Source organism: Lepidochelys olivacea (assembly GCF_965140295.1).
Source record: "Lepidochelys olivacea isolate rLepOli2 genome assembly, chromosome: 27".
In the NCBI taxonomy this organism is placed as follows: domain Eukaryota; kingdom Metazoa; phylum Chordata; order Testudines; family Cheloniidae; genus Lepidochelys; species Lepidochelys olivacea.
The window spans coordinates 17860829-17970508 of record NC_140437.1 but is presented as its reverse complement, the minus strand read 5'-3'; the positions used below and the strand labels follow the sequence as shown (position 1 = coordinate 17970508).

The following is a 109680-nucleotide window of genomic DNA, read 5'->3' as shown; positions in this document are numbered from 1 at the left end:
GGGCGCTTCCCGGGCTGGTGGTCCGCGGCTCGCAGCATCCGATTTATGCAGCAGATGCTCAGATCTATTGCTTGGTGTCTGAACGGCTCCCCCCCACCCCCAGCGCGGGGGCTGGGCAGCGCTGGCAGCCAGAGGGCAGTGTTGGAAAATAAACTGGCCTCGCTGCGCTGGGTTGCTGCTGGGTTCTCACACACACACACACACACACACACACACCCGTCGCAGTGGTGCTGAGCCAGCCCCAGCCCTGCCCCATCCACCCCGCGCAGGGCAGGACTCAGGCTCCCTTGGGGCCATGACGTGAGTGGCCCCAGCACCCACGGGAGCATGGCAGAGCAAGAACTCAAACCTGGGTCTCCCGGGCTCCTGCCCTGCCCGCTGGGCCAGCCTTCCGCTAGGACATCCCACTGCAGCCAGACTCCCATTCCCACACCCAGCCCAGCGCCCTCCGCTCTGACCCCTTCCTGGGTCTCGGCACCGCTGGCCCCTGCCCTCACTGGGTTCAAGGTTTGATGGGAAACCCTACGCTCCTCCCCTGGCCCCCGCCCAGTCTTTGGGTCACAGGGCAAAATTCCTCAGCGGGGCTGGGGGGCTGCCTATGAGGGTCACCCCATGCTGCAGAGGGCTACGCTCACGGAGCTGGGCAGGGGAGGAGACACGGGCATTGCAGGGGGGCAAGAGGAGTCTGCGCTGGGATCCTTTGGGAGCCCCTTTATTGCTCCCCCTGGAACTCCCTGTGGAGATGCCAGGCCAGGGCGGGAGGCCAGCGAGTTCTCCAAGGACCAGGCTGTACCCAGCCACCCGCTCCACCTAAGGCCGGCGCGGCTGGTCTCTGCTTGGCAGGCCAGGCTGAGCCGCCCTGAGCGTCCCCACAGGGCTGCACTGCTGGAACCGCTCTCTGAAGGTCAGTGAAAGCAGCACGAGCCCTGGGCCTCCCCACAGCCTCCCTGCCCAGGCTGTGGGACCTGGTGCTGGCAGGGAGCCCTGGCACGGAGCCGAGATTTCAGCACCACCAGCCAACGCGCTGCAGTGTCAGCCCCGGGGGATGCACCGAGGGGCAGGGCGCTCAGCCCCTCTTGGGCCCCACTCTGCTCCGAACTGATGTGAGCTCAGCCAGGGCAGTGGGAAGGGAAACCTGCTTCAGGGTGGGGCAGCGACCCCAGAGCCTCTCCCCACGGTCCCTGGGTGCAGAGCCCTTCCCCCCCCCCACACTGTCAGGGTCCCCCCTCCCACCTGCACAGTCCCTGGGTGCAGAACCCTTCCCCCTTCAGCACTATCCATGGGTGCAGGGTCCCCCCCAGCAGGTCCCTGGGCTCAGGGTTCCCTCTGCTCCCGGACTATCCCTGGGTGCAGGGTCCCCCCTCCCCCCACGTTTATAGGTGCAGGGTCCCCCCCCCCGGAAGGTCCCTGGGTGCAGAGCCCTTCCCCCCCCCATGGTCCCTGGGTGCAGAGCCCTTCCCCCCCCCCGGCACTGTCAGGGTCCCCCCTCCCACCTGCACAGTCCCTGGGTGCAGAACCCTTCCCCCCTCAGCACTGTCCATGGGTGCGGGGTGTCCCGCCCACAGCAGGTCCCTAGGCTCAGGGTTCCCTCTCCCCCCATATCTATAGGTGCAGAGTCCCGCCCCCCCCGGAAGGTCCCTGGGTGCAGGGCCCCCCCCCTCCCGGCACATCCCTGGGCTCAGGTCCCCCCCCCGCACGGCTGCCGCCTGCAGGGTCCCCCGGGGCGGGGCCGCGCCGAGAGCCCGGCCGGGATTAGCGCGGGGCGGAGCGGGGCGGCGCGGGGGCTCCGCTGCCCGAGCTGGAGCCCGCGGGCCGGGCCGGGGAGCGGGCGGCGGCGGCGGCGGGGCCATGCCGGTGATGAAGGGCTTGCTGGCCCCGCAGAACACCTTCCTGGACACCATCGCCACGCGCTTCGATGGCACCCGTGAGTCTCGCCGGGCGCAGCCCCCCCTCTGCGCCCCAGGGCCGGGCAGGGCTGGGGGGGACCCCGCTTGCGCCCCAGGGCCGGGCAGGACTGGGGGGCCCCCCTCTGCGCCCCGGGGCTGGGCAGGGCTGTGGTCCTACTGGACAATAGGGTTGGACTCTCTGGGCTGGGCTTGGAGGGGACCCCTCCTCTGGGGCCTGGTTCCCTCCGGAGCAAGCTGCCATCTCCCCCCCCCACTCCCCCCGCAGCTTTTTCTCTCCCCCCCCCAGGTTCTGGGTAGTAGCAAAACTGCATCTGGGGTGTGGGGGGGGGAGGTATCGATATCAGGGATCCGTGACCTCAGCCCCAGCCAGCTGCCCTGCGTGACCCCCTTCTGCAGCTGGGGGGTGGGGTCAGTAGCAGGGATCCCTGGCCACGCAGACCACAAAGCCCCCCACAACCCTCGGGCTGGGGATTGGTCTTCTATTGTTGAGCCAAGTGCAATAACCCGCCCCCGCCCCCGCCCCTGGGACCTGCGAAAGGGGGGCCCTGTGTGTGCCTACGCTGGGTCCCCGCAGACCCAGGGGGGTTGGGGAGGGGGTGACTTCATTAGTGTCCTGGGATCCAGGGAGCTGCCGGGCATGTCCCCTTCCTGCTGCTTCTGGGAGACTGCTCAAGGATCCCCAGCTCATGGGGGCTGCCCCCCCAGCCCAGCCAGGCCCCCTGCGTTACCCCCAGCCTATCTCAGCACCCCCTCTGGCCCCCACTATAAAGATGACTGGTCGTTTCCAAATAACGCTGCTCCCCGTTGCCACTGTGGGGGATGGGCTGTATCCAAGGGGCACCTGGGGTGTGAGAAGGCTTGGTGTGTCTGGTCACCCGCCGGCACCCCGGGGGAGCAGTGATGGTGACCAGGAACGCTCTCCCTGGGCAGGGTGGGCCCGGAAGGCTCCGGGTTTGGCATAGGTATTTTTATGAAAAGTCACGGACGGGACGCAGGCAACAAACCAGAAATCGCGGGTTTATTTTTGCCCAAGCCCAAGCTCCGTCGCCAGGGGCTGAAACCCAAGCCCCACATCTGAATTACTGGCATTTTCGCGGGGTCACGGAGGGCTCTTAAAATCACAGACTCCATGACAGATTCGTTGCCTGAGGTCTAAGGTGGGGACACTGGTGTAACGGCCCCCGGTGAGGGCGGGGTCTGGGATCTCTCTCCAAGCACGCCGCTCACTCCTATTCACATTGTACACAATCTGTGCGCGGCCCAGAGGAGGGAAAAGTATCTTCACGTCTTCCTGCTGACCTGTCAGTTGGTGGAAAGTGTCAAAAAACCATCCGCCGACCTCGTCTGCTCCTGCCCCGAGAGAGCTTGGCCTGTTCGGAGCCTTCCGTGTGGATTAACCCCCCCACTGGAAGTCACCTGTTTAAGGTGCTCCCCCCCAGGGGGAAGGTGTAGTAAGCGTGGCTTTTTGTAAATAAAATGCCACGGTGCAGACGGGGGGATTTTCCCCCTAAGAGGATCGCAATTGAAATGCTTCCAGAAAGCTCAATGAAAACTGATTTAGCATTTCCTGGGCTGCCCTGACAGCTTTTCCTAATGAAACCGCCCTAACCCCTTTTCCCGGTGCAGAGAGTGAGCCACCGGCCTGTCCCAGGAGAGAGCCTGGGTCACTGGGGAGACAACGAGGGAGGCTTAGAGCACTGAGCCCCCCTCCCAGCCCCCCACTCCAGAGCCATAGCGGGGTCCAGAATTATATAAGTATGGATTAAACTAAATATCATTTGTGGAAAGGCCGGAGTGGAGCCCGGCCCGGATTTCAGGAGTACACTGGAACGTATTGTGTGAGCGCAAACAGGGTCTTTCGTTGTCTTGGTGGACGGGAGGGATTTTGTGCCTCTCCTCTGCGTTGCCAGGTTGTCCCAGACTCAGCACCAGGGACAGTTACCATTGGCCTCCAAGCGCACAGCTCTGGTCCGGGCCCACGTGGGGTGGGGAACGGAGCTTTGTCAAGGTGTCACGGAGTCCCCGGGGCAGTGCTCTGGAACTGCTCCCCATGAAGCCAGGCAGGACTTTGGGGAAGTCTCCTCTCTGTGAGCAGCCTGTCTGCAGGACACACAGCTCACCCGGCTTCCCCCTTCCTTGGTCTGACCTCGGAGCATTCAGCATCCTCTGCCCCTCTGTGCGCTTCCCACAGCGAGTCCGCTCAGGCGGGGCTCCTGGGGAAGCCAGAGGGTCCGGCACCCCAACTTCGCAGTCAGACGGGACTCTCAGCCAGCCAGTAAAACAGAAGGTTTATTAGACGACAGGAACATGGTATAACACAGAGCTTGCAGGTGCAGAGAACGGGACCCTTCAGCTGGGTCCTTTTTGGGGGCAGTGAGCCAGACAACCACGTCTGCACTTCACTCCATGTCCCAGCCAGCCCCAAACTGAAACTCCCTCCAGCCCCTCCTCCTCTGGGCTTTGTTCCTTTCCTGGGCCAGGTGGTCACCTGATTCCTTTGTTCTCCAACCCTTCAGCTTTCACCTTGCAGGGGGGGAAGGGCCCAGGCCATCAGTTGCCAGGAAACAGGGTGTCGGCCATTCTCTGTGTCCAGACCCCTGCACACACTTGCCCTCTAGGGCTCTGCAAGAATCATACACCCTTACCCCACCACCTAGATACTTAAGAACTGCATAGGGGAAACTGAGGCACCCCCACAATATTCGGAGGAAACATTAAGAACAGGCCCACTTCTTCACAGAAGGGCAGCCCGATCCCTGGTCTGCGAGCTGCTGGCACTGCGTGTGGCAATGGCAGACAGCCGCCCCCTGAGTACTGAGCACCACGCTAACCAGGCCCCAGCTCCAGCGGGAGAGCTGTGCCGGCGAGGACGGGCTGTGGCCATGGCGTGGGCCCTGGGAGCTGGCAGGCCGGGGGCCAAGAGCGAGCAGTCAGCTCTGTCCAGTATGCAGAGACAATACAGATCAAGGCACATGCAATTACTGCCCTGCTGGGCGCCCGGGCTCCCCTGCAGCCACCAGTCCCAGCAGCCCAGATGTTTCAGACCATGTTTCAGCCAACCCCACTTGGCTCCCACAGGGCTTTGTTCCCCCACCACAGCCACACGCACCAGATGTTTGCATCATGACCTGAGCTCCCAGCAGTACTGGGGGGAGGCTGCAACAGGGGTTAGGAGAAAGGAGCCAGGACTCCTGGGTTCTATTCCTGGCTCTGGAGGGGGCTGGAGTCAGGACTCTGGGGCTCTATTCTAGGGAGTGAAGTTGCCTGCAGGGTCCAGGAAAGGGTTAACCCGCTCTGGAGAGGAAGCAGATTTGCCTCCAAGGGCTGCCAGGGCTGGTGGGAAGCGCTGACAGGCTCTGCTCCTTGAGCCCTGGCAGAGGGTCTTGTTCCCCTTCAGCCGGCTGAGGGCAGGCCCAGCCCTGGCTCGTGTCCCAGCCAGACGGGTGGGACACCACCCTCTCACCAGTCACCCCGAAGGGGGGTGACACTTGGTTTGCGAGCCAGCTGGGGGCACCTCGCTGGGCTCAGACATTAGAAGCCACCAGAGCCTCAGTCCTGGGGGGCCGTCGTGTTACCAGGGCCACCCCACAGCATCTCCCCCGCCGTACGCGAACAGCTCCGTGCGCTGTCCCGGGCCGCGGCACCGGGGGAGCCACCGGGAGAAGGAGCCCCGTGCCGGTGCTGTGCATGGGTCAGTCGGCAGGAGGCAGCACTGCGAAGGGAGGGGCAGCGGGAATGGGGGCGCACGTGCGGCATGAGTGTGGGGCCATTGCCCCCAGAGCGACAGCGGAGCTGGTCCGTGCCCGGGGAGGAGCAGGGAGCCCAGGGCACGCACGGGAGAGGCTCCCTGGGATGCTGTGTTTGCGTTTCCAGGGCGATGCGATGCTGGCAAGGCTCTTTGAAAGACTCTCGGCTTCAGGCCTCAGTGTGTCCTCGATGGGCTTAATGAGGCCTGAAAGGGGGCTCGTCCCAGCAACGCCTGGCGCTAAATGAACCCCAGCTCGCCCATGCAGCAGGCCCAGGCCTGCGGCATGATGCCACCCCCTGGTGCTGGGCACCACAGCCCGGGGGCAGCAGGGCACGGGGCAGGAGCCCCGGCTGTGTTGGTGGGGACCCTGCGTTGCCGAGAGCAGACTCTGTACTAATTCCCCACCCCGGCCAAGCCAGCAGCTACAGCTCCAGGAGCCAAGAACTTAGCCATGGGCATTGGGTTTTGATTCCCCAATGCCTCCGGCTCTGAGCCAAAGCAGCGAGCGAGGCCCCGGGGCCTCCCCTGGCGGGGGCAGGGGACTCCGGAGCTGGGGCTTTCTGGCCATGGCCTCAGCTGTCCTTGCTCCTGCCCTCGGGCCGCTGACCCACGCTGGTGGCATTGCTGCTTGTTGGCATGGAAACAAGGGCTGTCAAATGGGCCACGGCTGCTGCGGGGGGCACGTGGCTGGGTTCACAGCCCCTGGGCCGCAGGGCACGCAGTGCTTTCCGTGGGGGGAAAGGGGCCACTGCTCTGCCCCTGGCAGGTGGAAACCAGGCCGGCTGGCCCCGCTGGCTGCTCCTCGTCGGCCTGTGCACTCGAAGCCATCTGTCTGCGCTGGCAGGGAGCCCGCCAGCAAGGTGCCATTCCTGACCCTGCTGGGCAGCACTTCCCGCCAGTCATGAGCAGCCCGTCGCATGGGGCAGGCTGGCCGCAGCGAGGCCAGGGGATCGGTAGTGCTGGCTCATGCCCCCTTGAGCCCAGGAGCAAGGCTCTCCCGGCCTAGCGCTAGTTACACATTGCAAGGGCTCGTTCTCGGTGGTGCCAGGAGTAAACACTAATGATCCGACCTTGCCGCCCTGGAGCATCCTCTGGGACCATGCAGGGCCCCCTGCGTTTAGGATACTGGTGTCTCCTCAGGCTTCCCCTGCTGCAGATAGGGATAGGCACTCGGAGCTGGGCTCATCTCCCCGCAGCTTGGCCTGTGCCCGTGGCAAGCCCCCGGCTGCCGTGCCTGCGGGGAGCCCTGGCACAGCCCCCGGCTGGGTTTGTTGTTGTTGCTGTTAAGCTGCCTTAGCCCTGCCGGGGGGGTGGAGGCACCAGCTGGCGAGGGGGAGGTGCGGCTCGCTTGGCACCACATCTCTGAGAAGATGGAAGCCAGGGGCTCTATCTGGGCTCCCGCGCTCACCTTGCCACTGAATGGCGAGGGGCAGAGCGTAGCCAGCTCGCCCAGCTGGGAGGAGGGGCTGCAGCCCGGGTTGGCTACCGTCACGGCCTGGGGGGCGGGGACGGGGGGCAAAGCAAGGAGGGGCCCTCAGGAATAGCAGCTGGACGTGGCTGCACAGGGTGACTCTGGGGTCTTTCCGTGGGGTCTTTCCCGGGGTTAGTGATGTGGGGGGCTCCGGAGGCTGTAGGGGAGCGGGGCCAGTGCTGGTGAGGTCCTACACATCGCTGGCCCTTCCCTCGCCCCAACTGCCCCCTCTGCATCCGAGGCTCGTAGATCCCAAGGCTGGAAGGGACCGTTGTCCTCAGCTGGTCTGAGCTGCTCTCCGACCCACACTGCCCCACACTAATCCTAGAGCAGATCAACAGACAGCTTTGATTTTTAAATGATCAGTGCTGGAGACTCCACCACAACCCCTGGTGAATTGTTCCAAGGGTTAATTACTCTCTGTGACGAAGTGGGCCTGTTCTTAATGTTTCCTCTGAATACTGCAGGGGTGCCTCCGTTTCCCCTATGCAGTTCTTAAGTCTCTAGGTCGTGGGATAAGGAGGTGTAATTGTTGGAGAGCAAAGGGCCAGGGTACATAAATGGCCGACACTCTGTCTCCTGGCAACTGATGGCCTGGGCCCTTCCCCCTGCAAGGTGAGAGCTGAAGGGTTGGAGAACAAAGGAGTCAGGTGACCTCCTGGCCCGGGAAAGGGACAAAGCCCAGAGCAGGGTGGGGCTGGAGAGAGTTTCAGTTTCGGGCTGGCTGGAACATGGAGTGAAGGGCAGACGGGGTTGTCTGGCTCACTGCCCCCCAAAATGGACCCACCTGAGGGGTCCTGTTCTCTGTACCTACAAGCTCTGTTTTAGACCATGTTCCTGTCGTCTAATAAACCTTCTGTTTTACTGGCTGGCTGAGAGTCACGTCTGACTGCGGAGTTGTGGGGCAGGACCCTCTGGTTTCCCCAGGACCCCGCCTGGGTGAACTCGCTGTGGGAAGCACACGGAGGGGCAGAGGATGCTGAATGCTCCGAGGTCAGACCCAGGAAGGTGGGAGCCGGGTGAGCTGTGTGTCCTGCAGACAGGCTGCTCCCAGAAAGGAGACTTCCCCAGAGTCCTGCCTGGCTTCATGGGGAGCAGTTCCAGAGCATCGCCCAGGGACTCCAGGGACACTCTCACCGTTAAAAATTTACCCCTTATTTCCATTCTGAATGTGTCTAGTTTCCACTTCTAGCCACTGGATCCTTTATACCTTTCTCTGCTAGACTGAGGAGCCCATGATTAAATTTTTGTTCTCCATGAAGGTTCTTGCAGCCCGTGATCAGATCACCCCTTAACCTGCTCGTTGGTCAAAGAAATAGATCGAGCTCCTTGAGTCTCACTGTCAGGCAGGTTTTCTAACCCTTTAATCATTTTCATGGCTCTTCTCTGACCCCTCTCCGATTTATCAACCTCCTTCCTGAACTATGGGTACCAGAACTGGACACAGGATTCCAGCAGCGGTCGTGTTAGCTCTTTTGCCACAGCATCACACTGGGAACTCATGTTCAGCTGATTATCCAACCCCCCAACAAATCTTGAGTCTCTGCTTCTCAAGGTAGAGTCCCCATCCTGTAAGTGTGGCCTGCATTCTTTGTTCCTAGATGGATACGTTTACATTTGGCCATATTAAAACACATAGTGTTTGCTAGCACCCAGTTTACCAGGTGATCTATCACCCTGAATCAGTGACCTGTCCTCTTAGCTATTTACCACTCCCCAATTTTTGTCATCTGCAAACTTTTATCAGTGATGATTTTATGTTTTCTTCCAGGTCATTGATAAAAACGTTAAATAGTGTAGGGCCAAGAACAGATACCTGTGGGACCCCAGTGGAAGCAAGCTCCTCAGGCAACTCTTTTAAAACTCTTGGATTCAAGTTATCTGGACCTGCTGATTTAAAAATGTCTGACTTTATTAGCTGCTGTTTAACATCCTCCTGAGGTGCTAGTGGAATGGAAAGAGAGTTATCTTATGACACAACTACATCATAGGTTTTTCCCAAAATATAGAACAGAAATATTTATTTAACGCTCCTGCCTTTGCTGCATTATTACTGAGAATTCTATCATTTCCATTTAGTAATGGATCAGTGCTATTGTTAGGATTCTTGTTGTTCCTAATGTACTTACAAACTCCTTCTATTGCTGGCTCGGCAAGGATGGGGGCGTCTCTCGTTGTTAGAGCAGGAAGGGGAGAGCTGGAAGCTGAAATGCCTGGGTTCTATCCCTGGCTCTGGGAAGGGAGCGGGGTCTCATGGTTAGAGCAGAAGGGCCCTGGGTTCCATTCCCAGCCCTGGGAGGGGAGTGGGGTTTGTCACGGAGTCCCCGGGCGATGCTCTGGAACTGCTCCCTACGAAGCCAGTCAGGACTCAGGTGAGGTCTCCTCTCTGGGAGCAGCCTGTCTGCAGGGCACACAGCTCACCCGGCTTCCACCTTCCTGGGTCTGACCTCGGAGCATTCAGCATCCTCTGCCCCTCTGTGCGCTTCCCACAGCGAGTCCGCCCAGGCGGGGTCCTGGGGAAGCCAGAGGGTCCTGCCCCCCAACTCTGCAGTCAGACGGGACTCCCAGCCAGCCAGTAAAACAGAAGGTTTATTAGATGACAGGAACATGGTCTAACACAGAGCTTGTAGGTGCAGAGAACAGGACCCCTCAGCCGGGTCCATTTTGGGGGGCAGTGAGCCAGACAACCCCGTCTGCCCTTCACTCCATGTCCCCAGCCAGCCCCAAACTGAAACTCCCTCCAGCCCCCCCCTGCTTTGGGCTTTGTCCCTTTCCCAGGCCAGGAGGTCACCTGATTCCTTTGTTCTCCAACCCTTTAGCTCTTACCTTGCACGGGGGAAGGGCCCAGGCCATCAGTTGCCAGGAAACAGGGTGTCAGCCATTCTCTGTGTCCAGACCCCTGCACACACCTGCCCTCTAGGGCTCTGCAACAATCATACACCCTTACCCCACCACCTAGAGACTTAAGAACTGCCTAGGGGAAACTGAGGCACCCCCACACTATTCAGAGGAAACATTAAGAACAGTCCCACTTCGTCACAGGGTCTAGTGGGTTTGAGCGAGGGGGCTGGGAGCCAGGACTCAGGCAATGTTCCCTCTAATGTTTCCCATGTATGTGCGGAATGAATTTTGTTATGTGCACCAATATGGAGGTGATGTGCAGCAGGGGTGGGGCAGAGGGTTAGGGTAGGTGAGGCCAGGGATGAGGGGTTTGGGGTGCAGGCTGCCCCGGGGCCATGGAGGGAAGAGAGGACTCCCCCCAGCCCTCTCTCCCCGCAGCAGCTCTGGGGCTAGGGCCAGGGGAGAGGTGCCTCTCCCTGCCACAGCCCTGAGCGCCTGCATGGCCCGTGATAGGCTGCTGCACAGCCGCGCAGCTTAGAGGGAGCCAGGATTCCTGGGGTCTATCCCTGGCTCTGGCAGGGGAGTGGGGAGTAGTGGGTTTGAGTGGGGGCAGGGCAGGGAGCCAGGACTCCTGGGTTCTATCCCTGGCTCTGGCAGGGGAGTGGGGAGTAGTGGGTTTGAGTGGGGGCAGGGCAGGGAGCCAGGACTCCTGGGTTCTATCCCTGGCTCTGGCAGGGGAGTGGGGAGTAGTGGGTTTGAGTGGGGGCAGGGCAGGGAGCCAGGACTCCTGGGTTCTATCCCTGGCTCTGGGTGGGGAGGCTCAGAATGGAAATGCTTCCCAGGACCCCTCCAGGGTGCTAACCTGGCCCTGGGGGTTGGGGTCTGTTGGCTTCTTTCCAGACAGCAACTTCATTCTGGCCAACGCTCAGGTTCACCGCGGCTTCCCCATCGTCTACTGCTCCGACGGCTTCTGCGACCTCACCGGCTTCGCCCGCACCGAGGTCATGCAGAAGAACTGCAGCTGTCGCTTCCTGTACGGGGCTGAGACCAGCGAGTCCGTCCTGCAGTGTGTCGAGAAGGTGCTGGATGGGAGGCAGGAGTACCAGGCTGAGGTCTGCTTCTACAAGAAGGGCGGTGAGTGGGGCGGCAGGCGCGTGACTCACTGCACTCACGGAGGCTGGCCCCGGCCCACGCACCACGTGGGTCCCCCGTGCAGGGGAGCCGGCTCCAACCCCTTAGCTTAACAGCACGGCTGATCCTGGCCAGGCAACTGCTCCCAGTGCCCCAGGCCTTCCACGTAACCCCATGGGTTCAGTGTGTGCCCTGTGGCCCCCTCTAGTGGCCGGCTGATGTGGGGGTAACAGCCTACTGCTGCTACCAGGTCCTAGAGTTACTCCCGTAACTCACTTCTTAGAGCCTCCTGCTTTTGCGGCTGAAGGTGCAGAGTTGGGTCCCTGCTGGCTGGGGGGTTGTGTGCCAACCCGGTCTCGTAACGGGCGCGTTGATGATTAGCCCTGCAGGGCGGCAGTGCAGGGTACTGGCCTTGGGGCAGTGCAGGGCGGCCAAGGGCATTTCCTGGCTCAGCTCCTTCCCCTCCTCCCCGCAGGAGTCGCCTTCTGGTGCCTGCTGGACATCGTGCCCATCAAGAATGAGAAGGGGGAGGTGGTTCTCTTCCTCGTCTCCTTCAAGGACATCACCGAGAACCGGGGCAAGAGCCACCCGGGCGACAGGAGAGATGGTGCGCCCTGGCCGAGGGAGGGGGGGCAGGAAGCAAGTGGGGCTGGGGGAAGAAGCCAGGGGGTGGAGTCAGGGGACTGGAGCAGGCTGGGGGGAGGGTGCCTGGGGTGGGGAGGGGCGTGGAGCAGGCTGGGGGGGAGGGGAAAAGCCAGTATGGTCCTGGTGGCATCTGCTTGGAGCCAGGCTGGGTCCCCGTGGCACTGGCTCCCAAAGGCCGGGCCGTTTCCCGGGGGACCCACCAGCCCGGATGCTCCCTGGACGGTCTTTGCTCGCTTGGGTGGTGCGCAGTGTGAATTAGAAGGGGAAGGGGACCTTCCTAGGACGGCCACTGTGTCCACACGAGGGGCATGCATGGGGGCAGCTGAGATGGGGCCCAGTCCCAGCACACGCGGCGCGTGCCCCAGCTCTGAGCTGGCCCCGGCTCACCCGGCCCGCGCCGCTCTCCGTCTGTTTCAGAGAAGCACCGGAGCAAGAAGGCGGGGAGCTCCCACCTGCGGGCGGCACGCAAGCAGGGCCGCACGGTGCTGCGCCAACTCACCCGCCAGGTCACCGGCAAGGAGCGGGGCGAGATGAAGATCACCAGCGTAAGAACCCACCCCCTGCTCCCGTGACCTCCCTCCGGCTCCGAACCACCCTGGCCTGTGCTCCCGGTGGGGCCTCATCCCCTGCCTATGTGCTGGGCTCCTAGGTCACCCGCGGGACTGCAGAGAGCTGGCTTCTGCTTCCCGCTGCCTTTCCTCAGGCCCCCTGTGGGTGTCCGGGGGCAAGGACGGCCCAGGAGCTGCAGGGACCCCCTACCCAAGGAGCCCCCCTGAGCCCTGCGGGCCAGCTGCTCACCAGGCGGAGGGAGGCGTTTACCCAGCGTTATTCTCCAGTGCTTTGTGCTTTAGCCCTTGGGACGGGAAGGTGAGAGCGGCACCAGAGAGCAGCCCTGCTCCCAGGGACTTAGCCTCATCCGGGGCCGGGATTAGCTGCCCGCAGAGGAGCTGTTCGCCAGGCAATGTGCAAGTGGCCCCTGACTGCCAAAGCCTCGAAAATTTGCACCTTTAACTCTTTTGGGCAACAGCCAGCAGCGCTGGTGGATTATTGTGAATAGCATTCGTGTGAAATGTAACCGGGCCGTCTGCACCCGGCACATCATAATGCCGCTGCCGGGGTCACCTTACACCAGCCGGCACTTCCTGCAATGCCCCGCACCGAGCTGCAGCTTGCGGCCGTGTTCCAGCCCTGCGTGGTGGCATCTGGGCCTGGGTCCCCCTGCAGCGTTCGGCAACGGGAGCGCTGAGTCGTGCAGGGAGTCCTGGGGGGCCTCTCCGCCATCACCCTTCCCGTTCCTCCTCCGCTCGCTGCTCTGAGTGAGCAGCCCCAGCTCGGACCCCCAGCCAGCCAGGGCCTCCTCTGCGGTCGGGCGCATGCTGGCTTGTCTCGGGAGGGTGGCTTGGCTGCCCCGGCCTGGTTTGCTGTCGTAGGCTTGCTGGGGTAGGGCTGGGGGCCAGCACACTGGTTTTCTTTCCCCACTCTGCCCCTGGCCTGCCCCATTCCCCACCTGATCCAGCCCATGCCAGGACCCCCAGACCTGGCTGCCTCCGGAGAGGTATCAGGGCAGGGGCTGTCTCGAGCAGATGCTGCTCCAAGCAAATGGCCCTACGTGCCATTGGGTGCGGGGGGAGGATGGAAACACCCTTGTCCCTACAACTGGCAAATCACCTCTGAGCCTGCTTAGGGCAAGCGGCTGATGGCGGGTGTCCACTCGCGGCCCGCGGGACCCTTGCCAAGCTGGGAGCCGCTCGGCAGCCTGGATTCGCTCTCCCTCTGGGGCCACGAGACTAAGGAGCTTTCGGGAAGCGCAGGTGCTGAGTGGTTAGTGGCTGCTGTGGTTGGGATTATCCCTGGCCTGATGGGGATGACAGAGAGATCACCCCCCACCCCCCAGCACTCCCTGCACTACCCCAATCTCCCCGGGTCAGGCCACGGCTGCAGCTGGCTGGCACTCCTGAGCGGTGGGGAGAGGGGTGCTGGGGTCACCTACCGGGAGGGTGTATTGAGCTCAGAATGGGCGAGGAGGTTGGTGGATGTCGGGGTGTCTCGGTGTCCCTGCACGGGGACTCCCGTCCCGTTTGTCAGAGCAGCTCTTTAGGGCACGGGCCTGGTGCTATTTCTAGCAATCTCTACTGTTGGCCCCTCACCCTGGTACTGGGCCTTGTGCATTGTGCTGATAGCCACGGGGAGCTGTCCCTCCCCTCCTTGTGACTTGTGCCCCTCTGTGCCTGACCCACACTGGACGCGAGTCTGCTCCCACCCCCTGCGGAGGGCACCCGGGCTGGCTCCACAGGTCCTCGGCCGGATCCCAGCTGGTGCCAGCCTCTGAGCCGTCTTCCTTCCCCAGAGCGTCTTTGGGAGCAAGCCGTCCGTTCCCGAGTACAAAGTGGCCTCGGTGCAGAAATCCCGCTTCATCTTGCTGCACTACAGCATCTTCAAGGCCCTGTGGGACTGGCTCATCCTGCTGGCCACCTTCTACGTGGCCGTCACCGTCCCCTACAACGTCTGCTTCACTGGCACCGAGGACAGTCTGGCCGCCGCCCGCAGCACCATCGTCAGCGACATCGCCGTGGAGATGCTCTTCATCCTGGGTAGGGCTGATGCTGGGCCGGGCCGTGGGGGCTTGGCGCCCAAGCCTGGCTCAGGGGAGTTCACTCAGCGCGTGGCTGGGGGGCCACTGGACCCTTCTGGGCTGGGGAAGGGGAGCCTGCTTTCTCAGCAAGCCGCGGAGACGGGTCGGGGCCGGAGCTCAGCTCTGTGCCGGGGGCGCGTATCCGAGGGTGCTCAGAGCGCTGGTTGCAGCTCTCCCGGATCACCCCCCATCCGCGCTCTGGGCTGGGTCTGAGTGCCCAGGTTCCAGGCTGGCGTCTGCCCCGGGGAGCAGGGCCCTGCCGCGCGGGGTGCGGCCGGGGCCAAGGCCGGGTGGCTGTGATCAGGGTTCCTGCTGGCGGCAGTGCAGGGCCGTGACCGGGTTGGCCCTTCTCTGCAGACATCGTCCTGAACTTCCGCACCACCTACGTCAGCCAGTCGGGGCAGGTGGTCTACGACACCCGCTCCATCTGCATCCACTACGTGGCCACCTGGTTCTTTGTGGACCTGATCGCGGCCTTGCCCTTCGACCTCCTGTACGCATTCAACGTGACCGTGGTGAGTGCGAACCCGGGGGGGGTGGAGGGGGGGGGTCTCCTCTGTCCCTTCTCCGGAGCGGCCATCGGGGCGAGGGGAGCGCAGGGATCTCAGCGACAGCGGGAAGCCACCCACCCAGCCCAATTGAACCCGAGAGCCGCAAACCGTCCGCAGGTGTGAAATCTCTGCCAGCTCAGCGCTGGCTCCCCCGGCTGAACCCTCTCCCTGCAAAGTAGCTGGACACACACGTGCAAACGGACACGGCAAGGCCTCTGTGCTCTGAGAGAGACACACGTACAAATGCATTCTCCTGCACACCCAGCTTCGTTTGCACTTGCAGAGACGTGTGTACAATTACAGACACACACGCTGCCGCATACATAGTGCTCAGATAATGCTGAGGGACCGGACAGCGGCTGGGGTGGGCAGTGGAGGGCCCGGGCCCCAGCCCCTCTGCAGAGGCCCTGGGCAGGAGTGATTCGGAACGCCGTATTCACCCCAGCATCAGCCATCAGGGACAGGGGGCGTCGGCCCGGGCCAGGAGCGGGGCCTGTGCCTTGCAGGGTGCTGTGGCTCCTGCTCCCTGGGCCCCACGTGCCGTGGGAGTGGATCCAAGTGCAGGGGCTGCCAGCCGCAGAGCGTGACCCAAAGCAGCCCACTGAAAGGGGAGCATCCAGGCAACAGGCTGCTGGAGCCCAAGGACGTGCCCCCCCATGTGGTGTCGAGCCCCTTCCCAGCAGGAGACCTCGGGCTGCAGCGGGACTCAGCCAGTGGTGGGGAGGGCGGGAGCAAGGCCCCATGCTGGGCTGTGCCCCGGGCCGAATTTCCCCCGGTGGCTCTAGTTCTTTAAGCTGTTCCCCATCCGGCCCTGGGCAGAGGCTGGCCTGGCGCCCGCGGTCGGTGACGGCTGCCTCTGCTCTCCCCGCCTGCCAACCCAGACCTCGCTGGTGCACCTGCTGAAGACCGTGCGTCTCCTAAGGCTTCTGCGTCTGCTGCAGAAGTTGGACCGTTTCTCCCAGCACAGCGCCGTGGTGCTCGCCCTGCTCACGTCCGTGTTCGCCCTGCTCGCCCACTGGCTAGCCTGCATCTGGTACGTCATCGGCCGGAAGGAGATGGAAAGTAACGACCCTCTGACCTGGGGCATTGGTGAGTCAGGCGGGGTGCCCGGGGGGCCTGAGCCGGGCGGATCCTAGCGGGTGGGCACAGGACTCCTGGGTTCTGTTGCTAGCTCTGGGAGGGGCGTGGGATCTAGTGGTTACAGTGGGTGGGGCTGGGAGTCAGGGTGCCTAGGTTCTATTCTAGCTTCCCCATGGACTGCTTGTGTGATCTAGGCAAGTTACGCGCCCCGTGCCTCAGTTTCCCCACCTGTACTGAGGCTGGCCCTGTGCTGAGGGTCCAGGAATGGATTTGGCTGGCGGGCAGCTAACGACACTGCAGCTGCTCAGCAGGAGCCATCAAAGGAAGCAGATGCTGGGTCGGGCTAGGGCCAGCGGGGCCCGGCACTAGACTGGTCTGTGTGGTCCAGGGTTGCACGCAAAGGCCCAGCACAAGACGGGGGCCTGGCTGCAGCCAGGGGGCAATCCCCAGCCCTCAGGCTGGCTCCGTGCGGCACTGGTGGTGCCGTGGCAGAGGGCCAGCCTGGCTGGGCAAGGGCAGCCTGCCCTCTCCGCAGGGGGAGCCCAGCCGCCTGCAGCAGCTGGGGTGAGCCAGGCCCCCCCGCTGCAGGCAGGGAGAGCTCTCCGAGCAGTGGGGGTGGCCAGGCAGTCGTGGGGCTCCGGGGCAGTGGTGCGAAGGGCCCCTGGATGCATTGGGGAGGCCAGGATGGGTGGGGGGAAAGGGAGGGCACTGGGGGAGTTGCTCTCCAAGCAGGGATCCAATCCCCTCTTGCCCTAGGAGCCGCTGGGTGTGAGCTCCCTGGTCTGGCAGGGTGACGCAGCTGCGGCAGCCAGGAAGGTGCAGCCGGGGGCTTACGGGAGCGCATCTCCTGGCCCTGGCAGACAGCACGCCAGGCTGCGCCGACCCCACCCATCGCTCATCCCTGCCTTGGTTCGGGGATCGAGCCCTGAGCGGCTGGGCCAGCGGCAAGGGCTGTTGTGCTTGGCACGCCCGAGGGCTCGGGCCCCGGTGATGCGGAGGGAGTGAGACGAGCCCCACTCCAGCCGAAGCCCGGGACCACAGAGCGGGCTGTGGCTGCAGAGCTGAAGGCTCTGGGGTGGGAATGACCCCTCCCGGTGCCAGGCTGGAGCCGAGATCCAGCGATGCCCAACATCTCTGCCCTCTGCAGGGGGCTGCTCTGGGCTCCACCGTGGGTGGGCTGCCGGGGGGCTAGACCGGCCCCCCATTCCGAGCGCCGGCCGACTTTAACTCTGCGCTGTGCTTGGCAGGCTGGCTCCACGAGCTGGGCAGGAGGCTGGAGGCGCCCTACGTCAACAGCTCCGTGGGGGGCCCATCCGTCCGCAGCACCTACATTGCTTCCCTCTACTTCACCCTCAGCAGCCTCACCAGCGTGGGCTTCGGCAATGTCTGCGCCAACACCGATGCGGAGAAGATCTTCTCCATCTGCACCATGCTGATCGGGGGTGAGACGGGCAGAGCCAGGCAAGGGGGCATGCGCCCTGTGCTGGGGAGGAGCAGGGTAGGGCCAGGCAAGGAGGCATGCGCCCTGTGCTGGGGAGGAGCAGGGTAGGGCCAGGCAAGAGGGCATGCGCCCTGTGCTGGGGAGGAGCAGGGTAGGGCCAGGCAAGAGGGCATGCGCCCTGTGCTTGGGAGGAGCAGGGTAGGGCCAGGCAAGAGGGCATGCGCCCTGTGCTGGGGAGGAGCAGGGTAGGGTCAGGCAAGGAGGCATGCGCCCTGTGCTGGGGAGGAGCAGGGTAGGGCCAGGCAAGGGGGCATGCGCCCTGTGCTGGGGAGGAGCAGGGTAGGGCCAGGCAAGAGGGCATGCGCCCTGTGCTGGGGAGGAGCAGGGTAGGGCCAGGCAAGAGGGCATGCGCCCTGTGCTGGGGAGGAGCAGGGTAGGGTCAGGCAAGGAGGCATGCGCCCTGTGCTGGGAGGTGAGCCAGGCAGGGACTGGCAAGGGGACACACCCCCTGTGCTGGGGGGAGCCGGGTAGGGCCAGGCAAGGAGACATGTGCCCTGTACTGGCGGGGAGCTGGGTAGACACGCCCTGCACGTCTGGTGCGGGGGGACTTAGGTGCACGCCCTGGGAGTGAGCGGGGGGTGGCAGGATCCCCAAGTGTCTGGCTGCTGAAGGGAAAGTTAACAGGGGAGGGTGTTAGAGGTGAACATGACCCCCCGCCCCCAAAAGCTGACCTTGAGCTGCCAGGGCTGGCAGGAAAGGCCCCTCGCGGGTAGGTTCCCTGCGCAGTGCAGGGCAGCTGGCAGAGAGGAGCCTTGGCCCTGGGCTGGTGCAGCCTGGGGGCCAGGCTCCCTGCCCCTGTCCGCCCGTGGCGCTGAGCTGGCGCTGGGCCCTCCCCGCAGCCCTGATGCACGCCGTGGTGTTCGGGAACGTCACGGCCATCATCCAGCGCATGTACTCCCGCCGCTCCCTCTACCACACCCGCATGAAGGACCTCAAGGACTTCATCCGCGTGCACCGCCTCCCGCAGCCGCTCAAGCAGAGGATGCTGGAGTACTTCCAGACCACCTGGTCGGTGAACAACGGCATCGATGCCAACGAGGTAGGCGGTGCCCCCGGGCCCATGCCAGGGGCTAGGTCCCTGCCACCGGGGCCGCCCGCTGAGCACAGAGCTTGGAGGGACGGAGCCAGAGGAGCTGGCTCTCCGGGTGCATGTGCTGGCTGCCGGAGCAGAGGATCAGAGCTCGGGGCCTTTTGCGTCTGGGGCCAAGGGGTCCAGGTCCCATCCCTGCTGCTGCCGAGTGCCCGATGCCGGGACGGTAACACCGCTGGGAGCGGGCAGGGGACGCTACGTCCGTATCTCCCGTGGCCGGGGCAGCTCCTGCAGGAGGGCAGGCGCTCTGCTGTTCCCCTCCAGCACCCTGGGGAGCCGCCGGGCCAACCCTCCCCCCGCCAGCGCCCCTGACTCCCTCCCGCTGCCCCCGCAGCTGCTGCGCGACTTCCCCGACGAGCTGCGGGCCGACATCGCCATGCACCTCAACAAAGGCATCCTGCAGCTGCCGCTCTTCAAGGCGGCCAGCCGGGGCTGCCTGCGCGCCCTCTCCCTGCACATCAAGACCTCCTTCTGCGCCCCCGGCGAGTACCTGCTGCGCCAGGGTGACGCCCTGCAGGCCAACTACTTCGTCTGCTCCGGCTCCCTCGAGGTCCTGAAGGACAACATGGTGCTGGCCATCCTGGGTAAGGGGGTGCCCGGCATGTGCCAGCCCCACCCCTGCTCTCACGGGCAGCAGGGGCGAAGGGCTGACAGCCAAACAGGGGGGCCAGTGCGGCTTCTTTCCCCAGAGCCTGTGGCTGGCCTGTCAAGCCCTGTGCCTCTCTGTCCGTCCACCTGTCCGGCTGTTTCCTGGCTGCGCTGGGGGGATTCCTCCGGCAGCAAGTTTCTGAGGTGCTGGGGCCTCGCGGGGCAGTGAGAGGTGGTTGCTCCGAGGCGCCCGCCCCCCACCCTTCGCGGAGCGACCTGCTGAGAGCAGGGCCTGGCACCCTGATCACATGGCAGCGGTGGAGATGGGCATTCCCCTTGGATCCCAGATGGTGCCTGCTCCGGGAAGGGAGTTGGCAAAGCCCCACCCTTGGGTTCAGGGTCTCAGATACACCATGTGAGGGGCCAGTCAGGGCTCTGTGGCTGATCCAGATCACTGCTGGGCCAGTGGCAACCCCCAGCATAGCCACAGGCTTCTCTTGGGGCCAGTCCAGCTTGTCATGCCCCACAAAGGGCCGTCCCTGGCCAGCAAGATGCCCAGCTCCCCTGTGAGATGAACAGCAGGTCCCTGGTGCCCCCCAGCTGGGCTGGAGCAGTGGAAGCTGGGTCTCCTCCCTGGGAGGAGGCTAAGGAAGGGGACTGGAGTCAGGACTCCTGGGTTCCATTCCTGGCTACAAGGAGGCCAGGCCCTACCCCCCCACCTCTGTGCCTCAGCTTCCCATCCCTACAATGGGCCTCCCAGGAGGCGCGTGAACCCTCCGAGGCCTGGGCTATATGGGGGCCTGGCCAGGGAACCCCTAGTCCTGCTCACCCCCCTTTCCTGATGCCCACAGGCAAAGGGGACCTGATCGGAGCCGACCTGCCCGGCAAGGACCAGGTGATCAAAACCAACGCGGACGTCAAGGCGCTGACCTACTGCGACCTGCAGTACATCACCCTGCGTGGCCTGCTGGAAGTGCTGGAGCTCTACCCCGAGCACTCCAGCAAGTTCATGGCCGACATCCACCAGGACCTCACCTTCAACCTGCGGGAGGGCAGCGAGATCGAGGTGGGTGCGCGCCTGTCCCAGAGCCGCCTCTGCCTCCCTCCATCCAAGCCCCGGCACTGGGGGATGCTGGCTGTGCCCGCAGGGCCATCAGGTCTCCTTAGCCCCAGGGGGTGGGCTGGAAGGGGAGATTAGGCGAGACAGCAGCTCCCTGAGTCGCTCCTGCAGCCGGGAGGCTCGAGGAGACCAAGCGCAGGCTGGGCTCGGCGTCCTGACCCTGGGCTGTCCGGCCCTGCTGCGGGCGGGAACTCTGGCGACTGCTCTGCTCTGCACCAGTGCGAACAGCAGCGGGGCTCGTGCGCGGGGCGGAGAGCATGAAACGCTCGTGGAGAGACACGCGGACGCCCCACTGCCCCATCTTGCCTCCCTGCCACGCCGCTTGAAGATGAGCTCCGGGCCCTGGGGCTCACGGAGGGTTTCTGTAGCGGAAGTGGAGCCTGCTCCATGCCCACAGGCCCGTGGGCTCTGTCACGGAGTCCCCGGGCGATGCTCTGGAACTGCTCCCCATGAAGCCAGGCAGGACTCTGGGGAAGTCTCCTTCCTGGGAGCAGCCTGTCTGCAGGACACACAGCTCACACAGCTTCCACCTTCCTGGGTCTGACCTCGGAGCATTCAGCATCCTCTGCCCCTCCGTGCGCTTCCCACAGCGAGTCCTCCCAGGTGGGGTCCTGGGGAAGCCAGAGGGTCCTGCCCCACAACTCCGCAGTCAGATGTGACTCTCAGCCAGCCAGTAAAACAGAAGGTTATTAGACAACAGGAACATGGTCTAAACCAGAGCTTGTAGGTGCAGAGAACAGGACCCCTCAGCTGGGTCCATTTTGGGGGGCAGTGAGCCAGACAACCCCGTCTGCCCTTCACTCCAGGTCCCAGCCAGCCCCAAACTGAAACTTCCTCCAGCCCCTCCTCCTCTAGGCTTTGTCCCTTTCCCGAGCCAGGAGGTCACCTGATTCCTTTGTTCTCCAACCCTTTAGCTCTCACCTTGCAGGGGGGAAGGGCCCAGGCCATCAGTGGCCAGGAAACGGGGTGTCGGCCATTCTCTGTGTCCAGACCCCTGCACACACCTGCCCTCTAGGGCTCTGCAATGATCACACACCCTTACCCCACCACCTAGAGACTTAAGACCTGCCTAGGGGAAACTGAGGCACCCCCACACTATTCAGAAGAAACATTAAGAACAGTCCCGCTTCGTCACAGGCTCCCCTCTTTCTGCTGAGTGTGCCCCACGGGGAAAGGCCCTGAGTCACCGCGTTACCCCTGCTCCCCCCACTGCCCAAGTCTGAGTGTAAAACACACCCTGGTTTAACCGGAACCGCGGACACCAGGTCTGGCCAGAGCCCAGCGGCTTTATCTGGGCTCCCCATTTCTGCCTGCGCCCGCCCGGAGGAGGTGAGCAAATCTGCCGTAGTGCGACCTGTCAGTAGCATGCCCTGTTGCCCCGGCGTGCTAGCGAGGTCAGTGAAAGAACAGGGCATTGCAGGCACGGGTGGAGCCGTCGGGCTGGGCACTGCGGGGTACATGGCAGCACAGCGGGTGTGCAACGCTCAGGAGCGCCACACCCAGCCTCGGGGCAGCCTCTTCGGAAGCGGGGCACCAGCCCCGGATTGGCTGAGCTCCATGCTTCCACCTCCCGAGCCTGCTGTCCCTCGTGAGCTGCTCCGGCGCCATGGCAGCCTTAACGGGGCGTCGCAGACAGTCCCTGGGTACATTCCTCGCTGGCCAAGGAGCTGCAGTGCCAGGCAAGAGGCCTCGCGGCCTCCGCCAGATGAAGCCTCCTCGTGGAAGGCCGAGGCAAACAGAAAATTTACAAGTCTGCCTGTCTTTGTTGGGGGTAGGGGGGAGAGACATTTGTTGGTGCCAAACTGTGAGATCAGAGCTTGGAACTCAGCCAATCCAGGAACTCTGCTGTTCCTGCCGGGGGCACCCCGAGATTGAGTTGTGCCCGGGGGGCATCTCGCTGCAGCCCAGCGCAGAGCGCGGGGGCCGGGCTGGCAGGTTTAGTCATTCCACTGACTCCCACAGGCAGGCGGGAACGTTCTGCCTCAGAAATAGCAGCTCGTTGCTCATCCGCCCCAGAATAGTTGCCTACTTTGTATCAGCTGAAATAAAGAGCTCGGGATTTTTTACAGCGGTCTCTCCATGTAGGTCCCAGATGCGCCCTGCAAAGAATACCCACCAGACCCTGAAGAGAACCTGGTGGGAAATTTCCCTCTGGCTTCTAAATAGCTGTTAAAAAATCCACCACCAAGTCATTTATAAATTAATATATAGGTAAAAAACAATGGCCGTGTTTGCACAGGACCTACAAAAATGAAGTGTTGTGTGTGCCCTCTGCTGGTCAGCTGTCCAACCTCAGTCTCAGAGCTGTGCAGACCTTCCCTTGATAACTCCGAACAAAGGCATTAATATGCGACGGATGGGTCAAGGAGACAACAGTGGGGTCTGGAGGACGTGTAGCTGAGAGTCCAGTGTGGGGCCTGCCAGGGTCTGGTTCTGGTTCAGCAGCCCTGACCCCTCCTGAGCTGCTGCTCTAGAGGGTTCAGCCTGACATGGCAGGTGTCTTGCAAGATCCGATCTTTCCATGAGGTTTCGGCTAACCAGGGCCAGAAAGTAGCTTCCTTCCTGCTTTGGCCCTGACCCAGAGGCAGGTTCCCCTCTGGAGCACTCGGCGAGGAGGTTCTGACTCTGACCCATACAAAGAACAGGGAGAAAACAGGGACTCAGGCTGTCTGTGTTTCCAGCCTTTTAGGAAGTAAACCCCGGTTGAGACTGACAGACAAATGCCGTGAGGGACCCACCCCCCGAGGCCCCTCCCATGGCTGCGCCGCTTGGTGAGGCCACAGTCCGGCACTTACAACATCACCGTCACCGCTGTGGTGATGCCTTGTGATGTCACTTGCTCCGGATTGTGACATCAGCAAGCTGGAAGCTGGATGCGCCGATCCCCCCCGGGCAGCATCTTCCAGGCCAGCTGGGACCCAGGGGCAGGTGCCGAGTGCCGGAGCAGGGAGAGGCTGGGCCGCGCCGATACCCGCTTTCTCCCGCTGCTCCCCGCCAGCGCTCTCCTCCTCTGCTCTGCCGGCTGCGGGACGGTGCCAATTGTGATGGGTGGTTTTTGTCCACTAGGACCGGGAGCAAGACCAGCCTGTAATTGCGCATAGGCCCCTGAACAGCCGGCGGATGGTAACGTGCTTCGGTCGCTACCGACCCAGGCTGCATTCGAAGCAGTGACCTCGAGGTGAAAGGCCGTGTGTCCCACTCCCGACCCCTGAGCTGTTCCTCCACCCATCCCGCCGCTGTGGTCCTTTGCGTGTCAATGGTTCCCAGCCTCCCTGCTCCCCGCTCGCCCCGCCCCCCCCCAGTCTCGGCATAGGTCTGGTCAAGAACCACCCCAAAATCTCTGTGTTTCCAGAGTCCTCGCCAAACTACCGCTCTGTGGGCATGATGTGCTAGGAGCTGGCAGCGATCCAGCCCACTCACAGCGGGACCCTGTAGGGCTAGCCAGGGAACGAGGAGGGGGAGCTGGAGACAGGTCCAGAAAACCAAGGTGGTGAAGGCACCTGCTGGGTTTAGTTCATCCTGATGCAAAGCCAGCGTCAGGCCTAGGCACCACTAGGACTTGAAGCAGGATTGAGCGGCGTTGGGCCTTGTGGTTCTGGAGTGAGGGATAAGCAGTGCCTGGCCTTGTGCCGGACTCCCTGCGTGGGGCAGCTTCCCCCCCAAGTGCCCTATTTCCACTCTCAAGGGCAGGCTGTGAGGTCTCCCTCTCCCCAGGCTTTTGTCATCCCCCCACCCTCGCTCCCCTCCAGCCCCCCTCATGGCCCCGTGGAATCTGGCCTTGAGGAGCTGGTAAAATATACCCTGGTGGTAAAATCCACAAGCCTGAGGCCTCAGCTTGGGCATGGCTCCGTCTCTTCCAGCCTCACCCTGCTGCTCCCAGCCTCCAGCTGACCTCCTGCCGGGGGCATCTTTTGGGCAATTCTGCCCTCTCAGCAGACACTCGTTTGGACGCTGGCTCAAGCCCCCGATGCCCCTGGGAAGTGGAGAGCCATTCCCAATCTGGGGTGAAGATGCAGGAAACAGGGCAGCCATTCTCTGCGATGGGAGCAGAGCAGCCCTAGGTCTGAAGCCCAGGCTGCGGAAGTGAAAGATTTTCCCTGGACACCAAGCGGGATGGTTGGAGATGGCACGTATTTCCGCGGGGCCCATCCGTGGCAGCACCCGAGTGCCGGGAGATCTGGAGCTGTGGGGCGCGAGAGGAGAACCTTCCCTGTTCGCTGCGGCACTGGCCCAAGGCTGAGCATCAGGTGGTCGCTGGTCCCTACATCCAGCTTGAATCACGGAGATCCCCTCATCATCTCCTTGGACAAGCCACTTCCATCAGGCGAGGGCTCCCTCTCCTCAGGCTCTGCCAGTGACCCAGGCCACGTGCTGTTTGCGGTCGTGCCCACCACGTGCCAGCTGCCTTCCAGACCCTTAGGGACTGTCCCTGCCGACAGCGGCCGGGGCAGGGGATCACAGGCGGTGGTGTACATACGGGTCAGGTACAGAGCAGCGAGATTCCACACAGGCGGCGGGGCAGAGGTGGGCGTTGACACAGAGACACGGTGCCTGGAGGGCTGGGCTACACTGTCCCAGTGCTGGTGGGGAAACCTCTTCCTGCCTCTCCTGTCCGGAGCCAGGAGGATCCCCAGCGCCGTGTCCCCATGTGCGCGTTTGCTCAGGGTCCTCCTCTGCCAACCCAGCAGCAGGTTGCTAATCGGAGCTGGCCGTGGCTGGCCGGTACCCAGTGGGTGTTGGTCTGAATGGAGTTTGCTGGGCGGCACTAACGAGCCTTTCTCTGCTTCGTTTCCAGGGGCTCCTGCGATTTCCCAGATCCCCTCTGTTATCCCAGGTAGGTTGGGTTTGTGCCAGGCTGGGTTGGCAGCTGCTCGCACCCCCTGAGTTCCGTATTATTGCCAGGGGCTCATTTGAACCCAAACGCAACATGCGGGTGAAGTGGCCGCTCACCAGAGTGACTCCCCCGCTCTCAGGGCCTTTCCGAGCAGGACGCTCCCATGCCCCTGGGCTGGGCAGCGGTGGGGACGGAGACGCGGCAGCTCCTCCTGGCTCAGCCTGCAGGCGGATTGAGCTGAACCACTGAGCTCAGGGCTTAACGCCAGCTTCGGGAGCTGAGTGCAGAGGGGCTGGCTGCAGTCACACCGCGATGCCAAGTCCCTGAGGGGCCCTTCTTCTCCCTGCCCCACTGGCCTGGCTGAGCGATGCCAGGAGGGCATTTCCCCAGGGGATTGTCCTGCCCTTCAAGCTAGCGCCAGGTGCAGCAGCCCTGGGGCGAGTCTCCTCGCCTCGTCACCCAGCTTCCTCCCTCTGCCCGCAGCCTCGCCCGGAGAACAGTGCCAGCCCCGAGAAGCCCCTACACTCCATCCTGGAGGACGAGGAGGGGCTCCACCCTTCGCCCACCCGCCGGACCCACCGCAAGCTGCTGCTGCCCACCCTGCAGAGCCCCGTGCGGTGTGGCTCCCTCAGCAGCCTGCTGGGCGACGAGCTGCGCCAGTTCTCGGCTCTGCGCCGCACCTGCCGCTCCCCCGCCCGCTGCAGCCAGGGCAGGAGCCCCTCGCCACGGTGTCTGAGAGACGGCGAGAGCAGCAATGGCCGCAAGCCAGCCAAGCTCCTCATCCCCTCCCTGCACACCGCCGGCCCCCCGGAGCTGAGCCCCAGGTAAGGACTGGCAGCACCACGTTCTTGGGACCCTGCAGCCGTGGGGCAACCCACCAAACCGGTGTGTGAAGGTTTGCACGCCTGCCTCGGCTGCACACATCTGAGTGCATCGCCGTGTGCTTGCACACCTGTGCACGTTGGCAGGGGTGAACTCATTAGTACGCCCCACATCCCTGGGACCATTCTCTCCCGCCATGCCATGCCATGCGCCCACACCCCTCCCCTTGAGCCGGCCCCACCTGTCCTGGCCTCTCCTGGTACTGCCAGCATGGCGGGTGGGCGGTTAGTGCCATGGGGTGGGGACAGGATGGGCCCATGGAGTCATCTACCTGGATCAGGGCTGAGACCCACTTGCTCATTTCACCTCAGGCACCCGGTGGCAACAGCTGCCATGCTCAGTTGGCCACGGTGAAATCATTGGGAGTTGCTCCATATGAGCCAGCGAGCCCGGGGTAAGAGGGTCTGTAGCCCAGACTCAGTCCCTCCAGGCTGCCCAGACCCCATGCCCCAGTCGGGTTCTGCCTGGCAGTGCTTGAATTTCCACCCGTGCCCAAGAGGCTTTAGGGAGGCAAAGGGGCCGGTTAGCGATGCCCAGCGGCGCTGTGCCAGCCGATCATGCCAGTAGGATGAACCCCCCCGTAGGGTCGTTGATGGGATCGAGGATGATGGCAGGACGTCGGAGAGGCAAACCTTCCATTTCAACGTGGAGCCGCCTCTGCAGAGCTCGGTCGCAGACTCGCTGACTTCCGGTAACTGCCTGCTGCCCCGGGGCTGTCCCGGCTCTGGGCCAGACGGCGCTGGGGCTCGGAGGCACGCTCTGTCCCGGGGAGAATGGCTTGACATGAGTAAGCGGCTGTTTCCTCTGGGCCTGGGGCACTGCCTGCCCCAGGGTTTGGAGGGGAGCGGGTTTGCCAGGCTGGAGCACAGCGCAGGCGGTCAGGACTCCTGAGTCCTATCCCTAGCTCTGACTCACCGTGCGCCCTCAGGCACGTTACTCATCCTGGCCGGCCCCTGGGGGGATGGGGCGGATGAAGCCACTCATGCTGGTTCGGTCCCTGTAGCCCCCTGGCTGGCAGGTGCTCTGGAGGCAAAGCCAAGCGCACCGCGTTGGGATGAGCAGCGGCTAGTTCAGATGCTGGCGGAAAAGCTCCAACTCCTGCCAGCCTGGCCTGAACAGCCTGGGGGGAGCGGGGGGCTGCGCAGCAGGGGCTGGAGTAGCTGGTCCCCCCGCCCCACTCCGTCCAGCCAGAAGCTCCCCTGTTTCTGAGCGTTCAGGGCTTGGGCCCGGAATAAGGCCTGGCGGGAGCGGGGTTGTGTCCGAAGGGGTCGGCCGGTCCCAATGCTGGGACAGGCGAATGGATGCGGGGCTCGCTCGGGGAGGCTTTGCCCCCGGCCTGTTGTCCTGGCACGGCCGCGAGTCACAGCGGGCTGGGGTCAAAGGCCCATGGGGGCGCGCTGCCCTCCCCTGAGATCCGTCTGCGGTTCCTTGCAGGGACGGATGAGGCCAGCCCAGCCTTAGGCGCCGAAGCGGAGGAGATCAAGCAGAACGTCTGCAGACTGAACCAAGAGGTACAGCCTGGAGCCCCTGCGGCCGGGGCTGGGGGGGAGAGGTGGGCGCTGCAGGGCTGGCTCTCCCGGGGTTCGCATCCGCCTGGACCCACCGGCACCAACCGACCCGGTTTGCCCGCTCCGGAGCGGGGCTCATTGCACGCTGCTGCCTGGGGCATTCTGCAGGAGGTGAAGTGACCCCAGCTGTTGGCAGCTCCCCACCCCCAGCACTGAGCCCGCTCCGGATCGGGCAGCCCTCGCTGCTTGGCGGCTCTGCCCTGACTCAGGCGATCGGGTTTCAAATGAGCACAGGCTCCCTTTGTAACGATTTCATAGCAACAAACGCAGCTCCAGGAGCAGCCCTTCCCCCTCTGTGCCCTGCTCCCACCTCCCCCTGGGCTGTGTGCTTGAGGGTAGGGTACGCTACTCTTGGGGGCACCCCCTCAGGGGCAGCAGGCAGGGTCTCTGTAGCCTTCTGCCCCCCATACTGGGGGCAGCTCCTGAGCGAGGCAGCTTGCTTGGTGCAGCCTGGGGGAGCAGCATGCTGGCTTTGTCCTATCCAGACTGCTGTAGGGACAGAAATGTTTCCTGGCGTAAGCTAGAGCAGCCTCAGGGTGGCTTAATGTCAGGGTCGTGCTAGGGCTCGAGAATGCCCGTAACCAGCCTTGATGTCGGCATCAGATCCTGTGCTCTGCATCCCCGAGGGAGGTCCTTGCATTATGTCCCCTGTGGCCAAGGCGCTCAGTGGCCAGTGTGGAAGCTCACAGACTAGCCCAGTAAAACCAGCGGGGCCAGGTTGCGGGAGAGCGCGTCCCCTCTGAGGCTGAGCAGCGTGCTGGGGCTGCTGCTGGGCCCTGGCCCTCTCGGCTTTCCTCTGCTTTGCAGCCAGTGCTCATGATAAACAGCGGCCGCCAGAAGAGACAGGGCTGGTACCCTGGGCTGCTGGGTGAGCACTGAGCAGCCCGGATCCAGCAGGAGGTTAAACTGGCCAGCCCGGCAGAGAAGTAACAGCAGTGGCCACTAGCCATTTGTTTTCTATAGGACCTACAATGACAAAAGGTCTCTTGCTTGCTCTGCTTATTTTTCCTGTCAAACAGCAGCAGCAGGAAACAAGCCACTTCCCTGGGGTGCGTTGCCAATGGGGCTGGTGAACAAAACACAGGGTAATAGGCCCAGTGGGCACGTCGGGGCACGTGTCCCGCGCGGTCCGAGGTCAGGGTACATGGATGCATGCGGTCAAAGAGCCCCAAGAGGCTGTCCTGGGGCTGCAGGCAGGCGCTAAATAGGCTGCTGCCTCTGGGTGGGTGTCATAGCAACACTGAGACACCCCCCCCCCCGGTCACCCACCGCCAGCCCCGTCCTGATCCACACTCCGCTGGCTGCAGATCCCGGAGCAGCCGGATCCAAAGGGGCATCCCTGCCCCATGCTCCCAGAACCCTTTGCTTCTCCTTTGGAAGTGGGGCGACAGCCAGCATGAAGCGTTGCCCGGCCATGCTTGGTACCAGTGCGGGGCGCTGCTGAGCTGGGGGCCAGGGGAGTGGTGGGGAGGGCGCAGGGCGCTATCCCCTCGCTCGGCACGGTTTTTGTCTCTTTCCAGATCAACAACCTCAACCAGGAAGTTTCCCACCTCAGCCGGGAGCTGCAGCACACGATGTACCTGCTCCAGAGCCCGCTGCCGTGCGCCCCAGCCTTGGCCTGCCCCTACGGCCTCCCCGTGCTCTCCTCCCAGCCCCCGAAACCCAGCAGCGGGAGCGAGCCGCCATCCAGACTGCCCCCGGGGCCGGTGCCACCCCTTCTGCCCTCGGCTCACGCCTCCGCCTCAGGGCTGCCGTCACCATCGCCGGGGGACGCTGGAGTTTCTCCCGGCGCCACCTCTGCCAAGGCCCCTGGCTCCCGGAGCGCGCCCCCAGCCAGCCCGCGGGAGCCGGAGGGGCTCCACGCTCCCAGAGACTCATCCCGCGCGCCTTCCAGCCGTTACCGCCTGCCCCGGGCGGACATGGACGGGGCCCACCTCCCACCGACACAAGCTGCCCCGCTCAGCGGTCAGACTCCCAGGCTTCCCCACTCGCTCGCAGGCTCCCGGGTCCTGTGCCCTCTGCCCTCGTCCCCTGCCGGCCCCAGCCCGGCCTTCCCCAACTGCTCCGCTCAGAGCCACCCCCCGCCACCCCTCCGCTGCCGATCAGACTTGGAAAACTTCCACTGACGCCCCCCCGCCGCCTGTCCCACGCGCCCTCCATGCGTGGCTCAGCCCGGGAGCTGCAGCGAGCCCAGCGGATGGAGCGCCCTGGGGGGGCCTCGCCAGCGGTGTCCGGTGATGTCGTTGGGATGATGGCCCCATTTCTGCCAGCGTCAATTTCCCTTCTGGCTGCAGGTGTAATTGCAAGAGTTGGGGGCCAGGCGGGGGATGGATGAGAGCCCCCCTCCCCCCGGCTCTTCCAGGGCACTTTCCGCCCCAGCTGTGACCCACCACCTGCTCACGGCTCTGCGGAGCTGGTGCGTTTTCTACAAAATGATGGTTTTTTTTGTGACGAGGGATTTATTCTGAGAGCCTTAGAACTCCTAGGAGGACCCTAAGCACAAGCCTGTCCTCTGCCCCCCGGACCAGCCCCACGGGCGCCCTGCAGGCCTGGGGTGCCCCACCGAGCCAGGTACCCCTCTGCTCCCCCTCTCTGCTCGATACGGCACTCTCTCCGCAGCCTTCCGCTCCCATCTTCAGTACGTATTTGCCTGAATTGAACAGGGTCAGGGCCCTGCTGAGGGGGTGGGGGCTGTGCTGGCGGCCCAGTGGGGCTGGGCTGCGACGGTTCGGGTGTAGTTTACAGAGGGAACAGCCTGCGTGAAATGCACAATGCTGGAGAACAGCCGGGCTGCTTCCAGGGCTGCTTGGAAACCAGGCCCGGCAGGGCCGGACCAGCTCTTGCTGACCCCACCGGGGAGGTAGTTTGCAGGATTGGACTGTGCAGCCCCGGGGCCAGTCCTGTCATCTCTCCCCGCCAGGCCGATTCCGGGCCGCTTTGTGTTCCGGAGGCTCAGGGCTCAGCTTCGAGGCGTTGCAAGGTGGGGGTTCAGACTGCGTATGGGACGCTCCTTACGGACGTAGCTGGGGGACGGGCAGGTTGTGCCCGTTTGGGGAGTCTGTCAGCAACTCCCCTGGAGCTGGGGGTCACATCCACCTGCTACACAACCCTCTCCCTCCGCCCAGGCTGCGGCTCCCCACAACTGCATGTCCCAGCATGCAAGTGTAGCCCACTGCTCAGTGCGTTCTAGGTCCCCCCCACCCCGTGTGCTAGATCCGTGTCGCCCCGCTGCGTGAGCTGTCAGCGTCCTCTGTGTGACGTCTGTTCCGACACAGCCCTGCCCGGCCGCCCTGGCTCCTGCGTGTTCTCTGCGCTGGCCGAGGCCTCTCGTCCGGGGGCGCGTGCAGCCATCCCCGAACCAGCCGCCAGAGGCTGCAGGCCGCGCGGGGCCATGGCTGGCTCTGCAATGGATTTCGACACCCCTAGGCTGTTGCCACCCCGTGCCCGTGAGCCCACATGGTGGCAGGTCCCGGCCTCCTCCCCACTCACAGGACCTCACTGCCACAAAAGGCCAGTGTCTCCTGCTCCTCTGTGCGAAGGAGTGAGGGGCAGCGGGAGGCCGGATGAGCCCAGCTCCAGGGAGCTGGGGGTGGGTGCGGGGGCCTTAGTGCTCAGGTTTAGGAGGGCAGGGGAAGCCCCTTTGCCCAGGTGGGAATTCCCCATAAAGCCCCCGAGGGAGGCACCGACGTGGGGTTAAAAGTGCCTGGGCCCCTGGCATGAACGGGATAAACTCAGGCCAGGTTGGAGGCCAGTTTCTGCATCGCTCCTGGGGGGCTCTGGCCAGGGAAAGGGAGCGAGGGCGGGTGGAAGGCAGCAGCACGGGATATGGGGGTGCAGCGAAACACCGGGTGGTGCCAAGCCAGCGTGGTGCTGCCTCTCCCCACCAGGAATCCCGGGGCAGGCATGGCTGACCTGCCCGCAGGGCACACAGGGCTGGGTCTGGGAGCCCATGCAGCATGGTCGGGGCTGAACTGGGCACGAAGGGGGCCATGGCCTGACAGGAGCTTTGCCATTGCCCCGCTGGGAGCAGAAGGACCAGGCAGATCAGACCCAGCCTGCGCGGCCCCCTGACCCTGGCCCCTTGCTGCCCAGACATCATTTGGCCACATCTGTGCCCAGCTGCCTGTTCCCACTGCCCCGGGCGCAGGGCCTGGCGGGGTGACTGTGCAGCCTTTGTGGGTGGGGGACTCCTCTGGGCCTGCAGCCCCAGCTCTGCAAACCAGGGGGGCGGGTTGAAGCCTTTTGATACTTTTTTCCCCAAAGATTTTTTTAAGACTTTTTTATTTCCTGGTGGGATTTTTCTCCCCCACCCGGATGACACGGACGGGCAGCTCTGGGCCAGCACCAGGGAAGCCGGCCCCAGCTCCGGGCAGGCAGGCAGGCAGGGCTGGTGCTGCCGGCTCTGTGGCTGGGGGCCGGCGGTGACTCAGCCCCATGCGGTGAGTTGGGGGCGTCTCAGGCCCGTTCTCAGGGCGCCAAGGTGGTCACGCACTGAAGCACCAGCCCCCCCCCGCCCCAGGCTCCCCTCCCCAGACTCCTCTCCCCCTCCCGCTCCCCCAGGCTCCCCCCTGGCCCGGCTGCCACCAGCGTGCACCCCCACTGCCCAGCCACCACCTCCATGGTGCTGCGAAGACATACCCTGTAATAAAAGCTCTATTTTTCCAGCTGCTGGCTCTGGGTGGTCCCGTCTCTGCTGCGGGGGCGGGGAGGGGGCAGGGTTGTGGTACTGTCCAGGGCTGGAGCAGAAGGGGTTGGAGAGAAATGGGAAGGGGGCCTCCATGGCTCACTTTGGTTCCCCGGAGCCCCTCGCTGCAAGGCCCCGTTTGTTCCAGCTCCCAGACTCCTGGGTGCCCCTGTCCCCGGAACAGGCTGGCTCCACCTGTGTGGAGCCCTCCAGCGACGCTAGCTGGGATCCCCAGGGACCAGTTCAGGGCTCGCCACCCCCACACCCGCTAGCCATCACAGCCACCCGGGAGGGGCTGCCAGAGCAGGGGTCCTGGGCCTTAACCTAGGCCCTTTGGAGCTGCAGCTGGGCCCCCTGGGCAGGCATTCGCACTTGAAGGCGTTGGTCGAGCAAAGTGCTCTCACCTAGGCAGCTGTTCCTGGAAGCTGCCCTCCTCCAGACGCCTCCCCCCAGCACCAGCTGCCCCAGAAGAATATTTAAAAATAAATACTAAATAATGCAGAGATTAAAGGAAACAATGGAGAGGCGAAGGGCTTCACGCTGCCAGGGGCACGCATGGGCGCGGTGCCCCCAGGGCGCAGCCGGCAGCTTCTCCAGCCAGATGTGGGGGAGGCTGCATTGTGGGGGAGCTGGCTGCTCCGAAGCAGGAGAGGGGCCAAAGTCGTTCCGGGGCTGGGGGATTGGCTTCTCTCCTCCACATCCCACGTGGCTCGGATTCAGAGGGAGCGGTGCAGTGGCCTCCCGGTCTCCCGCCCGCCACCCCTGCTGGCCCTTCGTCTGCCAGGACCCAGACGGGCCAGCTGAACTCTCCCCTATCTCTGCTGCTGCCTGGTGGGTGTGTGCAAACAGTGGGTCTTGCACAACGGCTGCTTCAGGCTCCAGGCCACGCAGCCCCAGGGCCCTGTCGCTGCCTGAGTCCCGCCCTCACCGGCTTGCCTGAGCGCCAGGACCAGCCAAAAGCCCCTGTGCTCAGTGGTGCCGTGCCATCCAGCTGCCCAGTCTAGCCAGGCAGGGGGACTGCCCTGCCGGGAAGGGGGCAGTTAACTGTTGGCTCCTTTTCCTGCCAGGCCTGCCCAGCTCTTGGGCACCAGGACCCCACCGGTCCTTGCCCGCTGGGGCTGGGGCGACTGGCGCTCGGCCATTGACAGATGGGCCACACCCGGTTTGCTGGCCTAGAGGGGAGCGCACCCCCGCTGAGCAGCCCACCCTGCTCTCTCGCACCGCGTGGGGGCAGCGGTTTTAATGCTGACCTGCAGCACCCCCTGGTGACTAGCGCCCCCCCCCGCAGCTCTCTGCTCCGTGGAGCTCGCCCAGCCCTGCTCAGCGACTGGGGGGTCCCGTACTGAGCTCCACGGCCCTGCCTTGGCTCTGGCAGCTCGGTTCGTCGCGGGTTCTCTGCCCACCCTGCCCCAGCCAGACTCTCGGGCCCCAGAGAGGAGGGCAGGGCTGTGCAAATCTCCCTCGGCCCAGGGCTGGCGCCAGCAGGTCCCAGGTCTCTGCTAGCAACAAACAACACGCGCAGCCTCACTGCTGGCAACGCGGCACCTACCCTCGAGTCAGCAGGGGCTGGCAGAGGGGCTGCCATGTGGCTGCAGGCTGCCTGGCCAAGCCAAAGGGAGGGGGCAGGTCACTGATCCCATCCTCCGACCCAGCCAGTCCCTGTGGCCCACTACCCCCGTGCATCCATTGCTCCTTGTGCTTTCTGAGCTGCGGGCTGGACCCTGCACTGGGCTGAGCCACAGAAATGCCACAACAGCTCCCCAGAGCCCCCAGGACCCGTCGCCCAGCCCGGAGCACCCACACGGACCCTGCAGCGAGGTGGGCTGTTAAATTCTCTCTTCCTGTAATGCCAGGCCCCTGCCCTAGCAACCTGTCGGGCCCTGGGCACCTCCAGCTGCCGGTTCCACCCTTCCCCGGGAGGCGTGTTGAGCCCCAGAGCCTGCACAAGGCTGCACTCTGCTCTCCCAGCCATGAGGCACTGCTGCAGAAGAGACTCGGGCTGTTCTCCGGGATAGCGCCCCCACTCCTGGGGCTGTGGGGAGTCCCCCTCCGCCAGGGATGTTCACCTCGCATTTCTCCAGCCCCTTTCTCTCCCATGTTCATTGGCTGCTCTCTGCTCACAGGATCCCCTTCGCCCACCGCTGAAATGCAGCCGCGGCTGGGGAGGCTGCATTACGTGCCCTGTATGCATCAGCAGCAGTGTCTGAACCCGGGGCCTGCAGCTGCACTGCACAGCCCTCTCGTGGGAGCCAGGCTCCAGAGGGGGAGACAGCCCCGCCGGCACCCAGCTGGGGTGGACGGGGCAGAACTATCTCCTAAGCATGGAGCAGCAGCCTGGGTTGGCAGAGGGGCAGGGCTGCGTCCTGCCAGCACCCTGGGGCTGAATCGTGTGTCGCTGGGTTGCCCGGCACCGATTGGGTTGGTGGCAGGACTTGGGCAGAGTTTGCCTCCTTCCGTGGCCGGGTAAGGGGAAAGGGGAACACCCGGGGTGTCTGGAAACAACATCCCCGTCCAGCTGCCCTCGTGGCCAGCTCCAGCCTTGGGCACAGGGCTGCCTGTGTGCGCACAGCATGGCAGGCCGTGCCCCAAAGCACACCCGTCTCCAACGCCCCCACCTCCTCGCCCCTCCACACACCCGCCCCAGCCTGCGGGCCCCGGACCCTTCCCCGTCACGGCCAGCTCTGGGGTGGCACAGCCCGAGTGCTTTCAAAGCCGCTAAGGCAGATCCAAGCTGTTCAAGGGAGCTCCCTGCTGCCACCAGGGCAAATGACAGCCCCGCTCGGCTGCCTGCCCCCTCGCCCTCCCCAGTTCCTCTGCCCCCACCCCTCCGCCCCCAGCTCCTCTCCCCGCTCCCCCCCCAGGCTCCTCTGCTCCCGCCCCAGGCTTCCCCCCACCCGGCTCCTCTGCCCCCACCCCTCCGCCCCCGGCTCCTCTCCCCGCTCCCCCCCCCAGGCTCCTCTGCTCCCGCCCCAGGCTTCCCCCCCCCCCGGCTCCTGTCCCCACTCCCCCCCAGGCTCCTCTGCCCCCACCCCTCCGCCCCCGGCTCCTCTCCCCGCTCCCCCCCCCGGCTCCTCTGTCCCCACCCCTCCGCCCCCAGCTCCTCTCCCCGCTCCCCCCCCCAGGCTCCTCTGCTCCCGCCCCAGGCTTCCCCCCCCTCCCGGCTCCTGTCCCCACTCCCCCCCCCGGCTCCTCTGTCCCCACCCCTCCGCCCCCAGCTCCTCTCCCCGCTCCCCCCCCCCCGGCTCCTCTGCCCCCAGCTCCTCTCCCCGCTCCCCCCCCCCCAGGCTCCTCTGCTCCCGCCCCAGGCTTCCCCCCCCGGCTCCTCTGCCCCCCCCCGGCTCCTCTCCCCGCTGGCTCCTGTCCCCCCTCCCCTCCAACCAGGCTCAACCTCCGGCTCCGCCCCCCGCGCCCCAGGCTCCGCCCCCCGCGCCCCAGGCAGCACCAGGGGCAGCGACTCAACCTTGGGTTTTTCCCACGCCGCTTCCCCCGGCCCCGGCCCCCTCGTGGACTACAACTCCCATCGGTCCCCGCGGCTGCGTCACGTGCCTCCGCCCCGCCATCCTGCGCCCCACGTCCGGCCGCGCGGAGAGGGGCGGGCCTCCAAATGGGCAGGGCTTCGATGATTGGCGGAGGCCGCTGCCTCTCACCCCGCCCGGCCGGAGCGGAAGCGGTGGGCGGATCCGGAAACGGAGCAGCTGAAAGGCGGAAGTGGAGGCCGCAGCCTGAGACCCAGCTGGGGCGGGGGAGAGAGGAGACCCCTGAGCCGTGAGTGGGGCCGGGCGGGGCCTGGGGGCTGGGTCCCGCTGGGAGGGGCTCTGAGCTGGGCGCCCCCCCTCCCCCACGGGAGCCAGGGAGAGGCGGGCCCTGCGGGGGGGGCTCTGAGCTGGGCGCCCCCCCTCCCCCACGGGAGCCAGGGAGAGGCGGGCCTTGCGGGGGGGGGCTCTGAGCTGGGCGCCCCCCCTCCCCCACGGGAGCCAGGGAGAGGCGGGCCTTGCGGGGGGGGGCTCTGAGCTGGGCGCCCCCCCTCCCCCACGGGAGCCAGGGAGAGGCGGGCCCTGCGGGGGGGGCTCTGAGCTGGGCGCCCCCCCTCCCCCACGGGAGCCAGGGAGAGGCGGGCCCTGCGGGGGGGGCTCTGAGCTGGGCGCCCCCCCTCCCCCACGGGAGCCAGGGAGAGGCGGGCCCTGCGGGGGGGGGCTCTGAGCTGGGCGCCCCCCCCTCTCCCACGGGAGCCAGGGAGAGGCGGGCCCTGCGGGGGGGGCTCTGAGCTGGTCGCCCCCCCCTCCCCCACGGGAGCCAGGGAGAGGCGGGCCCTGCGGGGGGGGCGCCCAGCTCAGAGCCCCCCCCTACGGGAGCTAGGGAGAGGCGGACCCTGCGGGGAGGGCTCTGAGCTGGGCTTCCTGCCCACTGGAGCTGGTGGGAAAGAGGTGCTCTGAGCTCAGGAGACCCTGTCTGACATGCTGTCCTTATTCTCTGCCCCACGTGTAAGGTCGTACCCATGGGGTGTGATTGCAGGGAGCTTTGGCCAGCCCTCCCTGGCAGGGGTCACCAGAGATTAGCCCATGCCCAATGGGTACTGGGGAGTTACTCCCTCTGTAATGTGACTGGGTTCCTAGCTAGCTGGCATGGGTGTGTAAATGGGGCTGGGGAGCAGCTGAAAGCCTGGGCTAGTTACACAGCTAACCTCAGCTTCCCTGGTCACCTGAGCCCAGTTTAGGTGAATGGGGAGAGAAGTGGGGTTAGGGCAGTAGGTTATTTTGGGTGAGGCTGACTCCATAATCTTGCTCTCTCTCTCTCACCCCACCCTGTACCCAGGACAGCTGCTGCTGGTAACTGACTTACTACATGAGGGGAAAAGAGAAGCAAACTCAGGTCCCCCTGCCCCGTTCATTCTAAGGTCTCCCTGGCTATGAACAGTCAGTAACTTCCTAGTAACTTCCCCTTGCTCTGGCTTGTATTATCACTTGGTAAATGTGTTATGACTCATGATTCACTTTGCCCCTGCAAACAGACCTCTGTGGCCTGCCCATCATTAGAGATCTCCTGGATAACTGGATTGGTTGACTGGGTAATGCCATCATCTCTCTAGCTTTCTGGAGAGGACCAGGACCAGTACTGGACCAGGTCTGGTCTGGCATAGTGTTTCCAAGAGCTAGACTTTCTGGTGTCAATGTATGTGTAGAAGTTGACTGTAATATTACGGGTTTATGGCAGTTGTTGCTGATTTACTATCGGGCAGATATGTCAAGGCAGAAAATGGTCAAAACCAGGGCCTTGAGGAGCCACTTAGTCTGGAGCGAGCACTGCCTTGTGACATGGGGAGACTTTCACTTCCAATCCCGACTTGGACATAAACTTGTAATGTGGCCTTGGAGGAAGGTGGTGTCTTAATCTCCAATGTGGGCATGATACTTGGCTCAAAAGACTGGGGGGTTGTCACCTAATGTGAATCCCTGAAAGTGCAAGGAATACCGGGATTTCACTTAGGTTTTACACCAGCATGTGTATGACTGACCTTCACAGACCCTTCTTGGTAGGGGGTCCTGTGTTATAGCATACTCACACAGTAAGTGTGCAAGATATTTTTCTATAGCACAGAATGCATGTGTTGACCCTGAGGATCATATATCTTGGTTAAATGATAGTGTAGCGTACTTGCAAGCTGACTAGATAATTTTCCAGTTAGAGCATGGCAGTCTGGCTCTTTCTTCAGTCTTGACTGTAATCATAAGTGCTGCTTGAGTTACTAGTTAGTAGGCTTTTCACATGCCAGGGGGAATACTATGCCATGGCAGGCTTATTGAATGACAACCACAAAATCTAGCTGTAACTGTTCTGGTTATTTATGAGTAAGTGTCATTGTACTGCATATTTCTCTACCTCCCCTCTACACTGTTGCTTTTGTATAGACACTCTCCTAGAAATTAGGAGAAATCAATGGCTTGTAGCAGAAGTGCTAAACCTTTACTTGTCTTGCATGGGAGACCCAAAAGAGGAAAAACTGCCCAGGAATTTCAAAAATGGGAGCCTAAAGTTAAGTGCCAAAAAAGGCACAAATATCAGGTCCCTTATTTCAAGTGTTAAGAACCCAGCAGCTTCCGATGGATTTAGGACCCTAACTTCAGTCTCCTATTTCAGAAAGTCTTGCCCTTCCTGTATTTTAAGTGAAGAGAGTAGTTGGTGCTGGAGTTCACAGTTGAATATGTATCAAAGCGACAGTGCCCTTAACACCTGTAGAGGAGGTAACACCGCCTTTAAATTGCATGACAGTAGGATCAGACGCAGACCTCACTACTTCACTGAACTGTAACCGATACAAAGGTGACCTGAGTAAAAATGTGGCATCACTAACACTTAAAGGGTACAGGAGCTGTGTTCCTGACCACTCTTCTGGGCATTAGTGATATTAACGAGGGGACAGGACTCTGAATTCCTGTCTTGGTAAGTAAGTGAAACAGCAACTAACTCTTCCATACTTTTCATCGCTAGTAAATGAAATCAGTGTGTTTAAAGTCAACACTGTCTGGTTTGGGATCTTACAGGCAGCATAAATATATTTTGATTCACCTTTAACATCTAGTGCTTCTGTAAATGGCTGTTTACAACTTTGACCTTGACTTAAGTCTTAAGAATGTATAAGGAAAGGGCAGGAAAAGAGATCATAATGGGACACTTCTGTTTTAAGGCTGTTGCATGTGAAACAATATACTTCTTCTATTCTTGGCTTTCTGTTTACAGAAGAGCTCAAAATAATTGAGATGCACTGCTTGTACTAGATCAAATTGGCAGAAGAGACAATGTATCAGAACCTTGGTGCCAAGCTAATAGTCAGATAACTTGTGAGCTCTTCCTGCTTGAGGTAATTGTATTCCAAACTATTAATCTCCAAGGCCAGGAGTGCTGAGGGGCCTGTTAGTCTGGAATACAATAGGCCATGGACTAACAGGGACTGCTTGAGTTAATGTGCCCATGACCCTGCACTCTGGCTCATGTCTTTGGAACTTCCTGTTAATATCCCCATGATATACTTGATTGCTTCTCTTCTAACCAAACTCTGGATTGTTCTTTTAAACTTGTAGCTGATAACTGGTGCTTTGGGTGGCCAGAAATGGAAGCAGTTATGATTGTTGTGGACCTGAATGTGGAATTCTGAGAGCAATGCATGTAGTTGGCTGCCCTGCACCAGGGATCTGGGTCACTCAGTCATTTTTGCATAGTAGAACTGCAGTGTTGAGAAATAACTCTACATTTATGGGTTACTGAGTAGTTTGTTCTGTTCTGACTGGATGAAATCCTGTTTTGGAATCTTGCCTAAACCTTCAAATGTTATCTTCCAGAGTCATGTGTCCAAGTATCTAGATGTTGTTCATCTCTGTTTAACAAAGTCACCCTTCCAGAGAGTGAGCCAATGGCCTACACTCTTTTATAGGCTACTCCAAGTTACCTTCTGTGTGCTCCAGAAAATGAGCCAGATGAGGGTGTGTATGTTCCCTCATACAACCTGTGAGTTTCTGTAGACATTCTGGTTAGCCTTCAGACAAGGCAAAACTTAAGCAATTTAAAAAAGAAAAGGAGTACTTGTGGCACCTTAGAGACTAACCAATTTATTTGAGCATGAGCTTTCGTGAGCTACAGCTCACTTCATCGGATGCATACCGTGGAAACTGCAGCAGATATTGTATACACACAGAGATCATAAAACAATACCTCCTCCCACCCCACTGTCCTGCTGGTAATAGCTTATCTAAAGTGATCATCAAGTTGGGCCATTTCCAGCACAAATCCAGGTTTTCTCACCCTCCACCCCCCCTACACAAATTCACTCTCCTGCTGGTGATAGCCCATCCAAAGTGACACTCTCTTCACATCTGAGGAAGTGAGCTGTAGCTCACGAAAGCTTATGCTCTAATAAATTGGTTAGTCTCTAAGGTGCCACAAGTACTCCTTTTCTTTTCTCTTCACAATTGTTACTTTGGATGGGCTATTACCAGCAGGAGAGTGGGGTGGGAGGAGGTATTGTTTCATGATCTCTGTGTGTGTGTGTGTATATAATATCTGCTGCAGTTTCCACGGTATGCATCCGATGAAGTGAGCTGTAGCTCACGAAAGCTCATGCTCAAATAAATTGGTTAGTCTCTAAGGTGCCACAAGTACTCCTTTTCTTTTTGCGAATACAGACTAACACGGCTGTTACTCTGAAGCAATTTAAAATTACACTTGAGTACTTTAAATTGCTAAATTCAAGAGCAATAAAAAGGGCAGTCAGTTTGGTTTAGGCCTGTAATTTTTTTGAGGCGGTGCAGGGGGAAGGCTTCCTAATCTCCCCTGTGCTGCTGTGAACCCAACCCATCAGTGATGGGCTAGGCTAGATGAGAAATAAAGCAAAGCTGTCTGGAAGTGAAAGTGGAATTCAAGTATCTCAACAGAGGACGAGTAACCCTATTCTAAGAATTGCTTCAGCTTTAGTAAGAGAAGCAAAAGATCCATCTTCTGTCAGTACAGAATTGTGCCCTCTGGATTTAGGCACCAACTTCAATTCTAGTCAATTACAGTTCAAGTGAGCTTCAGGTTCTGGGCCAGTCCCTTGACAGATCATCTTTGTGGTCTTACAGCCTCCTTCCTATTAACCACCTTTCTCCCAGCTGCTGTGCAGAAGACCCCAGACAGGTGAAAATGGTGCCCTAATGAATTGCAAAGGAGAGGAGAACGTTTAAAAAAAAAACAAAAACCCACTATAAAGTCCTTTCACCTGCAGGAATTAAAACTAGCATCTTTTCCCCTGTAATATTGGGTGTTAACTTGTAACAATAGGAGCTGACACAATCCTTTAAGACAAACGACTCCCCGTGTTTCTAAGAATTATTCAAATGTGTCTCTGCTATCTTCTCGGTCAGTGTATTAGAAAACAGTGTGTTGATGCAGCAGCGATGTCAGTTTCTTGCTGCCTGCCCTCAGGTATGAAGTTGAGTCACTCTTAGGCAAGGAAGGCCTGTGTCTTGTTCTCGGAGCAACTCCATAAAAATTCCAAGCAGTTTCCAGGAAAGTTCAGATTGTCTTTGACTACGACTGACACTGTCTCTGGGAGCAATCTGGTTTATTTTAAACCCTCAAATAGGTGCCGTTCCCTGTTAGTGAGCTGCATGAATCAATAAAAAATTCTGATTGGCATCTCATGTTTGTTTTACCGTGTAGTGCTCCCTGTCGCAAGTTGTTGAGGGTGTGGTGATGTTGTCACAACACATCTTTTCAAGACTGTATAAGATGCCAACACTTGAGCATGCTGCTATTTTGCAGTGCTACTCCGCATCACGCATGCAACCCCTCCGTCCAACTAAGGAGTGGGGAGCTCTCCAGTCCTGGTTCAGAAGTATATGGAGTGATCCTTTGGGTGGCAGAGTTCCTGTTACAAGTGGGTTGGGCTCCTCTGTTACTCTGAGCTAAGTGTTATCTTCCCCCGCCACCCCTGCAAATGTACACAGCACTGTACAGACACGGTGGAAGCAGCAAGTTGAAGGCCCTTGTGGGGGAGGCATTGGACTGGGATGTGGACTCCGGGGTTCAAGTGCTAGCTGCTGCAGACGTCGTTCATCTTGAGCAAGCCATTTCATCTAGCTGTGCCTCCATTCCCATCTGTTACATGGCGATGATGCTCCCTGACATCACAGACGGGGGATCATATTAGACTGAGTGATTCTGCCTTGAGGCGCTTACACTGTGTGGTAAACTCCCATTCTTGGACAAGAGCTATCGCTATGCTCCCAGAACCATGCTAGGTGCTCTATGTACTTTCAGAAAGAGAGACCCATTTCCCAAAGGGTTCTACCCTCTACCCAGATAACAGGATTGTGCAGTGTCTTCTTCCCTTGTGACACCACTTTTTACCATATTCTTAAATGGGGAAGTGCCATCCCCTTACACTTGGGATCTTATGAGTGGGGGTGTTAGAGCATTGCCCCTGAAGGTGACAGATGACCCAAGTACAGGGCTTAGCCGAAGCAATAGCACAAAGCTTGCTTCTGTGGCTGCCTTCCGTCGTTTTGATCTAGTCTGTCATCCCGGTTTGCATCGCTGTGGTAGTGTAAACAAAACTGCTGCTCTTAGGTGCCATTAGTGAGAATGCAGCTTCTAATAATATCCTTGTCACCTTCCTCATGTTCTAGTAATGCACACAAACACAATACCTCAGCCTGTTCTAATTGTATGTTTCTCAGTTCAGCCATGGTGATCTAATAGGGCACTACCAACTGTTTCTAAAGCATTAGTCATACTGTTCAGCTAAATTAAAGCCCCAACCAGAGCAGCCATGCAACTTCCTCTGAATCTTGTAGAGCTGGCATGACCCCGTCTTGGTCACTTTCAAAGTTGGATTAAAATCTATCTAAACTATTCTGCTTTGTCAGGAGTAAGATGATGCAGTACTTGATTCTAGCAGAAACTTTTCAATTTCCTTCTCCCTTTCTTATGTCAAGTCTGTGCTTATGATGTGGGGTGGCTGATTAAACCCTGCAAGCTTTATCTGTGGTCTAATAAGAGAATTTTTCCTTTCATGAATCAAAAAGGAATTCATGTGCATAGTTCTTTGTACTTCATTTTCACCTTATTGCTCCCATTACATGGGTGCTTTACAAGCACCCTTCTTATCATAGTGAGGGGAGTGTTTTCCCCAACTTGCCTGAATTTTAAGGTGAAGGACAGAGGTTAAATGATATACCCAGCCAGTGGAACAGAAAATGTCCAGCTGACTTCACAGATAGCGCTGCATCAGTTACAGCTGGTTCACGTTTTAAAGATCTGTTTTCACAACCGTGAGTGCTAGAAATACTAGCCACGAGTGCTCTAATCTGTGGCAATGGTTGGATTCCATAGCTACAGAACAAGGAGTCTTAACTTAAACATGCCACACTGGCTATCACCACTATAACATCACAATCTCTAGGTGCCTCTGGACATGACATAAATAGTGATCTTTTTCTGTATCTGCTTGGCATTTTAGTGAGCTTACCACACCCATGAGCCCCATTAAAGAGCATACCTCCGGTTACTGAAACCGGTAGCTGTTACTTTGCTATTACCTGTGGAGAATTAACCTTAATAGCAGTGAGCCAACTAACAGAGTACTCAAAATAGCTAACTAGTATGTGGCAGTGTTTGAGCTGATATCCTTGAATATCCTGAATTCCCCTGACTTACTGCAAACTTAACTTGTGTAATTACCTTCCAAAGTACCAACTTGTCAACATGCGGTACTGGAGGTTGTGGCCTCTTCACCTTCTGTTCATTGGGTTTAAACACTTTTTATCTGCGTGGAGACATTAACATAAGACCTGCCACTGACCATTCCAAGCAGATACACACCTGTCTTGGAGCTCTGGTTACAATAACCTAGCGCCATAGGAGTTAAGTTTCTGCGAATTGTTTAAGCTGAAGCGAATACTACAGCTTCCGATCTTCACATCAACACTCTTGGTATTGACTGTTTAAATCCATTTTCTCAACAAGATGTTGATACAAGTGACCCAAACACCCACCTTCCTTGTTGGATGAGAAATTTGTGTGTTAGTATCAGTGGCATGATTTTTTTTCTTCCCCCTATTTAAGAATCTTTGTGGCCAGGAAAAACTTGCTTCAGACAAAAGCAATATTAAGTATTACTTGTAACACTAGTAAGCAGAACACTTTCAGACAGTGATTCCATTCCTGATATCCCTTGATCAGTCTGATGCCCTGTTCTAGCTACAGAGTCTCTTTCCAGAAGCTCTCCAAGGGTGTTACAGTGTCCCTCTTTGCAGAAGTGAAATGACCCATCCAGAACAATTCAGTGACTGGCAGAGCTGGGAACAGAATCACTCTCGCCACAGGGTTGGAAGAAAATCCAACCGAAGGCTCACCCAGAACCACAGCAGCAGCCCTCCTCAGGGCAGTCGCTCTGATCACCGCTTGTTGCTGATTAAAGTCCTGTGCATGTTTTTTACTTGACTTCAGTTATGCAAGTTCTGATAATTCCCTTGCCACATAAAGAGATCACAGAGCTAAACTGGCACACTCAGACTGTACTAGACATGAATTACCTGACACTTCCCTGAGCCCTGTTTTTATAATGGACTGACTTGGGCCCTGCCTGCTGGCTCTGCCAACTGGTGGTAAAGCAGGAAGAGATCTTGGTTAGCAGGTGAATTTGTGCTTTACTGGGCAGTTAATGGCTGGCTTGAGAATATCAAGCAAGGGAAAGTGCAAGAGTTGGCACTAGTCAGTGCGTTCCAGATCTTGGGAAGCTGACGTCTATGGCTGATGCCTGCACAGCTGTAACATAACTTTCAATTACTTTGACTAGGTCAGAAAGAAAGTCTTTATTAAAAAAACCCTGAATTCTAGGGTCTCTCTAGCCTTGTCTCACTAGCATTGCCCTGTTCAAGTACTGGCAACTTAATTCTCAACTGAATTCCCTGTTTGTGGGTTTGCCTTGCAGTCAGAAGATTCTGTTAATGAAGCTGTATGACTGAAGGAGACAACGGCTCCATTAGCTTGAATGCTGCTGGGCATATTTAAGGCTAGCTGCTTAAATGTTTGCCTCAATTGAATCACTTCGTAAAGCTTCCACTGGGAGACGCTCCCTGGAGTCTGGCAGGAATTCTTACCCTGCTGCACACTGAAACACTCTTCTTTTGGCAGAACAGACTGGCTTGATACATGTGTGAATGTCCCATGTGCAAACTGGGAGACCGATGGCATACTGTGCATTGGTGAGAGACATAAGCTGCATGTCCTGCAGGTTATTTGCATAACTTCGGAAGGAACAGATCTAGACTTTCTTGGTGGCCTTTCAAAGGCAAACTTGTTTCAGAGAACAGCCAGGTGTGAGTTCTGGGGTAGCTATGCCTCTGATGGTCTTTCAACAGGAATACAAACTCTCCATTATTAGAATGGAAGCACTTTTAAAATCCAGCTGGCAGTTCCAGTTCTCCTAGGAAAGGTGGATTGACTTTGAAACTCTAGCATGCCTTGGGCCAGCACAGTAGCAATGTGCTACCTCTTGACTTGTGATCTGAGCACCTGAATTCTAACCCTGACGGTGGCACTTACTCCTGTTCAGCTGCTAGCTCGGTGGACACGGAGCCTGCTCTGGCTACAGAAGTGTTCCTTCCCTTAGCCTGCGGAGGGAAGTGCAGGTTGTGAAATTGTGAAGTGTAAAGTCATTCAGGAGGAGATGTGGGCTTGGGATAGGGTAACTGGGAGAGGCAAGTTCTAAGCTTGCCCATGTAATACATGTCACGCTGTTAGCTGGATCAGCTCTCATATAGTAAGGTGACAGTTATGGCTTTCCTCTTGCAAGGCTAGCTTACCGGGTTTTTGGCTGGGGGAGTGTTCAATCGAATGGATTCTGTGTCTCTGAGTCAGGTAGCTAAGCATGTTACAGTACTCCATGAAGTGTGTACTTCAGTACCATGAAAACAAGGAGTCCGGTGGCACCTTAAAGACTAACAGGTTTATTTGGGCATAAGCTTTCGTGAGAAAACACCACTTCAGATGCAAGAACCATGATTCAGTACCATGGTAACAAAGCCCCTTGGGGTTCTGAGAAAAGCTTGTGGTAGGTCAGAACATGTCTAACCAGTGGTCTTTAAATAACCCTTAAACAGGAACCTGTTTTTATACCAAGGATTTAGTCTCTCCTTGCCACAGCACTCTGCTTGTCTAGGGCCTGCTAGTGAATGCTGACATCTTTATTATAGGGGAAGAAAATGGTTGTTAAATGCCTAATACACAGGCTTTGCAAACTTAAAGGAGTTTTGGGGGTTATAAGAGGGGTCAAACATTGTACTAACCTTGAGAGAGGGCAAGTGTGCCTTTAATGATCTTTGGTGAAGCAAAACCTACTTATATCACTGTAACAATGCTGGTTCTGGCGGGACCCAACGGAGAGTGCCAATTCAGGACAAATTGCTTAAAGCAGGGCAGTTACCGCCCAAGACTAGGGTTTTTCCACCTCTAAGGCAAACCAAACCAGCCAGAGAGGTCTTTGGTTTTACCCCACTGGCTAACCACAAGTCACACAAGCAATTCCCTTAGACGCTTCAGTTTCCCAGTATCCCCACCAGTGCCACTCGTTATGGGGATGAATGGTTATGAAAACCAATACCCCAGTAAAAGAAAAAAGTTCTCTCAGTCCCAAAGGACCAAGCCCCAGACCCAGGTCCTTATACAAATCAGATTTCACCCACAAATAACACTGCCAATCCTTTAGAATCTAAAGGCTTTTTCATAAAATGAAATATATAGATGAGCTAGAATTTGGTTAAATGGAATCAATTACATCCAGTGATGGCAAAGTTCTTGGTTCAGGCTTGTAGCAGTCACAGAATAAACTGCAGGTTCAAATCAAGTCCCTGGAGTATATCGACAGCTGGGATGGGTCATCCGTCCTTTGTTTAGAGCTTCCGTTTGTAGCAAAGTCTCTCCGGAGGTATGAAGCAGGATTGAAGACCAGATGGAGAGGAGGCATCAGCCCTTTATAGTCTCTTGCCATGTGGTCTTTGCTTTCTTTTGTCCCAAGGACATGCTATCCAGCACATGGCATAGAAATACCTTAGAGTTCTGTCCATGGGTAGGTCCCTGCATACCTTGCTGAGTCATAAGGCGTGTCTGCCTTCTCTCAATGGGTCAGTTGTATAGCTGATGGCTCTTAATGGGTCGTCAAGCAGGCTAGGCAGAGCTGACACCAACTTGTCTGGGATGTCATCAAGAAGCAGAGCAGAAGTTTGAAATACAGTCCATATAGAGCCAATATTCATAACTTCAACTACAAAAATGATACATTTCAGAGTAACAGCCGTGTTAGTCTGTATTCGCAAAAAGAAAAGAACTTGTGGCTTGTTAGTCTCTAAGGTGCCACAAGTCCTCCTTTTCTTTTTGTAAAAATGATACACATATACAGATATATAATTATAACCGAAGGAGGACGTGTGGCACCTTAGAGACTAACCAATTTATTTGAGCATGAGCTTTCGTGAGCCACAGCTCACTTCCTCGGATGCATACTGTGGAAAGTGTAGAAGATCTTTTTATACACCTTTCCACAGAATGCATCTGAGGAAGTGAGCTGTGGCTCACGAAAGCTTATGCTCAAATGGGTTAGTCTCTAAGGTGCCACAAGTCCTCCTTTTCTTTTTGTGAATGCAGACTAACACGGCTGTTACTCTGAAACCTATAATTATAACCAGCCACTCATAACCTTTCCATAGACCCCTCACACAGCAACCTTTGTACAACATTTTCTGCAAATATAGAACAGTGGTTGCACAGTGATCTATACGGTTACAGACTCGGTCAATAACATTACAGTCATTAACGCCAAGGTGTCCCTGCCAAGGAATTCAGGCAGCATCTTAAGTAGTTGATAGTCTAAGTACTTCATTGGGGGCTCTTTCTTGAGCCGTGGTAACCCGAGCAAAATGAGGCTATTTGCGTAGCTTGCTGCAGGTGCAGTCCTCTGTCTTCGTGCACAGTTTCTGCCATTCGGTATAGCCAGCTCCAGGGGTGCGTACTGGGCCCACTGCGGCAAAGAAGTTAATGTAGTGAATGTATCATGCAAAGCTGTTCTGCCAAGTTATTCCTCAGAATAAATTAATGCAAGCAGAATTGGTGGCAGAAATTAAGCCACTAACTTGGTTGTCAAAGGGTCCTATAAAGCCTTAGGATTCATATGAGCTTGCATGGGAACCTGGCTATAGTAGGGTATGTCTACATTGCAATTAAAAAAGCACAGCTGGGCAGTGACTGCTGAGTTGGGCTCGTGAGTCTTGGGTGGAGAGGCTGTTCAATTGGAGTGTAGATGTCTGGGTTCTGGGACCCTCCCATCTTGCTGGGTCCTAGAGCTTGGGCTGCAACCCAGCTCAGATGTCTACACTGCAATTAACAGACCCGTAGCTGGAGTCAGCTGGAACAGGCGAGATGCAGGTGTCTAACTGCATTGTAGACATACCTGTAGTGTAAATCTGCCAGTGCTTTGAGCTGCTCTCAGATGTCACATATTCAGGCTGGTGGGCTTGAGTGTAGCAGAAGTGGCTTGTTCAGACCCTGATCTAGGAAGTAACGCCCACTGAGTAATTTAGGTTATCAGCAAATCACACCTCACCCTCTTCTTTGAATGTGAAATTGGGAAGCCTTTTCTGGGAGGGGAATCTGTGGTGCTCTGATCTGTGCTGGTTGCTGTGGGTTACTGGTTAATTTTTAAGATGTAGTTGTTAGACACTTAAAGCTCTCCATGGCCTCTGCTCTGTCTGCTTGAGACGACCTTTCCCCATTCCATATGTCCTCAGCGGATCTGAGCACCTGCTGTAACCTCAGGAGTTCCCCAGATCCAGATCTGGCTCGGTGGGAAGGGCTATTGGCTTTGGAACGTCTCCCTTGGTCTGGACTAGCCCAGTGTGTCGACTTTCAGAGCATGTTGCACGGCTCCTCTTGGGGTGTTTTTTGTGGGGCATGTTGATGGGGAAAGGGTATTGCTGGCTGTGCTTTTAAACAATTGTCAGGGTGCCTAGGTACTCAGGTAGGACCTGATTTGCTAAATCTCTAAAATCAGTATAACCTGCCTTGCACTGTGCTTTGGCAATATTTTTTCTTCTACGCTGAAATTGCCCAAGAACTTAGGTACCTTAAATAGGACAGAATAAAGGAACCCTGCATCCCAGTGTCCTGTCCAGATGCTTCCAACAGAAATATAGCCTGGTTACCAATCCTGACACCCAATATCTCTGAACTTCTCCTTGCTTGACATTTTCTGCCCTATATTGCTCACCTTAACTCAAAGGAGCAGTGAAGGAAACTGCAGAGTTGTCCAAAGCTGAATGCTCTCTGAGCTGGCAAACATTGGTGTTTGCCAAAGATTTGTACAGATAGAACTAGAGCTTCTTAGCCTATAGCTTCCATAATCAATAGGCTGTAATCGGTTTGTCTCAAACACTCCATTGGTCAAGTCTTGTTTCATGGCCATTGAAACTGTTGTCCAGCAATACCCTTCTAGGGCTGGCAGCATGCAGCTAGCAATAGGGCTAATTGGGCCCCTAACAAGCCCTTCATAGCAAATGTAAAGCTGAAAGCTTATGTTCAGTGCTCTTCTGCTTATTTCTTCCTCTATGTATTGGTCCAGCTGCCCACACTGAGCCTACCCAGTGACAGTGTGACATGGAAGAGTAGAAGGTACCAAGAACTGCATGAAGTCATCTTTAAGGTGTTGTCAGACTGGCCAGCTAAGGCGCTGGTTTAAATTCAAATCCCAGCTACAAACTAGTGCTGCAGTAATTAACATCTGCAAAACTCTTTTGAATAAGCTGGTGGTCTTGTAAGTGAAACTCGCTTCTGAAGGCTGAGTGGCAAGACGCCATCTGAAGCTCTTTGTTACTATTCACTCTAATGCAGGGTGGCAGACAGCAGCTGTGGCAGGCAAGGTTGAGGAATGTGAACAGCTGGATGCTACAGAAGTGTCTGATGGGCTGAATCCTTATAAACTGCTGGGCAGGGTCTTCGGTAATAAACCTCTATCACTTGCCTCAAAGCCAACAGGGCTGCTGAGGGGATGTCTGTATCACAAACACTAGATTGTAGTTACGTAAGAGCTGTGACTCATCCAGCAGGAGCTCACACCTCACCCAGTGGGGAGCTCCTCAGCAAAGCAGGACAACACAAAGGTAGGAGCTTGCGCCCGAACCTCCTGTGACCTCCAACTTCTGGGTTCTCTAACTCGTGTCCGGCGGCTGTATGGTATGAACCTAACTCAGGGGTGGGCAGACTTTTTTTTGGCCTGAGGGCCACATCGGGGTGCAAAACTGTATGGAGGGCCAGGTAGGGAAGGCTGTGCCCCCCAAACAGCCTGGCCCCTGCCCCCATCTGCCCCCACCCACTTCCCACCCCCTGGCTCCCCCCCTCAGAACCCCAACCCATCTAACACCACCACCGCCTCCCCCTTACCATGCCGCTCAGAGCGGCAGGAGCTCACAGCCCTGCTGTCTGGACTGAGCCAGCTGCACTGCCCATGCAGTGGTGTGACTGCGGGGGGAGGGGCCGGGGGCTAGCCTCCCCGGCCTGGAGCTCAGGGGCCAGGTAGGACGGTCGCACGGGCTGGATGTGGCCCACCTCTGACCTAACTGCATATTCATCAGTCCTGAATGTTTGAGCAATTTATTTAGGGTAGGTTTCAGAGTAGCAGCCGTGTTAGTCTGTATTCGCAAAAAGAAAAGGAGTACTAGTGAAACCTTGGAGACTAACCCATTTGAGAATAAGCTTTTGTGAGCTACAGCTCACTTCATCGGATGCATCCGATGAAGTGAGCTGTAGCTCACGAAAGCTTATGCTCAAATAAATGGGTTAGTCTCTAAGGTGCCACAAGTCCTCCTTTTCTTTTTATTTAGGGTAGTTGCAGTTGGATGCTATTCCTGCTCTCTCAAAGTCCCGAACTGTAGCACTGGCTTTCACCAGAGTGTCCAGTCTTCCTCTACCCCCAAACAAAACTGGTCTTAAATCAGCAAGAAGTGTTTCTGAAGGGGGCTTGGTGCTCCCTGCAGCTCTTGGTAGAAGTCTGCTAAATATCTTTGCCTCAGGCTTGATTTTTGGCACTTGTGTGTTAGGGTTCAATCCTTGAATCTTCTGGCAAAACTTACTGGAGGCTGCTGCCACCACAAACTTTGGGCAGGTAAATGGACAACCTGCTTAATGTATGTTCTCTCTTGCTTCACTTAAATCTGACCCCTTCCTGCTTATTGAAAAGGGATTTACTTCTGTGCATTAGGACCTGATATAAGGAGAGTTATTTTTACACATCAAATCCAAAAGTGTAGCTTACCTGTATTCCGAACCCCACCTTCCCCCCGAGTACCCATTGCTAGCTGTCTGTTCCAGTGTGCCACAACAGGGACAAAGTGCCTTAGCTCACCCCTTGCACTGTCCATGGCTTGCCTCTGCCCACTGACAGGATTGGCAATCTGCAGCTTCAGCTTATGCTTTCCTTTCATTTGTGTCCCAGCTACACTGGTAATGTCTGTGGTTAGTCTGTGATTTGCCTTTCCTAGCTGATACCCCCAAGGTGGTGAGACACATTAATAAACCAAAAACTACCACTGCATAAATTTTGGCTTGTGGTATAAAGGAGACTGGAAAATAGCTATTAACACCAATAGAACAAATGACACTGCCTTGTAACGCAAGTTGTTAGCTGGCAGATATCCCTGGCTAGGCGGTCTCATTTCCTCTTAAAATGGGTTTTTGACCTCTTAGTCTGCATTCTGAAATGTCACTAGTCGGAATAGGCTCCATGGCTTACCTTGCATCGTAACCAAGATTGCAGAGGTTCTCTGAACTTCTCCTGGGCCAGCCTTTCTCTGATCAGTTGCATAGCGAGCTGTCCCTTCCTGTGCACAGGAGGGAATTATTGAAAGTGAGAAGCTAAAGATCCAGAAATCCTCTGGAAGTGGTAACTTGAGGCAAGGGGTGGAGGGTGCAGCAAGTGCTGGGATTCCTCCTCTTTACCAGTCTCTGCAGTTTCCTTATGGAAGGAGGCATCTGCATGCAAACTGGATGGTAGGAACCTGAACCAGGCATTGACGTGCAAGTCTAACTTCAAACTCATTATGATGCTACTTGCTTTTCAATGGTGAGAAACAGACTTCAGAAATACACTTCCTGGAATAGGAGCTTAACAGAGGACTCCAATCTAATGGTATGGGGAGATGAGTCCATCAGCTCTAAGAATGCCTGCTTCACCGGCTGGGGACTTGAACTTGCATGGTGGCTGGAGTAGCGAGGGTGGCATCACCACTCGCTCTGTGTGGTGTGAACATACCATTAAAGCCGAGATGAGAATTGGCAGCCTGCCTGTCATGCCTGCCCATGTCCCAGCACACCTACTTAGATTAAAGTCGTCAGTCTTGCAGATGACAAGTATTGACCCACAGCACGGTTGTCCATTCACTCGCAGATGTTCATGCAAAAGGGTTGTAAAATGAAAATGGTTTTGTGACTGGCAGGAGCTGAGCTGCAGCAAGGCGTGGCGTGTGCGGTAGCTGCTGAGCTTCCGTACGATTACTGATGTTAGAAGGCCATGCGTCACAGCACAGCTTGTGAGAGCAGAACTGCACCCGTATTTGGCATATGCACAAACTGAACACTGCTATTTTTAATGTGGCTAATTATATAAACTGTCTGAAATCAGTTAGCAACTTGTTCTGCTTTAGGCCTTTGCTAACTTTGAGTTTAATTCAGAATGTTTTTATACCTAGTTGTAGGCCGGAAGACCTCAAACAGACTTAAAGCCAAGCAAGAAACAGCAAATACTTACTGTACCTTCCCTGCTGCATGATGTGTCTCTCAATGATTGCATCCAGAAGCATGGATATGTGACACAGTGCTTTCCCAATTGTAAGACCGCACTGTAGCTGGCAGTGAAGGCTAGACAAAGGTCCAAGTTACAGCTGCAAGAAACTGCTTACAGCTGGCATCAGGAAGTCAGGGAATTTGTCTCCAAGTACAGTGTTGGGCATGATCCCTTCTGTACTGGTTTGGTGTGTGCTAGGTTTGGGACCGAATCACAGCAGTGTGCTGTGGAATTATGTCAAGGGCCTAAAGCATCAGAAGTAAATAAGTGACTTCAGATGCCCAAATATGGCCCTGGTGCCTGATTTGAACTACTGTGCTTCAAATATTCTTCTGAAGCAGAGAATAGAATGCATACGTTACCATCCTTTAACCAGCTCCAGCACTTGTAAAAGATGCAGCATTTACAATCCTGAAGACAAGTTCTCATTCCCCATGGAACACATAGAAGCAGTGCCAGGTTCCTCCTGGCTCTTACTTCCGCCCTGCCTGAAAGGGCCACCGTTACAGAGGCACAAGGTATCTCAGCTTGGGCCAGGAGTAAGATGCTTCAAACCCCTGGGCAATGCAGTCTCCTTATAAACTTTTCTTTGGGAGTGGGTGACTTGGAGCCTGCTGAGAACTGTCGTACAAGCTGTACTTCCTCCGGTGATTCTGCTCTGGCTTACATGATATGACCTGATTGCAGGATCCCGGTCTTCACTTTACTTGTGAGGCTAGTGGAAACAGGAATATGGGTCACATTGAGACTTGATGTTGCCAGCAAACTTGTTCCCTTGTGTTGCCTGCTCTGGGAATCTCAATCTCATTTCAGAGGTCATTGTTTGGTTGAGGTACAATTTGCATGGTATTCAATGCGCAGAATGTGACCGATCTGAAATAGCAGCCTAGTGTTTGCATGTTGCTGATAGAATCTGCCCTGTTAAACGAAGACAAGGTTAAACAAGCAAAAGCTGTTCCCCCCCACAAAGAGGGCTACGTGATTAGAGGAGAAATTCTGAGGGATAGAGGAGGCCAAGTGCCTCAGCCTGGTACAGGGGCAGAGCCTTTCACATGCACATCTCTGATCTGGATGGGAACCAAGTTGGCTGTGGCTAGAAGTAATGAACATCCAGATTGTCAGTCTTGTAAAACTTTCTAGTGGAGTGACTTCTCAGTGTCTCCAGAACCATCCCAGCTGGCACCCTTGTTGGCATTCTTAGAGGGCATGGGGGGGCTGACCCATAACATCTTACAACTAGAAGTGCCTTTCCAGAAAGGGATTGAGTAATGCTGGGAAGCTTTGTTTTCATTCCCCCATGGATGTTAAAAAGGACAAACTAAGAGCTTACAGGTGCAGCTCACGCATGGTACCCAGGCATGGCTTGTCCTGATAGGACTGTCTAGCTAGTGTGACCAAGGGTTAGTGCTTCGGTACCCTGAATTCACTGTTATCTAGCTGTGAATGTTGGTGACATGAGTAGTCATCAAATTCTGGGGGTGTTCTCTCCTGACTGTGCTGCATCAGGACCAGTGCATGCTTCCTTTGTTCCTAATGAATGAAGTGAATTCCCATATGCTTAATGTCATTGGGTATGATGATCCTTTTTATAGCAGAGCATTATGGCATTTAACAGACAAACAGGATAATAAAAAGCAACAAGTTTGCAAAAGCAAATCCATAACCCTCTGCCCAGCAGTGTCTTGTACAGATGGGCTTCCGATGAAGTGAGCTGTAGCTCACGAAAGCTTATGCTCAAATAAATTGGTTAGTCTCTAAGGTGCCACAAGTCCTCCTTTTCTTTTTGCGAATACAGACTAACACGGCTGTTACTCTGAAACCTGTTGCAAGATGGTCCTTCCAAAGGAAATAATGCGAAATGTTTGTCATGGCTTTCTGCCTTAGTCTGCAGGTAGTGAGAACTGCGGCAGGAATTCCTTGCTTTCTAGTCACTCATTACATGTGCAGTTATAATGCACATTCAAATGAACATCATCCTTTGGGTGGAGTGAAACTTGCATCTAATCCTGTTTGCCTGTAACTTGGTTGTCAGTGTCATGGGAATTTTTAGCATTGTTGCAGGAATCGTTTTAGACAAACCATTGCTGGAGGAATGATTTTGCTTGTCACCTGGGATTTGTTGACAAGATGGACTATGGGGATCCAATGCCTATGCTATGATGCCTTAGCTATGAACGTGACCCTGTAGAGCATGCTGAGTTCCAAACCCTGTGCATTGCAAGTAATTGCATTAGTGTAAGTGTGACAAGGTGCTGAGCAGGAGGGCTGCAGAATCAGCCCCCTGCCATGCCAGCCCCATTTGGGTGAATAAAGTGCAGCTGGTTGGAAAGACCCTGCCCTAATTGGGGAATGAAAGCCAGCTGCCAGCCCAATTCACCCTGAGCTGTATAAGAGGCTGGGAAGAAGGAAGCAGGGTGGTGGGACAGAGGAGTGAGGGAGTGCAGGAGGGAGAAAACCATCCCCCCCCCCCTTCCTCCCCCAGGCTCAGACACGAGGAATCCAGAACTGTGTACGCTGTATGGTGAGAAGCTGGTGGGAACAGACTTATAAATCACCAGTGGTTTTAGAACCTGAAGGTCTGAGTGACTTTCTCAGCCCAGCAGGGGCAGGAGCCAACAGGGTCCTGCAATGAACTGTTACAGTAAGAAATGACAGGGGTATTTTTTGTCTTGTTCTATGATCAGGGGCTGAAATCTTCATCGATGTAGCTGTTTCTACACATGCACATTCCCAAATCCTGTCCCAGGTTGGTGGGGGAGTGGTTTTCCATAGCTGCCTTCACAAACCGGTAATTACTGACGAGGGGTTCTTCAATGTCACATTGCCAAAACATGTGATGGATGATAGCTCAAGTAGTGTTTGTTTTTGTGGTGCTACTCAGAGGTTCTCTCCCCCCAACCTCCCCATATCAGGGCTCCGCTCTATTTGAGGACACAGCCTCTCAGAAGCTGCTCCTGCTCCAAAGAGCTTACAGTCTAAAGTGGTTTGTCCTGCAGGAAGTCTCCTAGCTAGCTCAACCTGAAAGCAAGATTATTCTCTTCCAAACCCCCTTGCCACCTCCCAGAGTTTCTTTAGGGTCAGAAAGCTCAAGGTTCTGTTCGCTAACTCCTCAGTGTTTCTACAGCGCAGTTAGGTACAATCCTGAACAGAGCTTCCAAAGCAAGCTATTTCCTATAGGCCATCTCTGGCAGCACAAGCTGGACTGCTCCTTACAGCATGTCCAGCGACACCTGGATGTGTGCGCATGCACAGAACTGCCAGTCTGGAGCAGCTGGGAATCCTAATGACCAAGTCCGATGTTTGGCTGAGAGACAATTCTATCTAAGTAGGTCTTGTCAAATTAAGATATTGACATCAGAGCTCTGTGACCTGGGGTCCTTGAAGTCTGCTGATTTGAGAAGACTTGGGCTAGAGTTTCTTTTCAGGAAACTACCAAAAGGGAGTCCCTGCTGGGCATGCTTGGGACTCCAACTCAGGAAGACAACACTTGCTTTTTGGAGCTTCCCCTAAGCTGCTCTTTTGTCAAACTGGAAGCGCATTCACTTATGAAGCTGAAGTGCTGTTAAGGGAATAACTGTTTTCCAATCTGATTGGACTAAAAATTCTTCACTCTGGCCAAAATGATAAAATATGAATTAAACAAAGAAATAAAGGAAAAGGGAGCTGTATTGGGATGGTAAAGAGCATGAGTAGCAGCTTGGCATAGGCTGGAATGATGTGATGGACTGAAGTGACAGACTGGACAGTGATTGAAAGCATACAGTAGAACAGGGGTTCAGGATCCCTCGAGGGGTCGTGAGGTTGTTATCTGGGGGGGGGATCGCAAGCTGTCAGCCTCCACCCTAAACCCCGCTTTCCATCCAGCATTTATAATGGTGTTAAATATATTAAAAAGAAAAGGAGTACTTGTGGCACCTTAGAGACTAACAAATTTATTAGAGCATAAGCTTTCGTTGGCTACATGAAATATATTAATTTATAAGGGGGGGTCCCACTCAGAGGTTTGCTATGTGAAAGAGGTCACTAGTTCAAAAGTTTGAGAACTACTACAGTAGAACCTCAGAGTTACAAACTGACGTGTCAACCACACACCTCATTTGGAATTGGAATTATGCAATCAGGTAGCAGCAAAGACAAAAAAGCAAGTTACAGTACTGTTAAATGTAAACTACTAAATAAAGATTTGACAAGGTAAGGAAGTTGTTTCTGTGCTTGTTTCATTTAAATTAAAATGGTTAAGCAGTTTTTTCTGCATAGTAAAGTTTCAAAGCTGTATTAAGTCAATGTTCAGTTGAAAACTTTTGAAAGAATCCTAACGTTTTGTTCAAAGTTGGAACAACCTCCATTCCCGAGGTGTTTGTAACTTCGAGGTTCTACTATATAAAGTTAAAGTAACCTCTGCTTCCCAGACACTGCATATGCTAAAATTGATAACAGTTGATTTTGTCATTGTCCCCCCGTCTCTATATTAGTGGTGTTAGAAATCAACATGAGCTCTAGTGATTTCTACTATGTATGAGACTGATCACTTCATAGCCTCTGGTGCATTGTCTACTACAGTGAGGTGGCAAAATTTGTAGATGAAACAAAATTACTCAAGGTAGTTAAATCCAAAGCAGGCTGCAAAGAGTTCAAAGGATCTCACAAAACTGGGTGACTGGGTAACAGAACAGCAGATGAAATTCACTCTTGATAAATGCGAAGTAATGTACATTGGAGAACATAATCCTAATGATACATACAAAATCATGGGGTCTAAATTAGTTGTTACCAGTCAGAGATTTTAGTCATCGTGAATGGTTCTGCTCAATGTGCAGCAGCAATCAAAGCCTAAGAATGTTAGAAACCATGAGGAAAGGGATAGATAAAGAGACAAAATTATCCTAATGCCCTATGTAAATCCATGGTATGCCCACACCTTGAATGCTGCTTTCAGTTCTGATTACCCCATATCAAAAAAGATGTATTCGAGTTGGAAAAGGTACCAACAAGGGCAACAAAAATGATTGAGGGTATGGAACAGCTTCTGTATTCTGCAAAATTAAAAAGATGGGGGGCTGCCCATCTTGGAAAAGGGATGATGTGAGGGTGAGGGGGAGATAAGAGGTCTATAAAAGCATGACTGGTGTGGAGAAAGTAAGGAAGTTTCAGAGTAGCAGCTGTTAGTCTGCATTCACAAAAAGAAAAGGAGGACTTGTGGCACCTTAGAGACTAACCAATTTATTTGAGCATGAGCTTTTGTGAGCTACAGCTCACTTCATCGGATGCAACAGACTCCAACGAGAGACTGCTGAATTGGAATACCCTCTCGTTGGAGTCTGTTGCATCCGATGAAGTGAGCTGTAGCTCACAAAAGCTCATGCTCAAATAAATTTGTTAGTCTCTAAGGTGCCACAAGTACTCCTTTTCTTTTTGCAAATAAGGAAGTGTTTACCTCTTCACATAAAAACACAAACCAGGGATCAGCCAATGAAGCAAATAGGCAGTAGGTTTAAAACCAGTTTTAAAACTTCACACAATGCACAGTCCATCTGTGGAACTTGTTGAACAGGGGATGTTGTGAAAGCCAAAAGTGTAAATGGGCTCAAAGAATGAGAAGTTGATAGAAGGGAGATCCAGCAATGGCTAGTAGCAAAGATGGTCAGGTGCACAACCCCATGCTCTGGGTGTCCCTAAGCCTCTGACTGCCATAGCTGGGGATGGATGTCAGGAGAGGGATCGCTTGATTGATTGCCCTGTTCTGTTCATTCCTCTGAAGCATCTGGCACAGGCCACCATTGGAAGATTGGCTATTGGTCTAGATGGACCATTGGTCTGACACAGTATGGCCATTGTGTTTTTAGTTGGGAGTGTCTCTTCCCATCCAAAGAGAATAAATGTTTGACTTTCTTAATGGTGTGTTTCTAATACAATGATTCTTAATGTGTCGTCATACAGACTACTTTGTAAGATCCTCTGCCTTCAACACCCCACTCCCCATGACTTCCTGTGTTTCAATCTCTGGACCGCTAAATGCTTCAGGAACTCCTGGTTTAATAGGCTGCATTTGGCTAAGCTACCTAAGCTCTTACATTTCTAAGCATTCATGAGCTTGGACCACGTTTTCACTTTATGCAGGTGGCTTGACCCTTGGCTTGCTCATAAGGGAATAAAGGGGCTCTGTGTTGTACCGTACATGCCAAGGCACTGAAGATGGGTTAATCCCACTCCATGTGTAGCTAACCTCACTTGCCAGAACAAGTACCCTAGTGTGTGTGTTGGCTCTAATGATTTCTGCCATGGCATAGCTTAACAAAAAGGGGTCGGAGGGGCTCATGCAATTTGGCTGATCTCTGCCCTGTATGAAGCTAGTCTGTTCATTATCCAGTTTTTGGTAGGCAAGTGTCCAAACAATACTTGGCAGGAATCGCTCCGGGTTCTCTGCTACCTGTCTTAGCAGTGAGGAGAGCATGGTGCATGGCTAGTGTCCCTTGTGGCAGGCTCCAGTCTGGGGCTCACTTCAAACCAAGTACTCAATGAGAGCACTGGCGAGGGCAAGCTGAGGATGGTTGGTCTTGAGCATTAACAAGTACCTGATCCTTCCTCCAAGGATGGACCGATGATGCACCCTGATTACTTGGAGATTTCTGATTGTGTGGGAGGGGATTCCTTCCTGCTTCTGCAGGAGATGAGCTCGCTTCTAGGATATATGATCAGACCAAACTCCTGCTGCAGGGGGTGCCAATAATGCAATCTCTGTCTTCCTCTTTCAGTTGGAAACCCACCTTCCCTGAGTTCATCAGCGTCCACAACCAGCACAGTCCCCTTGCCCCTGGAGTCTGTGCTCCTGACCCTGCTGCATTGTAAACCACCATGGCGGGTCGAGGTGGAGCTGCTCGACCGAATGGACCAGCTGCTGGAAACAAAATTTGCCAGTTTAAACTTGTCCTCCTGGGGGAGTCTGCAGTGGGGAAATCCAGCCTTGTCCTGCGGTTTGTCAAGGGCCAGTTTCACGAGTACCAGGAAAGCACAATTGGAGGTGAGTGCTCAGGGCCCTGCTGGGGAAGCAGCAGGAGTCCTGGCTCATGAGCTAGAGGGTTGGTTTCAAAGGAGCAGGCTAGAGGCCAATGCAGGGGTTAGGGCTGGAACTCCGAACTCCCTAGTTGTGCTGCTGATGCTGACCTTGGGCGAGTCCCTTCCCCAGGCTGGAGTTCCTGGCTTGTAAAACGAGTTTAATTCTTGCCAGGCTCAGCAGTGCGGGATCTCCTTTAAGTGTTCATTAAAGCACCATGCAGTTCTTGGGTACAAGGACCTCTCCGTTTAAAGTCTGGCTTGGATCCCAGTGTAGGTGTGGGGTAGGTAAACTCAGCCTGCTGCCTTTCCAAAGCCGGTGAAGGGAGTTCATAAAATCCTGCTTCCAGACTCCTCAGGCTTTCATAGGCTGACGACATTGCTCCAGTGTCCCCTCTCGCTGCGATGGGTGAAGTTGTCACAGGGACACTAAGTTGTTGCCTGTGTGGAAAAGTTAACTGAGACCCAACATACTTTGTACTGAGATGACTGTGTTATCAACAGGGAACCAGGAGAGTCTGCCTGGTACAAACTAGCACTCTGCCAGCTGGGAACCCCTGCCCTGAGGCAAGGAGATCTTAAAATGACTTTCTTAGAAAGCTGCTGCTGTGCATGGATGCTAAATACCCATAGCTCTTTAGAGTATGGGGTTTCCCCAGTGTCCTCAACTCACTTTCCCTTCCCACACAGCTGTGCAGTCTGCGGTCTGGCCAGTTGGCTGCCACTCTCCACCCCACAGTCAGCTGCATCAGAGATGCCGTGCACGGAGAGAAGCTGCTATGCTTGAAAACCTCTGAAATGAACCTGGTGGCCTGAGCTAGTCTGGCTTGGCAATCATGCTTCCAGCTGCTGGGTGGGAAGCTCAGGCTGGCAGAAATTCATAAGACTGGGCTGATCCAGTATGGCCAATGGTCCAGCTACCAGTCTTAGGATGCTCACCTCTAACAAAAAGACCAGGAGGACTTGTGGCACCTTAGACTACAGCTCACTTCATCGGATGCAGCTCACGAAAGCGTATGCTCACATAAATCTGTTAGTCTCTAAGGTGCCACAAGTCCTCCTGTTCTTTTTGCAGATACAGACTAACACGTCTGCTACTCTGAAACCAGTCACTTCTAACAGTGCCAGAAGCTTCAGAGGGAGTGAACAGAACCAGGTACAAGTGATCCAGTCCCAGCTTCTGGCAGTCAGAGGCTTAGGGACACCCAGAGCATGGGGTTGCACCCCAACCATCTTCACTACTAGCCATTGCTGGACCTCCCCACCATGAACATGTCTGATTTTCTTTTGAACCCAGTTATACTTTTGACCTTCACAATATCTCCTGGCAACGAGTCCCACAGTAGACTGTGCATTACATGGAAAAAATTCATCCTTATGTTTGTGTTTAAACCTGTTGCCTGTTGATTTCATTGGGTGACCCCTGGTTCTTGTCTTATCTGAAGAGGTAAAGAACTCCTCCCCTTTCACTTTCTCCACACCAGGCATGATATTCTAGACCTCTGTCAACCCCCCTTAGTTGTCTCTTCCAAGCTGAACAGCCCTGCTCTCTTTGCTCTCTCCTCCTATGGAAGCTGTTCCAGACCCCTAATTATTTTTGTTGCCCTTCTCTGGACCTTTCCCAGTTCTAATGTATTTTCCCTATCAGCAGGGAAGCGGTAGTGACTGATATCCATTTTACTTAACTGCTGTCAATTCTCCACTGCTCCCCAGAGTAACCCAATGTGGAAAATAACTTCATACTTGGCCTCTGTCTGGCATTAAGTCCAGAAAATCTGGTCTAGGAATTCTCTAGATACAGAAATGCAATTCACAAATATTCTCTGGAGTCTGTGGGACTGGTGAACCTTGATGGCTTTTGGTGTGTTTCATCTGAGATGAAGAAAGCATGTTCCATTAGTCAAGCAGGACCTTTAGACCTGTCCTATGAATGGTCTCTTCCGTTTGAAGCAGGTGAACCGCTGGCAGTGATCTTGCTTCTCCAGCCCAGCGTTCTGCCATTGCTTGCTTTGACAACTGCACAGCTTACCTTAGACATTCGATGGCATGTCTGTATCTGACTGAGGGCATCAGGCCTAGGAAAGTAGGGTTAACCCTAATACCCATCCTACTTGATTTGGTGGTTGTCAAATCTCACAGCCTTGTCTTGATTTTAAAATGCCCAGAAAGCAAAACATCCTTTGCCATTTGTAAAGGAAACTAGTGGCTGAATGTCACGAAGGGCAGCTGAATCGAACTCCCATGGGAGTTTGGAGGAACGTTAACAAGACAGGAAAGCTTGTTCCGGAACTCCAAAAATGACGGTCTGATACAGTCTGGCAGAGTAAATGGGCCACTGGCAAAGAGCATTTTTCGCTGCAGTTACATGGCTGAAGAGACTTGCTGGCTGACCACTGGTAGAGTGCGTATTAAAGTGCTCCTGCTGTTGAGCAGCTTCCAGGGCCCCCTCGAAAGGGTTACAGCAAAAGGCACTTTCCTGTGCAGAGTAATCTTTTCAGAGGGGGAAACCGGGGCGGGGGGGGGACCCCTTTGCAAGCTTCATGTAAAAAGCTGCCTGCACTTGGCTTTGAGCTTCACTTTCAAGTGTTGGCAAACTGGCTTGTTCTACACATGCTGTTGAAGTAACTTTACATGCTTTTTGGAGGTGAAATGGAGGCTTCAGCCTTCCTCCTGGTAGGGCATCACTCGTGCCACAATAGCCACGAGGAGGCTGTCGAATGAGTCCCACTCATCGCTGCCGTGATGATACTGACTGTCCTGCCTGATAGAGCTCCAGGCATGTCCCCGAACCTCAGGAAGGCCTAAACCCCAGCTCTCCACCAGCATGCGCTAGTGTGCCTGTGATTGCAGCTCTCCCCTTCCACCTCTGCTCCTGGGTGCTGGTTAGGACATTGATCCTTGCAGCCCCTGAGTGCAGGGGTCATGGAAACACACTCCCCCAATGCAGGGGGTGTGCATGGCGGGTCTGGGCCCTCCAACAAGAACGGCAGAAAGGGAAATGATGCAGTTAGAGCTTGGCCCTCTGGTTGGAAGGGCAGAATTACCTTTCACTTTCACTTCATGGAGGGAGCCTTTCCAAGTTCGTAAAAACAGGAAGACACAACAGCCTGGTGTCGTGATGTATGGTCAGTGACTTGGGTGAGATGTGCAGGACTAGACAAAAGCATGAGCTAGTTACACCAGCCAAATGGACAGGCTAGTGAATCTATTCAGGATCTTTACTGCTTCAGTGAAGCCACATGGGTGTGCTTGGATCAGCTGTTCTGCCCAGAAAGCCACTTCCAGACAGACACCTCTCCATCTCTGACCCACGTCTCTCTGGAGTGGAGCACGGCCCGAGCATGCTGTACTTGATCAGCAGCCTGGGCACTGAAGCCCTCTTGGCGCAGAATGCACTGCGATTGCCTGTGTAGCACTTAGTCCTTCATCACCCTGCCTGCATGCCTCAGCTAGTTCTGGCCTGACCCCCCACCTGCTGAGGAGAGGGAGTCTCCATTGTCCACAGTCTGTGACCTCTGAGCCTGGCAAGAGGGCTAGCTGCCATGTGGAGAACTAGGAAGGAATTTGTTAGTGTGGCTAGACCGCTTTTAGGTGACAATCACTGCTGTCCAATCACTCGGGCTGGATTTGAACCCGTCACCCAGACCCCTCTCCGCATATGCACAGTGTGCCCAGTCATTTAACAGCATCGTCAGCCAGGTGAAGAGCTGCTAGCCCACTGCTGAAGTCAGTCATCTGCAAGTCTATTGCTGGCCTCCGCTTCGTTGTGGGGCGTTGGAGGAACCCCATTTGAAGAGGGGCCATCCAATGGCCCTGTCCTTGTCATCCCTGAAGTGGTTTCCACTTGGCAGTCCAAACCTGGTGGGCCAATGCTTGGGTTGGTGATAGTCCATTAACAGCTGTCGTCGCTGACCACTCATTACACCAAGCAGATGCCACCATCGTGTCCTGTGGGGGTATTAATGACCCAGAGGAGAGGCTTAGTCCATTACCAATTCCGAACCATCAGTCCCTTGGTCTGTGGTAACCTTAACTTAAAAGTGCACTGCATAGCAAGCAAACCTTATTAAACTGATGCTACCCCAGGAGTTACCTGGACTATAGCGACTGGCTTTCCTGACCGCTGTCCGGGGCTGAATGACACTGTCCCCTAGAGGGACCCTTGGCTGCTTTACACGTAACTAACGGCCTCTGCAATATTTGTAGCACTTTCCGGTTGTCCCGGTTACTGGCTGAGGATGTAGCTGGCTCTCTGTGCAGCACCATGGTCAGAAATGGGATTCAAAGTAAAGGGGCATAAAACCAGGGGGTTAGAACCTGACCACAGGGCAGGAGACAAGGAGCCAGGACGGCTGGGTTCCATTCCTGGCTCTGCTACACTGATCTCTGTAGATCAGGTACCCACTCCTCACCTCGCTTGAAACACGGAGGTGGGATAGGAAACGCTCCGAGATCTCCAAAGGCACTAGGGACACAATGGTCTCGCATCCCAGGGCTGTGGACGTTCGCACTGGAAGACACGTGCTGAGATCCCACTCTGCGCTTTAGCAACCGTGTGAAAAGAGCCTCTAAGCTAGCCTGTCCTCTCCCAGTGTGCTGCAGGAGCTAGGTGTGTAGGGTACAGTAGCATGTGTGCTCGGATGTAGCATGGGGCAGACCAGTTTGACTGGGTTCTCTGGCTGCTGTAACTATGGTTTGGTTCCTGTCTCTTGCTCATGTTGTACTGCCTAAATACCCTACCTGTAGCCCATGCAGCCACTGGCAGCGTACCTGTCTGCTCGGGTAACGCAGCCCTATCTGGGCTCCCCCCAATTCCTAGCTGTGACATTCCCCAGGCTACAACCTGGACTGCTGTGTCCCTGTAACTCTGTAGCCCAGAGTGCCTTTTACGCTGCTGGGCTGTCCGTACAGCCGCTCCTGGCCTGCTCTCAGCCTTCAGCCTGCAAAATCCCAGCCAGCCATGAATTACCTACAGGGCAGCACCCGCATTGCCCCAGCCTGGATGCCCAGAAATGTCTTACACTCTTCAGCAGCCTCCTGGACAGTATAAGCTTGGAGATAGTCCGTCGTTCCAACACTGGGAGTGATCATGCACCGGCCTTTATCTCCAGTAGAGGTTTCTCAAACACTGGTTTAGCTAAAACACATTTAACTAGAGAGATTTCAACTGGCAAGGCATAAAAGTCAGAATTGGTTACAAATAAAAGGAGAAAACCACAAGCTAATTCTGAAACTTTACCAAGCCTAATAGGTTGAAAAGCAGAGACGATTTCTCTCCCCAGTAGCTTTTGGCAGTCTGGACTGGCTGGAAAACCTGGCCAGGGGCCACCAGGTCAATGATGGTTCTCCCTCTTTCATGCAATGTACAGAAGAGGCAAGAATGCAGGAAGCACCTAAGAAGTGGGGGGGGGGAGGCACCAGCACCTGAACCATGGCCCCACCCCACTCTACCTCTTCCCTGAGGCCTTGCCCCCTGCTCACTCCTTCCCCTGTCATTCACCCTTAAGGCAGGTAAAAAGTGATGGGGCCATGGCCCTCTGGTGTCCCCCGTCCCCCTCCGCCCATTCTGGTGCCCTTGGGGAGAGGCTGTTAGGGACACTTCCCCCCTTCTACTCCACCCCTTTCTGCCTGAAAAACCCCGGCTGGGTGAGGAGGGCAGGTAGTTTCCTTGTGTATGGGAACTCCAGACTGAATTCAGATGAATGGTGAATGTCTTGCTCACAGCTCCCCCCTGCTGGCGAATGCCCAGGTCAGCAGGTAAGGGCTCTTCGGCCCTTTGCTGGCGTGCTAGGGTGTCTGTCTGAGCATTGCCCAGAACGACCACGTATTAGTGACCATTGTCTAGCCGAGTCTCCTCCTTTGACATGCAGTGCTGTTACGCACATTTCGATGGGATAATATGCAGCAGATTAGGAGTTTTCAAAGGGTACCTCCAAGGCATCCTTGGTACAAATCAAACTGTATAAAGATGGGTTTCAGAGTAACAGCTGTGTTAGTCTGTATTCGCGAAAAGGAGGACTTGTGGCACCTTGGAGACTAACCCATTTGAGCATAAGCTTTCGTGAGCTACAGCTCACTTCATCGGATGCATCCGATGAAGAGAGCTGTAGCTCACGAAAGCTTATGCTCAAATAAATTGGTTAGTCTCTAAGGTGCCGCAAGTCCTCCTTTTCTTTTTGTATAAAGATGGTGAACATGGGGAGTGTGTGTGTGTGTGGGGGGGGTCACTCTAGTGCAAAGAGAACCAGGTTCTCAGAGGCCAGCTGGCTTAACCCAGGGCTGTCCGGCTCCCTTAGAACTAACCAGCCGCTTCTCCCCCAGCCGCCTTCCTAACACAGACTGTCTGCCTGGATGACACGACGGTGAAGTTTGAGATCTGGGATACAGCGGGACAAGAGAGATACCACAGCTTGGCCCCGATGTATTACAGGGGCGCCCAGGCAGCCATTGTCGTCTACGACATCACCAACACAGTGAGTATGGAGCTGCTGGCCACAGACCAGCTTGCTGGAGGGGAGAAGGGCCAGTGTCTGGGTACCCTGCTCCTTGGGACGCTGCAGGGATGGTGTCGGCTCAGGACTGGGGGCCAGCGGTTTGGGCGGGCGGGGGTCGTCTAATGTTTGCTCTGGCACTCCCCATGTGTTGCTTTCCCTGGGCTCTGTACGGGGCTCTAGGGACCTAGCCACTGAGTCTTGACCAACAGCGCTTGGAGGCAAACCGTTCTCCTTGCTGACTGGGGTAAGCCTCTCCTGCCTCTGTGCCGGGCAGGAGTGGGGAGAGGCTGCCCTCCCTCACCACTGCCTCCTTCTAGGACACGTTTGTACGAGCCAAGAACTGGGTGAAGGAGCTGCAGAGGCAGGCCAGCCCCAACATCGTAATTGCATTAGCAGGCAACAAGGCTGACCTTGCCAGCAAGAGAGCTGTGGACTTCCAGGTAAGCAGGAATCAGAGCAGACGCTGCCCTAGTTCAGAGCCAGGGAAACAGGAATTTTTCCTTCCTTGGTCTCCAATGTCCAGCTGAAACCTATCCAAGGGGCTTCATTAAAGCCCTTGGGGAAAGTTGTGTTCCAGGCGGCTGCACCATGGTAACCCCCAAGCCCTGCTTGAAGGGAAGTGGAGCCCACCTGTGTCCATCCACTCCTTTCAGAGCCCTTGCCTCCTTTGTGGGGCAGCCCCATCTCTGGGATGGGGATTGGAACAAGCTGACCCTAAAGAGTAACCACTGGTGTGCTCTAACCACCCGCGCTGTGCTGCCGCCCTTCAGCCAGCTGCCTCCCTTCCCCAAGGCAGATGAGCCACGTCCCGCCAGCAGCCAGACATCTGAGGAATCTGTCCAAGGCGGCTCTTTAAACAGATTCCCTGCCAGCTCCCACCCCGCCAAGGGAGCTTGGTTAATGCGGCACTCGTGTCCTGAGGCTTTTCCTTGGGTCACTCGGGCAGCAGGCTTCCCGTTACGCCGCGGCTCGGAGACGTGGGTTGGGTCGGGTCGGGTGGCTGCCTTTGTAGCCTGGCCCATGTGCCTCCCAGCATAGCGCAGAACCCTTGCGAGCAGCGCCCCAGACAGGTCTGCCTCGTGCTCCTGCGGTGGGCAGCTAGCTCAAACTGGTGCTGTCAGACGTGGGTGGGGAGGTGGGATGCCAGCCGGGCAGCGCCGTCAACTGCAGCAGCATGAGTCCTCCAGGGCTCGAGGGGACTTGTGGGAAGAAGGGAAAGCAGCAGAACCTAGTGTGATGGGGCTTGTGGAGAGGCCCGGGCTGCCGGTCTATCCCTTGCCTGCCTTCCAGCACACCAGTCTCTTCTCCCCCTCACCCCAGTGAAGGGGGCAGCTCTGGGCCTTCCCCAAGCTCCTTGTCTGAGTGTTGGGCCAGCCTTACACTGTTGATTGCCTCCAGGAAGCCCAGACGTACGCGGACGACAACAGCTTGCTGTTCATGGAGACCTCGGCGAAGACGGCAATGAATGTGAATGAAATCTTTATGGCAATCGGTAAGTGGGGTAGCTGCGCAAACTGGCATTGTGCCGAGTGCAGCCTGCCCACCCAGTTGAACGGCAGCAATCCCCTGACTCTACACCCCGGGGGAGCAAGACCAAGTCGCTGCCCAGGGAGCCTGTTGCCCGGCTGGACATGGCCACCCCTGCTGGTTAAAGGCCCTCTTCCCTCCCTCCCTCCCTCCCCCCAGCAGGATCCTGTTGGCAGCCATCACTGCCGCAGGGCAGCCAGAGAGAGAATCTGAGCCTGCCCACTATGGATTAGTGCTGCCAGAGTCCTGGCCAGCCTGTGTGCTGGGCACACCTGGAAGTGGCACGCACCGTACCAAGCCCAGCTGGAGGGAAAGACCTGCCTGACGTGGCACGAAGGCCAGCCTCCCTGGGGGAGCCAGAGCGTGCCGCGTCAGAGCAGAGCTCAGCGGGCCGATGTCAGGAGTCACCGGCTCCTCTGCACATGAGCTGCATTGACCCGTTCCTCTCCCTCCAGCTAAGAAGCTGCCGAAAAATGAACCCCAAAATGCTGCTGGCTCTCAGGGCAGGAATCGGGGCGTGGACCTGCAAGAGACCAACCAGCCCAGCAGGAGCCAGTGCTGCAGCAATTGAGCCGCCGTTCCCACCTGACCGAAGCCCTTCCAATGACCTGACTGGAACCCACTCGACCCAATCGCACTTACGGTAGAGCAGCTGGCAATTGCAGCTGCGGTGATTTCTCTATCTCCTTCTGATCATAGGCTGGAGGGAGCTAGTCCACCTGCACCTTTCTGTACAAATACTAATTCCATTTTAAGTCTTAAGTCACTTTTTTAATATATGAACTGCTCTTCCCTCTTCCTGGTGGTGGATACACGTGCTGGCCTCTTCCCGCCTCTGCTAGGCGAGAGTTCGAGCCGAACGGCTCCCACAAGCTTCTCGTCCACTATTGGAAACAAGGGCCGTTCGTCCCTTAGATGGGATCTTGTTTCAGAGTTATCCACTTGAACAAGCGAAGGCTAGTTCAATGCCACATGCCTAGAACAACCACTAAATAAAACGATAGCATTATAATGACATTCAGCTCTGGTGTCGGAGCCATGTCTCGACCAAATCACAATTATGAGTATTTTGGGGTGGGGGGGGCAGAGGGGAGCAAAACTGGTTTCTTCTGTATTTTGTATTGTACGTTTCTTCAACATGTAACCAATCAGTATCTTGTCAATATAGTACATACCAACTAGCCTTCTGTCGTCCTCCTTTTGGTGTTGGACTTTAGCATGCCAACTCTTTTTTCTATCTCTTCAGTTCTGGTGTAATGCACTAATAATCCTGTTGCAATTTTTTTGCAAAAAAAATCTTGTATAAACAAAACAAAATTGTCCTTTTTGACAGTGATGTGATGCCACTAATGTTAATAACCTTGCTCGAGTGCAAGCCACTCTGGTTTACTGATGTACAGAGATGGGGGAGGGGGAGACTTGGAGTAATTTGTCTGTGGAAACCATCTGTATTAAACCTCATAATTCCACAAAATAAAACCTGGAGGGAGGTATTAAAATAGCTTCTGTTGCTGGAGTCTAACTCACGTTGGCTGATGCAATGTCTTATACAGATTGGTATTTAAAGAGGAACTGTCAACTTAGCCTTCATCACAAACTTATGTTGTGATTAAAAAAAATTTTTATAAATCAAAGTGACCAGCAATGTTTGAGTTTTATTAAAGCCACGTAAACGAAAGTTGGGTTCCAATGTTCCCCACGCATCACGCTAGTACCCGAAAGTGAAACTGGCCAGTGTAGTTTCATTATGAATTTGTGCCAGCTAGCTCTTAAAGCACAACACGAAAGAGCTCCGAGAAGTCAGCATTGTTGTGCCCCTGTTTCCCCATGTGTAGAGTGGCAGTAAGTGCCTCACCAAGACCCTCCAGCAGGTCAGTGGCAGATCAGGAGTAGGACCCAGGTCTCTTGAATCCATCACTGTTCTACTCACTGATCCTTGTAGATTACCATGGCAGTGTCTAGATTCCCCGTTGTGCTTGGTGTAACTGCCTAACCTGAGTGGAAGTGCCAAGGGTAAAGGGGAGGCATGGTGGAGAAAACGGAAAGGATTGTCTTGAGAACACAGGGACTCCTTTTAAAAGGCACAGAACCAGTGCCAGCTTGAACCAGGTTTATGCTCAAATGTTAGTCTCGGGTGCCCCAAGTACTCCTGTTCTTTTTGCGGATACGGCTTAACACAGCTGCTACTCTGAAACCAGGCCTAGAGGATGGCAAGATGCACAGGAAACAAGCCTCCCATAAAATGAAAGTGGCCCATCTGGCTACAGATGACAGTCTGGAGGAAAAGTCTAAGCCCAACATGCCCATCACCTGTCTGATGGCTTGAAGGATTTGGTAACTATGCCCACAGCTGCAGCAACACTGAGCACTAGCAACAAACAGAGGCAGCTGGAGAGAAATCCTGAATTTCAGAAATCCATGGACCAGCCAAGTTGGAGTTTGCCATGTGGAAAATGATGACAGAGCGGTTAACTGAACTTCCTTTTTCCCAGTCTGAACAGGGCAAAGGTAGAAGCAACAACCAGCTCAGCTGTCTTAATCAGTAACCCCATCTCTGCCCCCAGACAGAGGAACTGCTCGATCTAGCAGCATTAGCCAATGGCTGGAGCGGGTGTTGTGAGATGTCCCTCAGCACAGGGAGCATGTTGCTGAAAGGGGGACAGTCATGCCTGCTACCTGTACCTTAACTTCAGTCTACAGTAAAAGCTAGCTGGCAGGGCAGTGCTGCAGTCGGAGCACTTCGTTCCTGCCACTAGCAGGGCCTCTTATCCCAGGAAAGGTAACACCAACCTCTTCCCTAGCTGATCCTGTGTGTACAAGGGGAGCATTTCAGGGGAGATGTAGGCAAAGTGCAGAGAGTCCAGAGAAGAGCAACAAAAATGATGAAAGGTCTAGAAAACATGACCTATAAGGGAAGCTTGAAAAAATTGGTTTTTTTTAGTCTGGAAAAGAGTGAGAGGGGACATGAGAACTGTTTTTCAAGTACATAAAAGGTTGTTACCAGGAGGAGGGAGAAGAATCCTCAATGTGTGAGGATAGGACAAGAAGCAATGGGCTTAAATTGCAGCAAGGGCAGTTTAGGTTGGACATTAGGAAAAACTTCTGACCTGTCAGGGTGGTTAAGCACTGGAATAAATTGTCCAGGGTGGCTGTGGAATCTCCATCATTGGGGAATTTTAAGAGCAGGGATGGTCTCTGGATAATACTTAGCCCTGCCATGAGTGCAGGGGTCTCTAGAGGTCCCTTGCAGTCCTACAATTCTGTGATAAATGTGGAGTGAGACCTGCTGCTCTTTGGGCTGCATAGGGTAGAACCAAACTGTGCGTAGGGAGGATCCCAGATCAGCAGCACCGTGATGGTAAAGGGGTTGAACAGGCCTGTACAGTATGAAGACCAGCCCACTTCATAATTCCCCTGCACACTCCATTGCAATGCAATGAGAGAGCCACCCTGCAACTAGTATCCATGTCACAGACCGTTCCCGTTAGTGGAGGGCAGACACAGCATGTGGGCGGTGTGAAGACTCTGTAGTGTATTTTCCTTGCACAATTGCTCCTGCTTGGCTTGTTCCTTTAGCGGGCAACCTGGCCTCTCCCATTTTCCAGCTGGAATCTCGGTGGCAGCTGCTCTTGAGATTAATGGGAGCTGCAGGAAGCACCCAGCAATCTCCCACAGACTAACTCCAGCTTCTCTCTAGAAACCATTCAAAGCGGTAACTGGGAGCGACACAGCAAGGTGACGAGCTGGCTTGCTCTATGGCTGGAGGCATCTAACCTTCCCTGCGCTTGGCAGAGACAAGCGAAAGCCCAGACATTCCTGCTGAACGAAGGTGATAAAAGCTGCCATCTAGGGCCTGTCCCGCTTAGCCAGCACCTCTGGAGTCTGCTGATTTGCAAATGCTCCGGTCTCCTTTCACTCACAGCCTCCTGCCCCGAGTTCCCCAGCTGCGGGAGGGGGTTGGGGGGGCTTCTCCTGTGGTCTGAGCTCAGTACCTTTGCAGCAATGAAATAGGGTACTGAGTTAGGTGCTGCTAGGCAGGGTGGCTAATGCTGGCCTATGGGCTTCCTGCTGCAGCTCAAAGCACCCCCCATCCCTGGGTCAGTCTCATGAGCAGCTTCTACATGATCACAAAGGCTTTAGGAGCCAGCCTCTTCCCACCCTTGTTCGGATGGAAAGCCTGGAGTCGGAGTGACTTGTCTACCACCTGTCTCGGATGGGTGCTGTGGTATCAAGCTGCTTGTCCATACAAGGATCTGTGCCTGTAATTAACAGTAAAGGGGATGAGCCGGGGACTAGAACCCAGGTGTTCGAGGCTGTCCGCTCTCCTCTCTGTGTGTTAGATAGCACCCCCTGTCCAGGAACTTGTGAGCTGAATGTCCTGTAACCTCCCCACCTTTTCTTGCAGCCGGGCCTGCCCCTGGTACCTGCACAGGACAATGCAAAGGCCCTGGCAGTGCTAGAGGGGTCCCTGCTCTGGGAGGAAACGCCTCTGCTCAGTGAGAAAGCCACGCTTGCCCCTTCCCTCCCTGGGGGAGGTACCCCCAGGCCTGTTCCTTGGGGCAGGGCTACCCTGGGCAGCGGGGTGAGCCGAGACCCCCTCCCCACTCCTTCCTGCAGGCTCTGCTGAATTCAGTGAGACGCTCAAGGGTGGGCTTGGAAGCTCCAATCCGCAGAGCCAGGTTTGTGTGCCGTGTAGACAGACCCCGGGGCTGCTTCTCCTGCTGCTCTGTCCTGCCCCATGGGGCCTAATCCCTGTACATCAGCAGCCAAGACTGACCCACACCAACGTGCCTGGGAAGTGACTCAACCAGCAGGGTCTGATTTCTAGGGAGAGGAATTTATTTGGTACAAAAACTATTTGGAATCACTTTGCTCTGACCATAGTGACAAAAACTGATGCTAGTTTTGAAGCCACTTGTTTTAGGCTCCAAAAATCTGTTCTCGGTTGCTCTGCCGGGGCGGCTGCCAGCAGCTCAGGGGGTTACCCCTGGGCTCTGCTGACGTTGGCCTGGTCCTCTGAGCCCCCCGCAGGGCTGAGCTGGATGGGCACGTTCTTCGTGGGGACGGCTGCGGGGGCCAGGCACGGGGCTTCGATGCACAGCTGCCCCTCCCTGGAGATGGAGCAGGTCAGGCGGTCGGTGTCCACGGACTCGGGCACGTCCCACTCCCTCTTGAACACCTCGTACTTGTAGGAGAAGGAGCCTTTGCCGTCCTCGCTCTGCGTCTCCTTCCTGCCCGTCAGCAGCACCTTCCTGCCCACCAGCTTCACCGCCAGCTCCTGGGGCGCGAAGCCCCCGACGTCCTGCCGCACGGCGAAGGGCTGGGCCGTCCCCTGGGCCAGGGCCACGCTGGAGCTCTGGCCTGGCTCCCCGCCGGGGCTGCTGCTCCCTCCGCCAGCCAGGAGCTGCCCCATGCTGCTTGCAAACGCCCTGGCCGTCTCCAGCTCCCGCAGCAGCTCCCGCTCCAGCTGAGCGAAGAGGGCCCCTGGGGCCGGCCACAGAGTGCGCACGGGGCCCAGCCGGGCAGCCACGGGGCCGGGGGCGGGCGGCAGGAGCTGCAGGCGGCATAGCATCGCTGCTGCTGGGGCTGCCTCTGGCTCGGGGCTGAGTCCTCTCCGGTGGGGGCCAGGGGCCGATCTGCTCGGGGCCGGGGGCCGGCAGCTTTTATCCCCTCCCGTGGGGGCCTGGCTCCTTCCAGAACCCTCTGGCCCGGATGCCTCTGTCTGACTGGGACAGCTCATTCCCGTTACTCAGCCCCCAGGACAGGCAGCTCCCACACCCCGCTCTGCCCTCCTGCTAGCTTATAATTAGCAGCCTCGTCTCAGCCTCGAAATAGAAACTCCTGGCAGCTCCGCGAACCCCGTCAACGGCCTGTGACCGACCTTCCTTTGCCAGACGGAGTGGAGCCATGGCCCGGGCCCTGCCAACCTTGCCCGTGGCCCAGCCCTGCCCCAGCGCTGGTCCCTCCCTCTAGTGCGAGCTCCTCTCCCCAGGTTACACATGGGCAGCGGGGAATGACTGCCCTTGGCTGAATGCCCAGGGTGCACCTGCCCGGCTCAGAAGAGCCTGCCCCACAGAACTTATGCACCTCGCCAATTCAATGCAGCCAGCAGAGAGGCAATGGGGTAGAGTGGGTCGCCCCAAGGGCTGGGACTTGGGGAACCCGGCCTCTATTCCCAGCTCCGCCGATGACCTTGGGCACATCACTTCCCCTGTTCCGTGCCTCAGTTTCTCCTCCCTACACCTTGACTAGCTTGTAAATGCCTGAGGCCGGGAATTCCTCACTGTGTGTACTAGGCCCAGCACACGGGGTCTCCCAGCTCAGGGTGGTCCTGACATACAAGCAATAACTCATCACGTGATGGGCTAACGAGGGGACTCAAGCCCCACTCAAGGGCGGTTGTTGATTTCTGAACCAGGGCACTGAAGGGCCCGTCCCACAGCTTGGCCTGAAAGAACCGTAGTGCGGATGCCCCCTTTCACTTGGGGTCCATTTACGGAGGGCTAGAAAGTGGGGACTAGAGGTGACAGACCTGGGCCGGGTGCACCAGGGATGTGCGCTGAACGGCTGGCTGGCCTCTGGGACAGGGCAGGGTTTGGGTTTGAATTGCCGGGAGCTAAAGAACGGTCTCCTTCCCCCAGAGCAAGACCCTTGGTGCCGGGAGGCAGGGGACGTGCGCGGGGGCTGAAGGACACTCCTGGTGTTGTGCTGCTCAGCCCTGAGCCCCTCTCAGCCCCGGGGTTTTCCTAGGCCCATAGATCCCCAGGCCGGAGGGGACCGTTGTGATCAGACCGGAGCCCCTGCTCCAGGCTAATCCTCACAGCAGGTAAAAGCAGGCACGGGGGGGGGGTTTCCCCTGCCCAGGCCCCGGCTGGTGGTGGGCTGGCCCACGCGCCTGTAACCCGAGCCGGTGGCCCTCCTGCTGCTCTATTTGGGGTGGGGAATCCAGCCCAGGGCTGCAGTCACTGTTATTTTGGCCCATGAGTAACCCCTCGCCATCAGCCTCGTAAAAATAGGCAATGGGGCCTGGCGGGGGCGTCCGGGCCAGAGGGTTCTGGAAGGAGCCAGGCCCCCACGGGAGGGGATAAAAGCTGCCGGCCCCCGGCCCCGAGCAGATCGGCCCCTGGCCCCCACCGGAGAGGACTCAGCCCCGAGCCAGAGGCAGCCCCAGCAGCAGCGATGCTATGCCGCCTGCAGCTCCTACCGCCCGCCCCCGGCCCCGTGGCTGCCCGGCTGGGCCCCGTGCGCACTCTGTGGCCGGCCCCAGGGGCCCTCTTCGCTCAGCTGGAGCGGGAGCTGCTGCGGGAGCTGGAGACGGCCAGGGCGTTTGCAAGCAGCATGGGGCAGCTCCTGGCTGGCGGAGGGAGCAGCAGCCCCGGCGGGGAGCCAGGCCAGAGCTCCAGCGTGGCCCTGGCCCAGGGGACGGCCCAGCCCTTCGCCGTGCGGCAGGACGTCGGGGGCTTCGCGCCCCAGGAGCTGGCGGTGAAGCTGGTGGGCAGGAAGGTGCTGCTGACGGGCAGGAAGGAGACGCAGAGCGAGGACGGCAAAGGCTCCTTCTCCTACAAGTACGAGGTGTTCAAGAGGGAGTGGGACGTGCCCGAGGCCGTGGACACTGACCGCCTGACCTGCTCCATCTCCAGGGAGGGGCAGCTGTGCATCGAAGCCCCGTGCCTGGCCCCCGCAGCCGTCCCCGCGAGGAACGTGCCCATCCAGCTCAGCCCTGCGGGGGGCTCGGCGGCACCGGCTGAGCCGGGCTCGGAGGACGGGGCCGACGGCAGAGCCCAGGGGTAACAGCCGAGGAGCAGACTCCAGAGGCCGGGGCTGAGACTTGGCAGGGCCGCGCCCTGGCTGACCTGGCTGGCTGCAAGCCAGATTCACGGCGTGTGACGTATTTTTACGTGAAATAAACGTTCCTGATTTCCCCCTGTGCTGGTGGTCCCTCTGCCAGGACTGGCTGGCCCCAGGCACTCGCTGCGGGCTCCTCCTCGGGCCGTGGCACAGGCTGGCACCGTGGCCCTGCTGCTGCACCCGTGGCCCGCCTGAGCCGGGGCTGGTGGTTTCCCCCCCGACACGCCCAGCGGGCCTCCCTCGGGGGGGACGTCGGGGGCCCCTGGGCTCCACCGGAGGCTGGGGGTGAGGCACAGCCACGAGCAGGGCCCGGCACTGCTGGGTGATCCCAGGCCTCTGCGTCGGCCGGGAGGGGACGGGCCCAGGGCCGGGCGCCCGCTCCCTGGGGCAGCACGGTTGTCGGGCGAGTTGGTTCGTTGGCCCGGTGCTATTGACACGGGTTACAGAGCGGACACATGTGCCGAGGCGTGTGGGCACACAGACACACACGCACGCTCCATACGGACCACATGTGGGCCCTACACAAATAAGGGACTTCACCCTTTCCAGCCCCCGCACCTTGCCTGTGCCCTGGGAGCTATCGCCGGGCCTCTCCCGCCAGCCTCGGATGCAAACAACAGGGGCCAACTTCAGGGAGGCCCTAGAAGTTCCCAGAGACTTTGGGGCAGGGAGCGATGCCAGGCCCTGTTTGTGGCTGCCAGAAGCTGCCGGCTCGGCTGTGCGGCCCGGTAGGTCGCTCACAAGGCCAGGCTCGTCTCGCCCCCAGCACCGTCTACGGGCAGAGGAGGCCGGCGCGGCCCCTACGTGGGCAGAGGAGGAAGGGCCTGGAAGGGCGGGGTGGCTATATAAGGCAGCCCTGTGGCTGCTGCCAGGGCCAGGGTCCCGAGACCGCGAGGCAGAGCGAGTCAAAGGCAGCAGGAGTTTGAGCAGCAGAATCATGACAAGCTGCTCCCGGTACCTGGTGCGGCTGCTCCCACTCAGACGGTGGCCGTGGCGGGGCTTCGGCCCCATGTGGGTCTGCAGCAGCGAGCCAGGGAGCATCCTCCTGGGACCGGCAGAATTCTGGTACCTGTAACTGTGGCGAAGCGGGACTGTTCTTAATGTTTCCTCTGAATAGTGTGGGGGTGCCTCAGTTTCCCCTAGGCAGTTCTTAAGTATCTCAGTGGTGGGATAAGGGTGTATGATCATTGCAGAGCCCTAGAGGGCAGGTGTGTGAAGGGGTCTGGACACAGAGAATGGCTGACACCCAGTTTCCTGGCAACTGCTGGCCTGAGCCCTTTCCCCCTGCAAGGTGAGAGCTAAATGGTTGGAGAACAAAGGAATCAGGTGACCTCCTGGCCCAGGAAAGGGACAAAGCCCAGAGGAGGAGGGGCTGGAGGGAGTTTCGGTTTGGGGCTGGCTGGGGATGTGAAGTGCAGATGTGGTTGCCTGGCTCACTGCCCCCCAAAATGGACCCAGCTGAGGGGTCCTGTTCTCCGCACCTGCAAGCTCTGTGTTAGACCATGTTCCTGTCGTCTAATAAACCTTCTGTTTTACTGTCTGGCTGAGAGTCACGTCTGACTGCGGAGTTAGGGGCAGGACCCTCTGGCTTCCCCAGGACCCCGCCTGGGCGGACTCGCTGGGGGAAGCGCACGGAGGGGCAGAGGAGGCTGAATGCTCCGAGGTCAGACCCAGGAAGGTGGAGCCGGGTGAGCTGTGTGTCCTGCAGACAGGCTGCTCCCAGGAAGGAGACTTCCCCAGAGTCCTGCCTGGCGTTGTGGGGAGCAGTCCCAGAGCATCACCCGGGGACTCCGTGACAACTAACCAATGTGCGAGTGTCACCACCTCCCTGTTCCCCCAGCTGGGTTGCCAGGTGACGATTCTCTCCGGGTGTCTCTAGTTTGTGTTACTGCTGGAATAAACCTGTTTCCCCCCCATTCCCGTTGTCAGTGGACTTTGCAGAAATGGGTTTTCACTGTGATTTCCAAACAGACTCCAGAGGGGGAGACGTGATATTGCTCGGTGCTAGGGACAACTGCAGGGATTGCGAGGTCCTGGGCGACAGTTCCAGACGTTTGGTCTGGGCGGGGAGCGGGAATGAAATGTAATTCAGAGCCCTGTACCGTTTCAGGCTGGAAAATATTTGAGCATGCGGTAAAAGTGTAATGAATCGAGTTTGGGAAGGGGGGACTAAAAAGAGGCGTTAGGAAGATTTCCCTAATATCTAGCCCCGGGGGAGGGGGCCACCTGTGGTTCCGGAGCCACACGTGGCTCGTCAGAAGTTACTGTGCGGCTCCTTGTTTAGGCACCCACTCCGGGGCTGGAGCTGCAGACCCCAACTTTCCAATGTGCTGGGGGGTGCTCGCTGCTCAACCCTGGCTCTGCCACAGGCCCTGCCCCCACTCCGCCCCTTCCCGCCCCCTCCCCTGAGCCTGCCCTGCCCTCGCTCCTCCCCTCCCCCCCACAGCCCCTTGCACAGGAGCAAACAGCTGATCAGCAGGTGCGGGAAGGGAAGGAGGGGGCGGGGCTGCCGGGGGGCAGGAGGTGCTCGGAGTGGGGTTTGGGGAGCGGATGGGGGCCTGCTGACGTATTACTGGGGCTCTTTGGCAACGTACGTTGGTAAATTCTGGCTCCTTCTCAGGCTCCGGTTGCCCCCCCCCGGTCTAACGGATGAACCGAGGAGGTGGTGGAATCCGTCTCATTGTCGAATCTGGTCTTAAAACCCCCCAGCACCTCTCAGGGATGGTCTCGCTTTATTTGGTCCTGCCTCGGTGTTGGGGGCTGGGCCGGATGACCTCTTGAGGCCTTTCCCATCCTCCCATTTCGGAGCCTGTCTGGGGGGTGGGGATGGATACAAGGCGAGACGAGTGCTCTGCAGGTAAATGGGTTTTGAACGTAACTGGGGCAGAGAGAGGTTTCGTACGGGGCGAGTTCCGGCACCCACCCCAACAACGATCCTTTGACAGACAGACCCTTGCCCAGCGCCTCGGGGCCGGCCCCAGCTATTCACCAGGTTGTCGACTCTCGCCGGCTTATCAGCCCTTGCACAAACCCGGGTGTGCCCCCGCCGGGCCCAGCGCCCCGCGGGATCTCAGCTGTCGGCCAGCGTTCTCTTCCTAGCCCGCCTGGTTCCCAGGGGAGCTGGACCCCTGCACCCTCAAGCTGCTCAGGGTGGAGGCCCCCGAGAAGACCTGCACTCCTTCCCCAGCCCCTTGGGGGTCCTGCCTGCTGGTGTGTGCACCTTTGGGGGGGGGGCTGCACCCTGGGAGGTGGGGCTGGGCTTCGGGCCACGCTGTGCTGCTCTGGGCCGAGCCCTGCCGTGGGGCAGGGCTGGGAGTTAGGGCTCCCTAGACCCGCTGGGAAGTCAGCGCCCCACATGGCGAGAGCCCCCTCTTCCTGCATGCACTGGGGGGTTATCCCACTTGGGGGGGTCACGTGAAAATGAGGGGGGGAGTTACCCCGCAGTGTAGGGGGAGGGGAGGTGCCCCGTGGAGGGGGTTATTTACCCCACACTTGGGGTGCTGTGTGTGTGTGTGTGCGGGGGGCATTTGCCCCCCCCGGCCGGCCCGCGTGAAGGGTCTCTGGCTGGCTCCGCCCCGGGCAGGCTAAGCCCCGCCCCCCGGCTCGGGGACTACATCTCCCAGCAGCCCCCGGGCCCGCGCAGGCGTAGTGCCGGCCTGGCGCGCACGCTGCGGTCCCGGCATGGCGGAGCCGGAGGCCTCGCAGCCCGGCCGGACCCCGCCGCCCCCCGCGGCCGCGCCCGGCTCCGGCCCGGGCCCGGGCCCCGCCGCCGGCTCCAGCGACCCGGCCCGGCCCGGGCTGAGCCAGCAGCAGCGCGCGAGTCAGCGCAAGGCCCAGGTGCGGGGCTTCCCGCGGGCCAAGAAGCTGGAGAAGCTCGGGGTGTTCTCGGCCTGCAAGGTGCGGGGGGGGCTGGGGGTGCGGGGGTGGGCTCGGGGGGTGTTCCTGGCCCTGGGGGTGCGGGGGGGCCGGGGGTGTTCTCGGCCTGCAAGGTGCGGGGGGGCCCTGGGGGTGCGGGGGGTGTTCTCGGCCTGCAAGGTGCGGGGGGGCCCTGGGGGTGCGGGGGGTGTTCTCAGCCCGCAGGGTGCGGGGGGGGTGGGGAGGGCCAGGCATGGGGAGCTGATTCGGGGTGGGGGGAGAAGCTGGGGGAGCTGTCCAGTGTTGAGGCGGAGCTGGGGAAGCTGGGCGCAGAGGGGGATGTGGCCAGTCGGGGTCTCATTGCCTGGTGGGGTGGGGGGAGCAGGGAGCTGCTTTTTCCAGCCTTCGGCAGCGACATCATCCCCCCCGCCCCCAATGGCCACAGGTCCCGGCTGGGGTTCCTCGTGCACCAGCCTTCCCCGGGCCTGAGGAGCTGAGCGATCCCAGCCTGTTCCCTGGGGCCGGCAGGCTGCACGGGACCCCCCCACGCCCTGTGCGGTGGGGTGCTGTCTGAGGCACCTTCCCTGGCTGTTCCACCCCTCCGGGGTGGCACGGAATGGGGAAGGGAAAGGGCAGGGCCGGCCCTTGGGGTGAGGTCCAGGCCCCCGCACCGATCGCCTGTCTGTCCCTGGCGTAGGCCAACGATGCCTGCAAGTGCAACGGCTGGAAGAACCCCAACCCCCCCACTGCCCCCCGCATGGACCTGCAGCAGCCCGTGACCAACCTGAGCGAGCTGTGCCGTAGCTGTGGACACGCCCTAGGTAAGGCCTTCCGGCGCCTGCCCCTGGCACGGGGACCCAGGGCGGGGCATGGGCTGGGAGCGCGCCGGGCTCTGCTCTGGTGGGACTGTCCGAACAGGTCGGGGCCGCGTTTAGTGCTGCGCATGCCTTCGAGGCCCCCTGGCAACGCCGGGCGATGCCCTGTGGCCGGTGCCAGGGCGTCACCACCTAAGCCTGCCCGTCTTCTTCGCTGCTCCCCCGTCCAGCTGACCACGTGTCCCACCTGGAGAACGTCTCGGAAGAGGAGATCAGCCGGCTGCTGGGGATGGTGGTGGACGTGGAAAATCTCTTCATGTCGGTCCACAAAGAGGAGGACACGGACACCAAGCAAGTGTATTTCTACCTGTTCAAGGTACGGTGGGGGAGCAGCGGCTTAGCTCTGCCTTTGAGCCGCAAGCCGGGCCTCCAGGACAGCAGCTGAGCCGATGCCTTAATGTCCTGGCCCGGTCGCGTGGGGGGCCCCGGAGGGCAGCAGTTCTGACCCTGCCGTGCTGGGACCCTGCTCTTGTTCCGCAGGATGGGCTGGCTGTTCCTACCCACCTGACACTGGTTCCACCTCTGGGTAGCCACTGCAAAGGCTTCCTGTTTCCAGCCTAAAATCTGGCACATCTCTGCCTGCCTCTGGTCTGGTTGCTGTTCCGTGCAGTTACTTTCCAGGGCACGCTTGGTTGAAGTCAGCTCTGAGGCGGGGATTCCGCTTTGTCCCATGGGCGCCCCAATTCGTTCCTGCCCCATGCCCAGAAGCGTTTACAGTCCTTCTCAGCTATAGTATCACCAGGCCATCCTCAAGGCAGGCGTCCTCTTGGCCTCAGGGCCGCGCCTTTCTGGAGGGAGTGCTCATTCTTCCACCTTGGATAAATGGGATCAGGATAGCTGGAGAGTTCATTCCCTTCCTGGGGAAACGATCTGCACGTGTTATCCACTGACAATGCATCTGATTTGTGTAAGACCTAAAGTAACTATTCCGTTTGTATACATCCTGCCTGGCAAGGGATGGAACTCCGAATTCCTGACACCTCCATGGCTATGTGTTCTGGTGGGCTCAGAAGCCCCCAATGTCCCTGTTCTTGAGCGAGGAATGCTAGTTCGTTGTCATACGAGACTGAAAGAGCCACTCCTCTCCTAACCTGCGTCTTGCCTAAAATTCCTGGAGTCCTAGCTGACCTCTGCTCCTTTATTGATGCTGTGAACTGTTCACCAGGCTGAGGTGCTGCTGGCGGGACGTGGGAAGGAGCAGCAGACGGATTACGTGAGAAGTGTGGGAGAGTCTGTGTGTGGTCTCCGTTAGGCCTGGGAATAACGAGCCCATGTAGGGATCTAAGCCCCGTGAGCTGCTGGGGTACATACTCCAAGAGTACGCAGAGATCTTCGTACCAGGGAGTCCATCAACTTACCTAGATATTTGCCTAGTTTTACAACAGCCTAGACAAAAAGCACTAGCGAAGTCAGTACAAAGTAACACGTCGTACAGTGACTTGTTTATACAGCTCTAGATGCTGTATACTAAAATGTAAGCACAATATTTATATTCCGGGTGCTTTATTTTATAATTATATGGTAGAAATGAGAAAACAAGCCATTGGTCGGTAGGAGTGCCCTGTGACGCTCTTGTGGTTTTATGTCTGATTTTGTAAGCAAGTAGTTTTTAAGTGAGATGGAACTTGGGGTACCCTAGCCTCCTGAAAGGGGTTCCACTGTCTGGAAAGGCTGAGCACCAGCGATTTATTCTATGTCTGGAAACCTGCTTCAGGCAACCCAACTGTAAGACTGGCTTGAAAGCAGACGCTTTGCTGGAAACTAGATGTTGTCCTGCCACCCCAGTCCCGAGCTGAACCCCCTGGGAGAATACATTGCGAGGGAAGAAGTGGACAGGTTCCCAGCATTGGTGTAAATCAACACAGCCCATTAAAGGCACCAGCGTGGCACCATTTGAGCCAGCTGGGGATCTGGCCGGCTGCTCCTGGCCTGGCCTGTAATGGTCACAGCTTTCTGTGGCTGCTGTAAGCCTCGCCTCTTTCCGGTCTCTGGCACTTTGACACTTCCCCCTTGCCTCCCCAGCTGCTGAGGAAATGCATCCTGCAGATGAGCCGTCCTGTTGTAGAAGGGTCCCTTGGCAGCCCCCCCTTTGAGAAGCCGAACATCGAGCAGGTAACGCCAGCGCTCCATAGCGGCCATCCATTGTCACAGCGACCGCAAAGCTCGCTGCACCCTCTGCTGTAACATGCAGCTGACCCTGAGCTAACATGTCTGCCTGGACGCCCCCGGTGGGGGGAGAGGTGCTGGCGTCTTCCGATGACCCTCTCTCAAACCGGATCTTACGGCTTTTAGCTTCCTGGCGTCTCTTCCCCCGGCCCAATAATCCTTCTATAACTGGGAGACGTTCCCTGCAACTGGCTGACTTGTTATCCACCCAGGGTCTGACACGGACACGTCACTGTATGTCTGGGTGCCTCAGTAGCAAACCAAGCCGCATGTTAGCGCTGGTCCGAGGAAATCCGTCCCTGTGGGCCAGTGCTGGGCGCGTTTGTTTCTCGTGGAGGTCTCCCGCCCTGACCCTGGAAGTGGTAGATCTTCGTAAGTCAGAGGGCAGGGGTGGGGAGGGCTCTGGTGGAGCTTGAGGGACAGGGCAGGAATTGCCAGGCGGGGTCAGACCAGGCTCCGTCTTGCCCAGTGTCGTGTCTCCAGGCTTCAGCCAGTACATCTCTGAGCCACACCACTCGGCTGCTCTGGTCTGTACCCTCATGTGCCCCCAATATTCTGGTCTGGGCTCCCTGCTGCCGCCCCTCGGTCCCAGCCCTGAGTCTCTCCGATGGAAGCTGCCAGCTTTAGCAAACCGGTCAGTGAGGATCTTGTAGTGTTGATAAATGACCTGGGAATTCTTGGAAAATCCACCCATACTCATCCCACTACACCTGATCCATAACTGGACCCGGGTCTCGGCTGCTCCATTCCACACCTCCTGCAGCTCCTCGGCTGCGTTAACCTCGTGCACCCCCCCTCCGCCAGCCCTGTGTTCATTGCGCAGAGCCAGCTCTGTGTCGGCTGCTGTGCGACAAAGCCCACCGCAGCTGGGGCCTGCCTTCGCCTCCCCTGACGCTCTGCGGGCGCTCTGCCCCCACAGGGAGTCTTCAACTTCGTCCAGTACAAGTTCAGCCACCTGCCCCCCAAGGAGCGTCAGACCATGTACGAGCTCTCCAAGATGTTCCTGCTCTGCCTCAACTACTGGAAGCTGGAGACGCCCTCCCAGTTCCGGCAGCGCTCGCAGAACGACGACGTGGCCACCTACAAAGTCAACTACACCCGGTGAGCGCTGGGGAGAGGGGCGGGGCGGGGCTGGTGCAGACCCCGTCCCAGTGCAGTGCTCCCCGACAGTTCATCGCCTGCTTTGCTAACGGGGCTTTAGCTTGTGCCCAGCCCCCAGGTCTGGGGGAGCCCTGCCTGTGTCTCCCCTCATTTCATGTCCCCATTGAGGAGATCTGGGCTCACCCTCCTCTCCTGAGCTGCCGTGCGCTCTCTGGTCCTGATCTCTCCCGCCGCACTTCCCGCTGAATTCACAGACCTGGAGGTCCTGAGCCTGCCGCTCTTAAGCATGCCCAGCGCCTGCTGCATCCCCGGAGTGCCGCCGGCAGCTGCCTCTGCCCCCCGGCGGCTCAGCGTGGTGCGCCCTGGCATGTGCTGACTGCACATGCTTGTGCCACTGAAGGGCCTGCAGCTCTGCTGGGCAACTTGTCAATGGGCTAATGCACTTCGCAGCTTGCATCTGGGCCGGGCCAGCGGGTGGGGTTGTGGGCCCGGCAGGTGGGGTTGTGGGTCCTCGTGACGGTTCAGTGCCATGAAGCCAGCGTGCTGTGCCCCTGGCTGGCTTGGAGAGACAGCGTCTCTGTGTGCCCCGCACTCTGCTGGGAAATGTCCCCTATCTTGACTACCCCATTGCCCCTCCATTCCCGATAAGATGCAGCTGCTGCGATTTGCATCCCAGCCCATGGCTGCGACCCCAGTCATAATGCCAGCCCCTTGGGGGCTGGTACCAACGTCCAGGAGTGGGCAGGTCCCTGGGAGTTGCCCCCTTTCTCCCCCCAGCTGGCTGTGTTACTGCCACGTGCCCCAGAGCTGCGACAGCCTCCCCCGCTATGAGACCACCCACGTCTTCGGGCGCAGCCTGCTCAAGTCCATTTTCACCGTCACCCGCCGGCAGCTGCTGGAGAAGTTCCGGGTGGAGAAGGACAAGCTGGTGCCGGAGAAGCGGACACTCATCCTCACCCATTTCCCCAAGTAGGTGGGGCTGGCTCCCAGGGGGTGGGGCTGGCTCCCAGGGGGTGGGGCTGGCTCCCAGGGGGTGGGGCTCTCACTGGCCCTGGCGAACCCAGAGGTGGCTGTGATGGGTGGGTCACGTCTGGTCTCTGCGTACCTGATCCCTGGGCCCAGCTCGCTGGGTGAGGCTCCTCCCCATGGGGTACCTGCCCCGTTAATCTGGGTGGCCACGTGTGGCCCCACACTCCCTCCCCCGTGCTGCTCACGGTTGGCAGCTCTGATGTGGCCATGCCACTAGCCTGCCGGCTGCTGGCTAACATGCCCTGTCACCCGCCCTGGCCAGGTTTCTGTCCATGCTGGAAGAGGAGATCTACGGGGAGAACTCACCCATCTGGGAATCTGACTTCACCATGCCAGCCACGGAAGGCGCCCAGCTGGTCCCACGCCCAGGTACTTCACTGGGGAGATGCCTGGGAGCGATTGGGCTCATGCCATGCCGGCTCCGTTGCAAGCCCGTGCTTTCCTCGGCCTGCTGGTGTGGGCCGCGGAGGGCCAGTGCAAACGCCTCCTGTCCGGGGCCACGTGGGCACCAACCCCGGGGCGGGCGGCTGTGGGCCAGCGGGTTCGGCGCGTGAAAGGCTCCGTTCTCATTCCCAGCAGCCGTCAGCACCGTCGCCGTGCCCAGCACCCCGATCTTTAGTAAGAAGCTCGGCAGCAGCAGCTCCTTGTCCTCCATGAGCCTTGACGCCAGCTCGGCAGAGCCTGTGCCAGGTAACGCCGGCTCCAGCCCCGCACTGTCCCCCCCCAGTGGGTGCGGGGAGGGGCTGAGACGGCCCTGGGACCCTGCCCGGGGGCACAAGCCTTTATGGCCCCAGCGCCTCTGGGACTGTGTGCGCCCCGTGCTGGGGGCTCGTGCCCGAGGACGCAGCGCCCTGGGAGGGGTCGGCCTCTGGCCAGCGCCACCTGCCCTGGAGTGAAAGGGGCAAAGTGCTGCCAGACCAGAGTGGTCCACAGTGAACTCTTGAGAGTCCATGGGGCTGCTTGGGTCTCCAGTGTGGGCTGGGGAAGGGATCTCAGGTTCCAGGGGGTGGAAGGGTCTGTGGAGACAGCGAGGTAGGGGGAGGGGGCTGCCCTCGCAATACGTGAGGATGGTGGATGCCCAAGTGGATCGTCGTCAGCCAGCTCGGGAACAGCCTGCCCCCGCCATTCCCTGTAACCCTGGCTCCCGTCGGCCACGAGCCGTTCAGCTCAAAGGTGGGGGAATGAAAGAACAGCCTTTAGACCCCTCGTCTGCTGCCCGCCCCCCACCCCGAGCACAGACTGCCTGGGATGGGCCGTGCCCAATTCCCTGACAGGCAGCTCCACCCAGGAAGCCATGGAGCACCCAGTTGGCCTGACCTGGCCCTGTAGGTGGCCGAGAGGGGAAGCCCCCTGCGGGGTGACGGCAAGGCCTCCCAGCCATGCTCGTGCCCCAGCAGCACCGGTTCCTGCGGGCCCCAGCCCTGCCGAGGCCTGGCTGCTGCTGCAGGGTCCGAGTGCGCCGGCTGCCGGCTCCCTTGCGCTGTGGCTCGGCGGGAGGCGGCGTCCTGAGCCACATGGGGTGGGAGATGCAGGGAAGCGAGTGGCCCATGGCCTGGCCCTGGCGTGACCGTCCTCTGCCGCCCGAGCAGGTGAGAAGCGGAAGCTGCCTGAGAGCCTGACGCTGGAGGACGCCAAGCGGATCCGGGTCATGGGCGACATCCCCATGGAGCTGGTCAACGAGGTGATGCTGACCATCACGGACCCGGCTGCCATGCTGGGCCCGGAGGTACGGGGTAGGGAGCAGGGCAGAGAGCTGCGTTAGTGGGGCCAGGGTTGCTGGCGACAGTAGGAGCTGCCAGCCCTTTGGAGCAGCTGTGCCAGACCTTGGCTGGCGCCTGCTCTGACCCCGTGCCGGGGCCTGGCATGACTCTGTTGTGGGGGAGAGGATGGAATGGGCAGCAGCCAAGGAGGAATCCAGTGCCAGCTGCAGGAGGACATGAGCCCTGCTATGCCCTGGGCAGCCTATTCCCCTGGGCTGGCTCCTGGCTGGGCGTCAGTGGGCCGGAGGGGGGTTGGGTAGGTGGACAGGGCTTTGTCCCTTACCCCCCGCTCCGCGCCCCAGACCAGCCTGCTGTCAGCCAACGCGGCGCGGGACGAGACGGCGCGGCTAGAGGAGAGACGCGGCATCATCGAGTTCCACGTCATCGGCAACGCGCTCTCGCAGAAATCCAACAAGCGGATCCTGATGTGGCTGGTGGGGCTGCAGAATGTCTTCTCCCACCAGCTGCCCCGCATGCCCAAGGAGTACATCACCCGCCTCGTCTTCGACCCGTATGTGGGGGGGGCTCTGGGGAGCCGGGCGCAGGCTCCGGGGTGGGGGGTCCGCTCTGGGGAGCTGGGCGCAGGCTCCGGGGTGGGGGGTCCTGGCTCATGCAGGAAGTGGAGAGCCCCAGTTCGGTCCCTGCGTCCTGGTTGCTCCAGAGGCCCAGGCCCAGCGTGACCCCAGCAGCTGTGGGGTGGGGGAATGGTCTGCACCCCCAAGCCAGGCTGACATTGCGGCCCAGATTCCTCCCCAGTCCCATCCTGTTAACTCCAACGGGGCCACTGCTGTCTGAGCTGCAACCTCCTTCCCACCCCCCCTGCTGCTGCAGCGACTCGCGGGGGGCAGGATGGTGCATTGAGGCTGCCCCCCACCCCCTGTAACTCTGGCTGTGCCTCCCCTGGCAGCAAACACAAGACCCTGGCTCTGATCAAGGACGGCCGGGTGATCGGGGGCATCTGCTTCCGGATGTTCCCCACCCAGGGCTTCACGGAGATTGTCTTCTGTGCTGTCACCTCCAACGAGCAAGTGAAGGTGAAGGGAAAACTGCACTCACCGGGGGAGTGAATGAGAGAAAACAGTGGGGAGCTGCACGTTGGGATTGGGGACCCCAGGGCAGAGATAGCTGGGGGGGGGGGGGGCTGCGGGTCGGGAGGGAGGGGCACCGGCAGGGCTGGGGGAGCCCAGGGCAGGGATAGCTGGGGGGCTGCGGGTCCGGCGTGAGGGGAACGGCAGGGCTTGCGGGAGCCCAGGGCATGGCCAGCAGGTTGGGATTGGGGGGTGCTGCAGAGGGGTTTGGGTGGGGAGCCCAGGCGTAGATAGCAGGGGGGAGGCTGCAGGCCATGGCTCTGGGGGAGGGAAGGAGGCAGGAGCTGTTTTGCCCTGGCCCTGGTGAGTGCAGCCTTGTGGACGGCAGGAGGTACCCCGAGGCCGGGCCGGGGACCATGTTTAATGCTGGCTGTTCCTGCGGCCGAGCAATCGCTCTGCTGGGGTCTGTTCCCCCAACATGTCCTGGGGCAGGGCCAGCCTGGGGCATCTCCCCCCAAGCCCTCTCGGAAACACTGAGACCCACCTGCCCCGGGGTCTCGCCTGACGGGCCTCTGTCTGTCTGCCTGCCTGCCAGGGGTACGGGACGCACCTGATGAACCACCTGAAGGAGTATCACATCAAGCACAACATCCTCTACTTCCTGACCTACGCCGACGAGTACGCCATCGGCTACTTCAAGAAGCAGGTCTGGGCCCCTGGCGCCGCCGGCCCTCGCCCCCCTAGGGGAGTGTCCTAATCCCCCCGCCCCCCGATGTGGCTCGCTCGCTCTCACAACCCCCCTTCCTCTCCAGGGCTTTTCCAAGGACATCAAGGTGCCCAAGGGCCGCTACCTGGGCTATATCAAGGACTACGAAGGGGCGACGCTGATGGAGTGCGAGCTCAACCCCCGCATCCCCTACACCGAGCTCTCGCACATCATCAAGAAGCAGAAGGAGGTATCTCCTGGGCGGGGGGCCTGGCTTCTTGCCCCCGCCACGCCCGCGTGCCCGCAACACCTTGAATGCTCTTGACGCTAGTGCAGGGAAAGGCGTTGCTGCCGGCCCAGGAGGCCGCTGTCCTGTGAGCGCCCCTCTCGGGCAGCGTCTCCGTGGCCCAGGCAGCTCCCAGCAGGGCTTTGCCATGCGCGTGCTAGTCACAGGCCAGCGTCCGGCCGCGACGCAGCACCTGCCTCGGGCAGACCCAGACCCACCCCCTGGAGCTGCTGCCTGCTTCCGGCTCGCCCTGGGCAAGCCCTGCTTCCAGCCCTGGCCGCTAGGCAGCCTTGAGGGCGGTGGCTGCCCCATCCTGCGGGCATGGCCCTGCGCCCGGCTCCCCCACCAAGGCCCGAGGGTGAGGGGAGCAGGCCGGGACCAGCCAGACTCTGCCCTCGCCAGGCCTTCCCCCGCTCGCTCCCAGCTGGCCTCTCCCGCCGCAGATCATCAAGAAGCTGATCGAGAGGAAGCAGGCGCAGATCCGCAAGGTCTACCCGGGCCTGACCTGCTTCAAGGAGGGCGTGCGGCAAATCCCTGTCGAGAGCATCCCTGGAATCCGTAAGTTCCGGCCACGAACATCTGCAGCCCGGGCTTTGCCTGCTCCGGCAGCAGGGAAGGGCTCTGACGGCTGGCCACGGCGGCCGTAGCTACCCACCTGGCGCCTGTGCCTGTCCCCTTGCAAATGGTCTCGGCTGTGGCCAGGCTGTGCCACGGCACGGTCCCCGCTGCAGCGTGCAGCATCCCAGTGGCCCCTGTCCTGGGGGGCGAGGCTGGGCAGCGGCCGGCTCCTTCCTTAATACAGTAACAAGAGCAGGAGCCTCAGGAGAGAGCGGATGGGTTGAATGGCTCTGCAGCCGGCCGCCTGGCAGTGGCTCTGATCTGTGCACTTGGACAGGAGCACAGCTGGCATCCCAGCCTCGGCTCTGCAGGACTGTACAGCTCCCGGCACGTCTAGGTGGAGCAGTGCATTCCGGGGGCAGCGGAGGGGGGTGGTCATGCCCCTCCTAGCCAGGTTTTGGAGGGCTGGGTCGGGCAGTTCAGAGGTCATGGAGGCAGAGTGCTACCCAGGGACGGCGCCTGGGGAGGGGATTGGGACGCGGTCGATGGCATGTGAGCGAACGCCTCTTCCTGCCTTCCAGGAGACACGGGATGGCGGCCGCTGGGGAAGGAGAAAGGGTAAGTGCTGTTCCCAGCCCCGCGTCTGTCGCTGCTGGCCTGGGAAGCTCACCAGGGGTAGTGAGTGGGGGGAGCAGCGGCGCCGGTTTGATATCTTACCCCTGTCAGCAGTCCGGGCCAAAAGGGGCGATTGCTGGAGGGCCCTGGAGCTGTCTCCCTGGCCTGGCAGACAATGCAGGGATGGCACGTGGCTGCAGTCTATTCTCACCACCCCGGCAGGGGACCCCAGGCTGTCAGATCTCGGGGCAGCAGCATCCTTGGGGCATCTGGGCCGTAGCTGTGTGGGAGCAGCCGTGACACACGTGGTCTGAACCTGGTCACGTTGCCTCAGGGATCCCTCGTGTGGCTCTGTCCCTGGCAGGCCGCTGCTCTCAAAATGGAGGCAGCGTGTCCTGCTGCAGCAGAGTGCCCTGAGCAGGCTGCCCAGGAGGGAGGACACGAGTCCCCCCCAAGCGGGAGGGCCAGGGCCTCGCCTAGCCATGAGAGCTCGGTGCCCGCTCGCCTGCAGGTGCTGGGAGGGGACAAACGCGGTGGATGCTGACCTCATCTGACCCCTTCTCCTGCAGGAAGGAGCTCAAGGACCCAGACCAGCTGTACAACACCCTGAAAAACCTCCTGGCCCAAATCAAGGTGATGGCGCGTGGGGGGCATCTCCCCTGGGGTCTCACTCTGGGCACCGAGAGATGCTGGAGGCAAAGACTTTGTTGGGTATCAAGAGCTTCCATGGGTCCATTTGGCATGTGCCCAGGCATGGAGGCTCTGTCGCCAACTGAGGGCTCCGGGCGGGTTCTCCCTGAACCATGGGGTTTCTGGCACCTTCCCCTGCCACAGCTGGGTCCAGCAGCCGGGGGAGAGGCACCTCGGCTGGTTCTGATCCATGGTCCCCGAGTCCAGGGCATCTCGCTCTGTCTGAGCTCCCTGTCCTCAGGGTGGGGGTCAGGAGCCAGGCACCTCCCAGGCCTGGCTCTGGAAGAGGGCGGTAGCGGGCTGGGGTGTTCGATCTGGTGTGCAGCGGGAGGGGTGTTCGATCTGTCCGCCATGCCTGAGGCTCTAACTGCCCCTCGCCCCCCCCACAGACCCACCCCAGCGCCTGGCCCTTCATGGAGCCCGTGAAGAAGTCAGAGGCCCCTGACTACTACGAGATCATTCGCTTCCCCATCGGTAGGTGGCCGATCTGCCCGAGGCCCACGCTGCTCCAGGAGGGCCGCACGCCCGGCGGGGTGGGGGGTGGGGCGAGGCGAGCATGGGCTGCGTGGGGTATACAGTGGCAGTGGGGGGGCAGGACTCCTGGGTCCTATTTCACCTCTGGTAGGGAAGTGAAATCTAGTGGCTGGAGTAGGGCTGGGTTCTGCCCTCTCCTGTGGCAGGGGTACGTGAGGTTCTAGTGGCCAAGGCGGAGGTGAGGAGCCCTGACTCCTGGATTCTGTTCCTGGCTCTGTCACTGACTCACTGCACCCCCGTTTCCCCTCTGTGGGGCTGAGGGCGCTGGGCTCTGACGAGGGGGAAGCACGGAGGGAGTAACCCAGCCAGCCGCACGCTGGTCGCTGCCCCCGTTTCCCCTCTGTGGGGCTGAGGGCGCTGGGCTCTGACGAGGGGGAAGCACGGAGGGAGTAACCCAGCCAGCCGCACGCTGGTCGCTGCCCCCGTTTCCCCTCTGTGGGGCTGAGGGCGCTGGGCTCTGACGAGGGGGAAGCACGGAGGGAGTAACCCAGCCAGCCGCACGCTGGTCGCTGCCCCCGTTTCCCCTCTGTGGGGCTGAGGGCGCTGGGCTCTGACGAGGGGGAAGCACGGAGGGAGTAACCCAGCCAGCCGCACGCTGGTCGCTGCCCCCGTTTCCCCTCTGTGGGGCTGAGGGCGCTGGGCTCTGACGAGGGGGAAGCACGGAGGGAGTAAGCCGCTGCCCCCTGCAGACCTGAAGACCATGACTGAGCGTCTGAAGAACCGCTATTACGTCACCAAGAAGCTCTTCGTCGCCGACCTGCAGCGCATCATCACCAACTGCCGGGAGTACAACCCCCCCGACAGCGACTACTGTAAGTGCGCCAACGCCCTCGAGAAGTTCTTCTACTTCAAGCTCAAGGAGGCCGGGCTCATAGACAAGTAGGCACTTGGGGGGCCCTGGCCCTTCAGCGTCTCCTCCTGGCCTCGCGCTTCCCTTGTGCCCGGAGCTCCTGGCCGGGACATCGCTTCCTGCGTCACCCTCCCAGGAGGGTCTCCTGGGCTTCTCCGAGCCCGGATCAGGTGGGGGCGGGGCGCGCATAGCTGCTGAACGGCCAGAGTGTGGGGCCAGCTCCCCTCCTGCTGCTGGGGGACGCCCCTGGGACTCTGGCTTCTCAGCTGGCACTCGCTGGCTCGCCACTGGCCTCTCCCCTTGGTGTCAGGGCTGCGTTAGCCACCGGAGCGGCCCAGGGCCCCTCTGCAGCAGTCCAGGTGACACTCAGCATGCGGGTGTCGCTGCACAAACTCGGAGCCTCACCCTGGAGGCAGGAGCCACGGGCTGCTCTTGGCTCTGCAGTGGATTCAGCCGGGGCATGGACCTGCTGGGCTTGAAATTCCCCTGGGCTACGCACATGGCACGTCTTTGCTTTATGTGGCTGAGGCCCAGCCCCCACTCCCCCCCTGCATCTCCCATACGAACACTGCTCCTGCCGCAGCCTGCTGTGTTCCCTTCGCCTCCTGTTCCCGCCCGCCCCTTTGCTCCCCGTGGAGCATCCCTCCCTGCCACTCACTGCATGAATGTAAAATGGGGTCGGTGTTCTCCTCCCCTGCTGGCCAGAGGGCAGTGGGGACGCGAGCTGCCCCACTCTGGCCTTGCCTGGGTTCAGGGTCTCGGCTGCAGGCTGTGTGAGGTGGTCCGAGGGGTCTGTATCAGCTCTCAGCCATTCCTCCCCCAGCAGCTCGGCCTGCGGCCGATGCTCTGTCCTGTCCTGCCCCGGCGCTGCATGCTCCCCTGGGGCTGGGCCCTTGCCTGTGAGTCTGGCCCCAGCCTTGCTTCCCTGGGGTGAGCCATTCGGCTAGCATGTTAGCCCCTGCTGCGGGCCCTCTGAGCTGCACCAGGTTCTGACCCCATCTCCCCTGCCCCGTGCTCCAGGGCTTCTCCCGGCTCCAGCTCCCTGAGCGCTGCACTCCTGCGCCATAGTAAGGGCCACCTGGGGCAAAGCTTCCCACCATGGGCTCCTGCCCCTCCATTTCAGTGGCACTTGGGCTGCAGGCCCTGGGGCAGGGGAGGGTTCTCCAGTGTGGTGGGGTGACAGCTCAGGGGAAATGGGTCCTAGGCTGGAGCCTTGCTGTGCAGGGGTGAACAGAGTGGTGAGCGGCTAAGCCAGGACCCCTCCCTGCTCCTTCCTCTGTGGCCTGAACGGAGTCCCCTGGGCAAGGGAATGATGGGCCTTGGGGCGGCTGCTCCCTGCCTCACAGCTGGGTTACTGAGCTGTCCTGCAACCCCTCGGGAAACAGGAGCCTCCTGCTCCTTCTGCCTCCCCTCCATGGCAGGGGGCCCCTGAGTCCTGGCAGAGCGACAGGCCCCCGCGAAGTAAAGAGCTGTTGCCCTCTGGCTCATCGGTCACCTCCCTGTGGTACCAGCCCGTGTTGCTCCTGGCGGCCTGGCTGAAGTCACTAGCAACGCGGGCCGCGAAGCCTTCTCCCCGCAGAGGAGCGGATGGAAGAGCAGCCAGGCGGGGGAAGCATTTTGCCGTTGTGTTCCCCCAGACTGCTCACTGTTGCCTTATTCCCCCCGCGCGCTGGCCTGTCTCTCGTGCGCTGCCATGGGGCAACTGGTCCCGCTGCCAGGGGCCCTTCCCATCTCCCCATTTCATTTTTATTTTCCTTTATTTTATTTTTTTAAATAAATGTACGTGGCCCCCGTGAAGCACGTGTCTGTCTCCTGGTGTCCCGGGGCCCCCAGCAGCGAGGCACTGTGGGTGGGCAGCCTCCCCCGGTTCCCTCCTGAGATGCCCATGGTGCTGCTCTGCCCCAGACTGTTGGCTGACGCCAGTTGCCGCCACCTCTGTCCAGCTGCAGCAGGAAGCCGTGAGCACCAGCCTGGGAATGAGATGGTCAAACAGCCTGCAAAGCAATCCCTTCTCGCAACCCCCGCCAGGGGCTACCCCCCCCCGGCCCTGACTCAGCTGGGAGCCCAGGGTAGACCGCTCCCACCACGTGCTCTGCGGTGCCCTCTGCCCCTGGGCTGAGCCCTGTGTCCCTCAGAGTTAATCGTGCACAGTGGGCTGGGACTGCCAGCTCTCCCTGGCACACCTCCCTGCCACGTGGTGTCTCCTGCCAGCTGGAGCTAGAGACTTGGGCCCCTCTAGTAATTGTACCATGAGGCCAACCCCAGCTGAGCTCAGGCCCCTCTTGTGCCAGGGGCCATGAACCAGCAAGAGTCTCTGCCCCAGAGCTCCCAGTCTCAAGCAGAGCCAGGGGGATGGGACTTGCCCAAGGTCACACGTGAGGGCCAAAGCAGAGCTAGGAAGTGAACACTGTCCAGGGCTCTGCCCACTGGCCCCTGTGTGTTGTGGGTGTAAGTGCAGCAGTGTAAGGACGAGGGCGACATCCGGTAACTGCCCAGAGATCTCTGTGCTGACTGGTGCCGCTAAACAGCAGCCGGTCAATATGGCTAGGCCGAGGCATCCTTCATTCAGGCTCAATGGGACAAGCAATTAAATATCCCAACATCTAGCAATAGCTGGAAACAATAGGAGACCACCACCCATGTCATTGGGCCACAGGCTGGAGTGAAGCTTTGGGGGTTGGACTAGATGACCTTCTGGGGTCCCTTCCAACCCTGATATTCTATGATCTGAGAGGTTTCCCCAGGCTTGATTGCAGATGCAGGTGTTAGGGCTGGTTGGTTGCAGCTGTGTGCGAGAGAAAGCAGAATACCAAGAGAACGGTGGGAGAAGCAGTGGAGAGCATGGCCCTGAGTGGGAGCCAAGACAGCTGCTTAGCGTACAAGACTGGCTCGAGGGCTGGCTGGGAAATGGAGCCAAACTGCCCCTATTTGTTTCCTTGCGATTCAGGGGCATTGTGGGTCAGACCAAAAGTCCATCTAGCCGTATCCTGTCTTCCGACTGTGGCCAGTGCAAGGGGCCCTAGAGGGAATGGACAGAACAGGGAATCATCAAGTGATCCATCCCGTCTCCCATTCCCAGCTCCTGGCAAACAGAGGCTAGGGACACCATCCCTGCCCAGCCTGGCTAATCGCCATTGATGGACCTATCCTCCGTGAATTTGTCTAGTTCTTTTTTGAACCCTGTTATGGTCTTGGCCTTCACAACATCCTCTGGCAAGGAGTTCCACGGGTTGACTGTGTGTTGTGTGAAGAAATACTTCCTTTTATGTGTTTTAAACCTGCTGCCTGTTAATTTCATTGGGTGACCCCTAGTTCTTGTGTTATGAGGAGTAAATAACACTTCCTGATTCACTTTCTCCACCCCAGTCATGATTTTATAGACCTCGATCATATCTCCCCTTAGCCGTCTCTTTTCCAAGCTGAAAAGTCCCAGTCTTATTCATCTCTCCTCATAGGGAAGTCATTCCATTCCCCAAATCATTTTTGTTGCCCTTTTCTGAACTGTTTCCAAGTCCAATAGATCTTTTTTGAGAGGGGGCGACCAGAGCTGCTCACAGTGTCCAAGGTGTGGGCGTACCCTGGCTTTATATAGAGGCATATGATGTTTTCTGTCTTATTATGGATCCCTTTCCTAATGAGGCCCAACTTTCAATTTGCTTTTTGACTGCTGGGCTCCCAAGAAATTGCTGGAACTTCTGCTACTGGGAATAACTGGGTCAGGCCCTGCCTGGGGGCTGAGCTCAGGGTGGGGCTGCCCTCCCCAAGAGCCCGGTTTCTGTGTCTAGCACTGGATTTGGTTTTGATTTCTGTCTGTGACGGCTTGGCTGGGGGATCCCTGAGGGGGACTCCAGGGCAGTGCAAGCAGCTGGTGCAGCGACCTGCGGATTCACTGTGGTGTAGCCGAGCCCTGCGCTGGGCTTGTGACTTCGGCTCCCGGATCCAGGTCAGTGTAACCTGGGTTAAGCCTGCCCGGCGCAGGGGGGCTGGAATAATGGGTATGGGGGAGGCGGGGTGCTGAGAGCCATTGAACCAAACTGTAAATCCTGGGTATAATGGAAACCCTTTCAAGCCAGGGGGGTGCTGCAGCCCCTCCCAGCACCCCCAGTTCCAGCAGCCCTGGGTGGGAGCCGCAGCTGGCAGGAGGTGGGCGGCCAGGCTCGGCGGGGGAGCGGAGCTGCTGTGAGACCCCCCCTGGCTGGGGCTCCCGGAAGCGTTTTGCTTTCAGGCTCTGAAGCGAGAGTTTAAAAGCCCAAGGTCTCGGGCCTTGGCTGGGGCAGCTGCCGGGCCAGTGGGGAGCAGGCGACTCACCCGGGTCCATTTGCCAGCGGGGTGATTCTGGGCGGAGAGGGGCGCTGCTGGGCGAGAGGTGCCCGTCTGCTCCTGCCGCCCGCCCCTGCCCTCGCCCTCCGGCTGGGGGTACCCCCTGGGGCCAGGGGCTGCTGGCTGGCACAGGCATCCTGCCCAGGCTCACGGACGCTGGGGGGTCAGACGAGCTGCCCTGGTACCTTCTAAGCCCAGGGGTCCACGGTTCTAAGGTGCGGGGCTGGGGCAGCGGTGGGTGGCTCAGTGGCCCACGCTCCTGTCTGACCGGACCGTTCTCTGCCTGCAGGGAGCTTGGGCGGCCAGGCGGAGTGGAGGGGGTAGATTGGAGGAGGCCAGGAGAGGGGATGGAAGGTGTCGGGGGGATGATGGATTGGGGGCTGGGCAGGGGGTGGAGAGAGGGGTAGGCTGGAAGCCCAGTAAGGAGTTGGGAAATGGGGGATGGGGGCTGATCAGGGGGTGGAAAGAGGGAGAGGTTGGAAGGCAGGGCAGGGGGCTAGCTTTGCTTTGTCCATGCTAATACCAGCTTTGCCCCCTTCACGCTGGCCCTGCGCTTCCTGCAGGTGCCCAGTGCCCACCCACATGGAGCTGCGTGACTATCAGTGGGAAGTGATCCTGCCCGCCTTGGAGGGCGAGAACATCATCATCTGGCTGCCCACTGGTTCAGGGAAGACCCGGGCAGCCGCCTACGTGTGCAAGAGGCACCTGGAGACTCGGAAGCGGGCCAAGGTGGCCGTGCTGGTGAACAGGGTGAGACTGGCTTTGCACTGGTCGGGGGGCATGGCTCATGCCGGGGTGGGGCTGATTCTCCCAGCCTAGCCTGCCCCGGCCAGACATGATGGGGAGGCAGGACGTGTTGGGGCTGCAGCCGGAGAGGGGACCAGCCAGAGTGAGGAGCCGCCCCCGCCCCAGGCCTTCAGCTCTTTGCACAACAAACATGCTACATGTTACGGAGGAGCCGTGTGGGCTGAGTCCCCACGTTCGCTGGATGGTCGCCATGTGCCAGGCGGGGCTGTGGGGGCAGAGGGCATTTGGGCTAATTACCCACATCAGGCTGGCCTCACGGTCTCAAGGGGGTGGATTTTACGCTGGGGGGGAGCTGTGTTCATGCAGCGGGTGGGAAAGCAAGCAGGCAAAACACACCCGCTTCCCCCTCTGCCCAGGTAGCCGAGAGCTGGCTCAGTCCCTTTGGCCAGACATCTCTGGAGGCTGCAGCCTTTCAGCTTGCACAGCGGCCAGGTCTTGTGGCTGCCCATCCTCCCCCACGGCCGAGCATGGCACCCCAGCACTGTGTGCTGTGTTCTCTGCATAGCTGGTCCATGTGAGAGGATAACAGCCTACTACTGCTGCTAGCTAATGGCATTATCCTGTTAGCTCCAGTGATGGAGAGGGCTGTGCTGAAGGTCCTGGGTTCAAAACCTGCCGAGGACCCATGCTAAGGAGGGAGGGTCCCCAAACACCTGCTCCTACGCTGGAGCCCCCTAGACCGGCCGGGCGTGGCTGGCTCGGGGTGGGCAGGGGCTGCTCTGCTTGGCCTCTGTTGTCCATGGGAGGTCGCTCAGCTCAGCAGCCAGGGCTCTCCCCAGACCCTGCTCTCCACCCCACCCGGAGCTCAGGGAAGGTTCTGGGCTGACGCTCTTCAGCACACAAGCCTCACCGGGCGTCTCTTGTGTGCTGGGTCGCTAGGTGCACCTGGTGGATCAGCACTACACGCAGGAATTCCACGCGCTGCGGGATCGCTTTCAGGTCACGCCCATCAGCAGCGACAGCGACCGGAAATTCTTCTTCTCCCAGGAGGTGAAGCTGAGCGACCTGGTGATCTGCACAGCGAAGATCCTGCAGAACGCCCTGACCAGCCAGGACCAGGACATGCACGTGGAGCTGACAGGTAGGAGCCCGGCGGGATGGGAGCCGTCCCACGTGGGGCTGGGATCTCAGGACCGGATCCCCAGCTCAGGTCAGTTGGGTGTGCTGATGTCAGTGCTGATTGACACCGGCTGAGGATCTGGCCTTTGGTTACTGCTGACTGTGCACAAGCCAGCGAGAAAACCCAGCTTGACTCTCAGATCCTGGGGGATGGAGATGGTGGGAGCGAGAGAAAAGGGCTGGTCCCTGGGCAGAGCCCTGGGCTGGGAGCCAGGCCACAACGTGACGATGGCCGATTCATTCCCTGTCGATACAGTGGGGACAGTGAGCCTGCCCTGCCTTGGAGATCAAAGGGCGGGAGAAGGGCCAGTGCCGATGTTTTGTAAACTGCCCACATTTGATCTGGAGTCCGTGGGAGGCAGACAAGACAGTGTCATTCCCCTGCCCTCGGCAGTTGCTGGTCACCTCACAGAGCAGACCCTAGCTCTGCCCACACGGTCCCCTTGCTGAAGCATCTGCACCTTGAAATCCTCCCAGACTTGATGTCTCCATTTGGCAGCTGGGGACTGCAACCCAGAGAGGCTAAGTGATGTGCCCAAGGCGCCCCAGGGAGTCTGTGGCAGAGCTGGGAACTGACCCCAGGTCCTCAGCTAGCACCATAGTCACTCCCGCTCCTTCTGGAGCCTCTTCCCACGCCCCATCCCCATCAGCCTCTCTCCAGGCCCCTCAGCTTGGCTCAGCCTCGTCTCCCTGGGCAGATTTCTCCCTGCTGGTGATTGACGAATGCCACCACACCCACAAGGACGGCGTCTACAACCAGATCATGGAGGATTACCTGGAGCGCAAGATGAGAGGCGAGCGGAAGCTGCCGCAGATCCTGGGCCTCACCGCCTCTCCCGGCACCGGGGGAGCCACCAACTTCCAGGGGGCCAGGCAGCACATCCTGCAGGTGAGTGGAGCGTTCCTCGTGCCCCGCATCCCAGCTAAGAGGGGTACGTGGCTGGCTGCCACCCCAGTGGCCCAGGAACTGCGGCACCTCCCTGAGATTGCACCAGGCTTGTCTTTTGGCTGCTGGAAAAGGCCCTTGGAGACGAAATTGGGGCCGTGCAAGCTGTCCACCAAGGGAGCCCATCTCCTCGGCATCTGGTCACCTGACACACCTGAGATTCTAGCCACGGCAGCCACATGGATCACAGAGCTGCAGTGTTGTTCCCTCTGGCGTCTGTCAGGGGATGTCTTCAGGGTGTGGGGGTGTGAGTGGCTGCTGGTGCCACGCTGGGATGCTGATGGTATCCCTGCCTGGGTACATCTGGGATATCCCCCCCACCTCCTTCTTTGCACTGGGACCTTCCCAGCTCAGTGCGTCCAGGCATGTGCCCTTTGGCCCCAGACTAGTGCCTGTGGCTCAGAGCAGGATGCCGGAGGGGCTGGCATGTGGCTCATACGGCTCTCGGGGGGGTGGGTGTTTAACCCTTTTAGATCTGCGCCAACCTGGACACCGCCAAAATCATGTCGACCCAGAAGCACCGTGTCCACCTGGAGGCTCAGGTCCCACAGCCCAGGAAGCAGTACGATGTGTCCCACGAGAGGCTGCAGGTATAGGGCTCTCGGAGCTGCACATGGGCGCGGACCCCAGGGGGGAAGAGAGAGACCCCACTGCAGGGGAGGCCAGTGACAGCCCTTCGGGGTTTAAACCCCTCAGTCAGCTCCGCTTAGGTCAGAGCCTGGGAGGTGGGCAGGGGTGGCTGAGCCAGGGCCCTTCACAGCCCATCCCATAATCAGCTGGGTCCCCTGTGGTCCCAGCCTGCGACCCGGCTTGCACCGTGCCCTCAGGGCACGCTGCGGGCAGCAGCCTTCCCCTGGAGACATTGAGCCCCTCTGAGGTCCCCCGCCGCACTCTGCTCTCCAGGATCCCTTGGGCAGGAAGCTGAAGGAGACCATGGCCCACATCCACCAGTACCTGGACGTTCGCGGCGTGCCACAGGACTTCGGCACACAGATCTACGAGCAGCGCATTGTCGAGCTGGGGACGGAAGGTGAGGGGCTGTGCCCCAGTGCATGGGGGTTGGGAGGATCCATAGAAATCTAGAGCTAATCAGGGGGAGGAAGGTTGGGCTTGTGGCTCAGGCATTGGATTGGGACTCGGGAGCTCTGGATTCAATTCCCAGCTCCGCCTGGCCTTGGGCAAGTCAGTTCACTGCTCTGTGCCTCAGTTTCCCCACCTGTAAAATGGCGATAACGATCCTCTCTTTCAACTGAAGGGGCAGGGCTAGTCTCTTATCATGTGTCCACGTGGTGCCTAGCACAATGGGATCCCTCCAGGCGTTACTGTGTCTACACACAAATGGCTTAGATAAACCACCTGGGCTCCAGAACGGGCACCCACGCAGATCCCAATGGCAGTGCTTGCGAGAGGGCAGAATCCTCAGCATGTCCCTTAGCTGTGGAACTCCCTGCTGCAGGGTGGGAAGGAAGCTAATAGTCCTGCAGGGTTTTTGCACGGAACAGTGCCTGCAGTGACCCGAGCCATGAATCCGATCCCAAGGATTGTGCAGCCTCATGCACCAAGGCGCAAAGAGATCCGGGGAAGGAATTACCCCGCCCCTCCTGTGGGATAGCCTGGGCCTCTGATCCCGCCCCCCGGCTGCTGTGGGGGACTGAACCAGGTTATACTGCTCAGTAACCACAGTCACCAGCGTGGTATTTTCTGTTACTGCCTTTTCCTCCTCACTGTGTAATGGGCATTTGAAACATGCTTTCTTCCTGGAGCTGGGAATAGAACCCAGGAGTCCTGGCTCCCAGCCTCCCCTGCTCTAACACTAGATACACTCCCCTCCCGGAGCCAGGAATAGAACCCAGGAGTCCGGAGCCCGGTCCCCGCACTGGCCCCGCTGTCAGTGACTGTCCAAGGCACCGTGCCGGGGACTTGGCCCTCAGCAGCCGCTACAGTGGTTTTGTTCCTACGTCCCCAGGAGCCGAGTCGTTCTGCCGTAAGAAGCGTACGTGCGCCATCCACCTGCGGAAGTACAACGACGCGCTGCTGATCAATGACACGGTGCGTGCCATCGATGCCTTCAGCACCCTGGACGACTTCTACCAGCTGGAAAAGGCCACCAAGGTTCTGCAGGACCCCACGGAGCGCTTCCTCGTCAGCACCTTTGAGGGTGAGGGCTGGAAGCGGGATACGGGGGGGACCTGGAGAGCCCATAACAAAGCAAGGGGAGGGGTCAGCTAGGACCAGTGTGCTCATCTAGGTAGGCCTCCTGCATAGGGCAGGCCAGAGAACCCTCCCCAGGAAGTGGGGGCAGGTACCTGCCCAGACAGGCAAGTGGCAGAACTGGGACTAGAACCCATGTGTCCTGACTCCCAGTCCAGTGTCCTAACTACTAGGCCATGCTGCCCCTCACAGTGCTAGGGGCATGGGACCTCTCTCTGGGAGGACTCGCTGCTGGATGTCCATTACGTGTGAAGAGCGTTAGGATTAATGTAACCCATGGTGGGGAACGGGGCCGGTCCCCAGGAGCGGATAAGAGCCTACTGCAGCTGCCAGCTACCAGAGTCACTCCTTTCACCTCAGCGGTAGAAGTCTGTGCTCTTAGCGCTGCAGGCCCTGGGGCTGAATCCTGGGCCAGGGTGCGTGTGCTGTAAATGAGCCCGGGGGCTTGCTGGCTCAGAGCTGCAGTGCTCATCCGTCTGTGCGTCCCGTTGCAGAGAACAGGACAGCCCTGCTGGCTCTGGCCAGCGACCCGCGCTACGAGAACCCCAAGCTGAGCAAGCTGGAGGAGATCCTCCAGGAGCAGTTCAAGACCCCAGACAGCTCCCGCGGCATCATCTTCACCAAGACGCGCCAGAGCGCCCACGCCCTGCACAAGTGGATCCAGGAGAATGCGAAGCTGGCAAGGCTGGGCATTAAGGCAGCTGTCCTAACTGGAGCCGGCTATAGCAACCAGACCAAGCACATGACCCAGGTGGGTGGGTGTGTGCGAGGGAGGGGGCAGACAGGGTGAAGGCAGCAGTGCCCAGCATGGCTCTTCTCAGCCCAGGAGCTCCAGGAGCTTTGCACACACACACCCTCTTGAGAGAGGAGCGAGAAACTGAGGCACAAAGAAGCAAGTGCCGTGCTCCCCAGGCTGGTGACAGAGCTGGGAAGAGAACCCAGATGTCCTGACCCTCAAGCTGTATCCCACTAGGACCCAGTCTCCTCTCGCAGCTGGGAGAAGAGAACCCTGGAGTCCCAGCCCCTCCAAGAGCTGGGAAAAGAACCCAGGAATCCTGACTCCCACCCCCTCCTCTGTTCTAACCACAAGGGCCTCCCCGTGGAGCCTCTCCTGCCCCACCCCACCCCACTGGGTGAGCTGAAAGAAGCGTGAGGGACCTGTCCCCTCGCATTTGGGAGGGAAGGAATGAGTTAGTAGTTTTAATCCGTGTGATTCTCACCCTGTCGTGGCCCGGGGGGCCCTGGGGCCGTGTCCTGGGGAGTCCCCATGCAGAGCTGCAGCTTCGGACTCTGTGTCCCAGGTCCCATCTTTCCAAGGTTCCCTGTTGTCCTTTAGCCCGGCAGCTGGGCGATTGCAGACAGGCCTGCCTGGGACCCTGGAACGGGCCCCTGCAGCACCTGGGTCCAGGCCCGCCGTGGGAGGGAACGTTAGCTCCATCCCTTCTCTCTTCCCAGAACAAGCAGCAAGACGTGATCAAGTTGTTCCGCAAGGGAGACTTCAACCTGCTCTTCTCCACCAGCGTGGCCGAGGAGGGCCTGGACATCCCAGAATGCAACATTGTGGTTCGCTACGGGCTGATGACCAACGAGATTGCCATGGTGCAGGTAGCCGGCCGCTCCCGGGTCCTGGCCAGGCTCTTCCCTTGTTCCCCGGATCCCTCCCTCCTGGCTCCGAGGGACCGAGCACTAGGCTGGGCTGTGCGTCTCGGCTCCATGGGGTGGGGCAAGCTGCTGCCTTCCTCGGTGCAGGGGGAAGCCGCCTGTCCCAGGCCCACCTGGCTGGGTCTGTCTGACACACACCTGGCCCCCGGCTCCCCGGAGTCCTGCTGGGCGCCGCTCGCAGCCGGGTCCCTCTCGATGCAGCAGGTGCAGAGCTCAGGAGCAGGAGCTGTGCAGCGAGGCCAGGGCCACATGGGGCACAGAGACCAGACTCCCCACTGCTCTCTGGGGGGCTCCCTGCAGGCCAGGGTCTAGGCATGCTGGTGGGGGGGCTGCGCCCACGAGGTCTTGCATCCCCAGTGCCATCTGCCAGCACCAGAGGATGGCGAAGCCGCCCACACCCAGTGGGCTCAGCGTTCCCCCAACCCCCTCGCTAGGGGGCGTTGCAGACCTCCCATCCCCCTACTCCTGGGTAGGGTGTGGGGAGGGGTGCTGCCGGCGCTTTCCCTGGGCTCCTTCCTGAGCTGACCTCAGGCGTGACCCGACTGCACGTCCCCGTTTGCACAGGCCAGGGGCCGCGCCCGCGCCAAGAACAGTCTGTACTCCGTCCTCGCCAAGGCCAACAGCAAGGAGGTGTCGCGGGAGCGGCTGAACGAGACCCTGGAGGAGCTCACGCAAAGAGTCATCGAAGAGGTGCAGGCCATGCCGGAGAAGGAGTACCTGGACACGGTGAGGGGGCCGTGTCCACGCGCCATGGTGCAGAGGGGGGTTCCCGGTGCATTGGGCCCACTGGCACCTCAGGCCCCGTTCTCCACCCCAGCCACGCTGCTCAGACAGCCTGCTCGGTGCTAAGGCCCCCACGTGCCCGCCCCAGGCCGGCGGTGGGGACAGAGCGGAGCTGAGGGGGCTGGTGGTGCCTCTTGCCACGTGTCTGTGGGTGTCTCGCCTGCCGTGGTGTTCCCGCCACACCTCCGTTGAGCTGCCCTCCCCTCCCACAGATCGCAGCCCTGCAGCGAAGCGCCATCGTTAGCCGGAAGGTGAAGAGGGCTGAAGGCAACCAGAAGCGGCAGCTGCACGAGCCGGACGCCGTCCGCCTCCACTGTATAAACTGCAACGTGGCCGTGTGCCACGGCAGCGACCTGCGCACCGTGGAGAAGATGCACCACGTCAACGTCAACCCGGACTTCAAGTGAGGGCGGACTGGGGGGATGGGGACCGGGGAGGGGACCCGCGTGAGCAACGGCCCCCATATCCCCCAGGGGCACCTGGCCATTTGCTCTGTGTGGGCTGCCAGAGCTGGGAGGGGAGGTGGGCAGACGCCTGCCAGCACCCACTGGGCCAAGGGAATCTGGGGACAGTCGCTAGATGTTCCCCGACCCCCTGCCCTCAGACCTCTCTCATTCTGCGCTGAGGCCCCCTGCCTGGCAGCCCTGCTGGCCCCTCACTCAGCGCTGGGACTCCCTGCGGGGCTAGGGCTCCCTAGCAAGATCCTGGAGAGACACGTCTTTCGGCCCCATCAGGCCTGGATCATTCCCGTCTGCTCCAGGGAACAGCTTGGCCATACTTGGGGCTGGGATTGTCCCTCTTCCTGGGCGGTGGGAGGGCAGCTCCCCTCCCCAGGTGGCTGCGTGCTGGCTCCAATTGAGAGCTCTGCACTCTTGGCTCACAAGCACCCTCTTCTTAGCTTCTTATGGCAACGGCTCTTGGTGCATTTCCTGCAGGATTTACTACAACGCCACGTCCGCCAAAATGGAGATTCCCCGGAACTTCAAGGACTGGAAGCCAGGGGGCAGCATCAGCTGTGCCAGCTGCGGCCAGGTGAGTCCGCGGCTGGGGAACCCGCTGGGGCCGGGCAACGCTGTTAGCTGCTTTCATAGGTGACTCTCCCTTACTGGGTAAGCTGGCCCTGGGGTCAAAAAATAGTCCCAGTTTGCATGGACAGAGTCCAAGTGACGGAGAACCCACACATCCCTTGGGGATCCCAGGCTGCCAGCCCCAAACATTCAAAAATCATGAGGTTTCTAAAAAGGTGGTTTCTGAGCCTTTAGGAGTCACAGCTCCCCTCCTCCCAGCTTTTCTGCAGAGCCATGAGGGCAAGAAACTTCCTTTTTCTTTTAAGGGAAAGCTGAGATTTCCCCCCCATCACATGACTCCAGGAGCTGGGGCTTTAAGGAAAGCATCAAATATTAAATCCTGGCAATTGGGAATAGTGCGGTCTGCGCTGATGGCTAATTATTCACATTTCAGAATTTCCAATGTGAGTTTTTCTGCATTAAACTTCCAGCCATTGGATCTTGGGTGTATGTGGGAGTGAGTGTGAGCATGTGTCTGTGTGTGTGTGTGTGTCGGTGTGTGTGTGATTCAGGTATATACACTCACCCGTCTATGACTTGGAGCCATTTGTACAATTCAGCTTGGGGATCAGATTGGAAGCCCCGTCGCCCAGATGTGTGACCGTTTTGGTCCCGGCGATTTGCGGTGGGTCCTGACTGTCCATCCAGGTGATGTGTCCCTCGTCTGTCCATGCAGGCCTGGGGCATGGAGATGATCTACCGCAGCGTGACGCTGCCCATCCTCTCCATCAAAAACTTCGTGGTGGCGACACCGGACGGGAACAAACAGACCAAGCAGTGGAGCCGGGTGACTTTCGCCATCGAGGAGTTTGACTATGTGGAGTACTGCAGCAGCAAGCTGGGCATGTAGCACCCGGCGCGCTCAGGAGACTGTCCGAGCCCCAGGCACCCTCCCATGGTGATAGGGAGCCTCAGCCCAGCCCTTGGCATGGTAGGCGGGAGCGCCCCTCCCGGAGATCAGCACTGGGCACAGTGGAAGCATTTTAACCCTGCTTTGTCCAGGTGTGGCTCTGTCTTTCCTCCATAAGCTCTGCAGCACCCGGGCACTAGGCAGGAGCAGACCAATGGAGGAGTAAGAACCCCCTGGAGATGGGGGCCCCCCTGCGCTCCTGCCCCCTCTGCTCTGCTGGGCCCCTCTGGGCCCGCGCAGAATCAGGTGCAGGATTGGGACCTAGGGGGGCTGCCTCCCCCAGAGACCAGACTCTGGGCTGAGAGGTGGTCTAGGGATGGGACTGAAGTGTCCCGGCCAAACAAGGCAAGGGACCATCGAACCATAGGGTTAGAAGGGACCGTAGGGGTCATGCAGTCTGACCCCCTGCCAAGATCTGTACTGTTCAGCCCAGGATTGGCCAAAAAATCCCTTCTGCCCTCCCCAGGCATCTAACGCACTCCCCCATCCACCCTCCTCTCCACCCTGCCCTGCCCTCCCCCTCAACACTCACTGCTAAGGGGCAGAGTGGTGTGACCAAAGCACAGCCCTGGGATGCAAGACTCCTGGGTCCTGTTCCCAGCTCTGCCGCTGACTCACTGGCTGATCTCACACACGTCTCGTCCCTCCTCTGTGCCTCAGTTTCCCTACCTGGCAGCCAATGGATAATGCCGCACCCCTTCTAAGGGGCATCTGAGGGTAAATGTCTTTGTGGTTCTGTGAAGGATGGTACGCATCTCTCCCCCGGCCCCTGTCCGGGAGCCCTCCCCGCATCTCGGTCACAGTTTGCAGTGATTCTGCGCAATGCACACAGGCCATGTTTTTTCCTGCTCGGCTGCACGAACCCGAGTGCGTGTCAATTGCAGCAGCGAGTGATCGGTTTGCAGGACTGCCACCAGCCCCTCTGCTGTCCGAACCACTCACCCTTGCAGCGGCTCGTGCTTAGCCGGAGGGGAGAAGCCAGTACGAAAACAGGCAAGTTCTTATGAAAATTGGAAGAATAAAGCCAATAGGGGGCCTCCTTGAGCCTCTCGGGGCCCCACACAATTGCTTAGCCTGCGTATGCCTAGTGCCAGCTCTGGGTGGGTAGGAGGGACAAGCCCCACGGAGTCACTAGACACCACACAATGCGGTCGGGAGCGGCCGGCGAGTTGCTTTGCGCGCTGATCTCCAAGCAGCCTGCTGCCACTTGGGGGGTTTGAGGCTGTGACGCTGGCAGGCCAGGTGGCAGCTCATGCCGCCGTCCCCAGGCCTCAGCTGACCGCTGACAAATACACAGCGGGCACCAGTCTGGCTCCCCGGGGGTTTGTAGTGATAAACCAGGTAGTAGAATTATCAGCATGTGCTTAGTGTGTAGACTTCAGCGAATTGCTGTGAGTTGCTACGTGTGTTAATCTCCGTCAAACTCTGTATCCCACCCTGTAAGGTAATAGCTGAGCGTTTGCGCTGTCAGCCTCTGTAACTGTGTAAAGCCCCGGACTGGAGCGAGAGCGATTAGTGTGAAATGCTGGCCCCCGACGGCAGGCGTTACCGCCAGCCTACAAGGAAGGCCCAGCCACACCATACGGACTAGAGCGGAACGTTAATGTGGACAAAAGACTTGGTTGTTTACGCTCCCTCACCCTATTAAGATGAGTCTCGCCCGTGAATTCCTCCCATGTCCCATCAGCTGAGTTTCAACTCCGAGCAGAAGAGGAGAAGGGAATAAAAACCCCTCAAAGGAGGAACCGGATCTTTATGCTCCTTTGCATAGGACAAGACTCGCTAGGCATAAGCAAAAGATCCCCAGCTGCTCAGCCCGGGTTGTCCCTGCAGGAGACACAGAGCTTGCATAGCATAGAAGCGTCTGTGACTTTTTCAAACTGAAGATTGGAACTCATTTGTGTGCATCTGTTTACCTGCTTTAACTGTATAAATAACTCGGATTTCCTTTTCTATAGAATAAATCTTTAGATAGGTTAGTATAGGATTGGCTACGTGTGTCATCTTTGGTGTGCGATCTGAGGTGCACTTAACCTGGGGTAAGTGATGGCCCTTTGGGACTGGGAGTAACCTGAATATTGCTGTGATTCTTGGTGTAAGGGACCATCTCTCTCAGAGGCAGGCTCACCTGGGTGGCAAGACAGATCAGAGTATCCCAGGGGACTGTCTGTGATTCCGTGGCTAGGTGGTTATGGTGCCTGTGGAGTTCACATGCAATAATGGGCTTGTGCGATCTAAGCATGGCGCTCACAGCCAGGTTGGGGTTCGTGCCCTGCTTCCTAACAGGCTGCCACTCACGCTCTTGAGCTGCTGCAGGACAGCTTGGCAGAGGCATGTGGTCTCAGACCATGTCTGTATTTGCCGAGTTTCTCTTAGATGGAAGAGTGCAGGCTAGAGGCCCGAGGAAAGGCAGAGTCCATGAGCCATCTCGCATATCATGCCCGCCAGCCCGCTCAATGCGCTCATGTCCCACGAAACATGGCTCCAGCGTTCACAGCCCCTCAGAACAGCTGATCTACAGACCTTGTGAGTGGCACATCCAGGACCCCATGGGCACGGAGCAGCCACAGCCCATGAGTCTCTGCCACAAACACTGAGCAGAGCAAACAGCCTGATTAAGACCTGGTCTGAAGAACCCCCCCGAGCTCATTTTGTCCACCTGACAGGGAGGAAGCAGCCTGGTTGGGATCTGAACCTGCCCTGGCGGGTATTTCAGAGCTGATGTTCAGACCCTTCTGGCAGGAGATTAAAGGATTAAAGTGGGAGCTGCAGCCAGGCAGGTCTGAGAACCAGCCAAAGTGGCAGTCTGTAAATATTCAGCAAAGTTATTTGGCATCACAAGGGCAAAGGGAGACTTGCTCCTGGCACATCAAGACAGCCCCTGGCAGCCTTGCTAGGGCTTTTCTGCATCTAATTTTTTGCTTTTTAGTTAATTTGCCATGTTGCATTTTTAACACCTGAGCAAAGTGGCCAGTGAATCCGATCTGGCTGGAACGGCTGATCCCTGCGCTGCTGGGAGCATAACTACACCAAGGGGCTAAGGGATAGAGGAAGGCACATGCCCCCGCTCCATGGCCCAGCCAGCCAGTGGAGACTCTGCAGCAGCCATCAGCACCGGGGCAGAGTTGTCTTAGTTAATGGGATTGGTTTGTTCTTCACTGGGAACTCAGCTGAGACCCCACCAAACTCATGGCACATGCCCAGCTGTTTCCTCCACAATGCATCAGCCTCTCCCATGTGGGCCAGCCCCACCCTCCGTGTAGCCCTGAATGGATTTAATTTGCAAAATCAAACTGATCACAGACAACAGGTTCGGGACTCAAATGGCGACCTGAGAAAAATGTATTCGGGCTGAGTTTGAGATGGGTTAGCGACACACGGAGGCCCAAAAGTTCTAATCAAAAGCCAAAGCAAACGGTAAACACTGGGCAATAAATGGACACAAAGTATAAAGCTGTCCACAAAGTTGACGTACTTACAACTTCATGGAGCAATGAAAATAGAGACAGAAGAGACAGGCAGTGGAGGGCACCATAAATTGCCTATGTCCTTCTGATGCCCCACTGGTAAATATCCCTACATCAGTTTTTGTACCCCTTTGTTTACATATTAACATCCCTGGCCATCGATAATTAAATCTCCACCTCTTGTCCATATGCGGCCTCCTAGGTAACCATAATTAATGTTCTAATTAGTGATAGAGCTATTTGTGTCAAGACATTCATTAACATTTTCAATGCACTAACAGCAAGGGGCATTACTAAACGCCCGACCCCCCAAAAAATGCCATTCAGATTTCATGATTTGTGGTAACTTGTTTATGCCACAGCTCTTCGCGTTGCACCTCATCACCCCGGGTCACTTACTCCTCCTGCCTCTGATGCTGGCAAACTTTGAACTCCCAGCCTTGAGCCGAGTGCCAGGCCTAGCTTAATGCTACCCCTCAGCTTGTACATTCTCCCACTTGCGTTTCAGCGAGAGGGGCCTGGGCTAGATGACCTCCCGCGGTCCCTTCCAGTCCTACGATTCTATGTTAACATCCCTCAGCCAGTTGCACCGTCTCCGTATAAAGTACGGTTGTTTTATAACCCCTGCAGGCTCAGGTTAGGGGGGGACAGACCCACACTCAGCCTGCCGCAACAGCAAAGACACAGTGGCTGGCTGGTTCTTTATAACGTCTCCAGGGCGAGGCAGGCCCCAAGCAAAAAATTTGCCACCCCAAGTTCTGAGAGCGCAACTGCCCAAGCAAGC

At 58.3% G+C, this 109680-nt stretch overlaps 6 protein-coding genes across 10 annotated transcripts; 5 read left to right on the top strand and 1 right to left on the bottom strand.

The window, feature by feature from the left end:
- Positions 1-1847: 1847 nt before the first annotated feature.
- On the top strand, positions 1848-32667 carry KCNH4 (potassium voltage-gated channel subfamily H member 4). The gene is made up of 16 exons (XM_084615840.1): positions 1848-1924; positions 10868-11101; positions 11574-11705; positions 12161-12288; positions 14091-14334; positions 14733-14890; positions 15808-16015; positions 17254-17448; positions 18347-18546; positions 18932-19181; positions 20037-20251; positions 25101-25139; positions 25623-25963; positions 26606-26712; positions 27456-27532; positions 29110-32667. The coding sequence occupies exons 1-16, from the start codon at positions 1849-1851 to the stop codon at positions 29713-29715; spliced, it is 3210 nt and encodes a 1069-aa protein (XP_084471966.1). The 5' UTR covers position 1848; the 3' UTR covers positions 29716-32667.
- A 1343-nt stretch (positions 32668-34010) lies between these two features.
- RAB5C (RAB5C, member RAS oncogene family) lies at positions 34011-69337 on the top strand. 2 transcript variants are annotated; one of them, XM_084615834.1, is made up of 6 exons: positions 34011-34091; positions 59385-59650; positions 66004-66155; positions 66494-66616; positions 67575-67668; positions 68159-69337. In XM_084615834.1, the coding sequence occupies exons 2-6, from the start codon at positions 59485-59487 to the stop codon at positions 68272-68274; spliced, it is 651 nt and encodes a 216-aa protein (XP_084471960.1). In that variant the 5' UTR covers positions 34011-34091; positions 59385-59484; the 3' UTR covers positions 68275-69337. The 2 variants fall into 2 exon arrangements, with proteins under 2 accessions (XP_084471960.1, XP_084471959.1); XM_084615833.1 differs by lacking the exon at positions 34011-34091 and adding an exon at positions 35931-36038.
- A 3222-nt stretch (positions 69338-72559) lies between these two features.
- LOC311513762 (heat shock protein beta-11-like) lies at positions 72560-73375 on the bottom strand. Its single transcript, XM_084615838.1, has one exon. The coding sequence runs from the start codon at positions 73273-73275 to the stop codon at positions 72685-72687; it is 591 nt and encodes a 196-aa protein (XP_084471964.1). The 5' UTR covers positions 73276-73375; the 3' UTR covers positions 72560-72684.
- Positions 73376-74686: 1311 nt separating this feature from the next.
- LOC311513761 (heat shock protein beta-11-like) lies at positions 74687-76743 on the top strand. The gene has a single exon (XM_084615837.1). It carries the CDS (start codon positions 74883-74885, stop codon positions 75492-75494), a length of 612 nt encoding a protein of 203 aa, XP_084471963.1. The 5' UTR covers positions 74687-74882; the 3' UTR covers positions 75495-76743.
- Positions 76744-79232: 2489 nt separating this feature from the next.
- On the top strand, positions 79233-93401 carry KAT2A (lysine acetyltransferase 2A; the record flags this gene model as incomplete). Its single annotated transcript, XM_084615806.1, has 18 exons — positions 79233-79448; positions 80104-80227; positions 80452-80597; positions 82304-82393; positions 83367-83548; positions 84326-84517; positions 84840-84946; positions 85154-85267; positions 86167-86303; positions 86640-86848; positions 87245-87371; positions 87961-88071; positions 88178-88321; positions 88801-88915; positions 89497-89533; positions 90100-90163; positions 90610-90694; positions 91444-93401. 18 exons carry the CDS (start codon positions 79233-79235, stop codon positions 91635-91637), a joined length of 2394 nt encoding a protein of 797 aa, XP_084471932.1. The 3' UTR covers positions 91638-93401.
- A 119-nt stretch (positions 93402-93520) lies between these two features.
- On the top strand, positions 93521-107413 carry DHX58 (DExH-box helicase 58). Of its 4 annotated transcripts, none has more exons than XM_084615824.1 (13): positions 93521-95547; positions 96488-96674; positions 97611-97812; positions 98549-98739; positions 99270-99386; positions 99700-99826; positions 100763-100954; positions 101502-101758; positions 102463-102612; positions 103234-103395; positions 103665-103855; positions 104388-104484; positions 105196-107413. In XM_084615824.1, the coding sequence occupies exons 2-13, from the start codon at positions 96507-96509 to the stop codon at positions 105367-105369; spliced, it is 2028 nt and encodes a 675-aa protein (XP_084471950.1). In that variant the 5' UTR covers positions 93521-95547; positions 96488-96506; the 3' UTR covers positions 105370-107413. The 4 variants fall into 4 exon arrangements, with proteins under 4 accessions (XP_084471950.1, XP_084471949.1, XP_084471951.1 ...); XM_084615823.1 differs by lacking the exon at positions 93521-95547 and adding an exon at positions 95605-96139; XM_084615825.1 differs by lacking the exon at positions 93521-95547 and having other exon boundaries at positions 96400-96674; positions 97719-97812.
- The last annotated feature ends 2267 nt before the right edge of the window (positions 107414-109680 follow it).

Bases quoted from the DNA above. Each gene is read 5' to 3' on its own strand.
- KCNH4 (XM_084615840.1), top strand. From the start codon at position 1,849: ATGCCGGTGATGAAGGGCTTGCTGGCCCCGCAGAACACCTTCCTGGAC. The intron at 25,140-25,622 runs GTAGGTTGGGTT...CTCTGCCCGCAG, and splicing joins GATCCCCTCTGTTATCCCAG to CCTCGCCCGGAGAACAGTGC. The intron at 27,533-29,109 runs GTACAGCCTGGA...GTCTCTTTCCAG, and splicing joins TCTGCAGACTGAACCAAGAG to ATCAACAACCTCAACCAGGA.
- LOC311513761 (XM_084615837.1), top strand. From the start codon at position 74,883: ATGCTATGCCGCCTGCAGCTCCTACCGCCCGCCCCCGGCCCCGTGGCT.
- RAB5C (XM_084615834.1), top strand. From the start codon at position 59,485: ATGGCGGGTCGAGGTGGAGCTGCTCGACCGAATGGACCAGCTGCTGGA. The intron at 66,156-66,493 runs GTGAGTATGGAG...GCCTCCTTCTAG, and splicing joins TCTACGACATCACCAACACA to GACACGTTTGTACGAGCCAA. The intron at 67,669-68,158 runs GTAAGTGGGGTA...CTCTCCCTCCAG, and splicing joins TGAAATCTTTATGGCAATCG to CTAAGAAGCTGCCGAAAAAT.
- DHX58 (XM_084615822.1), top strand. From the start codon at position 96,438: ATGCTAATACCAGCTTTGCCCCCTTCACGCTGGCCCTGCGCTTCCTGC. The intron at 99,387-99,699 runs GTATAGGGCTCT...TCTGCTCTCCAG, and splicing joins TGTCCCACGAGAGGCTGCAG to GATCCCTTGGGCAGGAAGCT. The intron at 102,613-103,233 runs GTAGCCGGCCGC...CCGTTTGCACAG, and splicing joins ACGAGATTGCCATGGTGCAG to GCCAGGGGCCGCGCCCGCGC.
- LOC311513762 (XM_084615838.1), bottom strand. From the start codon at position 73,275: ATGCTATGCCGCCTGCAGCTCCTGCCGCCCGCCCCCGGCCCCGTGGCT.